Raw genomic sequence first — 144,179 nt, forward strand, 5'->3', positions numbered from 1 at the left:
AGCGGGCGGCGCATCCGATGCGGTTGTCAAAACGGGCAAGGGACATTCCAAGCCTACCGGGAAGACAGACGCGGACAGCGATGACTGCGGCGACATCAGGGTCGAGCCGACGGTCCAGTCGGGCAAGGGGCACCTCAAGCCCGTGGGGAAAACGGACGACGACGACGGGTGGCCCGAGACCTTACTTCAGCGGCAGAAGGGTGAAGATCCGGAAGAAGACCGGCGAGGAAAACGCATACGGCGATGACCGCGGCGGCCGCGAGGTGAAGTCCGTTAATAGGAGAGCTGGCGCCGACGAGGCAGATGCACCCACAGGTGATCCGGTGACGCAAGGAGGCGAGAGCGGGAGCGATGGTGACGGCGGCGACGAGGGGACGCACCTGGTTGGCGACCTCGAGCGCAATGATCCAGGTTACCCTGGTGCACCGGTCACCGCAGCACTGGGGAGGCAAGGACCGTCCCAGGCTGGAAAGAAACGGCTGCTCAAGAAGCGCATCACCAGGTCGGAGTCGGCGGTCAACAAGGACTCCGGGTCTAATCCTGAATTGGCTCCGGGCTACGACGTGGATGACCACGGCGAGAACGTAGACGACGGAGAGGGGACGGCGAAAAGAGCCTTGATTCCTCCGATCCAGGCGTCGAGACGGAAGCTCCGACTGCGGAGAGGCGCTGACTTCCGGACCGGGGCCGTGTCGTCGCCGAAGGTCAAGACGGCGGTGCATCGCAGGGCGACTCCCAGGAAAAAGGTAGAGTCGAACGACTCCAGAAGGGGGAGTCTGGACGCAAGGTGCTGCGGGAACGGCAGCACCTTGCGTCCAGCCCAGAGCTCGCACGCGTGAACAGCAGACTTCAAGTTTGAGCTCAGGATCAGCGAGTGTCGCGGAAGCGACTGACTGCGCGCCACCCCAGGCAGTCCTCAGAACGTCTTTAACGGCGACGAGATGGACGACAAAACGGTCACGATTAGGGGGGCAGCCAGCCAGGCTACTAGGTTTTTATTTCACTTTTTCAGCAGGGCAGAGATAGTGGCGGCGCTCAGAAGCTTGACGAGAAACACGGCCCCAGGACGGGACAGAGTTAACAACAAGACGATCCGTAACCTTAACGACAAAGCCACGGAGTGTCTCCTTAAGCACATCAATGAGAACTGGGAGACCGGGAAGATACCGGCATGCTGGAAACACGCGGATGTGACAATGATCCCAAAACCGGGCAAACCGATCACTGTGCAGAACCTGAGACCAATATCCCTTACATCGTGTATGGGGAAGCTATTCGAGCACATGGTACACAACAGACTATCCCCGTATGTCGAGGAGAACGAATTCCTCCCTAACACGATGTTTGGATTTAGACCTCTTCTATCGACCCAAGACATCCTTCTTCAACTCAAAGAGGATGTAATAGACAACTTCAGCACGCAGCAAAAGAGCGCAATTCTAGCACTGGACGTCAAAGGGGCGTTTGACAACCTCTCCCACAGAGCGGTGCTAGACAGCTTACAAAGAACAAACTGCGGCCAAAAGACTTATAATTTTGTCCGTGACGTTCTCACAGACCGGACAGCGTCCATAGGTCTGGGAAACCTAAGGACCGAACAGATCAAGGCACCACAAAAGGGAACCCCCCAGGGATCGATGATTTCACCGTTGCTCTTCAATACTGCAATGAGGGGTCTACCGCTCCTTCTAAAAGACATTAAAGGTCTTAGCCATGCAATCTACGCGGACGACCTTACCATATGGACGACGTCGGGATCGGCAGGAATGCAGCAAGACGCTCTGCAAGAAGCGGTGAACAGGACCGAGAGATATCTGAACGATTGTGATCTCTCGTGCGCCCCGGATAAATCACAACTTTTGATGCTAAGAAAGAGGGCGAGAGCTCGTCCTCCACCGGAAACACCAGACCCCGTACTAACTCTACATGAAGATAACATCCCACAAGTCGACGTGCTCCGTGTTTTGGGACTAGTATTTCAGAAGGATGGTGCAGGGATTGCCACAGTGCAGAAGCTCCAAGAAACAGTCACACAAGTTACGCACCTATAGTAAAACGGGTAACAAACAGAAACCATGCGGCCTCAAGGAGCAAGACACTTTGAGAATCATTCAAGCACTCGTCATCAGCAGAATAACGCACGGGACTCCGTATCTGGGGCTCAAAAACAGCGAGCGCGAGAAGATTAACACACTCATTCGCAAGACATACAAACTGGCCTTGGGGCTTTCCCCAACAACCTCCACAGAGAAACTACTCCGATTGGGTATACATAACACATGGGAAGAGCTGGCAGAAGCACACAAGGTGAGCCAGGTTGAAAGACTTAAGCTCACCAGGACGGGCAGGGACACCTTAAGAAGACTGGGCTACGCAATCGAAGACGAGTCAAGAAGTAAACAAAGGATTCCATTACAACTAAGAGACAATATCACAGTTGCATCCATTCCTCGCAACATGCATCCAGAACACAACAAAGAAAGACGATTGGCAAGAGTGAGAGCTCTGAGAAAGACCTACGAGAGAGACGATGACCGCGTGCGGTACACAGACGCAGCGAAATACAAGGGAAAGAAAGCACACGCGATTAGCGTGGTAAACAACAAGGGAGAAGAAATCGCGGCGGCCTCCGTGAGGACCCCGGACACGGACTCGGCAGAGGAGACGGCAATCGCTCTTGCGGTGACGACAGGCAAGGAACTTCTTATGGTAATAACAGACTCACAAGCCGCATGCAGAAATTACCAACTAGGCCGAATATCACGATTGGCCCTCGAAACGTAAAAAAAAAAAAAAAAATCAAAGATCCCCCCGAAATAGTCATAGTCTGGACCCCAGGACACGAAACCCCAGCGGGTAATCTAGCGGCGCATGCCGCTGCCCGAGAACACTCTCTCCGGGCTAGCTCGCTGGGCGTCCGTGCTCCAGCGGGTATACAGACGAGGGCATTCCGAAAAGATACACCGACATTCTAGCGCATTACAGACTAGGGAGGAGAACCTACCCTCCCCCACACCCCACAATATCCAGAGAGGACGCTGTGACACTTAGACAGCTACAAACTAACACTTTCCCACACGGCACATTATTTCACGCAATGTACTCAACTCAATATCACTACGACTGTAAAAGCTGTCGAGTGCCTAACACTCCCTACCATATGGTATGGGAGTGCTAGCACAACACCTCCATACCCCCATTTTCTGACCAACCGCGGAGCAGTGGGAGGACTAGCTGACCAGCTCAAAACCTGAAGACCAGTCCCAACTGATGAACAGGGCCAGACTGGCAGCGCGGGACCGTGGCATCCTGGACTGAGGCAGCCACCCACCTGGGGACGACCCACAAGCTTTCGTCTGCTCAAGTTATAATAAAGTTTATTCCTCCTCCTCCTCCTCCTTAGTCTACATTTATGTCACGGCCCCCCTGATTCATTGTTCTTTTGGCCTTCAGTTGGCCCCTCGATATATTATACTCTACTAAATATATATTTTTTTGTGTTCGGTTTTTATTCTCTGCGGGAGAAGTTTGTGTGTCCGCACGTATTTGAAACGTGTTTCGTAGCTATCGTTGGTAAGCCTGTCGAGGCTAGACAAGCATGCTTATGGCGTGATGATTATATAGTTTTGAGAGCTCCCACCACTGATTTTGCGGGACCCTGGAATGTACAGGAGTGGGTCCGACTTGTGTGTGATCGTTGGTGGCAGCGTTATTTTGAACATGACAGCTATCATGACAGTTTTTCTTTTCTGCGCCCATTCTTGTGTGTGCTCGGACGGTTTGCCTGCGGCGGCAGTGTGTTCGCCGTTGTAGTATTTTTGTTTTTAAAATTTTAATCTTTTTTTTTTTTTTATCGGTGCCGTTTGATTTTATTGACATTTACGGATGAGCAGTTGGTGAACTTTTAGAGCGTAATGTTGACGTTATTGCTTTTTGGTTAACTGTGGGCCAAGCGGTTGGTTCGAATATTTGCCAGTGCGCTATTCGGGGTAGGAATTTATGTTGCGCTTACATCAAGTGTCAACGCAACAGTCTTGGTGGGGAGGAGTTAAATATGTAGAAATCATGCTTATTTATTAAGGTGTTTTCTTTTGTTACAACTTTCCAGAGTTGCGTCGGCATTGTTTTTTTTAGCTTTCTTTGTGAGTGTCGGCGTTTTGGAGGGAGCGTTAGCGTGGGCAGAGCGGCCGAGATGCGGGAGCGGTTCCCCCGCCGGTCGTTAAGAAACGTCTCGGGTTTCGGGAGTCTGCTCGGACAGATCCCTGGGACAGCCCGTTGTTGCAGCTGCTTGCGGCTTTTAGCCGAATGTGCCTGTATATAGAGGGTTTTGCCACTTAGTGTAAAATTGTCTCTCTTTGCCCCATGCAATAATTTAGCGGTTGGCGCCAGTCAGACTGGGAAAATTGCAGAGAACAACTCTACAAGGAATTTAGGTTTGGCGGTTGGAGCGCCAGGATGACAGCTCGCCGACCATTGGAGAACAGTGTACCACGTGTGAGTGGTGGAATTTGAAGAGATTGGTCGGTTTTTGAGGGGAAAGGAGGCCCCTACGTGCCTACAAAAAGAGCGCGGAGAGGACTTTGGGGGATTCGGACTTGAGATTTGATGGAGAGAAATTGGGGACGGGGGTCGAGACTTTAGACGAGGCGGGATGGTCTCCCAAGTTGGGACTTGTAACTAGAGTGTAAATAAATGCACATAGTTCTATTCAAGCAGTGAGTCGACCCGTCACTCAGCGACGTTCGTGCCACCACGCTCCAGACCATCGAAGCGGAACCTGCCTCCACCGGGAGGAACAACACAACAACTCTTAACTGCCCCTATGGCGTTGGCGACGCGCGGGCACAGCCATTGCCATTTGGTCTTAGTTGTACAAACTAAAAAAAGCAAAAAAGCAAACTAATTAACGAACTGGACTCCTTCAGTATGTTTTACATAGAAATAAACATTTTACAGCGTTAACACGCTTGAAACCAGAAAGCACGATAAGCTGGCACGCACTCACGGATAACAGAAGAACCCGACGAGGCAGGAGTTAGGTAGGAGGACCGAGTTTTCGTGCCGCCTAGTGAGAACGCCTTTCAATAGGCGGCGTTAAAACTCGGCCCTCAGCCGGGAGCAGGCTCTTCCATAGAGAGCGCTCAGATGGAGTGGTCGTAAGTATAGAGTTGGTCGTGGATGAGACTACTTAGTCATGGATATCGCACTGGTGGTTTCAGAATCCTCCGAAGGCGTCCATGCCCTCGGTAGAGGAACCGGAACTGAAGATGGCACAGCAGGACCCATTGTTGACGAGCCAAGATTGGCTTCAACAAAATTCCAAGGTAAGTCATTCTCTCCTTGTGCTGGGGACAAGCGTCGCCCGGAGGTGCTCGTTGATGAACCGGCCTCAGTACATTTGTTGTTTAAGACATTTGCATCTTCTGTCTCAAGCAACTCAAAACGGGGATAGCTTGAAACTTGAAGTGCAGTTTAGCTGCCGTGTTCCCGGTGTGAAACTTGAGATGAAATCGACTTGCGATGTTCCTGGTGTTGAACTACTCGCCTTCGCATGTAGGGATTTCTACACGAAGGAGAACTCCGCGGACGAAGCTCGTGACGTCAACAACCCGCGAAATTCCGTCTTCGGCTCCGCCGCCCACCTGCGGAGCTTTGGTGCTAACAGTAAGAAGCCTCCGCGCCTCTGCCACGGAGGAGGACGGCGCCGCGAGGCGTCAGAAAGGGATGACGTATGTCTCACCTGATGCGCGCTCCGCAGAGGAAAGCCGCGGTTTCCTCCTTCCTGTGGATACCCCATTTTTGGCATGCATTCTCTGCATGTGATCATCTGAGGATTTTACCTCCAATGACCGTGGACCAAGCTGAGAGTACTTTGGCTTCGATCCATTTTGGTTGTCCCGTGAAGCCCTTGATGAAGACGGGTTGTGACCTTTGAAACTTTGCGTCTTTATAATCTTGGGACTCTTCGGTATCTTCTTAACCCTGCGGATGGATGCTGTCCAGTGGAGAAGACAGAATTCATTCAAAAATCAACTCTGCTGGAGCTTCCCCAGTTGAGCTTGGTATGCTGTGCTGTCTTAACAAAAATCTTGCTAAACGACACTTGAGACTTCCTTCGGAAATCTTACGCAGTGATTTGGTCTCCCAGACAATTCTTTCGGCTTGTCCGTTGGTAGCAGGATAATAAGGAGTGCTTGTTACATGTCGAATGCCAGTAGCCTTCAAGAACCGGCATGTGTCCTTCAAAACGAAAGGTGTGCCATTAACGCTGCAAACGACTTTCGGAATTCCCAAGGGGGCAAACATTGCACGTAGTGTGTCGATGACGACAGTAGCGGTTGCAGACGAGCAGACACGGTCTTCCAGCCATTTCGAGCATGCGTCGACAACGATAGGCGACATATTTCCTCAAAAGGGCCGGCGAAATTCGTGTGGAGGAGACTCCACGGCTCCCGAGGACGCTGCCAAGTTGGACTCGGTGTTGCAACAGGAGCGCGTATTTGCTGTTGACATATTGCACAGAGCTGGACACACAGTTGTCTATGCCTTTTTCAAGGTCAGGCCACGAAACGGGACTTCGTGCACAGCATTTCATGGCTGCCATGGGGGGATCGGTGGCCGAGAGAAAGAAGAAGACGCCGTTTCGAACGGACGCGTTTTCATGTTCTCCGCTGCAAATCAACAATCGGCCCCAGGCCGAGGAAACCCTTCTCCTTCTGGTTCATATGCAAACAACGACTTTCAAACGATGCAACCGGTCAACGCTGCAACCGGTCAACGCTGCAGCCGCACCCGCGGCCCCAGGAAACAGCCAAGCTCAGGCGACTAGCCCAGATGAGTATCGAATCCTACTTCCACGGTTTCCTCCCGGAAGCTTGTGCATCAATTCTGTTTTTCTTCATGCCGACATGTCGGGCAGGCCCTACCGTGCAATTGATTTTCGCGACGGACTCAAAGACGCCATCGAACTCCGGGAAGTGTTGTCCCTTGGACAGTTCCAAATGAGCCACGTTTGGATGGTTACGCTAGTGAGTTCTGAAGCCGCGGAGAAGCTCAAAGCAGCAAAAGAACTGACGGTGAAGGGCAAAAAGTGCATGGTCATCGACCCGAACTCAAAAGACGTTAAGCTCAAGCTCCTTTGGCTTCCGTCGTACTTAGAAGATAAAAGGATTGCTGAGGCATTATCGCCATTTGGAACCGTGCCTAGCGTCTCGAGAGAAAAGTGGCGCGTGCCAGGGATGGAAAACATGGAAACGCTGAACAGAGAGGTCTGTCTGACTCTTCATGACATAACGACATCGGAAGATATTCCCCATCTGCTCAGAGTTGCCGGCATACAGTCTCTTCTGGTCATGTCCGGGCGACCACCCTTGTGTCTGAGATGCAAGAAAGTTGGTCACATACGCAGGCAGTGTCGCACCCCAAAGTGCGCGTTGCAACAGATTCGGACACGAAAGTGACGAGTGCTACTCCAGCTATGCAGCCGTGCTACGGGGCTCTGGCACAGAACCAGATGCCAACCAAGAGTTCATGGATATCTCCGAGGTCGTAGACGCCACTGGTGAGGTTCTCCCAACTCAAGCCGGGTCTGCAGAGGCCGGACCTCCTATTTCCGATAAGAACGAAGATCCAGCTGTCAAGGAAGTCTCGGAAACACCACAAACCAGCTCGGAGACAGAGAATGAAGGAAAAGACTTGCAGGGAAGCAAGGACAAAAATACCCCGCTACTACAGAAGTTAACTCAGCAGCCTGCAGATCTTGCTGAAAAGCCGACGACGTCACAAGGCAATGACGACCTACCGGACTCAATGGACGTGACCAAAAACAGTTCCAAGGACACTAACGACATCAAACGAAAACAAGATGCACCACCTGACACCACCACCGCGAGTAAGCGGAAACCTACCTTGCACCCAAGCTGCTAGTGTTTAAACCCAAATTCATAGCCCCTCTCCTCTCCCTCCCCTCCTTTTCCATCCCCCTCCCCCTTTCTCTCCTCCTTCCCTTCTAGTTGATGGCCCTCGTTTGGCAACACTAAATGTTAGAGGCTTTAATTCTAGAAAAAAACAATATCAACTGAAACGTTTACTTGAAGATAAGGAGGTTGACTTTCTGGCCGTACAGGAAACAAAGCTCTCAACAGATGAACAGGTAGAGCGTGCCCTGCAGCATTTTCTGCGCGACTATGAAGTATGTGTCAGTCACGCTGTTGGTTACTCTGGGGGCTGTTTACTGTTTATTAAGAAGTCTTTCCAACTGTATGAATTGATGGTCACCACAGACCTCTGTGGCCGCTTCATTATGTGCGCCTTTCAGGTCTCTGACATAAGGTGGAGAATTATATGTATTTACGCTCCGAATGAGGTTAATAGCAGAATTGTATTTTTTAATAACCTGCGCCCATATTTAATATCAGATAGAATGTTAGTTCTTTTAGGAGATTTTAATTGTGTTTGCAACGAAGCAGATAGAACTCCATTTAAACCGCGATTTGACCAGAGCGCACGTCTACTGCTGGACATAGTTGACGAAGGAAATCTTTTTGATGTTGCCCCTTTCCAGCTGGAAGAAAACAACCTGCAATTTACACATTTTCAGAACTCCTTTTCACGCGAGGTTAGACAGAATCTACTGTTCTGTCGACCTAATTAACACCTTAAGTGGTTATGTAGTTGAACCAGTATTTTTCACAGACCACTGCATGGTGTTAGTAACTGTTGGGAAGAAACGAAGAAAAAAGAATATAAATTGGAAGTTATGGAAACTAAACGTTCAATTATTAAAAGATAAAGTCTTTGTAGCCAGTACGAAAGATCTAATCAAGCAAATAGGAGAAAGAACCGAACATATATTTGTTAAATGGGAGCTCCTTAAACAAGAACTAAAACAGCTAGCAATTGAGAGATGTACTATTATTAAATTTCAGAAGGCTGAGACAGAAAAAACATTGCTACGTAATTTGCGTGTTCTGGTACAACTAGAATGCCAAAGTCCTGGGCAAGGTTTGGAAGATATAACTCGAACGAAAGCTGAGTTGGACAAATTTCATCACGAGCGTTATCAAAGCGCGGTTGTGCGCGCCCGTGCTGAAAACTTTTGCTTAGGAGAACAGCCAACGAAAAGGGCAATGGAGGAGGAGAAACGGTATGCAATATCTAAAGAAATCGATGAAATAGAACAGAACAGCCTTATCGTTACAGATAAAAAGACTGTAGCACATGTCTTTTTTGAACACTACCAAACTATATTCGGCAATTGTCCTGTCTCGACAGATAACGAATATCTAGATAAACTAGTCTCTTTGTTGCCTCAATTAGAAAAAGAATGCAAACAAAAATTTGAGACCCCCTTCACCCTAGATGAAGTAGAAAAAACAGTGAATGCCCTTCCAAGAAGAAAAACGCCAGGGCCAGACGGCATCCTTGCAGAATTTTATCAACTACAAAAAGACACTTTATGTCCCATAATGCTTGAGATTTTCCAAGAGGACTACAAAACCAAGAGTCTTCCCCCCTCATTTTTTCGAACGCATACTATACTCATTCCCGAAACCGAGGACAAACACACACTATTACAAGTGACCGGCTATCGGCCCATAACGTTATGTAATGTGGATTATAAGATTTTTGCTAAACTCCTGACAAATAGATTACAAAGTGTCATTTGCGGTCTCGTTGGAGATCACCAGACTTGCGGGATTCGCGGACGGGCTATTCAAACAAATGTACACTTTGCGAGAAGTGTGTTAGAGTGTGTGACCAACAGTAGTGATCAGATTGCAATGGTCCAAGTTGATCTGGCGAAAGCTTTCGACCGTGTCAGTCATCATGTTCTTTTCAAAATTTTGTCTCATATTGGTGTTGGGGATATTCTACTTCAAGGTGTACAAATGTCTTACAGTAACTGTTCCACACGCTTAGTCATAAATAACGAAGTCACAGCAAGTATCCCAGTCCGTTCCTCAGTACGACAGGGCTGTCCCTTATCGCCTTTACTTTTCACTTTATATCTTGAACCCTTATGCCAAAGTATACTGAGAAGTGAGAAACTTCAAGGCTTCACCCTGTGCAACACCGAAGTCAAAGTACTGGCGTATGCAGATGATGTCGCTTACTTCTGCAAAGACAAGAACAGTGTGTCCCATGCTATGGAACTCACACACAGGTTTTGCGAGGCCGCTGGGGCCTCAGTGAGAATAGAAAAGTGCCGAGGTTTCTGGCATGGAGCTTGGGCCATGATGCCAGAACAATATGAAGGCATCCAGTGGAGTTGCACTCCGTGTGACTACCTAGGTGTGCCCTTGAGGCACTTCCGGAATAGCAGGTCCTACTGGTCCGAAATTGCGACTGGCTTGGAGAAACGAGCCAAGAACTGGTCCCACAAAAATTTGTCCATTTTTGCACGTTCGACAGTCTGCAACATTTTTTTAGCGGCGAAGTTGTGGTATGTCCTGCAAGTACTGCACTGTGCAAGGATAAATATACAGAAGTTGCACAGGGTGTGTAGTGTTCTTGTCTGGAAATCCTCCTGGGAACCCATGCGTCGTGACAACTTGTTTCGACGTGTATCAGAGGGGGGACTAGGCCTTCCTCATTTGTTTATTCGCCAATTGGTTTCGCGATTTCTTTTCTTACGAAACCAGGAACATCCTTTTCTTCGAGATGTCATTCAGAACAAGCTGGGATGCTTTCCTGCGGACTTTATTGTATCCTCCACAGGATATCAAACATGTGCTTTGGTAGGATACCTAAAGGAAGTAGTTGATGCTGATCACTTTCTGTCAGTAAGATTTTCAAGAGACTATCTGACGTCTGTAACACGTAAGAAGTTGACAAGAGATCTTGTATGTGTCCTCTTTCCAATGCCAGTTTATCGCACTATGTTCGGCGATGGTCCTGACCAAGATGTACTACGCCGGGTGAAAAAATGTGCATCCACACGGCGGCAAAAACTTTCTTTTTTAAACTGCACTGTTCGGTATTACCTACCATGGTATGGCTGCAGGAAAAGGGCCTATATGTTCCGTGGTCAGTAAACTGCACATTATGTAAAATGCCCGAAACAGTCGAACACGTATTTATTCACTGCTGGGACGCGGTTTTCTTTTGGGACGTTTTGCAGCGCACACTAAAGAAAGACATTGATATTACAACTTACACGATTCGTTTTCTTATTGTGTCATCTAAAGATACTTTTCCTTTCGATCTGGTGATGCTTGTAGCGTTATACAGCATGTGGAAATCACGCCTTGACATTAGAAATGAGAATTTGTACCCAAAGACTGTACGCTTACATTTCATTGACCTTGTAACCCGTATCAAAAGTGTGTATGACATTCAAGAAGTAGTTCCGGAATGGTTACCTTTGTTTAGTAGTCTCATAGATATCAAAGAATTTTGACTTAACAAATGACATTGAACCATGCCCGTGAACTGTGAATAAGTGGTTTATGTTTATCCTCCCATGCAATAAAGAAAAAAAAGAAGGGATCGGTGGCCGAGTGGTCCATAGTCGGATGCAACCTGAGAACAATCTTTTAGCTCCACCCACAAGCGCATTGCGCCCATCTGAAGTGCCTCCGCCGTCGAGAAAGTAGTTCGCTAGCAACGTTGCTTTTTCTTCCTCCAGGAAACGTTTCTTAAACTACTACAATATTTATTTAATTCATTCAGGACATTTAAATAAGTTAGAATACGTTTTTATCAATGAAATAGCTGTTTAGTAAAGAAAGAAAGTCATGTCAATGTACCGTCTTCCCAATTCATTTTCTGTCCAAGGTACTGTCTAACATACCGTCTTCCAGCGCCTTCGATTGAGGGAAAGCACGGCAATCTCAGCTCACCCCGCGGAAACCACAGCGAATTGAAGCAGCGGTGCCGGTACTATGTTGAGTAGCAACGTGGGGCAGAGGCGACAGAAATCCAACGAAGCAGACGACGTCCGGCGTAGCTTCTCACCTCTCAGCAGTGCTAAGCCTCGCGCCCGCTTCGAAATTTTCGTTGGCGATAGCGTCGCTGGATTCTCACGTTGTCGCGCAAAAACTGCTGCAAACGCAAGCCGATACCATTAAGATTTCGTGGCGTAACATCGGGCACGTAAAACACGGTGCAAAAAAGCAGAATATTTGTCACGAGAAACTAGCGTCGCGTTGTTAAGGCCAGCAGCCATGTAGAGCTTTTTTTTTTATTTTTTTCAAAAGGATCGCGATTGGTCTACGGAATCGTGACGTCATGAGAACGATTGGCTGGCGTTTCTTGGCGTAGGATTACATTTTCCTCTGAGAGGCATTTCCGGTTTTTTCTTAGCTTGCAACCGACTATAGCGCACACCAGCTCCGAGCACGTGGAGCGAAAGCTCGCGCTGCAGAACCCAGGGTCCTGGGTTCGAGCCCCACCCCTGCCCGTTCCGATCTGGATGAGGATCGTACCGGCGTGCGGTCGTGTATCACTACTGCGTGGTGCACGTTAAAGGGGTACGGAAACCAAATTCTGGAGCTCATTTCTTTGTTTCAACACGACGCAGGTAGCAGCACAACCACAGAAACATAAATATTGCGCTAGAAAACGCAAGAAAACATATTTTAAAGTGAATTAAACGATAATCAAAAACCACCTGGTAGTTGGTTATGAAGCTTCAATGGAATGTCGTGACGACAACATGCCTCTGAAAGCAGCGCCACAGCGGTATGTCCGCTCACTGGTATAGATTGCCTAGGCCTGAACGCAATACCGAGGCGTCTTGGTGGAAAGAGCCAAAACGAAGTGAGCCACCTTGGTTTCAGCTCTCGCGCGACGTGCAAACGCGTGCTTCGGTTGTTCTCAGGTTTGGTGCGCGTGTCTTTGTCGTGAAGTTTAACACACATCATTTTTCTGCGAGGTTTTTCGGCGACTTTACGACGGGATGCCAAAATATTGTGCGGCAGAGGGTTGTGGGAACAGTGTTGTTCGTTGTGAGACGTCGGCACACACGTTTCCGAAGGACGAGAAGCTCTGTTACCTGTGGAGTCGTCTCGCTCGCCCGTCCTTTCCAACGTGGGTTCCCTCGAAAAGTGATCGTCTATGCAGCGAGCATTTTCGGGATGAGGACTACATCAGGAGCCCCAGTGCCCTCCGGTATGTATGGGCCACTAACTGAACCTCTGCCATATTGCAATATCTGTCCTAGAACAACTGTTTGAACATGTGCCCAAATTGCGTGCCTTGATGCCACCGTGAACACCCATACAATGCTTTGATGGTATCAACGGTTCCCAGGTGATTTTATAGTTCCTTCTTTCTTTTCTCTTTAGGGAACTCCAGTGCGGCAACTAGCACAAGGCCGTCTTTGGCATCAGCAGCAGCGTGTTGCAAGACACGGTGTGCACTGACACAGACGACGGGCATCTACAAAAATAAAGGTAGGGTCATATGCTGGAACTTGTTTTGGTTGGTATGAGAATGCCTTAAAAAAGATTACTTTACATGGGAACCTTATGTTTGTGTTTATGGCATTGCATGATGTCAGAAGGCCACGTGACATCATTGTCATATGACAACATGGTGTCATGTGACGCCTCAGTGCGACGGTCACAATTTACCGAGTTTATTTTTTTCACAAACTTCAGATAGAAAGTGCTGTTTGTTAAACACTCCATCAAGTGTTGTCACACACTTACTGCTTTTGATGGAATGTCTAAGCCAGATGATTTTTAAATGCATATAAAAAATATTTACCATGAAAGTTATATAGATTGGCGGAAGCCAAGATACCTGTTGACTTATACATGAAGATATTACTTGAGCAATTCTAGAGATGTACTTCTAGAATTCATGGGATGTCATGAGAGTTTCTTTATTAGAAGCTTTGGCACAATTTCTGAAGTGTTCCAAGTAGCCGCCAATCCAATATTAAATTCAAATATGTGCATTTTATTGTGTAAAGGCATGTTTCTAGAGCTGCACACTGTTCACCAGTTACCCAGGCATGCATCAAACCGCCGTCAAGGACCCGGTTCGTGCAGACGGATGTTTCGGGGACGATGGTCTGGTGTTCTTCACCGTCTCACGGAGACGATGCGCTCGACACTGATCTGGATCTCTCAGATCTGTGTACACCAAGAGCAGAAGCGGATTCCAGCTACTGTCTGTCAGAGGACAGCTTTGCTAGGTTTGTATGCTCTTGAGCAATAACTGACCGCATCTTCATTCTTGACTGAGCCACTTGTTGAGATGATGTTTGTTTTTGCAACATAGCCCCGAGAAGGAAGCTCCGTCTTTGGTGAATGAGCGGAAGTTCATCGTCTTCGAGTCATGCCTGGACCAGCTACTGGAGACGTGTCGCTCCTGTGCTGCCCCCAACACTCACATCGACAAGACCGTCCAGGGCTCAAGCCTTCAGGTGTCTACGCTCTGTCGGAGCGGCCATACAGAGACGCGGTGCAGCCAACCTGTCATCAGGCGGAAGCCAGTTGGCAACATCCTGGTGGCTGCTGCAATCCTCTTCACGGGCTGCAGCATCAAGAAGGCCCTGCGGATGCTCAGTAGTATGGGCATCGCCTGTTTCTGCTACAAGACCTTCTTTATTATTCAGAAGGCCTTTCTGCTCCCGGTAATCGAGAAGGTATATTGTTATATGAAAACCTTTCTCATCTGGTAGTTTTACCAGTTGTGGATATTAAATATTGACTGGTGACAAAAGCATGATTTATTAGCCGTCCAATTTCACTAACACCCTCTTTAACATGCCCCCCCCCCCCTATCATTACAATGTTACATGCAACTTTCCCCCTGTTGAGAATAGTGCTGCAGGTTACCATGTGCCAACCCCTCTAGCAGAGATGTCATTTTTTCCTTTACCTTTTCTGCAGATTCTGCATTGCCATTTTTCTTATCGGTGACATGGGAGTATTCCAGTGCATAAGTTGTCCGGTATCCAGACTGTACTAGAAAATCGAGGTCTTATCACATGTGATGATTTTTTTTTTAGAAAGTTGAGTTTTGCTGTGAATCGTTTCATGAAGTTAGTACAAATGTGTTTCCAGGTGCCTTTCTGTTCCTGACTGAGCAAAACGTGAAAATTAGTAAAATTTTCTGCAACAATTGGTGATCAAGTATTTGTTGGTAACAGACATGGGAAGCGCACTTGAACCGAGTTAATGGGAGGACTTGCAGCAGAACGAGACTCAGTGAGAAAGGTCAAGACGTGTTGCAAGAAGTATATTTTTCAGTACAATACGGAAACGGACCATCTTGTATATTCGACCTACATCACCCTGTTCTGGTTTTGTGTTGTATAATAAATGTGTGTTGATTCCAGGCCGTTTTTGTCCACATCAGTTATAGCATGATGTAAAGGAGTTCTTCATATGGCAGATACCTTTTATTTCTTGAAACCGACATAACGTCCATCGGTGGATGGGAACTCTCGTCGAATTCGTTGCACGGCGCAGCTGGGCAGTGGCACCCGGTTACCGCGCCCCAGCTTATGGTGAACCCACCAAGTGAATTGCCGGTAGGCAGTGTAGCGGTGCCTCCTAATATGAGATGATTGCATGAAGTACCAGTCAGTTGCCAGTTCAAGAGAATATAATAGAACCTAACTGCAATTTACAAAAATTTTCTCAATATCTAGTTACATGGTAGCAATATTGATAATGCAGGAAGAAGCATACCTTTGTATTTTTTATTACTTGTCATCACCGAGGTCAATCAGTCATTGACATTTATAAAAATTTACTTCTCGTTACGCAATTTTGTTATTTTTTCCTTGAGATATCGCACCCAGCCATGCTGCAATGATGACCTGTATATGTACCAGTTGCTATCTGTATTATCTGAAATGCTATGAATACAGCGATGGACGAGCTTGAAAGCAAATTTTATTGAGTAGTAAACTCTTCGTAGATCGTGCATGTTTACATATGCGTTTTATTTGGTGACAACTATTTTCTGCCATGTTGCAAAAGATAGAGTAGCGGCGATAGTGCTTTAACTGTCAAAGCTAGTTGTGCGATAGCATTTGATTGAGAATAAACACAAAGCCATGTGCTTTTGCAGCAGTGTGTAGCTGAAGCACGGTGGAAGCTACATTTGCCTCGACAATGCAGCACAAAACAGGTGATGCCGAGTACAGTGCAGGCAATACAAGTTACAGAACTCTTCTATGGTGGTTTATCCTTTTATCTTACAAATCCAGAAAAAAATGGAGCATAAGAAAACTGGAATCATGGAATGTTGATTTCTGAAGGAGAGGCAGTATCAAGTGAGAAAATCATCTTGCTTACATCATGACTTCTGCTAGAATTACAATATACATACTCTTGTGGGCCCCTGTCTCCTGCATCAAGAGGGCAGAAGTACCGGAGCTTGAGGTACTCTAGGTCCAAGATGTCGGTGTTTAGGCAATACAGCTCGAACAAGGGGTGCTTTGTTACACAAGGCACCCCCTGGTCACTGCACATACGCACCACATTGTGCAACTTCCTGCAGCACTCCGACTCCTCGACTGTCTGCATTGGTCTGCAGACGCTGCCACAGGAGCACCTGTTAGTAGAAAGAGATTTGTTTTTCTATTTATTCACCCTTAATATTCTCGAGACCTACAAAGTGTGTGGTGTGTACAAATATGTTCGTGAAAAAGTACTAAATTCGCACAACCTTCACAACGTGTGTTCTTTACATCTTTGGTTTGCAAGCACTCACAGTAGATTACATTCCTTCAGGGAAGATTAGTAGCCGAGCATGTTGAACGGAACATGAAATCGCAGAACCAGCTGGGGATGCTGGGCTCTGTCCATCCCTCTCCTGTTCGATCTCGATGAGCATCGTACCGCCGTGTACCGTTACTACATGACATATTGCACTGACGCAATGCCTCGGCTACAGTGTGAAGCACTGTTGCTGCACTACGGCAGGCAGTCTTCAGCGATAAGTGTGAGCGAAGATGCTACCAGAGCGAGCGCGATGCTTTGAGCGGGACCGCTGCGCACGCGCGAAGGGGAAACGTCGTGCAAAACCACCTCGGGCTTGTAGCATGGTAGTGCTGGTTACGTACGCACTTGCGGCGGAGCACCCGGGCAGATTGTGTTGCTACATAACGAAAATAAAAAGCGCGAAAGGCGAGGACAAGTGGAAGACTACACAGGACAAGGGTTTGTCCTGTCTAGTCTTCCACTTCTCCTTGTCTTTCGCGCTTTTTTATTTTTGTGATGTTTACCCAACTAGGCCAACAAATTATTTCGCTAAAGATGTTGCCTGCACGATCCAGCCCACGCACGGGGAAAGCTCTTTCAAAGGCCACACGCGCTTTTTGGTTCGAAACTTGCGTTTTTATACATCTTTCAGTCCTTCCATAAAAGCGTTTCGCGGCACATTCATTGCCGTGTTCGTGCGTACGTACACTTTTGGATAGCCGCCGTTGCAAGCGTACTTCTGCTACTGATCTTTGTTAACGCGAGCGCTCCTTCGACAAAACCACGTTTCGCAAGCTTACCAACAGAAGTTACACGCTAATACAACGACCTGGTTTAGACAGCGTACTTTCATCATTCATGACAGCGCGGCTAGCGCGCTGTCATTAAATCGTCTCGCTGCTTTATTACACGTGCGCGCGCGAATGCATTCGCGGACTCTTCTGTGACTAGGCTCACTTAGTGTGCCTCAATGTCCTTCTGTTTAGGGTGATGCCACCCTTTGTAGTACCCGATGCCGACAGCACGCGCTCACGGGTAAAATACAAAGAAATCGACGAAAACAAAATGTCGCCGGAGCACAGTCAGCGCCACGAGCGCGTGCAGGGACACATTCTTTCACGCGCTTCTGAACAAAAAGTAAAAATAAAAGTGTGAGACAAAATGGCCAGATGTTTCCACCCTAAGCAAAGCGCACATGAAGGCACCCTAGGCTCACCAATTCGCCGTGCCGACGCGCCGGGCTGCTGGTGGATGTGGGCTGCCTGGCCAGCCTGGCGTTTCCGGAGAGTCGGACGACTCCTCGTCTGTTGCGGACGACGATGCCGAAGGATCGTACAGATATGGCTCTAAGCCGAATCGCTTTTCCCCCACCATAGCCACTAGCGATCTGTTGACGTCTTCGTCTTCGCTAATGTCATCGTACCCACTGCCGCTGCCACCACTCTCGTCATGTAGACACGCCATCGCGCACTCAAGGCAGTTGAAGCAGCTCTGACACCTCCGCCCCTCCGCGCCTCTGCTGCCTCTGCTGGCCCCGCGATATCTACAGCCCTTGGGTACTTCGACAAAGCGAGATTGTAACGCGTTGACGCCTCCAAGTGGCAAAGCTCGTCACTACGGTACGCTTGGTCGTCCGAGGCATGATGACGTCAAGACGTCTGCCGGATCTCCCGAGATGCATCGCGCTCCTCCATGGCTGATTTTGAAGCGCTCGCCAAAATCGCGGCATTTAGAGAATAAAATATAACCATCTGCTCAAAATACGACCGTGCGATTATTCATTACAGGCTTAGCTGATCATATTGAACTCATTTCTTGATGTTTTCTCTATATTTCAAGTTTCGATTCCGTATCCCTTTAAAGACCCCAGGCTAGCGGTTGTACCGCACTGGCTAAATTTCTCATCTACAGCTGAGAGACTCGTCGCCCCTGTGAGGCAGACCAAGTTCTAGGCTGTATAAACACACACAACCCAGTTATTATTCATGGCTGCTACTCCTGGGTGATTAGTGTTCAGTGAGAGATCTGACGCCATCTTTTCGGCGTCAGATCTCATTTAGTTAGCTTGATGCGTTGTCGCCGATTCCAACGCCTTAGCCAAATCAAACGTTTTATGGAATGTGATGGCTCTTTCAGACAATAATCGTTGCTGAAGTTGCGCATCCCAAAGAATGCATAAATGATATAACGTGATCCCGTAGCATGACCGTTCCAGTGTAAAAATTGTAGACACACCAAGAGCCACTCGGCGCTTGCGTGGATGTTCTGGAAGGTGCCATCGTCGTAACTCTTGGTATGCCAAAGTTGCAAACTTTTGCAAGTGCACGTAAAGCACTCACGTATTCTGCGAGGGTTTCATGATTCTGCGATGGTCTCATGAGGTTCCTGATATCGTTTGTGAGGTTCCTGATATTGTTTGTGAGATCGGGTCCCTGGGACCTTCCAAGAAGTTCCCAGGGACCCGAGTCGAAGTGGCACGATAGACGTTGCATAACATCATCGCAGGATACCTCGAATGTCGCTTGCGAGTGCAGTAAATCACGAACTTTGCCGTAGGTTTCTTCCCTGCAAAGACTGAAGAGCAGAGCTGGCTTCTTGGACGGCTCCGTCACGTCGTTGGCATCGAAGTTGAATTTGAGTTTTTCCTTCCACGAGTCTCACCCGTCCCTGGAATGTAGTCGGGAATTCGCCTTTGTGTCATAATTGATGAACCTTTCACGTTTTACCTCGTCGCCAGTGTTTGGTTGCGGAATATGTACATTATTTACATAGGTACAATGCCAAAAAGACGTACGGTACTCTGCTTAGCGTACGGCTGCGACCGGCGTAGCAAACGGTCGTGTATCAATACTGCGTGGTGCAAGTTAAAGACCCCAGGCTAGTGGTTTAACTGCACTGGCTAAATTTCTCATCTACAGCTGGGAGACAAGTCGCCCGTTGAGCCAGACTAAGTTCTAGACTGTATAAACATACACACAACTCAATTTGTTTTCGGCGTAGCAAGCATGTCATTCGCCCGAGAACGGCAGTGCGTGATGAGTGTGAGTGGAGCGCAGTCCGAGTCGGTCTTGCGCGCTCTTTTCTTTTTCTTTTTTCTTTTTTAAAGGGGCCCTGCAACAACTTTTTGCTGTTTTTTCTTTCAATTTGCACACAAACTGAGCGCACTGAACGGAGCAACTTAGTGAACTTTTTCTTTTCTCAAAATTCGCTTTATTTTAAAAGTTATAGGCATATTAAAAGTACAAAAAGAAGCAAAAAATAACCTCCTTCATGACGTCTTTGATCTTCCATTTTCCTGCGCCTGCGAACCGCGGCGACTGAGGAATGTGGGGAGGGAGGGGAAGACGGGGAGAGGAGGTGAGGCTGACGAGAGAGAGCTGTCCGGGAACAGGGCAGCTCTCTCTCCTCGGCCAACCAGGACCAAAAACGTCACTATTTCGTCACATGCTGCGCGCGTTCGACACCACGGGGCGCCCCCGTACGAGGAGGAGGTTTCCGCGTCGTCCGGTTAAAATATGACGCATCGGTATTTAGTTACTCTCTCCATGCCCGCTGGGTTGCCCGAACCACAAGAAACGTGGAAACCGCAAAAAGGTAGACGATTAAATTTTTTTTGGCTGGTTAAATTGGTCTATTCAACTTCAATTTCAACTTTATTGTTTCTCTCCAGGGGAGAGGGGGAGGAAAAAAAAAAGCAGACTGTTGTCGCTTGTCAGAGTTCCTCCTCCCCACCAGCAACGAGAGAAACTATTTTACGTACCAGTGACCCGTAGAACAAGGTTTACATAGAATCAAAACACACAGATCGGAGGTCCCATCAAGTATAGGCACAAATAACACAAGAGAAACAATGAACGAATATCCTTTCTGCTCAAACTCATCAAATCCGTGCCCAGTCTATGTGTTTTGTTTATAACATTAGGCAAGAGTACTGCAAAATCTCGAGGCCTTAACCTGTTCTCGAGCGAGGCGTTGACCATGTGTCAACACAAAGGCCTGCAACGGCCTGAAAAAAAGAAATTTTTGAATTTCAGTATGAGATTTGTTCCACCCCCCTAATTAAAACAGACCAAGTTAAATACTGAGGAGTTCAAATAACACGGGACTTAAAATGGGTCGCGCGTGTTAATTATGTGTGCAATATTGCTAGCCGAAAAATGGGCTTTCTGAGGAGACAGTTAAAAAATACAACACTAGAATGAAAATTAACCGTCTATAAGACATTAATTCGGCCTACGTTAGAATACGCAAGCATCATTTGGGAACCTCACCAACTATATCTTTCGTACGGTATAGAAAAAATTTAAAACTGGGGTTTAAGATTTATTTTTTCAAAATATAGGCGCGCGGGGAGCACGTCCGATTTGCTTGAACAATCGAAAATGCAAAGTCTTGGTGTTAGACGGATCATTGCGCGCTTAAAGTTCATACATCAACTTTATCATGGTCACCTTAAAATGAGAGCACATAATTATATGAGGAAACCGCATAGTCGCTCTAATCGAACTAACCACAGTAAAATTATCAAACCGTACATCAGCCATAATGACACGTTCAAGTATTCGTTCTTTGTTCATAGCACTGAAGATTGGAATTTGTTGACGGAGGGTTTAATCAAAATTTGCGAAACACAGTCGTTCGGTCATGGCTTGACTAAGTACTTTTAGGAAATGTTACAGCCAAAATGTCATTGATTTTAACATGTAGGATACCCTAAAAATTCCTTTTTTTTTCTGTATCAGCATTCGTTTAATGTAATCTGATGAAAGCATGTATTTCTGTACAGTAGCCTTTGTTGAATGAGATAAAAACTGTGTGTCTCATTTTTGTGTCATTGCTTGACTGAATTTTTAAAGTACTATGTTCTCCGTCGTTATGCGTTTATGTATTGTCGTTTTCTTCTTTTTTTTAGCGTTGTATATGGTACTATTGTGTATTGTTGCCTGTAACCTGCCAGGGCCTGAGAAAGGCTTGCAGTATTTTCAAATAAATAAATAAATAAATATGCAGGCACTCTCTGCTTCATATTGGCGATTGATAGAAAAACAAGTTAATTTTGCCTTACAGACGTTTGATATGTTCGAAGAAGTTTATAATTATAATGCTCTGCAATCGGAATTGTATGAAGGTTTTTGAAAAGTTGTAATGTGTGAGCGTTGCACATAATGCGAATTATTCCTTTCTGGAGAACATGCAAGTGATGCATATTTGTAACCGTTGTGCTACCCCAAACAAGGAAGCAGTAATTATTGCAGGAGTAAAAGAAGGAGTTATAAAGAAGAATTTAAACCGAAAGGGATAATATATGAAGGGATATATCAATAATGCCCACAACTTTTGAAAGTCTGCCAGCTATGCATTGTACTTCGGTGTCCCAGCTCATCTACTCATTAAATATCACACCAAGAACCTTCACATTTTGTACAAAGTCAATATTTCGTCCTTGGAGAGAGAGAGCCCTTGATTAGATGAAAACACTGTATTTTTGGATCGAAAAATTGTTGCTTTCGTCTTTTCTGTATTATTTACTAAAGAGCTCGAGATTGTCCAGTCACTTATCTTCTGCAAAACGCTATTTGCCGCACATAAAACCTGGTGGAGAACTTTCCCCGAAAAGAATAAACTGGTGTCGTTTGCGTAAATTATACAATCTGCACTGTCGTCTATATTTACTATATCTTTGATGCATAAGTTAAACATAAGGGTTCCAAAGATGCTCCCCTGCGGCTCCCCTGACGTCAGCTTCTTTAAGCTAGAGATCGTTGACTGCCGATCACGACACACTGATGCCGATATTTAAAAAAAAAAACAAAAAAACTCTCGATCATCGTTGAGGCTACTCCTTGCACCCCGTATGCATTTAATTTTTGAAGCAGAGTTTTATGATTTAGACGGTCGAAAGCCTTTGAAAACATCAGCGAAGACCCCCAAGGTAATCAATTTCCTTTCGATGTTGTTTAAAATTAGTTCCTTTTGCTTTAATAGCGCGAGTTACGTCGAATGCCCCTTCCTAAAACCAATGGCAGGATGTTAGGATAGAGTGTTTTTCGTAGAAGGTGTATAATCTGGCATGTATTATTTTCTGTAGCCCCTTTGAAAACACTGGGAGCACAGAAACAGGTCTTTAATTTCCCAGGTGGGTTTTATCCCCAGACTTGCAAATAACCGCAACCTTTGCAACTTGAACTTTTTTAGGAAAATGGCTATTTTGAAGTGCCAAATTAAACATATGCGTTAAAAGAGGAGCAATTGATTTAATTACATGTTTCAGAGGTTTGATTTGAACACCATCTATGTCAGTACTTTTGCTATTTCCAAGGTTCAGAAAAACTGATGCCACTTCCTCCGCGTCGGTGGGGGCAAGAAAAAGTGTCAGAGACACCTTTCACAAATGGAAATTCATCGGCAGCTTTACCATTCTTTACAATGTTTACGAAATTGTCATTGAATATTTCAGCCAACGCTAAACCACCTCTCGTCTCCCCCCCCCCCCCCCCCCCCCCCCTTCGATGTTAAGCTTCATGACTGTAGACTCGAAAGGGCCACGCCGCAGAAATCAGTTAAGCATCTTCCATATAATATCCATTCGTCGCTCATTTTCTAACGCAGCATAAAAATACGTACGCTAAGCCAAGGCTTCCGAGCCCTTCTGTGGGCAAGTTGTTTTTTGTACAGGAAACTCTTTTCATATATCTGTGTTAAAATCGTAATAAAGTAATCATATGCCTCGTCAGCTGAAGCACTGGACAACACCGTGCTCCAATCAGTACGGCAAATCTCAGCTTCAAATGCATCTAGATTTTCTGCAGTGATATTTCGATAATAAACTGGGCAGTCATTTCCATCTTTGTGTATCCCGACCTTCGAGTCGACAAGCACATAAATTAGTAGGTGGTCACTTATCGTGGTTGCAATGACACCTCCGGACACGTGAGATTCGTCGGCATTTGTTAGAAACAAATCAAATAACGTTTCTTTCAAAGGAGTTATTCGCGTGGGTTTAGAGATTGGGTTAAAGTATCCGTACGAGTGATATAACGAGAAAAACTCTAGCTGCCTCGGTGATGAAGAGAGCATATCAAGATTTAAGTCGGCACCCAAGAACAAAGTGAGATTATTTTCACCAATAAATACAAACAAATTGGCAATGAACTTTAGGAAACAAGAAATATCATCATTCGGAGGGCGATATATCACGCAGTACACGCACTTCGAATGTTTGAACGTTAAAATTTCATAATCGCGTTGCGCTGTCGATAGCACGCTTTAAGACGACGATGAAGTCGGGCCGGAACAGTTCTATAACCCAGGAAGTGTGACCGAAGCAACCTGTTCTTTCTACTATTCGGCAAGCTTTTCAGCATTTATACCCATTAGTGACAGTTAATCGGTACACCACTACCGGCCGCTGCGGCGATGACATCTGTCATCAGCCCCCTGGCGCTCTACCGCACGAACATGCCTCCTCAACAATTCTACACACCTCCCAACCTGTGGTAATACCAACCGCAGTATCCCATGACTCGGGTTCAAGCCTTGCCCAAACAAGTGACATACCTCCGAGAAAACGGCGCGCTGATGAATATCAAGAGCCACCTGCTCAAACTATGGAACATCAGCAGTCCATCACCGATGAGGAGGCACCTTTTACTGAGGTGATTTAAAAAGAAGACTCGCAAGGCTGGCATTCCGGTGTTGTTCAAACTCAATGATCCATCCCAGTCATTCTGGAAGGTCAACCATAATAGGTTGGCGCAAGAAATCGTCGCAGCATCCCAAGAGAAATTCCTGTCTTAACGCATTGACAAAAAAGGAGGACTAACTGTCACTGTGGCGTCCGCCGAAGCAGCGAACAATTTGCTAAAACTAAACGCCCTCGCGGGAATCAAGGTGGATGTCGCTGTACCACAGTCGTACTCGAAAAATCTGGGGAAAATCTGGGGTGTGCCACTTGACTACAGTGATGATCAACTCGGTGAAGACTACGAGACAGACGACTTCAGATGAAAACAAAACACAAGCTCGAATATTTGGGAAAACGCCAATGGAAGAGTCTTTCGGATTCAATATTACCGAGCACCCCGAAAATACAAGCATGGCGCATAGTTCGCTCATTAAAATCGCCGGTGTTACAACGCCAACCATTGCGCGCGCTAGCACTTCATCGAGGTGTTAGCGATATGAATATAGCCAAAGAATTTTGCAGAGCAGTGACGCAACACGTTTCTACAGCCATAGCAAACACGGATCTGAAAACCCCATCCCCGCGGCTATCAACATTTTACAACCATATCATGAATCTGCCATTTAACAAAAGTGAACTGAAATGGGCATTGAGAAAGCTCAGGCGAAAAAGTGCCCCAGGACCTGATGGTATCACTCCGGCTGCACTGACGAATATTGGGAAGCACGCAATGTCCTTTTTTCTGGATATGTATAACCAATGCTGGGCTAGTGGTTGTATGCCCCTTGTCTGGAAAGAAGCAATTTTAGTGCCTGTTTTAAAACCTGGAAAATCCCCTCTAAGCATCTCATCTTTTCGTCCAGTGAGCCTCACCAGCGTGCTGATGAAGACAATGGAACATATGGTCTTACAGCGACTAAATTGATGGTTAGATTCCAGTGGAATATTGCCGTTCCAAATGACCGGTTTTAGGCGGAACATTTCAGCTATGGATTCTGTACTCGATCTCGTGACCTGTGTAGAACACGAATACAGCATTCACAAAATCACAGTAGCAGTGTTTCTAGACATTCAGCGGGCATTTGACACTGTTAGCCACTGCCATGTTATCGAACAGCTTCAGCGACTAGAAGTAGGTGACCACCTAGTGAACTGGATGAGTGATTTCCTCCATGATCGATCGGTGTACGGACGGACGCCCAATGGTTTTACATCAAAGCACTATGTTTCACAAGGAGTTCCTCAAGGAAGCGTATTAAGTCCCAGATTATTTAACTTTGTATTGACAGAACTCCCAGGTCTATTACCGGATGATGTATCAATTTCCATGTATGCTGATGACATATCTATTTGGTCACCAGATGCTAATCCCAGTGCAATTCAGACTCGTCTCGAGACTTCACTTTTAATAATTGAACAATTTCTCATTGAACGAGGTCTGTCGATCTGTACTGAGAAATCTGCGGTCCTTCCATTTACACGACGAAGACTCAATAACTTTGAACTCACGCTTGGAGGGCAACCTTTGCCTTTGGTGAAGGCTCATCGTTTCCTTGGGGTGTACATTGACCGAAACCTGTCTTGGACAGCTCATGTAATATATTTAAAAAGAAAGATAGCGCCATACATCAATATCTTACGCTGCTGCTCTGGGACCAGATGGGGTGACTCTTCGAAAGCACTTTTAACTCTCCATGGAGCACTCGTTACACAGTCCCTTTCGTATTCACTTCCAGCATTATGTGGGCTCTCCCGGACTCTTGAAACGCGACTCAAACATCTAATAGCCCGCAGCCTCCGAATCTGCTTGGGAGTACCAAGAGCCACAGCAAGCTCCTTGGTGGTTGCAGAAGCTCACGCCCTCACAATACCGATTCTACGTGGACGGGAAACTCTCCGACATTTCATTCGCCTTCTTACACGACATCATGATCACACACTCATAGCAACTATCCGCCGTAGGACATTTTCGAGTGTACATAAAGTTATAATGGCTAATGCAGATGTAATTCCCGCAAACTTCGCACTCCCATATGAATCTCCAGCTGCGCTTTGGACATTTTACTCTGCAAATATTTCTACATCAGTACCTGGAGTTGTGAAAAAATGGACTTTAAACCAAACCACGTTGAAGCAAATGACACTTTCAATGCTTTCTGAAGCCCCAGATGACGTCACTGCGGTCTACACGGATGGGTCAACAAGCGATTTATTATCTACAGCAGCGTTTATAATTCCATCTTTAAATATAGAAAAAAGCTTCTTACTTTCACACAAGACAAGCTCAACTAACACATAACTATTTGCTATTTTGCAAGCGGTTCTCTACTTTACTCAGGAAACAAGTATTACCAGTTGGACTCTCTACACGGATTCAATGAGCGCACTGAACATGATAAAATACATATCACCAACAAGTTCATCTATTGCCATTAATATTTGTTTCCACCTTTCGAGAGCTTTTGAAACTGGACATAAAATTAATTTTCAATGGATCCCTGCACATTGTGGCATTCAAGGCAGCCAAAAATGCCCACAATATAAATACCAAGACTGCAATTACTTTCACGAAAGGAGACACATCAAGCCTGCTCAGAAGGACATCAAGGCAGAGCTACTTGTTATAGAGACGCTCCTCAGAACTACCATCTCGAACGGATTGACCCTAACTTAAAATTTTGGATGCCAAGACACATTTCAAGAGCTTCTGAAACATTGATACACAGACTTCGATTAGGTGTTCCTTTTGGACAACATTTCCTACATCGAATACGACAAGTTACCTCCCCTTTGTGCACCACATGTAACGAAATATACGACGCAGAACACATACTAATCAACTGCCGAAGGTACACAGATGAACGAGACCATCTTCGAGAACAAATGTCTACTATCGATAACCGCCCATTGTCCCTCACAACACTCCTTGGTCCATGGAACACACGAAGGAACCTACAAACTGTGATCGGGTATCTTGGAGATTATCTGGAGGACACAAAATTAAGTGAGAACTATCGACAAGAACAAATTTCATGTAGAGTACGCTCCTGGCATGCCGTCGCTGTGCTGCGGCCTATTTTTGGAAGGGACAGGACACCGTTCTGGAGGCTGCCGGTCCGAGGACCAGGTAGCGTGGATACTTCCTCATAGTGAGGACGGTTGCTTAGTCAAAGGACGGTGCCTCCCACCAGGAATGGTCGGACGTATTGTGACGTCGGGTTTTGGATATTGTACATATTTAAATGATCATTTTATTGTATACCTATATATGTACATATTCTTTTTCTTTTTTGTCAAATTTATATGCTGCTTATAATTTCAATCAATGGTCTGGAGTAGCCGGCGCTGGTCCTGCAGATGCTAAAATCTCCACTTTAAACGTTTTATTTTAATAAAGATTTATTCTCTCTCTCTCTATAGCCCATGAAATGCTGTATTTAAGGTTCGATTGTTTAAAATCATTTAGAAGAAATTAAGCCGTCATTTTGGGAAGTAAACAACCGTTATTTTAATAAAATTCTTCGAAACATTGAGCGGGCAAACTAATGTTATATTCGACGGGCCGCTTTCGGGCGCTCCAATCCTCTGAATCGGATCTGCGAAGTCCGAGAGCGCCTCCAACAGTGGCGTAGTCAGGGGGGAGGCTTTTGGAGTATCCAGTGACGGTAAGTTTAAGAAATTACTTTCATTGGATTCAAAAGTTATACTGAAATAATTTCCGGAAGTTTTCATTGAGAAAGTGGCGACCGGCGATGCCCGCAACTACATGGAGATGAATGCATGGTGTCTGTTACTGGGGATTCTCACCACAAAACTAAACTACGCATCAAACCATCTCCGCCCAAATGTGGCGCTAGCGGTTGGGAACCGATGCAAAAGTTTAGCAGCTTACCGTCATTGGATTCAAAAGTTATACTGGATGATTTCCGGAAATCTTCACTGAGAAAGTGGCGGCCGGCAATGCCCGCAAGTACATGGAGATGAATGCATGGTGTCAGTTACTGGGGATTCTCACCACAAATCTAAACTATATATACGCAAGTCACCGACGTATTCGTGATTCACGTGCCAGTTGCTATTGCTTGAATTGGTTGTCAGGCTTTATGCGACGCTAGGATGTCCCGACGACTCGGGGCCGTAACTCGAGTTACTCGACCTACCTACTCGCAAGGTGTGCAAAAGTTCTCAGCGGGCACTGCGTAAATTAAAGTGCGAATGGGACTTAACCGGTGTTCTACCAGAATGCATCTGTGTAAGCATTATTGAGAGAGCCCCTACTTTACCCAACAAAAAACGCCTCTAATATGAGACACGTACAGCATGGATTTGAGCCAAAATCACTTCTCGCTACGCAAGCATCCATACAACGAATTTTACTTTTAGTCGAAATAGGCGGCCTCGATTCAAGCATGATGAACAAAAAAGATGTGTGTAAACTGGCTTTATTGATAGGCTCTGCTACCGTTTTTAACAAAAGTATTCAGATATTCCAATACTTGCGCTGCACACGAACACATCACTTTTTTCTGAGGTCTTCAAGGGAGAAAAAAATCGAGTAGGTTTCGAGAAATCCCTGGCCCCTCTTTTTCCCAATCTCCCCCCCCCCCCCCCCCAAAAAAAAAAAAGAAGAAAATACAGGTGCTATTTTACTTTTTTCGCACATGACATTCATTCCAACGAATCGCAGCGGAATCAACTGTTCGCCGAGAGGGGGAAATTAATACTATTTAAAATACTTTCTACCATTTGCACGTACTCATACAGCAACTAACAGCGTTTGTTGTGGTATGGGCAGTTTATTGGAGTCCCCTTTTGACTGATACGAATATCACATTCCGTTTCACACAAAACGATGAAAATTTTTCGAAACACACCGTGCATGCGCTGGGGCTGTTATTGCACCTTCCGCGTCTCCCACTCCCACGGGAACCAAGTTGTCCACGCGTCACTAGAAAAAAAAATAATTAAAGCGAGTAACTTTTAGACATGGGTATGATCAAGCGCACAATATACTGACATGTTTGAAACAACAATGTGTGCGCGTTTTTTTTTTTTTTTTTCCGTTGTCAGCATGAGCACACTGGCATTAGTGCTGCCTTGTCGCCAGATATCGTTTCAATAGTGCATTAGAGCCGAACACAATCCAAGACTGAGACTCCGAGCTGGAGGTACAGACCTCTGTTGTTTTATTGTCTGTCCCTTGACTACGCATGCGTATGTGCTTCAACCGAAATGAACAGTGTCCATATCGCGACATTCCACTGCAACCCGTGTAAATGTCTGAACGGTGATCTACTGTGCCCTATACGTGTATAAACCGAGGAAGGGGAGGTGATGGCTCTTCTGGGGAAGGGAGCTCTAATTGGAATGATCAGAGGGCAGACGCAAAACTAGCTGCCTTTGTTTCTACTCATTGAACGCGTTCGAAGACGAACGCCAAAATGGACGCCGACGTTCGGCGTTCGAATGCGTTCCGTGTTCTGACGTCCCTGAGCACTCTTGTCTTCTCCTCTCCCTCCGTTTCTACCCGTATGACTTGCGGATAACTTTCTCTGGCTATGCAGGCAAGGCCATGGGCGTACGTGCGCTTGCACGTCTTGAGCGCCCATCAAAGCTGTGCACGCGCACTCTTCACTTCTTCCGAAATGCCTCACAGAAAGTTGACCGCGAGAATAGCACGCTGGAAAATATAAGTTACGCGAAATTGTTGACTCGAACGACTATTAGTGGAAACGTAGAGGGAAGTGGAAAAAGAAGTTATTTTTTTGTAGCGAAAAGAAACGTTCACTTTTCGTTCAAAAAGCTCCTTCGAGGTTGCGTATACGTTCTACACAGGACGCATCTTGTGTTGGGTTCTTTTGGACGCCCACAATTGATGACGATGGCACTCAGATCGTGTGGGCACCGCAGCGCTGAGCACGGAGGTCCTGGGAGGTACACCGGGCAGGACAGAAGGACTGTCTCCTTCTTGCGACGCCGTCCTGAAGTTCTGGTGGCGCGACAGTTGCTGCCTGCTCGCCGTCGCACATGCACTTCACCACATTGTCAATGGCGTCGCGGGTCTCGCACTTTTGTTTGTTTGTTTTGTGGCGAAGATTTCGAAGGCTTCGCTCAGGAATACATGGTGCGAAGAGTCGCTGTCTTGTAGTATGGCATCACTGGGGTGTACGCGTCTCTTTTTGGGGGTTCGTATTCGTACGAAGCGTGGTTCTGAAAAATAATAAGAAAATAGTGTACAGTGAAATTAATACATTGATTCCATCTTGCTATCGATCCAAATTCCAATGTGCTTTGCGTGGAAAGCTTCAATGTGTGAAACTTTTGTAAACCTCGATTAAACGACATATTCAGGCAACTGGAGACCGAAGTTGGATGACTACAAAAATACATTACCGGACACGAATGAAGACATACACCAAATTTTTTCTTTGCCAATGGGTGCTAAATTATCGCTACCTAATTCTACGGTGTTTCTTGACCTTAATTAATGAAGTGTCGAGCAACATTCCGTAACGTATATGTCCTCTGTTTTGTGGCAATAATCCTATGCTAAAAAAAAAGAAAAAAAATGCTATCTGAGGACATTATAGATGGAAATTTGTTTAAGAGACGCAAGGTCCCTTTAGCCAATTCTGGTAGCGTTGCTTCTTTCGGGTACGAACGGACTTACCGGAGGAGGGCCATACATGGCTCCTCTGGAACGGGGCCTCTGGATGTGGCTGTAGTGGCTTTCCTCTGGAGGACTCGGGCTGCGCACTCGAGGAGGAGAGGCAAACACCGGAGGCGTCTTGGGCGGGGCCGTGGCCTCTGGCTGCTGCAAGGCAGAGTTCCAACCTCCGCGTTAGCTACCCTCTTGTAGCCTCGATACCACTTATGCTAAAAACGACGTTCTCTAGACTGCAACTACTAAAGCAGAGTAATGCACAGAATCGTCATTGTTGTTTTGTTCTTAGGCCTGCCGGAGAAGGAACTCGTTCCCTTTAGGGGATGTAGGCTCCGAGACTAAATATATAGTCAATATCGCCTGACGGGGTCCACGAACCCTCTATTGGAATATAAGAAGAGAAATATAGCGCTTTTTCTATTAATTAGAATTTCGCTCAAAGGCGCACACAAAAAACCTGGTTAATAACTAACATGCAATCCAAGCACAGTGAATGAAATTCAACATGTTAGAGTGAATCCATTCGCTATTACTACGACGTTGGTGGCACGACACATGTCATAGCTGAAACGAACGGTGAGGAAAGTGCGGAATTAGCAATTTTCGACAAAAAAGGTACGTCGAAGCAGCTCTAAATGCGTCTGTAAACTAGTGAGTCCATTGTCGTGTTCGATATTTTCCTCTTTCCCTTTTACAGACCCTTCATCCTTGAAAGCAATCGTTCAGACTCTTGTCTTCGCACTTACCACGTAGATATTTCCCATAGCGTCGGCGATGTGCTGCCACCTCATTCTGTCCTCCACGCTGACCCGGTAGGCTGGTCCGAGCGTGGACACCTTGCTCAGGTAGCCCAGGCTGCCCGCTGAATGCGCCGACATCACCTCCGCCTTGTGTTGCTCGCGCTTCCAGCGGCGGCTGCGACAATGGAAAGGAAAAGATAGCGCGGAGGACAAAAGGCCCCGTTACGTTCACGGCGTAGTGGCCGCCGAGGTCCACCCGCGAGACGTCCGCTCTCGTTTACACAGTGCAACGTCGTGTGAGCTCTTGTCCGTCTCGAGAGAACGAGTACACGCCGCCGGTATTGTTGCCGACGTGTCTTGAGATGCTTATGTCCGGCGCGGCACAAAAATCCCCACCGCGCAAGACTCTTGCTTGCGTCGTCCAAGGACGGTCTTGAACGAGTGCGGAGAAACTCGGCGCGCGGCGTGTGTTCGCTTGTTAGTGCACTGCGGACAATGGGGGGTGCGAAAAGTTAACTAGATCAGCTAGTCTCAGAAACTCGCACTTGTTTCTAGAGACGTGTTAGTCGTTTTGTGGCGGGAGACTGTTCACAAGGCGTTGTTACGCTTCCCAGGAACTGCACAGACAAAAGCGAAAAAGAACCACTGCTTTTTTTCTTCTTTTTTTGTTTGTTTTACTCATGCATGCCCGCAGCCACAGATGTCAGCGTCCACCAATTAAATCGGTGCAATTAGCGCTGCGTGATGCCTACAGGGGGTCGCGTTACATGGTGTAAGCAGCCAGACTGACTGCGAAGATAAGATCTTCAATGAAAAAAAGCAATCAATCAGATGGCTAAACACCGCGTCCAACCAACAAAGAGCAACGTGCAGAAAATGGAAGTACAGACAAACCTATTCACACCCTTTAATCCGTGGTGCGGGCTTAAGCATTAATGCTTAGGCCCGCACCAGGCGGAGCAACTTTCTCAGCAATTTCGGGGTTGCTGGCCAGCTGCTCCTCTTTGTTTAAAGATCTATACACGAATTGCTGAGTCGAGACGTCTCGAGACAAGCAAGCAACTCGGAGCAATTCGAAGACGTTCGAAGCTGCAGCAGCCAATCAGGGACGCGATATTTTCACGTGATACCCTGTGTCGCTGGTGATGACAGCTAAAGACCTGGTACCGGCTTGAAATTGGTAGTTTTGGAAATAAACCGTTTCAGAAAGCAGAGTTCGTATTATATACGCCATCTAAATGTACAGAAAATTAAGATGTAATGATGATGTTGGGAATCTGTAGCAATTCGGTTGCTGCGTGTGAACGCATGCGGCCTGTGTTGCAACGTCATGTTGCTGGGAGAAATTGCCCCGTCTGAAGCGGGCCGTAGACGTCATACAAAAGACGGTCCTCGAAGCACTGTCTGAGGCGTTCCCTGGATGACGGTCCTATATCTTTGGTCATACAGACATGTTCCAAGCATACGTACGTAGGAACTTGTAACCTATCCCCAAACGAATGTCTTTCAATTGTCGAGTATGAAGGTGCTGGAGCAGTGATTCCGGACTAGATTGTGCGTGCTTCATTACATCCGCATTTGTTGTTTCTGTGCATGTGACAATAATATGTAGAGCGCGATGTTGTAAACCTTTTGTTAATAGAAACAACTATCGTTAGGATGCTGATAGGATTACAGTGTCCTATTTTTAGTCTTCACCATAAATCGTTTAACTTCGGAGCATCCATCGAACCTTTTAGCTGACGTGACACCCTTAAGGTCACACTGCTTATACATCATACAAACCACAGTCTGCATACGGATTCGAACGCGCATCACCGCAAGATGCGTGCTTCGAAAGCCGCATGTCATTGAGTTCATGGAGAAAGTTCGGCCCGTGGCATTCGAACCACGGATATTGCAGTGACTCGTGTGTGCAGACTGCGTTTTCGTATGATGTATGAACAGTGTGGCCCCGGCTTTAGATGAGGCAACCTTCCCGGCAATTTGGGTGTTACTGGCGAGTTGCTCCCTAGCTTTCCCCACAATGTGGCACTGCGACACGAATCGCTCAGATCGCGTCCGGCTCGAAACGGACGAGAAACTCGAACAACTCGGAGACGTTTGAAACGGCAGCAGCCAATGAGGTACGCGATGATGACATGATGATGACAACTAAAGACTTGAATCTTGTTTGAAATGGACCGTTTCTGGAAATAAACCGTTTCAGAAACATGAGTTGGTATTCTGAACGCCATTTAAAGATATAAAAACAGGTTTTTAGCGCGCAACTGTGTGCATAGAAAGTGCGAGAAAATTAAAATATAATGATGATGATAATGGAAATTTGTAGCGATTCGGTTGCTGCGTGTGAACGCGGGTGGCCTTTGTTGCGACGCCAAGTTGCTCGGAGGAATCGCCCCGTCTGAAGCGGTAGCCCAAGGTCAACCTGATTCACGCCCAAACGATTTCTGTGTGTATGAGTGAGAAGCAGGTAAAACATTATAACCTCTTGATTTAACTAAAATAAGGTCGTCTTGTGAAGGTCACGTGTGAAAAATTGCTTCACTTTAGCAAAATTCAATCTCGTATAAATCTGTCTATTTGAATTTTTTTTCCACGGTGGTAAACAAAATACTTTTTTTCCGTCACCACTCTTTCCTGTCCATCCATCTTTAAAAGTATTCAAGTAATTCACTAAATGATTGACATGAATTACAATTTAACAAATTTACTCGTAAGTCTTGTATAGCGACCTGGAGGTAATTCAAGGTGGAGACCGGGGCGTCACTCACTTCCAGAGGCAAAGGCAGACAAGGGTGAGAACGATGATGATGACGGCGGTGATGGAGGCTCCCAGTGCCACCGCGAGCACCTCACCGTCGATGTCGCACCGGGCACCGATGTACTTGCCCCGGCAGCTGCGCGCGTGTAAGAAATCAGGTGCGACGGCAGTGCACAAGATGTTTTTAGCACTCCTCGACACGAGAAACCATTTTCGTGGCATGATTAGCTTGAAACTCCGGTTATCGGTGTTTATTTTTTTTTTCTTCACAAAACTCCAGGGTATAAAACGCTGTGAATTTGATATAGGCCTACATCGCGGTTTGTTTTATTTATGGTCTAAGTGATCAACTGTCATAGAAAGAAAAGAGCTATTAAAATAAAATAACACTTATTTATGAGTCATTAGTTAACGCTGTACGTAAAAATGTATGCCACGAGAACAGAAGTTATTCCACATCTGTTTTGGCGCTTTAAGCGGCTTAGAACGTTTGCACCGCTAGTTCATTTTACAGCATACCTTTAGTAAAGGCTCTTCGTATACGCATGAACATATTAGATAATCCTGAATTGAAAACACCCGGGAGCTGAAATGCTTCTGGCGGAAGCTCAACTTCGATGCGGAAACTTTCGAACTCTAAAAATGCAATAAAAGAACAAAAAAAAAAAAAAACAGACAAAGAGGTAAACAAGTTAAGGCACAGTTATCTGCGTTCCGTACCTGCATTCCCGGTGCCCGTTTGAGATACGGCACTCTCCCCTGAGGTTGCAGTAGTCCGGCGCACACGCTGAACATTAGGGAGAAAGCAAATGTAATAACACTGTACGATTTCTAATTGCGCGGTGCAAAGCCCAGTTCTTACAAGTAGATTAAAACATGTCAATATGTAATAAGAATACACACACGCGGAACATGATCTGACATCGAACGTATACAAACGCAACAATGGCGGCGCTTTCGCGATGTCAATAAATAAGCATAATAAGCGGAGCGATAATATCATCTCACACTGTACTGTGAATGAATTACGTATTGGTCGACTTCATTTCAAATCGTCCAGGAAAAATAAAATCATGTTTCAAAAACCGAAACTAAAAAACATTTTTGTGTATTCTTTTTTTTTTTTTAGTTTTTGATTTTAAAAGGACCGAAGAGCGATTTTGGGATTTGGGCAATCGTCACAGGTAAATGACTTTGTAAGCTACATTATAAGGGAAAGAAAAAAAAAATACCGATAAAAGATTTTTTGTTTTTTTGTTTTTTAATATCGAGAGCCTGGAACTTTTGACGACAATTTACAAGCATTGGATTATGATAAATTTTGTAACAATCAAGTTTATGACAGATTATATACGTATTAAATGAAAACTTAAAGAAATACCTATTCAGAAAGCGCAATATCGATATAATCAAATAAAGTTATAATGACAAAAAAAAAAAAATAGGCAGGATACAGGAAGAAGCAGCAAATAAGGAACGCTCCTTATTTGCTGCTTCTTCCTGTATCTTGCCTATTTTGGGATTTGTTTTGTTATGTGTTTGCACATGTGATGTCTTCGCGAATGCAATTTTACTGTATGACCAACCCCTGACGAAGCGGGGTCCTCCCGGCGAAACGGTTGGGGAATAACGTTTTAAATTTTTAAGTTCTAAGTTCCCAAGGTGTGTTCTGTCGACATTTTCATTTATATATATATATATATAGAGAGAGAGAAGGTTTTTGAGGAATGCCCTTTTTTTCTGCAGTATTTGAAATGAAATCTTTCTATTATTACTAACATGGTAGGTGGCAGGTTAAGAAAAGGACAAACCCCTTTCAGAAAGCTCTCAGCTTGCCATGGTTGCTGGTTTCCTCTCATCCCCTCGCTTTCTTTCTAGCATTCACTCTGCCAAAGTGGAAAGAGTGTAAAGCTTTACTGGCGTTTCTTAACCTGCAACAGAGTATATTCAAAGGCCCATTAGTGCTCCTGCGCATTTTGATGCTACACTTTCGGTACACGTTCGGAACGGGCACATTTCTTTCGCATAACTTTCTTGCGAGAGGAGAGCCGCAAGGTTAATGATGTGTCTGCGCGCGAAACACGATCCTAGAATCGGAGAAAAATCGGAACAGGCGAAAATCGTTGCGCGCTTATTTCGCACAACGAGCGTATTTATTGCATGCAAGGAAAAATATATTATATGTGGTCTCATCCAAAGCACATTCGCTATTTCTTTATCGCAGGTTCCAACATGTGATAAACTTTTTTATGCGTTAGCATTCATTATTTTGACGAAACCCCGGCGGTGTCCTCCATTTTTCAGCGCCTGGGAGAGAGGGAGAAGGAGGGGGAGAGGGTGACGTGTGCCACGCTCCTATTGGTCCGAAGCGCTGACGTCGGCACGCGTCAACCTCTCCCTTTCTCGCCGGCGCTGACAAACTGACAGACACCACCGGGTTTTCGTCAAAACAAGCCCCTTCGTTTTCGTCAAAGCCACGCTCACAGCTGGCGCGGAGCCAGAGAGGAAGAGGCGCCGCGCAACACCTCCTAGATAACAAGGCCTTAGTGCTGAATGAGGTGGCTTCATCAGAGATGGCAAACGCTGAACACAAACCGGAACGAGTGCTGCGTCGGCGCTCGGCTTATTCGAGTCAAGTTTGAGTCGAACGTTGGCGCAATCGTCGTGTCCCATCGGTGCTCAGCGTTGGTCTGCTCTGATGACGCCGTCTCATTCAGAACTACGGCTTTGTTATCTAGGAAGTGTTGCGCCGCGGCGCGGTGGAATGCGGGCGCGCTCAGTTGCCGCTCTGCCGTCGCCGGTTGTTCTTCGCTCTGGGTTTTCGTAGTAGCGATCCGTGGGCTGTGATGTGTGTGTGTGTGTAGTTAAAACAATGGATGCGGTTCCCTGCACGAGTGATATGGATGGATGCGGTTTCTTCCACGAGTGGTATGAATCTGGTTCTTTCCCCGAGTTATATGGATGATCGTGGGCGTCGACGTATTCTGACAGTCAAAGTACAAAGAAAGGGTAAAAAATTATAGGAAAATACATTGGTAAATTCTTAGAGAATGCGTTAGCACGACCCTTGGAAACGCCGCACGTCCCCCTTTGGGAAACGTTAACACTGACCCCGTAACAAGGCCAAAAAGAGGCAGCAAAAGATATGGAAGCCAAAAGAGAAAAGTGAAGGCGTCAGCGTTAAGCGCGATCCAAACCAACGCTTCTTTTTGCGCCTGTAGGTCGTGCGGCTGCGGATGTGACGCATTTCGTGGCGTTTTTGCTGTTTCCGGGCGCGCTTTCTGAGTCAGACCCGTGCGCTTTGGTTTGGACGGGCAAAACTTCGGGCGAGCGCGCACGCGCGCACGCAGGCACCCGCACACAAGCAAAGTGCAACTGCGACAGACTGGCCGGCGAGACGGCGAGAGAAAGAGAGAGAGAGAGATCGCGTTGTCACGTTGGAAGAGAATAAAAGGGGGGAGGAGAGGGCAGCCAGACGGCGAGAAACGCGGAGCCGGAACTAGCTTGCCCTCCACCGATTGGCGGGACATAGGAGCGCCCTATACACGAACTCATCTCTGTTACGTCACGGCGCGGTGGTGGCGCGTCGGACGCACTTCCGGTCTGGGGCTGTGGGCGGAAGTGCCCATCTGAGACGTGTATTCCTGCGTTGTTTTGAAAGGAACCAGACAAAAACTTGCCTTCTTGTCAAAATGCTGCGACTGGGGCTGTACCAGAGGGGTCGAGAAAGGTGTGAAGGTCAGTTTTCATGCGCTCGGGTCGTCCGAGAACGTGGATATGCCGTGAAAAGGAAAAACCAGACGCCGTCGGGCCACGACTGCTTGGGCGGAAAGCATTTTGGGTTGAATTCACGGATACTTCTGGTCTGGCCATCAGATTTATTTGTTTTGTTCCAAAATGAACGCCGGAAAACCGTTAAGTTGTACGGACCACCTGCGGACTACGTTCAGTGCGTTTTCAAGTTCAAACGGTCGCCTGATCGTTCGAACTGTCGTCTGCTCTTTCAAACGTTTCTGCTTGTCGTCTGCTCTTTTAGAGGACACCGGCCCGTAGACCAAACGCGGGCCCGGTACTTGCGATAAGAAGTAAGTGCAGGCCTCAAAAGACTTAAGTTTGAAGGTTGGTAAGCAGGCTCGACGTAAACAGTAGATACAAGAAGATGCTGATCATTGTTACCAGTGACCATCACTGACTTGTTATGCCTGATTCACTTGGTTAGATTCTGCTTGCGATTTTCAGTATCGACGTCAACCATCTCAGCTACGGTTCACGCTTTTGCAGTCCGAGCGACGTCGCTACTAAATATTGCGAGCGAAATCTCAGCATGTGAATCAGGTTTTAGCGTCCATTCTGCGGCGTCCACGCGGAATGAATCGCCGCATGTCAGGTCACGCGACGTTTTGCGGTGTAACGAGCCTCGTTAATTTCACTGACGCCGCTCAAGTAGTCAGACATCGTTAGGAGGACGTAGAATCAACAATTCCAACGCGAAAAAGAGCGCGGGGACTCACACCGACGCCGACAACATCGCATTTCAATGGTTTGTTTATGGGCGACGGCGAGCTTCTTGCCCACACCCCCATCGCGCATGCGCGGCGCCGGTGGCGTCCGCTAGGGGCGCTCCGGGCGCTCCAGTTGGCACTGCGGAGTGAATATAGATTTCACATTTAAATATTCTAAGCTTAAATGGTAAAACAAAATGGCTAGGTGGCGTAAGCTACCGCCCGATCCAAAGGGCTCAGCCTTATTCATCCATCCATCCATCCATTTGTTTGTAAACATGAGTTGGTGTATACGTCACCGCGCGTTTTTGTGCGCGTTGAGAAAGAAGTTGAAATCAACCAACTTTTTTATGCGCGCCCGGAAGGAGCGAAGAAGTGGCGCGACGTCACGAAAATACGTCACATCCGCAGCCGCACGACCTACAGGCGCAAAAAGAAGCGTTGGTTTGGATCGCGCTTTACCGTTTCCCAAAAAGGGGGGGAGTCGTGTGTGGCGTTTCCAAGGGACGTGCGAACTTATTCCCTAAGAATCCACCAACGGATCTTCCTGTAATCGTTTTTTTTTAACTAGTGTGAAATGAGCAATTTCTTTATTTTCTGTTGTTTCTTTTACATTTTTCTGTTGTTTTTTGTTGTTCACATTCCATGTGACATTTTTCTGTTTTTTGCATTTTTCAAACTCTACAGACGACAAGAAAAAAAAAAGATAAAAGGCGACGCTGCACGTTACTTCTTATAGGTTATTTTACATGCGCAAAAATTCAGAGACTAAATATGTTTCAGAACGGGCGTGCTTCCTAACATAAACAGCTTTCCCGCGCTTCTTCCCACTGACCGGAGCAGGTGCGTCCGCTCTTCCACTTGGTGTCCGGGTACTTGTCCGTGTAGCCGGCCTTGCAGGCGCACCGAAACGTGCCGAACACGTTCTCGCACACTCCGTTGGCCGAGCAGTCGTTCAGGTTCATGTCGTTGCACTCGTTCACGTCTGCGGGAAGAAACGAAACCGTTGCGCGCTGCTCGCACGTGCATATTGCACGCGCGGGTCCTTGGTGCTTCGAGGCTGCACTCCGCACCCTGCAACGTTCTTGCGCTTCTTGGGGTGAACACTTCGTTCTACCATTGCACAAATGTAGAGCAAAACCTTGAAGCGGTTTCAGTTGGGGGCCTGCGCAGCTTGATTGCTGATACAATGAAAATCAAAACTGCTTTCCTCGGCTCGTGACTGAAGGTTTAGTGGCAGACTTATTTGTACGAAGATGACTTTGGTAGCCGCCATAGCTGTGTGCGCAGCTGTAACGTCAAACTATCCCCGAGATTTTTTTTAATTTTTATTTTTTCATAATAATTTTTTTTTAGATGCCAAGTTATTGTACGCACAGCTCGAACTATTGGACACGGATGAAGACCTCATACACGAAGTCATAATAGACAAGGAAAACAAAGTTACCTGTCACAGCCCAAAGCTAACAAATTTACGCAAAAATGCCACTGAGTCAGTTCATTTCGTTTGGAATACAGTGCCGCTGCGAAAAAGTGTCTTTGGGTATTTTTGGTCATTTGGCGTCTTTTGTAAATTGCACCGATCATCCAACCGCGTAAACTAAAGAAACCCCTGTGCAACTGTATAGTCGTGTACCTATAGTTTCCTTTTCTCAATGAACGGGACCACTGCAAGACATGTCTTCAGAATAAAGTCGATACTAAACACCGTAGTGCACTCACCATCGACGGCAAGTCCCGAGTTGAGCATGCCGTCGACGAAGAGTCTGCTCTCGCCCACGTTGGAGTTGCGTCGGTTGATCATGTTGACCACTTCGTGCTGCAGCACGCGCTTGACCGACGGCACCCGGGTGATGTCGTTCTCCTCCAGCTGCACGGTGGCGTTCACCATCACCTTGCTGCCGGCAGACTGGAACTTGTTCACCGTCACGTCCATAAATACTCGCGAGAAGCTCGACTTGGTGAACAGGCTGTGGAGCTGCGGGGCGAAAAAGACGTGAAATGGACTTTCTGCTCCTCTCCCTGCCAAATCTAGTGAGTCGTGTGCTGTGCTGTAAGAGGCAGCTTCCGCATGCCCCTGCACGTTTTGATCTGAATGAACACCGAACCGGTGTGTGTCCATAGAATCACTGCTGCGTGATGCGCGATAAGGACCACAGGTTAGCAACCGTACTTCACTGGCTGCATTATTCGCATAGAATGTGAACCGGTGTCGCTATACCCCAAAGTCTAACGTTTACAGGGTGTTTCTAGAAACGTGAGCAAAATCGTTTCTCCGAAGAATACGCATCGCACAGAAAAAGGTTGACGCGTAGTGGTCTCTACTGAAGGGCCCAATAAGGAGTATTGTTAGCGTTCAGTATGAGGACCTCAAGTTCGTCTGCTTCTTGCACAGGGGTTTGCGATGATGCCAGAACGCCGAGCTCTTATTTGGCTGATTGAAGGAAAACAAAAATAGTGGGTAGACCTTAAAGGGATACTACAACGAAATTTCGGCGCTCATTTTTTGGTCTATATGTGTTCAAAGAAGCAGTATCCCATCGAACATGCCAATATATTGTTAAAAAAGTCTCGAAAAGAAAAGAAACAGAGAAACGTTTGATGCCGTAGTGGTCTCTATAGAGACCACTACGGCATCAAACTTTTCTCTGTGCGATACGTATTTTTTTCACAGGAACTATTTGGCTCACGTCTCGAGAAACACCCTGCATACATAGAGCTTGCACTGACGTCACATCAGCTGTCATTACGGGGGTTGGGCCGCTGAGTGCGTGCCTTTTTCGGCATACATCTCGCTCAAGAAAATTCGTTATACTTGGCAAAACAAGTGGGAATGAGCATGGTGCGATAGGCATTCTAGTCTAAATACTGCACGCCCAAGTTTGCTCTGCACAAGGGACACAGGCGCGGGAACGCAGCTTTACAAGATGCTTAACCGGCATTAGCGCTCCCCTTTAAGGTGACATATTGATTTCATTGAATTATGCAAACAGCTTGAATGCAGTGCCATATCCTCCTCTATACTCATGACACCTGGCAGTTGGATGACGGAGCCATAAAGTGCCCGGTCGCAGATTTGGAGCGCGAAGATCTGGTAGAGCAGAGCATTTCTCGGGGAATCTGGTATTCAGCGCACAGCTTTTGCAGCGGCGAGAACCCGAAACATGACTTTCAAACCCGACGAGAAAGGAAGCGGTAGCGCAAGGAATGTGAGGAGCGCGAGCGGACATTTCATCGCTCGGGTCAAGTGTGTCTCGGCGTCCCGACGCAGCGGGGCGCCCGTTACATGACTCTTGTCTGCCGCTCTACCTTTTCACTTTTGGCGGCTGCGTCACGTGACGATCTACCAGGCTTTGTCATGATAGAGGAGGCTATGGCAGTGCCTAATCACCGCGACAAAGAACAAAGTTACATTATTTACTCTATTTACTCGATATCGAACTAGTGGGCACGTTTCCCCTCTTTCATTCATTGCCTAAACAATGATCGCGCATCTAGTTTCCTGCGGGTTATGTGGAGGGACGTTATCTGAAGAGAGCCCGCCAAAAAGCACGGTCAAGAAAAAGGCCGTCTGCGCTAGTGTATATAGCTTGCCAAGCGTAATTATCAGTGTCCAAGCCAAAATCATTCGTGTTCGCGTCTTTGGCCTATCTCTTTTTATCTTCTTAGTGATTGGTATTTCATGCGCTATGCAGAAAAGTAGACATCTCTGTCCCCCACAGTTTTTTTTTTTTCGAAGACCGTTTAGAAGGCGTTTAGCGCAAGAATTTATATTGTTTCATATAGCTATAATACAAATGGGGCTTCATACGAACTGATGATTTGGGATTATCTGAACCTGTAGCATGTTTACCTCGTTAGGCGACGTAAGAGGATTAACACACACACAGACACACACACACACACACACACACACACACACACACACACACACACACACACACACACACACACACACACACACACACATATATATATATATATATATATTCGTTTATCTTCACTCTAAAGGAGTGTGAAGAGCAGGCAAAAAGCTGCGGTTGCAGCTTGACAGGCTCCTGCCCCCCAACACTTGACATACAGTGCAGTATAAAAATCAAACCAAATAATCACTCAAAGCATAACATTTACATACAGAACATTTAAAGTCTAGCCATCCAAGAAATGGAGTAACAATAATCCAGACATAGACGCACAAAATATATACCGGGTCAAGTAATAGTAGAGTAATGATAATGCAAATATTATAACTGGTGAGACAGCATAAATAACTTGTGGTGCGTCATTTTAAAGTTGGCGCAATAAGTATAGTGTAAGTACTGAGCAACAACTGTCATTGAAATGTACGCTTACCGCTTGCTTTGCCTCATACTCGAGAAGTTGGTAGTCTTCCGATTCTGGATTTCTGTAGTTTCGGTTGAACACCAGCTTTTGTTCACCCAGGCGATCGAGCTTCAGAGTCAGTCCGACGGTCACAATTGCTGCGGGGGAAAAAAAGTATTGCTCTATGTACCATCTATTTTATTCGAAAATATAGTACTAGTAATTGACACGGCCTTCGCTAAACACAGGTAGCATTTATCTACGAACAAGAATAAGTTTAAGGACTTCAAAACTGCGCAGTGTCTTCCGAACGTTATTGCATCGCTTACCAGTCACAACTTGTAATCCCGTAACCCCTTGGGTGCTCATAACGATGGGGATAAAATGAGATTGCAAATTTGTGCGAAACTTATTCTTGGATATGATGCCACAATGATTGTATTCTTGATACTAATATAATGAAGGCTAACAAAAGTGAGGGACGAGGACGACTTGTACCGGTACATGTCCGTCCTCACCCCTCCCTTTTGTTTAGCTTTCATTTTTACTAGTATCTACGTCCACACGCTCGTCCAACCCTCTCACTTTCTGTATCTCTCTTTCTTGTACTCATGAGCCGTCATTTGCCATAGAAACGTTGCTCCAGCCTACCGAAGAACCATTACAAAAACACATTCCAATGAAGCTACTGACTCACGGTCTAAAATGTATTTTTCCCCATGGGAGCACTCTGTCACAGGGCGGTCTATATTAGCCGTGGCATACTAAAGTCTGTTGCAGGTTAAGAAGAGCAGGACAAGCCCCTCCGCAAAGCTCTCTGTACGCCACGCTTTGTGGTTTCCTCCTCTCCACTCGCCTCCCCTCCAGCGTTCGCTCTGCTGGATCGGGAAGAGAGGAAAGCTTTTTGAGAGGAGCTGATCCTGATTTTCTAACCTCCAGCAGATTATTATAACTAACATTTTTTTTTAAATATATGTCTTAAACGCGGTAACACCGAGTTAAAGGTGATTAACAAGCTGTAGACTCACGCGTGCAAGGTCCCCTAGGCACGGTCCTGGTGAATCCTGGCCTACAGTGACAAGAACTAACGCCAAGTTCGGCCTTGCACCACTCGTTCAGCTGGGAGTCGCACGTAGAGTCATCGCCCACGATGCATGTGTCGATCCTAAAATGCCAAGCATGCACAATAAAGCACGAACGACGACCGACAGCTCCTAGAAGGCTCCACGCGTCCTATCTTTTCAGGGAAACCGAAGCGGTTCTGTATTTGAGGAAAAACACTTAAGTCGTCTTCATTTGGCTTCCAGGATCAGACATATCGAAATTTTCTTTTTCTTTTTTTTTCAGTTTGATGCACGGAGGCTGCAGAAAATCATTTTCAAAGTCCCTCTGAAGCCCGTCCTTCCCGGAGCGTGACGTCACATCAGGAATTATCGGAATCTCCGCTTTCGCGCATCGTCAACACCTATCAAAGCTATGCACGCGCACTCTCGCAATTTTCAAAAAAGGATCAGGAAAAGACGTCACGACTGGTATCAGCGCGAGGAAATAAATCTGGCAATCTTGCAATTGCACGCGCTACCCACACGAGCGACGCGCGCTTGGCGGCCCAAAGATCGTAGTATAGACGCTTTGCAGCAGCTGTGCATGGACGTCGCCATAACTGACCTTCAGTTTTTGTTTCCTCTTATTTCGTTTATTTTACTTCATCATTACCATAGCAGGCCAGGTTATTGCCATATTAGATTCCATTGTGTCCTTTTCTAAAGCATCGGCCTTTGTAGAGGATCGTCAACTACCGTTTCAGTTGCTCGGCATCTCGGTAAGACAAGAGAAGGTCAGCAATGGCGGCTGTAATTTGGCGCGTGTGTAAAGCGTCTATATGTACGTAACGACTGGTCGGAGGTTTTTCGTGTTTTCTTGCATTTATTTAGATCTTCGGGGAAAACGAACGCGATATTCAGATTCACGGGATAATAACAAGATAGAATTTACCTCTGTCTCGTTTTCTGCGAGAATCTTTTCAGCTTCCCCGTTAATCTTACGCTAGCATGGTGTTCAAGTAACTCAGCGATGCCACATCGCTCGGGCGTTGAATAAAAGTAATTAAGTGGTTTTCTATAGTATGAATGCTACCCAAATAGATTAAACGATTACATTTCATTCTAGTTTTCTTTGCACTTGCCGTTTAGTATTATGCCTCACTTCTAAGATATTTAAAAGCAGTACTGTCACAACCACATTATGATTTGGTTGCTACCATGCCTTGACAAAGAATCAAACAAGTTTGAACCTCATAAAGAAGGCTGCGGTCAAATGAGCGGGAATATATTGACACATTTCAATTCAGGCTCTCTTATTGCTTACATTGGCCCCGTGTGCAATGATGCTTATTATAGAACAGAGTGTAAACATATTGGCTGCATGGTTGGTCATTCTCCCAAACGCGTTTAAATGCGGTAGCCTCATACGGCAGGTGATGCCTAGGGCAGGATGAACCTTACAATTTTAGTGCCTTGTGTGGCTGGTGGTCTTAGTTCATGCGGTGCCTAGGGCGGGGTTTTGTATAAAAACAAATTACGACACACCATTGTCTTTTTGTGACGCTGCAGCGCGCTTTCCTTCATTACCACCCGGATGCAACATTTTTTCACAGAAATTTCTGGGTCAACAAAAGAAGGGAATTGCGCTTTTCTGCTTTTTTCACTCCTCGTTTCGTGCGCTTTCTACACCACCTGTTTCTGCTCCTCTTTTTCTTTGTTTTCTACCCCTCTCCGCTCCGCGCGCTTTATGACACCACCTGCTTTTGCTCCTCCCGTTCCTAAGTGCTGGGTCCGAAGCGTCAGCAGCTGACTCGGCTTCCAGGCCGGTGACCGGAGTTCGATCCTTGGCACCGGTTGCCGTTTATCTTTAAGATCGCTTAGCGGTTAAGGACTGACTGACCTACGCATTTCCGGCATAGGCGGCTCTTGAGGTTGGTTGTGTCTATAAGGCTACCAATTTAAAAAGCTACCGCTTTAAAAAAAAAAAAAAGGGGGGGGGGGGAACAGAGGAAGACAAATACGTCAGACAGGCGCTCGTCTTTGGTCTTTTTTTTTATGCGCTCTGTTTTTATAAGGCATCATAACCAACTAGCCCAGTTTTCAACATTTGTGATGATGCTTACCTCACAAGTGTGGTGTTGTGCTTAGCTCTGTAAGGCGGCCTGCGTCGAGGAGGGCCCTTGGAGGTCTGTTTCTGACCGGACGTCGTCTGTGTCTTGGGCCTCGGAGTGCTTCCCAGGGGAGGTGAGCCCGGTGGTCGTGGGAAGCCGTGCGACAGCTCTGGCGGGAACCCAATGACGGGGCGCACATCTTCGATCTCCACCGGAATCACGATGGGTCTTCCCGTCGGTGACTGGTGCTGCTGGTGTCTGACCGGCGCTCTCGTGTGCGTCATCTCCGGAGTCAGCGTCCCCTTCCCGGAAAGCGTCATGACAGCGTCCGAGTCCTTCGTGTTTGGCTGAGTACTCGTCGGTGAAAGGCTCACCAGCGGTGTCTTGCTGGGCACGATCTTGTCGATCGTCGGAGTTCCATATATGACCTCCGGCTCTCGGTCACGTTCATCCACCCTTGACGGGTACGCCTCGGTGGGCGCGGTTTGCGTCACCGTCGTCTTCGCTTCTTCGATCTGGAAAGTGTCGATGGATTCGTCCGAGCCTCCTACCTCACTCCGGGTCGGTGGAATTGTCTCGAACGTAGGCTGCTTTGTTTTGGAAGGTGTGACATTGTGGTTGATTGTCCCGATGGAGTGAACAACGGTGATGTCGAATACGGAGGGTTCAGTTGGTTCTGTTATGATCTCGGGCTCTTCGGCTGTGTTGACAGTCACTCTGGTACTGTTGTGTCTGTTCGAAGAGTCCAAAAAGACTGGTAGCCAACCTGACACAGGACCAGACGGCACATCGCTTGGTCTATCGAAGGTATCGCTTGTATCTGTGCTGTGAGTGTCCTGGCTGGTACTTTCGCTAACATCCGGCGGCCTCTCTTCAGACGCCGTTCCCACTGACCGCGTCGGGTCTATGCTTGCGCTCGTGGATGTCACGGGGCCCTCATGAATGAGCACGATAGTTGACTTACTGGAAGGAAGCTGTTCCGTAGTGGACTCCGGGACGCTGTCAAGGACTGTCTCTCGGTGCATCGTAACGTCGTCCACGTGCCCATTGTGAAGGTCTACCTGAGACAGGGCCGGAGTCGCTGAGTGTCGGTCGTTCTCCATCGGTGGCATCTCAGGCTGCCTGTCTTGCTCATTGAGACCAAGCAGGTGACTTACTTCAGAAGGCGTTGGGTAGACAGTCGGCGGATGTGGCAGGGGAACGATGTGAATGTGCTGCTGCGGATGGTGCGGGTGGTTTGGATGATTCACTGGCGGGAAGTGCAGGTTTGGCGGCGGGGGCCGCGGGATGGTGTCAAAGTGGCCTGGTTGCGGAGGGGCTAAATGTGGCAGGTTTGGCCTTGAGTGCTGATGGTGTGGAGGGTGCGGGGGGTGTGGAAGGTGATGAGGAAACTGCGGCGGGCGTGGCGGAGGGGGCGGGAAATTGAAGTTCGGGGGACCTCGGTTATTGATGCGTGACGGCAACTTGTGTGGTTGCGGCGGTGGCAGAAGGGGAGGAGGCGGAAACCGCATGGACGGAGGTCTAGGCTGGTTCGCGTCCCCTCCTAGCAGCTGGATGATACCGCTTAAGATGTTGTCAATAGACGGCTTGCCGCCGCCCCCGCGGGTTCGTTCTGACGCTGACACGGGAGACGGCATGATGGGAGTCGCCTCTCGCCCGTGAGAATGGTGTGGAAAGTGCACCGATGCCGACGCTGTTGACGGATGAATGCTGCGCAGAACCCGGAGGCTGGGATCCAAAAGCTCTTCAGGGTCTTCGTCTGAGATCTCGGACGCCGATGATGGGGACGCAACGTCTATAGCTTCAGGCCCGGGAATAAACGACGCCTCGGTGGAGCCTGTTGGGGGTTCAATGACTGCTCCTCCAGATGCTCGCGTTCCTGTTTTTTGATGAGCAATTGCGTAGGAACTACTTGATGAACTTCCTCCTTCTAGAGCAAGCTCAACTATTCGCAATTGTGAACTGACGGTGCTATTGACCACGTCTTCGTTATTCAGGTTTTCTTGAAGAACGGGCAAGACCGAGCGTGATACCGTGGAGAAGACGAACACGGACGATGAATTTGGTCTCACAGGTGCCTTTTCTGTTCTTGTGTATTCTTCCAATAGTGAACTCGAATTAACTCGGTCTTGCTGCTTGTGTTTTTCGGTACGAATTGGCAAGGACGTTGACAATGTTTCGAATAGGGAAACCGGAGTGCTATGGCTGCTTGATAGAATCTCACCGGGGTCCTTCTCAATAACAGAAGTGTTTGTCGTTATTTGATAACTAGGGATGAACGTAGATGGTCTTGTGATGTATTCTTGTGAACTATGAATCAATGAAGCTAATGTGCCTCTAGAAACTTCCTCGGGCTGACTATGTGTGATGGTATGAGTTGCAATAATGTCACCATCTGAAAACAGAAAAGAAGACACATATAAGAAACGAGCCTAAAATAATGTACTCACATAGATTATCTTCACTTCAACAGGTGCTAGGACGCCAGTTTTATACATGCTGTTAAAACAGCGTCGGAAATCTAGGAATCAACATCGTAAAACGAATATGCGAATAAATAAATTCAGAAAGCCATCCAGACATTCGTTGAAATGTTGTTGCACAGAAAGGTTTAGTGCGGAAAATAATTATATCTTATTCTGAAATTTGGATAGAGTCTTGTTTGACGAGCTACGTCAGACGTAAGTGGTATGAGAGCTTGCCGAACCTTGGACTCGCCTGTATATTTTCTTCGCTTATGGCAACAAAAAGAGGAGGAGATTGTCTTCGTTCACAATTCCTGTCCCAGTTCCACTATGTCTCCATCGTAGCTCACACTATCACCCAGATCTCTGTGCACAGAGACGGGGTTCTTGAAGAAGAAAAAAAACTACAAAAACGATTTAGAAAAAAAAAAAGAAAAACACTGAATTACGTAGACTATCAGTGTTAGAAAGGCGAGCCGGGCGTGACGCCTTCGTTCTTTTCCAACTACGAGGCACGTCTTGACGATGCGCCATTTTTTTTTTCGATGCTGAACGTTATCAGAAGTGCCAGTGACCTCCAGGTGACTGACACGCGTGGTCCTCGCCGCGGCGTTGATTGCCGCCACCGGGTAATGCATCGTGGCGAGAAAGTGTCCTCAAAAAGGCGCACGACTAACGCTGAAGCACGCCTCCGCGGTGACGCGAACACTGGAAGCCATTGTCCTGGTTCCACGAGTGTGGGAAACGAGCAACGTCGTTCCTGTTCCTTGCTTTTTTTTCTTTTTTTCTTTTTTTTTTAATTGTTTTTTGTTGAGCATTGGAGACGAGACAATAGCTTTTGAGACGTCACCAGCAAAAATAAAGGTGCCACTGCGGGGAGTTTTCGTTCGCTGCGACGCGAAATGACGAGACAGCACACACTCCTGTTTCGACGACAGTAGACACACTCACTATCATGCGTACTTTTTCAAGTCCGCGCCTCTTGTGTTTCGTGATGACAGCACCGGGGCAAGTTTGCCCGTTACGCGTTACGTCGAGAAACGCAGCGTGTGGTGAGGGCCGGGTATCTTATCATCGCTTCACAGCCAATATGACTGTCACACACTTCCGTTTGACTGCGACAGACCACGCTACATGCGGGTTTTAAGACGCTTGTGACTGCTTAGGACCGGCAGCGCTGCTGCGCAACCATTCGTACGCAGTTACAAAACCTTGCAACCGAGTAGGACGGAGAGAGCCAGGACAGGTTTTTAAACCTCTTGCGACGGCCTAGGACCTGCTCCGCAGTAGCGCATTCGGTGGTCCGCCATCGCAAGAGGCTTAAAAACCGGTTTTGTCTCACTCGGTCCTACTCGTCTGCAAGTGTGTGAACGGCGCTTTAGAAAGCGGTAGTAGCGCAGGCAGTCGAAGTCAAACGCCAGAGTGTGAAGCCTTTCTAAGGCTGGTTCACACACTTGCGTTTGACTATATAACCGCGAGCGCCCCACGACCATTTTTTAAGGCTCTCTCTTCGTAAGGAATAGCAAGTACCAGTCTTTACACTGCACGCAAAGTTCCCCTTATCAGATGAAGGCAAAGGTCGTTTTTGGTCTTATATTGTTCAGAATATGTTAGTTCCCACAGATACCGAGTGCTACATTACAAAACCACCTATTACTCTCAGGTCAAGAAAAAAAAAAAACAAAAAAAAAACGCATTTTCACGTGGTGAATGACGTTGATTGGGGCGGAGCTCTGGTGGTGCTTGTCTGCGTAGACGCTGAGCCGCAGCATGCCGAGCCTTTCGTTCGTTTTCATCCATGTCACGCTGCGGTCAAATTATCAAATGCGTATATAACCACGTTCCAAAGCACACATTCTCTTTCTGACACGGATGAAAATGAACCAGAGGCTCGGCATGCTGCGGCTCACCGTCTACGCAGACAAGCACCACATGAGCTTCGCCCCAATCAACATCATTCACCACGTGGAGATGCGGGTTTTTATGCCCTACACGAGCACGGGAGCACGTGCTCACGTGCTCGTGAGCACGAGCACCCGACGCCGGACATCGGACGGACGTACGGACATGGCTAGCCCCTAAGGAGCTTCGCCCCTAAACCATGTGGACTCTTTTTTTTCTCGCCGTCTGCATTGTGTGGACCAATCAAAGCCCAACAATACGCGCAGATTCCGAATGATTTTATTATAACTGGTTTCGAAGAGAGTCTAATAGGTACACATTCGGATAAGAGTCCTCCTTTTCTCCGCGGGCGAAGCCATCGCTTGCAAATCGCCGATAAGCGCCCTTCGTCGACCACTTTATTGGAGGAAAATTCTTCCCAAAAAGGGCGTGTCGCCATCTTTGAACACGCTTTTAATGAGTAAATGAGCTACGCACGGTGGTGGTTTCGGGTTTGTTGGGATGCTTAGAGCGCCTAGATTGAGTTGCCACTACAAAAGGGCGGTTTCAGAATCGACTTCAGTGCCCTTTTAATAAAACGCAAATTGTGTTAAACGTTAAACAGATGCTGGTCGGCGCTTCCCCAGCATGATGTCAACCACGCACCGAAAAAGTAGCTGGAACTAAAATAGGAGGAATGTTGTCGGGTTGAAGGGCCCAAGGGGGGGGGGGGGGGGTGAGACGTTTGAAGAAGAATTTTTACGACTCCAAGCGCATCCCGAGTTGCCCTAGATTCCAGAGATGGGAGATGGAGCGTATCAAACGGTTTTCTTTCGGCTAGTTTGCGTGTTGCAGCCGCTATGTATCAAGCGTATCAGTAGCCCTCTCTACATGCAGGGCATCGGCAAGGGAGAGGAAGATGGCATCGGCATTTTTGTAAAGTGCAAATAATCGAACATATTATGACCAAAAGAGAGGAAAGCGAGCAGTTTTTTTTTTTTTTTTTTTTTTAATTTGTTTACCCGCTCGAGCAGCGTTTGTACGCTCGGTGAGTGCAGCGAACGTCGTTTCGGATGGTGTGAATTCAGTTCCCCCTGATCAGATAATTATGAAATATCAATTCGCGGGACCCAAGTAATTTTTGCAAGACCGAACGCACGTCTAGCGTGGTATGACCTGTATTGTATTATCTCTCCTCCTCCTCCTCCCAAGCATATATTATTTATTTATCCACTCTCTCTCTCTCCTTATCCCTTTGTCAGCACAAGTTTTTATTTCAGTGGTTGCCATTGAGCTTCGAAACATAACTTTCGCAAAAAGAAGAAAATCGATATCCGTCTACAATTGCTGGAAAACAAAAATTAGGCGGTATATTAATCCGTCTAGGGAGCGAAAAAAAAGAAAAGTATATACATATATATATATATATATATATATATATATATATATTCGAACTGGTGCTTTTCGAATTGTGCTCCAACGTCTTGGGGGAAAAGCTGTTCAAATTAGATTTTGTGTGCGCTTTTAATGAGAGTGTCCGTTTTGTTTCACAAGTGTAAGCGTATGTGGCAGTCCTTCACTTCAGAGGGAGAAAGAAAGTTGTACCAAAAACTTTCTTCCATAGCGAGTGTCCAGAGAAGCGTTGGAATCTTAAAGCGGCTGGAGCTAATCGGGCATTTCTTTAGAGCAGCGAGGAATACCAGTCGTGCGTGGCTGCGATTTGGAATTTCCGAATGCTGTCGTTTGTACTACGCTCCGGGGCACTCTCGATTTTAGGTAAGCTTCTTGTTTCGCTCTGGCAAGCATAACTGTGATCATCTGCGCGATCTGTAGCGGCGCTTCGCGAAATTATCAAGCTATATTTGCTAGATATTTGTTTTGCATTATTTAGTGGTATGCCGCTACGGAAGCGACTCGTTCATTGAACTCGCCTTATTTTGTTTAGCTGTATTGCGCCTTTTGCTCTGTTTTTTTTTTTTTTTTGCAAGCAATGTGCGTATATGGTGATGTGAATAAAATTTGTTGAGAACCACCAAGTTTTCAATTTATAATAATATTATACAATAAGAGGGGCATATATCTCATGCTATAAACTTTTTAGGGACATTTTCAATGCACAAAAATATGAAGAGAAAAAATTAAAACTTTGCCGTAACGCTTCATGTGGGCATTTTGAGAACTATAGGACTGTGAGATATGCCATACATGTGTCCATTTATGCTTATCACTAAAAACGACCAACCTAACTGACATCAAATGAAAACAAACAAAAAAATATAGGGACCATGTTCTAAAATTTCCATTCGCATTAACGACTTCAGGACACTCTTCTCGTACCACTTCTCAGTGCCAACATCGCATCATATTGGCAGTGCACTAAAGGGTAGAAGTGTGCTGACTCGAAAAAGGCACAATCCCACTAGGAACGTTTGCGCTGCAATGACACAACTCAATGCAAGAAGTTCGCGCCCCACACCCTGGCTGCACTTTCTGAGACAGACAACCTTTCAGTCGAACCCTCAGCGGACCACAAGGCACGTCGTTGGCAATTTTGACGTCGGGTGCATCCCCATACAGAAAAACACGGCGGATATTGTCGTCGTATACAAATGGCATAGCGGCATCCAGGTCAGCCGGTAAATCACCGTTCTTCACCACACGTAATAGTGACCTTTTGCGCAACATGTTCGCGGAGACGTCCCACTGCAGCGTCGACCCGACGAGCCTCCACGACCCTCTGAAGTTCCGATCGAGTCACGAGGACAGACAGCACAATTGGCAGCCTCCGTACCGGCGCGCCATGAGCGCGTCTGCCGCCCAGACAGGCCGTAAACAACGAAGGTCGTCGTGCCGCGTCTTTTCTCGTGCACTTCTCTCGCACGCCGCGAACTCGGTCCTTCCCAAACGGCAAACAGACCTCTTCTTGCTGGCAGTTTGGGTTGCACGTCCGTCGCTCGAATCACGTCGGCGACTGTTACCGCGGTATATCGCAACTCCAGCGCGCCGCTCGCCCTCCCGCGGACGAACGGAGAACCAGAGGAGCGGGGACGGCAGCGGCGGCGGCGTCGCGGAAACGATTGCAGGGAGTGTTGGCCTTGGTGCGTGAAGCCGTTTTAACGAAAAAAGTGAGCGCGCTAAAAAAGGAATTCTTGTGCTCCGACTTGCAACAGCCTTGCACAAAGGACCGGGATGTCTAATTTCATTAGGGACTTTTCGTGTATCGGATACGCTGCGGACTTCTGGTCGTTTGCATGGCCGCGAGCTCAATCTGTGCTCAACGTGACGGCGGCAAAAGCTCCCGCTAGTAATAAGTCTATTCTTTGGCTAAGTAGGAAAAGACTCGTCGCGCAACGGCATGTCGAGCAAAACAAATCGGGAATGTGTTCGCGTTTTAAGGCCGTTACAAGAACATGACCATTTATTCCAAGCACTTTAAAAATACAGAATACCCGTACATGCTTTCAGGTAATTACAAAGCAAATAAAGAAATGCTCGAAGCAACTTAAGCGCATCTGTGTTAGCCAGCCGTTCGTGACGAGAGCTTAAAACGCGAGTTTTGGCCAGAGGGACCGCAATGTTGCAAATAAAATGGTACAAAAAAGTACGGTATATTAAAATATTTATCCTTGATAGAGCAATAAATAAAACCCCTAAACACGCCGATTATGTTAAAAGGAAGTTTTTGCAACTTTAGTTGGACGTGCAGCGCACTGACGTTCAACCGGCGCTACCAACTTTCACGAGCGGCTTGATACCCGGTCAGGTTTCGTAATCAGGGTTTCCTTGGCTTTACTTCAAAACCTCGGTGTTTTTTTTGTTTTGTTTTTCTGTACTTTATGATGCGTACTTTAGCCGTTTTATGTCTTATATTGCGCCGTCATCAAGCCTCCCATAAAAGTTGGGGCCGTCAGTTTGACGTCAGTGGGCTGCACGGCGAACTGAAGTTTTCGAGTGTCGTATATGGGAGAAGGGGTGTAAGAACTACAACATTACTTTTATTTTTTTAGAGTGATGAGCATGGCAACGCTCCTGGCGCGCACTGAAAATTGTGCTTCCATGGCGCAGCGCAAGCTTGTGGTTGTGATGCTACACCGCCCGGTAGCCTGCAGTCACAAACTTTTTATGAATAACCATAGAGCAATTTGATCACGTGTTGCAATACATTAAAACCGAGACGGTGAGCAGCGAGTGGTGAGGCTGTGACTCGAAGACACCAATACCGTGTTTTCCGGGCCCGCGGACTATACATGTTTAAAAGTTGAAATTTATGGCTGTGCGGACTATCTACGGGTGCGGACTATACAGGAATTGTGTTTTTCAATATCGTTGATTATGACGAGACGAATTCTGTGCACGAAAGTGTATGTTAATGATGATTTATGCACATTATAGGCTTTATTGTGAGCTAAAAAGCAGACATTTGTAAACGTGTGCCGTCTATGAGAAGATTTTCGTGTCGACTAAGCAACCAGGTGCGGACTATGCACCGGGTGCGGGCTATGCACCGGGTGCGGGCTATCTAAGCAATTTTTTTTATTTTTGACCCCAAATTTCCTCCTGCGGACTATACACCGGGTGGGGACTATGGTCCGGAAAATACGGTACTGTGAACGCTGCTCTTCCGAAGCTCGACGGTCACCGTTCGCGGCTCTCTTTTTAGGGCACTAATGGCTAGGCAAAGCGCAAGCATATCTTCATCACCCTCAAAAATAATTCTGCCACAAACAGTAACATGACCGGTGCCTAAAACGCGCTCGCTCACCACAAATCGTCGCAATTTGAGGTTTCTGCAACTTCTAAATAACAGCATGCTCGTTTTCCTAACGTGCATCAGCATCTCCGTCACCTCTAATATGATCCCCCCCCCCCCCCCCCCCCTATACCGCTTCGCATTTGTAGACAAATGAATCATTTTTAGCGCGATGAACAGCGCCAGCAAGCAGGCACACGGGATATCCTGGAGAATCTATCCCCGTCCCTTCCGCCATCTTGGAACTACCGCCCCGCCACCTATAGGGCGTTGGAGTTGCGAATAGTACGTCTCGAAACCTATATATATATATATATATATATCTAGAGAGAGAGAGAGAGAAAACTACATAATTTCGTGTGGTTTGGGCGATAGATACGAGCGAAAGAGTAATCTCTGCTATCGCTGGTGTTCGTTACGACAAATAAATCAATGAATAAATAAATAAAAATAAAACTCGTACTACTGTGTAGGTCACGGTATTTTTACGCTGTAGCTTTCGTTAGGTATATTAGAGTAAGTTTTTACTGGCGAGCTCAGTGGCAGGCCCCCAGAGCGATTGCGTATAGTCACACTGCTGTTGCGGCGTTTGACGCTTGCCAGTTGAATTTCCCCGGTACTGCCCCCCCCCCCCCCCCCCCCGAAAAAAAAAAAAATAAATACGGAATCAATGGCGTTAAAAAGAAAAAAAAGGAAAGAAAGGCCCTGGAAAAAATTGGTTTCGGAAAAAGTGTCCCCAAGTGTAGAAAAAAAAAAAAAAAGATTCCAAAGGGCAAGGAAAACGATATTTCCTGACAACTCATTTGGGAATGGGAGGTATTAACCTCGCAAATTTCTCCCAACACAGTAAGCGCAACCTGGTTTCAAGTGCCCTAGTTCTTCTGCTTATTTTGTCCTGAAAAGGAACAGGGCGATGCACTTTGACACACTGTATTGAAGCGCAGAATAATAGGCTTGGAAGCACTGTATGTCACAGCCATGAGCAATTCAACAGTGTGGAATGCGATCGACATCATACGCTCAGAGAAATCGACTGCAACCATTAAGATGTGGCCCGGGACCGAGTCGGCGCTCCTCCCAAGAAGAGGAGCCACTCAGTGCTCCTCGAAATGCAACGCCATTTCAAGGACCCCTGTGAGGGGTACGCCGGGGGAGGAGAGCAAGCGAAGACCTCCTGCGTGCTGTCGGCCATACCATCCGATTCCCACATTTCTGCATGTCACCCAGAATCAGGTTTCTTGATAGAAGCTACAAAATTAAATGTTTCCGAGGATGCTCTACGACTTCGTCTTTGGAACTTTTGCTCTAAAGTGAATATTTCAAAAGTTCGTTGTTAATATTATATAATTAGTTGATTGGGAAAATACGAAAAATAGCCTAGCTGACTTGCTCTGAACAATGAATTAACTTATTCCTTTGGTTTAGTGTTCGTAAAATTCATCAAAATATTTTTAAAGCTTGGCTAAAGTTACGTGGAACACCTTGTGTGGGTGTGTATGTGCATATGTAGTACTTTATTCAATCTAAACTGCAATTACTGAGTTGGGGATATTTGCGATTTTATCATCTATTATTTCACAATGGGGTCGACGGAAATATGTTTTCCTCACCGCTTGAGACGATTCTTTCCAAAACAATTTTTGCCGGGGATTTTTTTTTTTTTTTTCGGAACCACTTTTGTTGGTGTTATCCTTTCCGGGGCCATTTTTTCCACACCTTAGTCTATTGCCACAGCATTGATGTTTCACTCAATGCGCTTAAGTTAAACCTTCCAAAGTCGAGTTTGTAATCACAACGCGATAAAGACAGTCTGCATACTAAACCAATTTCAAAACCACAGTTCTGGCTTGGATCGTCATTGCGCATATTGAGTCAACCAAATATTGCAATTTCTAAGTGCTATACTGAACGTTAACAACTGGAAGCGATTTATAGAGCCACCGAACAACGAGCCTCACGTCCTGTTAGCGCAACGAGTCAAGCGTGGAAGTGAGATATGCCATACGGCGAGCAAGTGTTCCAAAATACGTCTTCGGCGCTTAAGAACGCAAGGAGGGGCTCGTCGATCAAAAGGAAAAGACACAGAGAACACGCAGGGAACGCGCGATGATGAGGCAGGCAAACCGGTACCGTACGTCATTTGTTGAAGTCGGGGGAAAACAAACGTACGAGGACGCGTTTCGGGGGTGAACAAACGCACAAGATGCCCAAGTATAGGAAACGAACATGCACGGCGTTCAGCTTAAGAATGCAGTAGATCTTCCGTCTCGCAGGCAAAGCCCGGCGGAGTATAACGATCCCGCGTGCTGGAGGCTGCGCTATGGTACTGCGCCATTTTAACTATCAGCGTCTAGAAACGGTAACTCATATACCGCTGAGACCCGCTAAGAACGCTCTTTGAAAGTAAAACGCTCGATGTCTGAAAGGCGTAAAGAATTCAGCAAAATCAACAAAACCTCGCGATCCTGAAGCTTTCGTGGAGAAGTCGCACGCTGTCAGTGATCATCTCGGACTGTTTCCTTTCCCTCTCTCAAGGAAGAAGTTCCCTCTGGGCTTGGCGTATACGATGCCGTCGCATATCGCATGAGCATCGGCGGGCCGGGCATTGTTCCTCGAAAGCAGCCTTTGGAGGGGACGTCCGTGCCAGAAACAATGGTTTCCTCAGCGAGTCTTCCGAGGAAAACGTGGAGACACTTCCCGCTTCCGTGACGATGTTTTGTCGCCGCTGTGCCGGCGTCTCCGCCCCGGTTCCCTGCCCCCCGACCTGTTGTCCGGAGAAAGTTGATGGAATCTAGCGGACAGGACGCGCGCGCACTGGCGCCGTGGACGCATGGAGGAGGGCGTCACGTGTGCCCGGCTTACACATGGCAGCGGGCGCGGTTGTCATCGCTGAGGCACCGGGTGAACTGCGGAGTGACGTATACGATTGTTGAAAACGTTTCGTGTGTAGCGCTTTTAGTTTTAGTTTGCTCCTCGCGAATGGCCCATTGTTAGATGGCGTTTTGGAGGTACTAATGGATTCCGCTCTTTTGTTTGGAACAGAAAGGCGGGCGCTTGAGGGTATACAATTGCGTTGCGCTCGGCGTCCGGTGCGCGCTGTGGCGGTTGAAAAGCCAGGAGTAAGCCGCACGCGATTGAAGTTTATACGACGTCAATGTGAGGATAGATTTCTCCACATTGTACAAGAGGCTCTCGTCCTATTTTCACGAGAGACGTTTCACGTATCCAGGTTTTTCGGTGAAGAGGCTCTGTTAGTTGCACTAAGTGATAAGTCGTATTGCTGTATTGTATAGTACGTTTCTTGACGAGAATAAGGAACATTTTACGTCTGCAGCTTTTTCTCGGGGTCAGACATTACTATCGAGCCTCTAAGTCTGCGCCTGTCCTTTTCGGTTTCCCAGACATATCTATTTTTTCTTTGCATAATTGTTCTGCGCCAAGATGCGAAGATAAGGTCTGGAAATGTGTCTCGACTGCATTACATTTACCGGCGAAAAATGCACAGCGTGTAATTCCTCGCAGATTAAATTGAGCATGTAAGAGCGGATTGAATGCCGCGATATACATTATGTTGAAAGTCTGAGTACTAAGTAGCCTTTTGACAGTAGGGTGTCAATTTGTCGGTCCCATTGTCTCAATAGACCGATCTCACAAAGCGTTGGGCGCATGCGCGAAGCCGCCATAAATTTAGTTCACAGGAGGCAGGCGCCAGTGTTGCCAGATTGGGCTATATATGGCCAAATTGGGCAACTTTTTTTTTTAGTTGGCGTCAGAATTTTGTAGTTGGCTATCTGGTTACTTTGGGCTATTTCTAAGAATGCGGCGAACTTTTGTCGAACCTCGAGTTCGACGCCGAACTTTGTGGTTCGGCTAGTTAATTTTCGAACTTTTATTCAGTTTCGAAAAAAAAATTGTTTCTCTTTCGGCTAGTCGAGAGGAAAGAGAGGAAGGAGAAAGGCTCCAAACTTCTACAAACTTCGGGGTTTTCACAATGCGCAGTGAAGCAATGCTTGCAGAGTTCAAGCGGTCTCCCTACAGCGCAGTGGAGGGAACCAAACAGAACGCACTATTACCTCAGGCCCGGTAGCGTGCCTTCAACCCGGACGCATATGGCTCTGCCCGGACATTGACTGAACTCTGCAAATGCTGCTTTGGTGCCTATTGTGAGACTCTTTAGGCACCCAAGTTTGTAAAAATGAGAAGTCCGCAGTTTGACCGCGAAACAATTGACTACCTTCCAGTCGTTGTCCACTCCAAGAAAGGACAACACAATCAAAAATAGCGTGAACATGAATGGGTGACACTAATATTCTTCACAAAGAAAAAGAGACAAGTGGGATATCAGTAAGGACCTCAGATATTGGGGTTCTGGTTTGAAATACATAGTGCTCTGTGACTGTTCTGCGCCTTTATTTTGTTCTTTTACTGTGTGATCATAACTCTCGTGCTTCACAATAAAGCTGTCTGTGTGTTTTGTACTTCTGAAAACCTATGAAGGAAGGTCCAGTTTTGTACGGATTTTCATTCTATCGAAGCTTTTCTTGAAAACTTCATAAGTAACATAATGTACACAAAAGGAGGTGCATCTGAGGGTTGAAACAGATTGTAACGTGTATTGTATGAGTGTGAGAAATCGTCAATATAAGGCTTAAAAATCATTGTTTTTAGTACTTGGCTATTTTGGGCTACATTTTTTTTTACGGCTTTGGCTATATTTGGGCTATACCTCCCAGTCGTTTGGCGGTTTTTTGGTGGGACTATCTGGCAACACTGGCAGGCGCCAGTGCCCGAGACGGCTTGTGCCGTTTCAGGCTTTGCATGGGCAGAGCTCCAGTAAGGTTGTCGGACGTGCAAAAAGACTGAAGTTCTCTCAACCATAGCCTCGTCTTTACTGATAAAACCTGGCAGTTCGACGACGAAGCCATAGAGTGCCCGGTCGCAGATTTCGAGCGTGAAAATTTGGTGGCACAGGGCATTTCTCGGGGAACCTGGACGTCAGCGCACACCTTTTGCAGCGGCGAGGACCCGAAACATGGTTTTCAAACCCGACGAGAAAAGAAGTGGATAGCGCGAGGAATGCGAAGAGCACGAGTGGACATTCCATCACTCGAGAGAAGTGTGTCTTTCGGCGTCTCGTCGCAGCGGGGCGCCCGTCCCGTGGCTCTCCTCTCATCCGTTGTCTGCCGCTCTACCTCTTCAATTCCGGCGGCCGCTTTTCGTGGCGGTATGCCAGGCTTTGTTAGTATAGAGGAGGCTATGCCTCGAGCCCTCGACGCATTGCAGCAGCGGCGGCGTAATCAAACTGGCTGGTGAGATCGGTCTATTAAAAAGTGAGCAGTCAAGAAGACCAGTTCCGACTTGACAGCCACCTGCTCGCTCTTTGTGTCTCTGAGTATGTGTGTGTGTGTGCGTGCGCGCAGGCACAGCATGCTAAACCTGACATAGGCCAACTCAACTCTCTGACGTCATGCCACTGTGGTGGCGCTGTTGTCGGCACTGTACATACGTATGCTTCTCCTCAGTCGGATCTGGTTTCTGCGCGTGCGCAATGCTCAGACTCGGTGTGGGCAAACGTGGGCTTGTGTAAAGAGTGTGCTGGTCGATACAATATTTGACAAGTCAAATTTGGGGGGTTTTACGTGCCAAAACAACGACGGGCATCTAGCACGCCCCAGCGGAGGACTGAGGATTGATTTGGACCACCTGAGTATCTCTTTGACGTGCACCCGAAAGCTCGGTTACACGGCGCCTTCTTTGCAATAAGCCTCCGTCAGATTGCAGGCCCCTCGGCCGGGATTCGAACCCACCACCTGGGGGATCCGTAGGCCGGCGCTGTGCCTCAAAGCCACTGAGGCGGCTACTTAGCAAGTATAGAGTCCACCAGAATGGCTGAAGTTTTTAATAACGATCACTGGGCCTAGAACATTAAATAAACCAGCATGTTCTACCGAATCAATCTTGGTGTTTGTTGAGACTTTAAGCCAAATATTCTAAGTTACGACCGCAGGTGCTGTTAATGGTTTTCTCCCAGGGCCAAACGTAAGGCAAAAAGAAAAATCGAGAACTTGGCACGCTTTACAGTGATACCAAGGCACGGATGTTTTCACATAATCACAAGAGCGCGGCTAGCACTCGCAGAAAATTGTAGATGGTTCGATAGGGCCGCTTCTAGTGCCTTTGGTTAATCGCTAATAATGTTTTCCATGCAGGAAAACATTATTAGCGCTGAATGATGTGCAGCATACATCTACCTCAAGAAAACTATACAGTTACCGGTCACGTACTACCCAGCATCCCCGACGTACTATGACCTATTACATTCATATGAGTATCTTCGATTTTTTTTATTCTTTTAAACTTGATGCAATTTGTGTTCAGAGAAATGTACAAAGTTTAAAGAGCATCGCCCGAAGATCGCTCTATTCATGCCGCACCTTAGAAGCAGGTCCCATTTATCTGAAACGACATGGGCATGCACACGGACAACAGGCGACTCACGATTTCCATCAGCCGCTGAATACGCAATCATGCCACGCACCGGGAGCTCTGGTGGCCGTGGCATCTCCTCATCGGCACGCATCTACACCCCGGTACTCGCCTCTTGAAGGCACACGAAGCGCCGCAAGACTAGAAGCAGAGCACGAACAGTTACTCTTCGCGAGATGGTGTGCTGACGTTGTTGCCTGACTGACCACAGACATTCACTGGCGGTTGTGCTCTGGAAAGTCTTCCGGTTCCGCGGCGTGGTGCCCACCGGACTCGCTGCGGTTTGTGGTGGCGATCAGCCTTGGGATTCGGCGTCAAGAAAGCGTGCCAGAAGCCGAATAAAATTACGTGTCGGAACGAGTTCTGTTCTGCTGCGCCGCGCGCCTCTTCGTCCAGTAATGGTCGCTGGGCACGCTGCCGCAGTGGTGCGTAGTCAACATAAGACAGGAGATGTAGAGAACAAGACGGATGATGGGAAGCTGAATATACTAGAAGGTGGCTTCTATGAGATATAAGCCTAGCGCCACAACAGATACCATAGTTTCAGACGTGGGAAGCACAATACGTTCAGGTAGTGGTGGTGATTTCAGTAATGAGGTTGTACTGATATCAGAATGTGCTAGGTCGCATTCGGGGTTTCCTGGAAAAGATATCGCCTTTTAGGACGCTGTATATGAATGATTGGGACGAAAGAGCAATGCGGACAGTGTTCGCTTGGACCGATGGGACTTAGATATTCTGTCTTACGTTTGCAAGCCGTTCTTCAGGAGCGGGTCGCCGGTGTCACACATACATGTCCCGAGAGAACAAAATTCAGGTAGCACGAAGTCTTCAAAGTGTCATTAAACTTTTCTACACAGTGCATGATTGCATGTAGTGCTTGAAACTTGCATTCCTCACTGATCCTTACTGATGCAAAGCACAGGAGTTTCTTACTGATCGTGCGCTTCACCCTCGAGGCTATCTGTGTTGTGTCATCGGCACAAAATTCACCCATCCACCGAACCGGGCAACACGCGTTGTCCAACACAAATTACTGCTGTTTTTGTTGCCGAAAGCTGTCACACCGAGGCAACATTGTCGCTTTCGTTCATGTCGTCCCGCAATGTGACGGGTCTCTTGAGCAACAGAGCCAACGACCGACAAGTGGCCCATTGTTGATGAAAATGTTGTGATGATGACGCCGATGTGCTTCCTCAATGTGACCGGGCCTTTGGAGCAGTCAGAATCAACGTTTTCATTTGATCTGCGCGTTGTATGAGCGAAGTAGTGACAGTGGAGCCACCGATGCCGATTTTGCATTTCACCCTTTGCCTCGGCGGTAGCAGTTTTCGGCGTATGGTCAGCGTCTTCCAAAGCGTTCACGGTACTCCAATTTCCAAACAAGGAATACGTCATTATATGACAGGCATTTAGTAGTTGCTGGCTGCGGCGTCAGCGCTCGGCTGGAACTGATTGAGCATGACTCGGACGCCGACGCAACACTCCTCGCGTTTTGAACATGAGTTCCATTCGAACGCAGCACTGTTGTTCCTTTCTGCCCTGCGCTGACCTCCGGAGACCAAAATAATACTTTTGGTCTCCGGAGGCCAATGAAGGCCAATGAATACCCCCTATTTGCGACGTGCGCGATTGAAAGGACTCACGTCCGCCAAAACGCCCGTGAATACGTCGAAAAATGGCGTTCGACGAGTGCACTGGACACAAAGGCAGCCTTTAACTCCACTGCACTCGTCGAACGCATGCATATTCGAAACTGAAACGCCAGACACCGGCGTTCCGCGTTCTGACGCGCTCGACGAGTGCGGTGGAGACAAAGGCAGCTAGCGTTAGGTGTATCCCCCCGTATCATTTCAACCAGAGCTCGGCGTTCGGACGACCCCGCGGGCTCTCGTCTTCTCCTCTTTTTCTGTTTCTCGGCGCGTGGCTGTGAAAGGGGTTTATTTTAGGGACCGCAAAGTAACGCACAGCAGATTGTGTGTGCTACCACTGCCTTCGTCACGATAGTGCGGGAAAAGGGCAAATCCTTCACCGCAGAATTAGAATTCCGCGTTCAATAGTATGTGCAAGAGGAATGATACGAAAATCAGAATTTCGTCGACTCTCACCCGTGTTACTTTATTTAATTCCGAATCGTCTTCCTTGCGAGAACCTGAACCTAAAGGCAAGCGTTTTGACAAACGTGCAGGAGGACGCGGCGAGCGCTCCGATGACTCGCCATTACCGGATGCGGAAGCACGGAATTCTCACTGGAAGGCGCGGTGCAACGCTTGAGTGTGCCTGCACCGCGCTTGTTCGAAGAAACCACGAAGGCGAGCGATCAGCCTCGTTCGGGCAAGCGGGGGGTTCCTCTTGCCCCAGAGCACAAGCGGGCTCGCGAATGTCGGTTTGTGGAAGCGGTACACACGGAAAATTCGTGTTCTCCTCTGTGTGGGGGTGCATTTTCGGCTGCCGGGTCTCTTACCAGTGGGCTGCGGGAAGCAACCAGGTCAACGAGCCCGAGGAATGCTGACATGGCTTGCGGGCACGCAAAATGTCTTCTTGTTTGGAATCTGGTCGTTTAAAGCTAGGGTCATGCATGTTTGTGTTTTCCGATACCAGAGCTTTACCTTGAGGTGAGCCGAGAACTTTGGGATACTTCGGGAGCGCCTCCTCCGCCCCCTGGGGCTTTGAGAATGGAACTGCAGAGGCGCTCCCACCAAAGGGGCGTCCAGTTATTTTCAAATAGAAGAACTTTTTGTTTGTTTGTCGGTTGAGGTGTTCGCATCGGACTAGTTCCGTATCCCTGCATGCTACAAATAACCAAATTACGTTTCAGTTTCGGGAAGAAGTGCTATGATATTATACCACATTTTTGTTTAACGAAACTGAACTTCTTAATTGATATCACTGCCATGGCGAAACCAGCTGGAAGATGTGTAGTGTGTTTTTCTGCGTATCTCTATGCGCGTGTAGGTATAAGCTACCTTATACGTATCTTTCTAACCGCTCCAAATACACTGGCGGATCTGTCACGAAGTCTAACCCCGACGACATTTTGACGTTCTTGGTGACCTTTTCCATAAGGGCGCCGCCATCTTCAATTATCGTCACTTTCAGTATGGGCGAAAGCATTGTTTTGCCGTCGCCACACCAATAGAAAGCATTTAGGATATAAGCGTAAACGTCACACATTCTTGTTTTGCCTCCCCTCTATTTTTTTTTACTATTTGAAGGTTTAAACGTTTTATTATTTTTTCGTCGCCCATACCGGATACGCCTATAATGTGGCTGGGGACGAGAGTGCACGAAAATCAAGAAGGTAGGGCGAGGGTAAGACGGGCCGGGGAGGAGGAAGCAGACGGAACGCTAAAGAGAGGTGGAGGTTTCCTCCTCTCTTCTCCAGCGATCCGTCTGCTTCCTCCTCCCCGGCCCGTCTTACCCTCGCCCTACCTTCTTGAGTTATCTTTGCGTTCCGCTCGGGCAGACTATCCGGGCAGGATACAGTGACTGAAGACTTCAGCGGTGCCAATTTGCTAAAACCAAATACCGTGTTTATATATATACAGGGTGTTTTAGAAAACTCAGGCTAAATCGCTCCTGCGAAAGCTACTGATCGCAACGAAAAAAGGCTTGCGTTGTTTTGGGCCTGGGCCAGGGGCCCATTTAGGAAAATTATTAAAGTCCGAGGTAATTAAGTTGTTAATTATTTTTGCGTAATTAACTTTTTTAATATTGTGTTTAAGGGCATGGTTTCAATTAGAAAATTGCTCAGCATCATCGAAAAACACTAAATCAACAAATTGCAGAACGATAGAAGGCACACGAGGCATTTTGCGGCTTTCTGAAAAACAGCACAGATTCGACGGGTTTTTAAGTTTCGGTTTGCTATCGGAGCGCATCTGGACCCCGGCGGCACCGCGCCTGTGGAAAGATAGTAGGGAGTTTTCGTAGATCGTTTTCGCCGCCCCGCAAGGCCCTCCGCAACCCGCTACGATAGCGGGAACTCCACAGTCAAGGCTATCGGCGCGCAGGCGCAGTAGCAACTTCTTCGTTGCGGAATGCTTAGCGGAGGAGGCAGCGCGGTCTACGAAAACTCCCTAGTGCAACCAGCCTCTGCTGCGTCGCGCGATGAAAGCGCAGCAGAGGCTGGTTGCACTATTTCTCCATGGGGCGCGGTGCCGCCGGGGCCCAGATGCGCTCCGATAGCAAACCGAAACTTAAAAACCCGTCGAATCTGTGTTGTTTTTCAGAAAGCCGCAAAATGCTTCGCGTGCCTTCTATCGTTCTGCAATTTGTTGATTTAGTGTTTTTCGATGATGCTGAGCAATTTTCTAATTGAAATCATGACCTTAAACACAATATTAAAAAGTTAATTACGCAAAAATAATTAACAACTTAATTATATCGGACTTGAATAATTTTCCCAAATGGGCCCCTGGCCCAGGACCAAAACAACACATGCCTTTTTTCGTTGCGATCAGTAGCTTTCGCAAGAGCGATTTGGCCTGAGTTTCCTGAAACACCCTATATATGTATATGTATATACTAGACTCTAGTCTTGATCTTTAGACTCGGAGGTAACCCATATTCTTAAACTAGTCCTTTTTGGATTTGTTCAAAAACTTGCGATAGAGTTTGGCTTATAAAAACGATGGATACGACCGCGTCACAATAGAACTCCCAGCCACAAAGAGCCAGACCGAGCGAGAAGAAACGTCAAGTGACTGGAGTCTGGAGCGTTTGCTTGGAGAGCAGCTTCGGGAAGGAAGGAAAACGGGAAGGGGGGGGGGGGGGGGGGGGGAGGTTGTCGGGGGTCGTTAGAGGACCTAGTGAACCGCAGTGGTCTCGAATGCGCGTGCAGGAATGCGGTGTGTCTTCTTCCGCCTGCTCGGGAGAAACGCGTCCTGACCGAAATGGCGGGCGCTGAGAGCGAGTGCGCGCCCTCTCGCTTGTCCAATTAGAAGAGCATCTGCTACTTCTTGCCGTTTTTTGGCGGACCTGTCCCCTCCCCTGGAAGAGAACGGGCCTCGTCCATCACCCAACTCACGTGACTTTGGTGTGACGGAAGACACCAAGACCAGTCGTCCACTTCGGTCGGCTTGTTTTCTTTTTAGCCTGGCTCTATCAGTTTTTGGTGCGCTCGATACAGCAACCTACACAAGTTGTTTATTCATGCTCGGGAAACTTTTAGCTGTTTTCAGAGATCGGTGCATGAACAAGGTGACACGGATGAATGCTACGTCGCGTCTGTCTCTGGTCCCTTACAAGTTTCTTGAGTATCATGCACCAGTATCGCTAAACTATGTTTTTTTTTTTCTTATTTTCTTTCGTTTTCTTTGTTGAGCTCCCGCTTCATTCGGTGGTGGCGTCTCACATCGAGAAAGGGGAGAGGGGGGAGCCGATTTGGCGGTTGAGCGATAGCTCACATGTCCCAAGGGTCTTTGCGATCACGCTTAAAGATCCTGGGTTTAGCGCCACACTAGCCTGTTTCGATATGGATATAAATCGCACCTGCGTCATGTATGTGATCTTTAAAGACACCCCGAGCCGTCGCGCACTATCTAAATTATCAATCTACAGCATGTACCAATACTGCCAAGTAAAAATGCAAGATCGATGTTTTGTCGTGCAAACATTCGAAACGTTCAATTTTGTTTGCATGGGCAACGGGTTCTGTAAGCCATAGATCGCTTCACGAATCTTTCGCAGCGCAAATCATCTCAAGCTTTACTCAATACACAATTCATTACGCTACGCGAGCTTATAGCGCAAAGCCGATCGAACCAAGCTTTGTTCCAGCAGTTTGGCCTCGAACGAGGAGCGAGAGGCCATGCGTGGTTATCACCCCATTCATAATTCTTTTCAGAGAGCGTGCACAACTTCCCAGAAATTATAAACTAATGGTCCCGCTATACCTCGTTTCTGAGGGTCGTAAAAGGGTACTTGATGGTCGCACGCGAGACTAGAGCCTGGTAGATAGCAACCAAGAGACGACGCGAGCCACGGACTCCGATTCGGGCCCCGCCGGGCGGCCGAACGACCGTGATATCATGCACGTGCATGGCACGCGACCGTGCATTCCTATCGTGGCTGGCGCGTCTCTCAGGCCGCAGAAGGCGCGCTCACTGGTCGCGGACTGTACACCGCTTCAGGATCTAAAGAATCCGTTCCAGACTTCGGAGATGCACGCGTCGCTGGCGCTCAATGCTGGGCGGATCCTGCTCAAAGGCACTCGCTTCTCGGCGCTTTTGTTGGCTGTCGTACGCCGTTGCTTCTGTGGCCGACTGCTGCGTGCTGTTTTAATTTCATCGACAGCAGAAGGCTGCTCGCGTGCCCTTGTCTTGCTAGCAATGAGCGGGATGGCTGTTAAGGCTTTCTTTTAGTCCCGGTGTAAGTGAGTATTGATAGCAGTCGTGGATTTCTTATTGATTCGAGCTTTTTGTTATCTGATTTTCATCTGACGTCTGAAGGATGACAATATATCTGGCCAGAGCGTGCTCTGGCTTTGTAATAAAAGTAATTATAGAAGAATCTCTCACTATAATATAACAACCGATGGATTCTGGTATCTGTGTACTTCGCTCACTACACTTCTTGAAGCGAGCAAAGATGCTGTCCGTTGAAAGTCGGCGTGGTGCGAGAAGAATTGCCACGACGGGGGTCAGAAAGATGGCAGGTCTTTCAATCAGAACAAAACAAGAGCGTGGATGGCCCTCGGACCGTGCTATTTAGGAGCTGTACATTTTAATAAACAGAAATGTGTTTGTTGTTAAATTCATGAAGCCCGAGTCGCCCAAGGAAGCCACATGGGATATGGTTTGCGACAAATCAGATAGCGACTCAGCGTACCGCCGAGACCCGCAGTGGGTTCTCCCATAATTTTGGAGTTGCTATGTATCTGCTAAAATTAACAACAGCGTCTTTAGTTGTGTTGCGTGTGCAAGCGCCTTGATCACACACTCCGCAATACACGTCTGGAAGTTGATTGTCGTTCGATAAAACGCCAGCCCCCGCTTGCACGAAACGCGAAGTTTTATCCTTGACCCACTTCCTTGATACGCACGCAAGGTACAATTCATTAATTATGTTACTACACTCAGCGAGGTCACTTAATCAAATCAACAAAGAGAGCGATCTTATGAGGGTGCATAAAAAATGGGAAAGACGTTCATCATAGCAGAAATGAAACCAAGTAAAATCTGTCTGGCGTAGCGTGCCAGCCGTTTGAGGGCCTCATAACGACTATTAAAATAAATGTTAATGGTGGTGGTCCTTTCTTTGCTTTAATAGAGCTAGAGATAGCGGCGTCCGACGCATCGCCGCCCATGGCCAGCGCCAGCGAAGCACTTGCCTTTGCGGAAGATTGGGGGAGGTATCTAGAAAGTATTGTAGCAGCAAATATTAGGCTCGTTCGATTTACCGACATCTCCTGCACGAGTGCAGAAAAGTGTAGGGCAGTGCATTTCCGGTATGTGTATTGAGATATTACCGAAAGTACACCGCACTACACTTTTGTGTACCAGTGCAGGAAGTGCAGGTAAATCGAACGAGCCTATTGTCGGAAGGGCTATGATTCGGGGCCAGAGCTGCCGCTAGAACGAGCACGGAACCTCGCGGAAGCCAAAGCTCGGCGAGGAAGACTTTCGTTGTGTCTCTCTGGCTTAAATTTATCTGTAACGTTCTGATTGTCGTTTCGTTACTCTAAAAACAAAAATAAGTTAATTTTGTTTTGATTTAAGCGGTGATAATGAATAAAAAATGTGCATATAATTAATTTGCATCATTATTTAAAAAAAAGGCAATGTGACATCAGTTTTGGTTTCGTTTCGGTTTCAACTATGTCCTTTGACGCGCATCTCAACTGGGGTTGTTAGGCCTATATATCGTGTAACACCGGACAACTCAGTTGAGCTCAATGACAGATGGGAGATGTCAACGATCGTTGGCTTAATGACAGTTGAGAGCGGCAGCGTAACTAGGATATCGCATGGTGCGATTTTACTTGCGGTTTTGGAGTTGCGACGTCGCTCGTGCGGCAAAGAAACCGAAGTGAAACTTGCGATGCCCAAAGTCGCAGCTGCAAATTTTCACGACACTCGTGCCCTGTGGGATCAGGCTTAAAAGACCGCAATAAGTAGACATTCCCATTTAATAAAAATACGGGAATATTGCTGTAACTCCACCCACCACTCAGCTGAGAGGACGATGAAAGCTACGTGCACTTTTAGAAAAAGAGGGTATGTATATTCCTCCATGAAAGGAGGAACAATATTGTCTCCTGTGTACCTTTAGAAACGGAGCAACATTCGTCCCTGCAAATGGGGAGCAAAGTTCCTCCCCCGTCTGCGTAGCAGTATGGCGGCTCCGAATCAAGTGAGTCGAGCTCAATAAGGCTTAAAGGGCCCATGAAACGATTTTTGGGTTGGGATAAATCATTTTAGATTGGGATTTTACTAATAGAACATCGTTCAGTGGGCCAAAAGAAAAGAGGTAAAAAGTCAAAAGCCTGACATTCAGTGCGAAAATTTGAAAACACAGCGGACTATTTCGTTCCTTCTCCCCTTCGTAACCGCTCTGCCTTTTTACGGAGATACATCCGCGGTCCCAAAAGCGTGTCATCGGGTCCAAACTGACGTCACACAAAACCGGACCTCATTTAGTACCTTCACCCCTAAGCTGACATTGTGGTGGAAGCTACGCGCTTGCCGGACCAATCAGCCACCTCCGCTTCATCACCTGACTTCCTTCTCTGCAGCCACATTTGCCACGCTTACGGGGCAAAAGTGTGGTTAGCCCAAGGAGCACGTAGCTTCCACAGCACTGTCAACTTAGGGGTGAACGGGCTAGGGAAAGAAACTTTTGTCTGAGTTTTGAGCGACGGGCTAATCTTCTAGGGGGAGAATGGATGTGTCCGGGGATTACACAAACCAGGTTCCGAGCGAGAGGGGCCTCCCTTCTTTTCGTCTTCTTGAACTGTTTGGTGGAATGCGCGATTTATGAGTTGAGGAGGAAAGCGAAACAGGAAAAAGTTGGAAAAGCGTTTCATGGCCCCTTTAAAGGGGGACCCTTCATAAATCCCCACTTGCCTCAAAAATTTGCTAAACACACCAACGAACATAGCTGAAAGAGTATCCCAATTATTAGGTTAATATATGTTTTTCTTTCTTGCCAAGTTTTTTTTATTTTCAATTTTGGTTCTCACCGTGTTTTTTAAACTGAAGGGCTCTCCACTGTAAACAACGAAAAAGTGACGCTAGTGGAAGGAACGGGTTCATTCTTTGGACTGAATTTTGTTCCCAACTGCTTTACCAGCAGTTGCATGGAATCAAATGAAGGCTTTGAAAGCTTGTTCCAATACCCACGCCGCAGCAGGGAGCAAATTCTTGGCATAGCGAATTTTTTAGACTGCTTGCTCTACTGGAAAGACTGCCTTCTACTGACGTCATGGCACTGAGAAGTGCGTGTGTATTAAAATATTGGTTATCGCTACATTTTCATTTGCCAATTTCACAATAACTGTTACGAATGTTGCAAAACTAAGGAGCATACCGGAAAGGGTAGACACCAAGGATTAAGAAAATATAGTTAATTGGGGTACCTAAAAAAATCCAATGCTCTGCTGTCACTAGTTTGTGACGAGGATGCCAGGAAGCTACAGATATCGCCGGCAACGCACCGCCACATTTGTTGTTTACCTGTGCTGGAATACGCTTCCAGGAAGTGCTTCTGTCTTCGAGGGTCTGGGGATTATATATGGGACGACATTCATCAGTGTCAGTGATTGGTAAATTCAGGGTGTCGAACCGGAACCGAACCGGTATTTTTTCCGGAACTGAACCCGAACCCGAACCGTTATATTGTTATCGCGATGAACCCGAACCGGAACTGAACCGGAAAAAAAAATAACGGTTACCGGCTCATGTCAAAACGGTTCGGCCACGCGCTGTTGACAATGGCTATCAATGCCATTTGTTTTTTAAGTGCCGTCAACTGACACACACCTCGCTTACATATTTTTCTTCTCCACTCAGTCTTAGGAATATAAACGCTGCATCCATGAATCTTGACAAACGCTGCATCCATGAACCTTGACATAGGAACCAGTATTGCGCTGGTCGCGGCTTGAACGAAAACAAAAAAAGAATTAAAAGACTGCGCAAAAAAAAAAAAAAAAAAAATCGCGTCACGGGATTTTATTTTTCTACAATCTCGTAAATCCTAAATGCTGCTGTGTGCTCATTTCATAACACGTTTCTAGAACGCGCGAGTTCTTGAAGCTTGCTTCCATCGGAATGAGAAAAGAAAAGGCTGTGGAGTTTGATAATAATGCATCCGGTTTCGTATAGGCACCTAGAAGCTAACATATTTGTGAGACAGCGAACTCTTCTATTTTAATATTTATCCTATTACGTCCTTCTGGCGTTGCGTTCGGTGAAGTGTTTTTCATATTCCGTATCTTGTTTAATGAAAACTTCTTTAAGGGTCTAATTTGAGTTACCGAAGGCTAGTTCAAATAAAGAAAGCTGTATTTTCTCCCCACTGTTCCTTCAATTGCTTACACGCCGAGGTGGCGGGATAGTTAGCGAGTTCTACTTGTAAGTGGGTTTGTAAGGAGGTCGCGGATTTTACAGCTACTGCGTCGGACCCAATTGGATGAAGTCCGAACGCGTAAACGTCGGTGAGGTAACCTTTGAGCGCACATAAAAAAACCATTCCTGGTAGAAATCCCTGAGCCTTACACTACGATGTATCCCGTTTCGTATGTGCTGATTTCAGATGTTTTATTTGTAATTTATTTTGATGTTGCAATTTGTCATTTATCATTTCCGAACCGGTTCGCGAACCGGTTCAGCGCCCCGAAACGGTTCGCGAACCGGTTCGCGAACCGGTTCGCGGATCGAATTAATCGAACCGGAACTGAACCGGAACAAAATAAATTTACCTGAACCTGAACCGTAACCGAACCCGTATTTTTCTCGGTTCGACACACTGGGTAAATTATACGCGAGAAGAATTTTTCGCTCCTTATTTTATCAGACTGCTCTTCGCTCTCTAGCGCAGATCGAGTAGGCTGATACTTGGAATGAGATGGTTGCGGCTTTTCTCACCAGCGCATAAAGGGGATCTGTGTTTCCAACTTCCGCCTCCAGCATAAAAGTTAGCGCCTACCGTGACCACGAACGTTTCACTGTACTGTGATGCTCAGGCACGCTGACATGGATTAGAAAGAACTTCTTCGAAATGTATTTCAACCAGCACGTACAATCTCAGATGGTAAAGTTCGACCATGATTTAACGTATACATATGACAAAGACATTCAGTCTCTTTTCCAATCGGTCGGTTTGTTCCTCGTTTTCCGAAAAGCATACGATCTTCTTCCCCAACAAATTTATTCTTTATAAATTAAAGGTCCTAAAGGTAGATAATAACCTTCTCGGATGGCTAGCTGACAACCGAAACGGTGGGACCCAAGCACTTTTAATTAACGGCAGCGTTGACAGCGATTGCTAAGAATTTCAGGGAAGTCAAGTTCCATCCGAAGTCGCAAAAAACTCAGGCTCTTAAGATGCTAAAAGTTTTGAATTTGGAAAGTGTAAGGAAAGCAGACGAAAAAGCGGAAAGTAATTTCTTGGAAGTGTTCGTCACAGGAAAAACGCATAAGCCTGATTGTCCCTTCCGAGCCATTGTGTTTGAGAGGAACACGTGGCAGTTTATGGTTAGCCGTTATCTACAGCGCAGCCTGGCAACCTTGGCTTTGAGGGACCCATTCCTTGTACGAAACTCGGATGAAGTGATTGACGTGTTTAGAGAAGGGTGTAAAAATGCCCTCTCGGCTTTCTCTGTAGATGTTGAGGACCTCTATTATTCTGTACCTCACGACGGGTTACTCCGAGCTGTTCGGGATAAGATAGACGAGTCGGGAGAGGTAAACTTTCAAAGTGTCGCGGGCGTTAGTAGCGAACATTTTTTAGAGTTGTTGGTCTTCTACCTCCAGTCCACTGCCGTCAGTTACAATGAGCGTTTCTTTGTACAGAAATCTGGTGTTTGTATTGGCTCGTCGGTTGCCCCTGTTTTATGTAACATATTTTTAGCGTCATTGGACAGACGCATTTTGGAATGTCTACCTGAATTGCATGTAGTTAAAGTCTTTAGATATGTTGACGATTATCTTGTAATTTTAGACACAAATTTGGGTTTGGATGAGGTTGTTGCGGGGATCGTTAAAGCTTTTAAAGAAGCGTCAGGTGGACTTAAGTTTACATGGGAAATGCCCGTGCTGAACTGCATTCGGTTTTTGGACCTTATGGTCATGTTTTCCAACGACCATGTTTGTTGGAGGTATAGCCTGCGTTCTAAGAAGAGCCTTGTTTCTTACAAAAGTGCACATTCCAAACTGGTCAAGAGAGGAATCGCGTTAACATGTCTTCAGGCAGCTCTTTCAAAAAGTTGCAAACATCAGATGGACATCAGCTTTGCTCAGCAAGTAAAAAGGCTAAAAAACGTAGGGTACCCACCTAACCTAATTTCGAGCTGCTATGAGAGCCTACTTCAAAAAATAAAAAGAACTAACTTACAAGGGGGCGGCCAGACAAATAAAGTTAAAATAAGTGTACATGTGATTCCTTATTGGCATAAAGTGTCTCACAACATTAAAAAGATAGCTAGTAGATACGATGTAAATGATATTTTTTCAGCCCCTTGCAAGCTCTCGAAAATCTGTTCGATGCTTACACGGCAGAAAAAAGCACTTTGTTCAAAAAAACCATGCTGTACAGTACACTGAATGTGTGACCAATGTTGTCTATGAAATTCCATTAAGATGTGGAAAAGTTTATATTGGACAAACCGGGCGCTGTTTTAACGATAGGGCACGCGAGCATAATCTTTCTGTGCAGAACAACGCGGGGGGACACCTGGCAGACCACTGCAGGCGATGTGCTGACTGTAAGCCTCTTTTGGCTGAAACAAAGCTTTTAAAGAAATCAAAAGATAAGACTGAGAGAGAGAGAGGCGTTTTATATCAAAAAGAAAGATGACAAATGCGTTAGCACACCTTCTCTCTTTTTGCTTCAGAAAGAAGTAATGTTTCTAGATAGCTGCTTGTGAGAGTGGTGATTGGTTGCAGTGTGGGTTTGGCATACGATCTTGTGTATAAAAGTGACAGTGTTGTTTCTAATAAAATCAGTTGTGAGTTAGCGCCCGTCCTGTCGTCTTCGTGTCTTCATTGTCCTTGTTGTGTTGCGCTTTTTAACCTTTTAAATCATCCCATCTATCTCTGTCCCTTCTTGCGTGCCACAGGAACCTGTTTTGGGGGCAACTTTCATTTTAATAATTATTACGACGTGTTGCAAACATTTCTTCTTTATTACGCTCGTACGCTGCTGCTTGATGACTCCACTGTGTATCGTGCAGTAAGTGTCCACTTTGACATTGATTGCATAGCGAACTAGTGTATTACTTGGGGAATGGATCTAAATGTATCGATGTGTAGTTTTGTGCAGTTCACAAACAAACACCGTAATCAGCAGGTACAATATCAATGACGTCAATATCCGTTCCTCGTTGCACTTAAAAGATTTAGGTGTCTACTTCTCCCACAGTCTCTCCTGGAACCATCATACACGACCACTAAGAAAACTGGAATGTTAGGATTCATCAAACACAACTTAGGAGATTGTCCTCGTGAAGTTAAAATTCTCTGCGCTCTACCAATATCAAACTCATTCTTGAACTTGCCTCTGGACTCGGGAATTCTTACAAGTAGTATTTAATCAACAACGTAAAAAATTTCAAAGTAATTCCGCCAGGTTTTTTTAAAAGTTTTTATTGGTGGTGTCAATGTGTGACTGCCCTGAAATCTAAACTTCATTGGCATCTTCCGCAATTTCACCGATAATGCTTCCGTCTAAAACTTCTACACCGAGTTTTCTATAAACAATGCGGTATCTAAAAAAAAACAAAAATACTTACTTGAACTTGATTTGGTTTTTCATTAACGGGGTTACTAAAAAAAAGATCAGGGCTTTCTCACATAAAACCGACATTTTCAAAAACTCGTTTCTTCAATGCATTACCTAATTAATTAAGTTACAAGTTTTAGTCTTGCAAAAAGGGAAATAAAAACTTTTATATCACTCTATATATATTGTGGAGTGATTTCGTGCTTATGCGACTCCTGAGGTAGGTTGACCCTAGAGCCACTAAATGAGCTGTGCTTACCCAACGTTTCTCGACATTGTTGTGGGCGTCGTCATTTTGGGGCTTGTGCAGAGCAGACGCAACTGCCGATCGTCATGATTCAAAAGTGCACTTCCTCGGCATTAGATTCGGTGTTAGGAAGCTCATGTAATATTGCTTTGCTTTGCCGCGAACTGTCTAAACATTTGTGGAGGACGGAAACGTGTTTCCTGTGATTTCAGATAAAGCTTCAGACAACTGGCAACTACAATTTTAAGCCACAATATGGCCAAGTGTGGTTACTCTGAAGCGTAGCTTATTCAGTGTCAGTGGCACTAGTTGACCCTATATAAAGCAACCGCTTTGATAACACTCGATATATATTCTATTTTGTGTATATTTGACTTAGCGCATAAGCATGTGTTATTGATTTCGCTGTTTTTCGAGATCTCTGTAGGCAGAGCGTTTTTTTTGTGTGTGTTTTGTTTGTGACGTCATTTACTTGTTTGCTGTATACATAAAGTGGCTCTGCAATGAGCCACACTGCGGCGCCACTGTCTGATCGCAGGCTTCCCAGTATACATTCCGTGAATAGTTTCAGGTTGAGTGCATATCTATGCGGCTGCGTGGGGTGGCGAATTCGTGAAGCCCGATTTTTGTTACAATTCGGCTTACACAGTTTAGGCGCACAATAGCAGCAAGACTATGTAAATAACCGGCTCCTCTCTTGTGCTAACATCACGATATCTGCGAGCACTCGTGAATGGAGGGCCGTGGAATTTTTTTGCAAGGTCACCTCGTTACGAGTTTCTTTTCTACGTTTCGCGTCCGGACCGGGCAGGCAGGCAGGTCGACGGGGGCAGCTGCAGCCTCGCGATTCGTTCCACAAATTCGAGCGTCCGCCGACCGACGGGAGGACATGGCTGTGTCCGGCTTTCGCGCCGACCTTGGAAAGGCCACCGACGGACGTCTGTGCGGCGGCTTTCGGGCAGACCGGCTGAAAAACCGGTTGGATCGCACACTGCACAGGTGTACATACACGCTGCGATGCTCGGTTTTGTTTTCCTTCGCGTGTTGGCGTGTTTTGGTGTCGGCTGCCTGTCATCTCGCATCCGCTTTCGCAGCCCTCTCAGTTGGTGTAATCGACGAAGCGAACGATACAGCGCCCTCGGAGAGAAGACTGGACCTGCAGACTGGACCAGACTGTCCCATGGTGGGGTCGAACGTAACTTAGAAATGTCTCTCAGCGCAATAAAGGCGAAAGGAAAACAAGTGAGCGTATCATGTGCTTTATTTATTTAGAAATAATCATCCGCTCATCCTGCTTTGTCTGACCCGAAAAGGTTGTTTTCCCGTGTAACGAGGCAACATTGCGATATATCTGCTTCTGGCGCGAGTTAATTCATTGCTTGTTCTGATGTTATAGGATTATTGATACTTGATGTGCCGTTGTTTTCACCAGCACGGTGTTTTTGGGCTTTTGCACCTGACGTCACTTCCAGACACGAAACCAAACAGCGTGTTCGAAAACTACGATATTCAAATACAATGAACGGCTGCGCCCGATCACGCCCGCATGATCCCTTCCGCTATTTTCCCTATTCGCACTTACGTAAGCGATTCTTCATTAGCGTCGTCTTTGGTGATTGTAAAACTCTGAAGTAAGCAGATGGCTGACTTGACAACAAAACTCGAGAAGTAGGACCTGGGACCGTATTTGGGTTGCTCAAACCCACTTTACTCCGCTTTTTTTCTCTTTTCAGAGCCACCCGGCGGCGTCTGCCGGGGCCATTTCGCCTGCTGACGAGCCGACTTCTCGAGCACCGCGGCGCGTCTCAAGTCCGAATAAAAATCGGTATGTATAAAAATGGAGTACCCACCGATGCTCCTTTATGTTCCCGACCACTTTGAAAGGCGCAGTCGATTACAACGTGAAAAAGATCGAGCGACCCGGAAAACGCTGCTTCCGCGCATAAAAAGACGTAGTGGACATCATAGGCGGACTTGGGACGAAAGCAAGCGATCGCCATGAATTCCGGTGCTCATTTCGGGCCGTAAGCAGGGCTGCATACTAGTCTCGTGCGAGCGCCCTATTGAAAAATCTTACAAAACTTTCATCGCAATGTAGTGCAAGGTTCCATCACCGTGTGTATAATGCCAGAGTCTCGAAAAAAAAAAAAAACGTTTCCTAAATCCGTCGCATTCCACGCCGCGTGCAATTGATATTATATAAATATGCCGCCTTCCTCATGTTCCTACCAAAATGCATTGTTTTTGTGAAGAGACCTATAGACCTTTCCAATGTTTACAAATCCACAGCTCAGCGTGCGATCTCCACAGCTCAGCACGCGCGTGTGCGTCGCTTCGGAAAGCGAGCAAATCACGCGCGATACGCACGAACACTGAAAATGAAACCGGCCAGCAGCCCTTTTCTGGAAAGGTCTATACTCTGTTTCACCTTATGATGTGCCGCAGGAAAGGCAACAAGCGTGAGCTCCTCTCTCTAGGGCACATCTCGGCACCACAAGCTCTCGTGCGTTAAGAGTAGCTCCCAACGCTATGAGCTCGCGCTTCTAGCCTTGTGTGCGGAACAACATAAGGTGAAGCGGATTATAGAGCCCTCCGTGTGCACGTGCTTACCGAAGAAGGTAAGTGTCTCACGCACGTGCCGTTGTTGTTGTTGTTGTTTTCACAGGGCCGCGTTCCCGCCAAAGTCCAATCACCGACCATGGCGAACTTTCGGGGACATTGCGTAGAATAAAAAGTTTTTAAGGAAATGTCAAAATTATAGGTAATTTGCGTTCTGTGATACAAATGGCAATTACAGTCCTCGGCAACATTACAATCCTTGCCAAGAAAAGTAGACTTTAACAAATTTGTTAATGTCACCCATAAAATTCAATGGAAAAACATTTAGAGCCGTGGAATAAAAACTATACGCGTTAAAAAGTGTAATTACTGCTTAATGATATTTCATGACTGTTATCTAAAATATTCCCGGGGGAGCATTGCGATGTTTGTTCTTGTTCAGTTGAAATCCTCATTTTAGTGCAAGCGCTGAGGCGTTAATGTCTCAAAACGTTGGGGATGAGTTCGTTCCCACACAAGGCAACAATGATCACCTCCTTGTTATCACCATCACTAGACAGGGCCGTAGAGATGACGATAACAAGGAGCTGATCATTGTTGCGTCAATGAGAACGAACTGTTCGTGATTTGTGTTCCGCACGAACGCGACCCTGTGGCAAAAAAAGGTTACCTGTGCGGGCCACTTAGACCTGGCTTCGGTAAGCACGTCCACACGGCTTCCCTCATCAGGTCCAAGCGAGGGGCGCTATCGGGCCACACCCACGAAGCCGCCAACTGGTTTCTGTGTCCCAGTCAGCCCACCGCGCTCACTGACCACGCCGAATGGTCGTTGCGCATATATTTTTCTCAGGGGCGCAATCAACCCCCTTCTTTTTATCTCGCTATTTCTCGCTAAATTAAGTGCGCCTTTGGGGTTTGCCCTTCGACATTGCCCGCAAGTGGGTTGCGCGTTCCCAGCTTATGTCGTGCAACGCAGCACCAACACGACCCACACTGTCATGGGCAGCGGAACACGTTTTTTTTTTTTTCTTTTCTTTTCTTTTAACCGGCGATTTACGTTTGTTCTAGATAACAACCGGGGACACAATGAAGGGCCGTTTGTTTTTCCAAATCGGTTCGTCACGAACGAGGTGCGATTCGAAAATATTTGCATCTTGGTTTCAAGCTCACTGCCTCGTTCTCATTTTTCCTTGAACCGAGGGTTTGCTGGACCAGCTAACACGCTCGGGTAATTTTTTGTTTGTTCTTAGTTTGTCTTTATAATGTCGAAGGGCCGTTTTCTTTTGTCACTTGGGGTGTGTGCAAGGCTACCTCATCTTAAGAGCTCTGCGGAGCGTTTTGGGGAGAGAAGTGCGCGAGGGCGTGGCTATTTAATATTGTTTCCGTGTGCAAGAACTCGCGCAAGATATAAAACAATGCAGTGATTTATACCCCCCCCCCCCTTCCCGACACACACACACACACAATCCAACTCACCCTACCTCCTCCGCAAGTGAGAATTCTGAATAGACATCTAGGATAATGCTCTTGCAACTATGCCCTTTATAGCACTACTCGCAATTCGTAAAAAAAGCTGTTTATCCGATTTGTGTTTTTCGTTTTTTTCATCACTCGGTAAAACATTAAAGGGATACTGAACCAAGGAATTAAGTGTCCATAATAAGTGGCGCACGTTCATTACACGAGCCAGCAGCCGCCGGTGTGCGCGAGCACACACTACAAAAATGACAAGGACCTCCATTCGCGGTTAAGAGGACAGTGAAATGTATGGTCCTCGGGCCAAAGGAGAATACAGACAAGTTTTGCGTCTACACAGTGGTGTCTGGTGTAAAAGGTAAGCGATTGATTGGTCTATCAAACACGTTGCTTTCACTTGTAGAGATGAAAAGCCTCTATTTATTCTCCTTTGGCCCGAAGCCCATGCATTTCGCTGTCCTAAGCGCGAATGGAAGCCTTTGACGTCATTTTCGTTGCGTGTGCTCGCGCACACCGGCGGCTGCTGGCTCGTGGAAAGAACGTGCGGCACTTATTATGGACACTCAGTTCTTTGGTTCAGTATCCCTTTAAAGGGTATGATGTCGCAGCAGACTAAGACTTTCACACCCATTAGGGAGTTAAAAGCTACTATGTTCCGGGGCTAACATCCTATAGAGCCGCGGTCCCATTGCTAATGCAGCATACAAAAGACACCCTTTGGAGACGCTGTCTGAGGCGTGTCTTCTCCTTGTATGACAGTCACGCCTGTCGTACAAAACTGTCTGCAGACATGTTTGAAGCATGTATGAAGCCCACGTGCTTCGAACATGCTTCGGATGTGTCCGCAGGTGCCATCGTGTCCATACAGCGAACACCATGTCTTTTGTACGATATGAGCAGCGCGGTTGAGGCTTAAGGGCGTTACAGCAACACCCTCAGGATGACGGTCGGTACTATAAAAATAAACTGCCGGTTGCCTTAGCAGCCCCCAGGAACTTTTCTTGCGAGCAACAAGTTCACAAACAAAGGGCACTACGTGCGCGCAGAAAAAAAAAATAGGGATACACTGATTCACGCGCAAGACAGAATTCACGACCGTGCTGAACGCTCAGTCGCCTTACGTGCAATTCAAATACACTCATTCGCGGTTGACCGTTTCCGCAATTTGAGAAGTTACAAGCATGTTGCTCTGTTCTCGCGAATATTTCGCACGAAGGATAATATATCGAAGTACAAAGGACATATCTCTAAGTAAAACGCAGTGGCACGAAGGAATAATTCTCCGACACAATCGCTAAAACGACCTCTGTAAAGCTTATTGAAGCGGGTGTCAGTGCGGCCAAACATCCTTCAAAAAGAGTGTTCGCTTCACCTCACCGCCTTTCTTCCACACCCTTTTTACACCATTCAAAATGAACACTATTCTATGCAACAGTACTCTATTTTATGATTAAAAAAGTGTGTATTATTCGAAGTAAGGATGACTTCTGGAACACCCGCTCTACGCCCTTAAAGGCCGACGTGCACTTCAGGCTTTCCACTCTTTATCGCTTCCACTCTTTTCATACACTCTCCACCTTCGGCTCGCCTCAACACGGCTCCCCCCAGGGGTTTGGAGAGGAGGGCGCCAAAAAGATCATCTCCCCCCCCCCCCCCCCCCCCCCCCTTTCCTTACCCCCTTCGAAAACTGAGGTTGTGCACTTTCTTAGTGTGAAAGATGTTTAGCTGTTCTGCAGAAGCACAGCGTCCTGCCATTGTTCAGCCGAGCGCGATTTTTATTTTATCTAATTTCTGACGTCACTGAGGCTCGGCGCCGCGGCCACTCGGGTCGGTGGTGTGTTGACCCGAGCCGGCGTCGAGAGTCGCCCCCGACGCGTCACGTCGCATCGCAGCCGGGGCCACGGCGAAGGGTCAGCGGGGCAATTGAATGTTTGTTTTGCTTCTTTCATCGCGTCCGCGGTGGGACAAAGCTGTCTGAACGGGGCCAGCGGCGATGAATCGCTTAGGTGCGACCACTAACCTGGATGTGCCTGCATCGTGACGCGCCTCTTGATTGTACGCTCCCCCGCCGCCCCTTTCCCTCGCAGCGCGGCTCTGCGTTCGCCCACGAGAATTTCTCGTCCAGCCTCGCCCACCTGTTCTCTAGCCACCGACAGCTGAAGAAACGCCGGGCATGGTTCATTATGCTCACATTAAGTCTTGATTCGTACTGCGGCCTTCTTAAACTGCGGTCTAATACATATCATACTAAAGACAGCCTGCCAGACACTTAGTGCCGGATTAAGAGATTTCGGGGCCCTGGGCTAAGTAAGGTTGCTTCTGAGGCCCTCTTGATGATGACGATGGCGACAACGATGATGATGATATGACTTGTTAACACAATCCATTTTAGAAAGCCTAAAGCCGGGGGTCACACTGCTTATACATCATACAAGAAAGAGACTGAGTAAAAATTTGAACGCGAGTCACCGCAAAATTTGTGCTTCGAATGCCGCATGGCGATAAGTTGAAGGAGAAACTTGGCATGGGCGGCATTCGAACCACAGATATTGCGTGGTTCCGAGAAATAATTCCAAGAAACAATTTTATACGTAACTTCTTATTTTTCTATTTTCTGGAAAGCCGAGAGTGTTTCTTTTTTTTCGTTTTTTTTTGTCTTGTAATAGGTAGATAATTTTTAAACTCGCTGATATAGAGAAAACATTCTCCGAGTTTTTGCTGACGAAAATTGAGGTTGAATTTCTAAAATCCGAGATAAACCCACCGCTCTGACTTGCACCTCGCGTTTTTTACCTCCCCTTCTCTCCCCTTCTCCCCCTTTCCCTCCTGCGTATAATCGGATGCTCGCTGTTAAAAGTTTACTCGTCTGTTGCTAGTTGAAAGATGTGGTTGTGTTGTCCCTGTTTTAATTGTTTTATTCTTTCTTCATTCATGCGTTTCTCGAAGGCGGTCGATTTGTTAAAAGGTTCAATATGGAAACAGTGAACACATCGAGACGTAAAATCATGAGGGGGTTGGTGGTCGAGTGGGCTAGCGCATACTAGGGTGCCTACTGTTCTTCTGTTTAGGATGATTTGGTCCTTTGTACACTCTAAGAAATAGGGGGTGTATAGGGGTACACCCCTTGTCCCATATGCCCCAAGACTTCATTTGGACGTTCAGTCCACTGACGTCGAGCTGGCCATATCAACTTTTACGAGCGGTTTGATAGCTGTTGGATATAACGTACTAAATAGCCAATGTGCGTATCGAAGACCAGAAAAAAAAATTAGGGTTTGCAGCAGGGTCAAAAAAAACCTTCATTGTCTTACTGTAGCCTTTAATGCCTACATCAGCTATATTAATAAGTTGTATCGGTCGACTACCAAGCCGCTCTTGAAAGTTGGTATCGTCGGTTCGACGTCGGGGGACTGAACGTTAAATTGTTGTTTCTGGGTGTTACATATTGTACAAGGGGCGTACCGCTATACGCCCTCTATTTCTTAGAGTATAGTACCCGATGCCGACAACATGCGCTCACAGGAAGAAAAAAAAAAGAAATTGTCAAACAGAAAATGTCACCGCATAGCACGGTCAATGCAAGGGGCGCGTGCAGGGACAAGCTTTTACGCGCTTCAGAATATATAAAAAAAAAAATCTTTCAGCCTTTTCATTTTGGTGAAGAAGGAAGATCAGCGAAGCTGTAGTAGCTGTACTACGGTGGGAACACTGATCTATATGACAATTGCTGGATCGCGTTTGCCCGGTCCGCGATTGCGGCCACTGGAGGCCATCTTTTTGGTAGAGTTATATTACCTCTAGCCAATGTACAGCTGCTGCAGCCACTATCATCCGTCCATGGCAGACAGCGTTGTGGCATTTCTGGTTGCAGGCTGCCATCAAAATAGCGTGGGTGATATTCCGTGCTTGACAAAAATTGTTTGACGAAACATATTTTTGAAACCCGGCGTAAACGGTAGCCCGATTTTTGAGGACCCGGTGAAAGTTTCACGAAATCGCAGCACCGGAGAATAGCAGCACAGCACGCATCAAAACTCGCATCGAAAGAAGCATCGAAAGCAGACGCCGGCACGGAGTCTGCTTTCGATGCGAGCTGCGCTGCTTTCCCCCGGTGCTGCGCTTTCGTAGAACTTTCGCCGGGTCCTCAAAGATGGGACTACCGTTCACGCCGGGTTTCAAGAATCTGCTTCGTCGAACAACTTCAATCAAGCACGAAATATCACCCACGGTACAGTGTACTAGATCTACGGCTTTTTTTATGGCAGCCTGACGCCATTACGCCGTCCGCCATATTACTATGGTGGCTAGAGATAATACAACTCTACCAAAAAGATTGCCGACCGTGGCCGCATTCCCGTCCGTAGGCGGAGCTGGTCAAACGCGATCCAGCAAATAGACATAGAGATCAGTGGGTGGGAATAAAATAATGGCCGGCCGCAAGTCGGCAAGCCACAGAGGAAAGGCTCGAAAGGTTGCCGCCATCCTTCATAGATGGCGGAAGCTGTCCAGAGTTCTGCGTCATCAGGACATTTGAGGACGGACACGATCCTGGGGAAACTAGCCCTTAACAGCTCCGCTGCAAAAACCAACCATTTGGAACAAAATGGCCAGATGTCATTAAAGTGCACTTAAAGGCTCCCTAGCGCACACCAGCTCGGAGCAAGTGGAGCGAAAGCTCGCACTGCAGAACCCAGGGACATAGCCTCCTCTATACTCACAAAGCCTTGCAGTTCGGTGCCCAGGCGCAGATTTGGAGCGGGAGGATCTTGTAGCACAAAGCATTTCTCGAGGAGTTTGGTATTTAGCGCACAACTTTTGCAGCGGCGAGGACACGGAACATGGTTTTCGAACCCGACGAGAAAAGAAGCGGTAGCCGAACGCGAGAAGCACGAGCGGACATTTCGTCGCTCGGGACAAGCTTGTTTCGGCGTCTCGCCGCAGCGGGGAGCCCGTTACATGACTCTTGTCTTACGCTCTACCTTTTCACTTTCAGCGGCCGCGTCTCGTGGCGATCTGCCAGGCTCTTTCAGTATAGAGGAGGCTATGCCAGGGATCCTGGGTTCAATCCGCACCCCTTCCCCTTTCCATCTGGATGAACATCGTACCGGCGTGCGGTCGTGTATCACTACTGCGTGGTGCACGTTAAAGGCCGCCCGCTAATGGTTGAACTGCACTGGCTAAATTGCTTATCTACAGCTGAGCGACAAGTCACCCTTTGTGGCAGACAAACTTCAGGCTGTATAAACATACACACAAAGCACACAAGTAAAACCATGTGTGCAGCTTGCAGCGCAAACACATACTTGACTAAAAGCCCACTATTGTTCCTAAAACGGACTTGAAAAAAGGGCCCCATAAAAAAAAGTTTAGGTCGTCCTTCTGGCTGCAATTATAAATCATTTCACTGAGACCGCCCCTGAGGCGACAGCTCTGTCACCTTCGCCAGGGTGCATCGAAAGCCGGGATTCAAAGACATTTGCTTGCACGCACTGTAATAGTAGACCGGCTTGAGTTGGACAGAGGGAGAATGCATTCACGATATCTCCCTTTTCTTTCTCTAAAGAGGGATGAAAAACCCCAGAAGGCTGGGGGCCTCTCAGCGTCTTCTTTTGCTCAAAGCCGTTTTGAAAAGAACACGGAGCAGTAGCCTGAAAGGCCGGTCACACGTCAAATTTATCAGTCATTTGTGTACACCAACCAAAAAAGCTTGCCGCGCTGAGTGTTGTTTGGTTTCTGCTGCAGTACGATTATCTTTGTCATGACTCTCTTCTTGAATGTTGTGGATCCAAACTATTTTGTTTAGTACTAATAAAAATATGTTTTTTTTTTCTATTTCATATTTTTTATTTAAAAAATTTTGTGTTACATTTTTTTTTCTTACGACCAACTGCAAGGGACTTTTCGAAGGCCGGGGCCCCTGGGCTGCATCCCCTAAGCCCGTACCTTGATCCCGCCCTGCAGACACAGTCCGGAGCACTTGTATGACGGTCACAACGGTCATACTGCATGCACGCATGTTCGAAGCATACATATGGATGACGCAAAGCTGCTTCATTTATGATACTTTTTAGCACCATGTAAGTATTTTTTTATTGCAATTTGTGATGGCCAGACATCCGACATTCAGAAGCAGGAAAGTAAAGCTAACGCGTCACCTTGGTTAAGTCATTCTTCCCGCTAACTGAACCAGGATGAAACGTCTTCCCCATAACGCTGTCAACATTCTAGAAGCACCCAAGTTCAAAGAAGCTGTTCACAATCAACTGTTTAACAATGAACGCGTTAAAAAAAAAAAAGTAAAGAAGCCTGAAACGTGTCTGAGCTTCGTAATTCTTGTATTCCTAGTGGTAGTAAAAAGCAAACCCAGCTAGCACACCGTGTAATTGAACAGCGGAAACTAGAATAAGCTAACCCGTTGTGTTTTCTATCATTGTCGAACAGTGGGCGAGATTTTGGCGGGGATGCTGCCATACGCTATCTATCCACTCTAATCGTTTCAATCAGTTCTGTGTAAATATAGTTTAGTATACGTTATTATACCAAATAGCACAGAGAAGAATAGACGTGCGTGTTCAATCGACGCAGTAGCATTTTCTTCCTTGACAATGTCACAATTCCTTTCACATTCAAAATGCATCAATCTACGTGTTGATCGTTTGCGTTCATTGCCGACGTACTTTGAGAACACAATTGCTTGACAGATGAAATGCTACATCCGCTAAACTATCCACTATCAAAAACGAACGTATTTATATGTGCTGCAGTACACATTCAGCTTCGGTAACGATGGTTTTACACACTAAAAAAAATTACAGCCAAGCCAAGCAGATGTAATTACGACAGACGTATGCTGCGGAGAAATCTATCTCGAATAATGAGAAGCGTAACAAAAAAAAAAAAAAAAAAAGGTATATAAAAAAAGAAAAAAAAGAAAAAAAAAAACAAAACAAAAAACAGAAGGCAAATTGAAAGTTGCGAAGATGCATACAGCGAAAAGTCAATTTGCCGTTGAGACATGGCGACACTTGAGCAAAAGTGTAGGGGCGCAATAACAGTGACAACCGGAGGTTTCCCACGAGAATCGCGCGGCAGTAATTACATAACCGCATGTCGGCATACCAATGCCCGACTATGTCATAGTCAACGAAAGCGGCAGGGCACAACCATCAGCAGCAAATGTAATACCAAATACAGCAAAAAAGTAACAAAAAGAAGCAAAAGAAAAAGGACATCTACATTCCTCCCGTCAGTTGGAATGTCTCTTCCGAATCGGACGTGCCGACATCGCTCCGGGCCTCCGAAATAACACATTTCGCAAATGACGGGTCTCCCCGCGGACCAGCGGGATAGTTCGGCCAAAAGGGAACGACAGAGCAAAACAGAACCCCGAGTGTCGACTAAACGCCGGGCAGTGATGGCAGCGCGACCGGTCGCCATCTAGGGACGCACTCAAAGATCCGTTCCACCGATGGATGGACTGAACCAAAAGGCCAGATGTACGGGGAACCTCCCAAAAGCTCATTGTGTGGATTCGTTTCCGAGGCTTGAATTGGTGTATCGGGCGGAAGATTACAGATTAGCGGCGTCTGATTGGTGAATCCTGTCGAGGCGAGCAGTGGGACAGCGGATTGCAGACAGGTGATCGGTTCCTGCCGGCTCGGATGCCTCCGTCGCGGTCCAGCTTAGCGTATTCGCACGCAGCGCGGCGTCGACTCGGGGCCATTAGACCGGCAGCGGCGTCTGGAAAACAAAGGACTCTGGCGCTGCACAAAAGCCGCCGGAATGTGCGGAGATCACGCGCGCCTGGGGGCCACCCGGCTCGCGTGACCTCGCCTGGCTCGGAACCATACATTGGCTACCACCGGCTCTGAGAGGGGCTTCGCTTGGATTCACGAGTGAGTGGCGATGCGGTTGTTTAGGTTTCATCGGGGGAACCTGATTAATTCGATACGGGACCGGGTTGTGGAAACTCGCGGGTTAACACTGGGACCATACCCTTGTAGACGAAGTTTATAAACGGGCGAGCTGGTTAAGGTTACTCCCCGCTCTGCCTGCCTGCCTGCCTGCCTGCCTGGTCCGTGGTAGTTGTATCGCGGTAAATGATCGTAAGTTAAGGGACTTTGTCTTGCTTATGAACTGAACTTTCTTAGGGAGAGAAATATCGGATTTTATTTCTTGGCATAACGAAGCAAACGCGGTCGCAAGAATAAGAAATTCGATGATGTCAATTTTTGAGGGACAAATCTCTTCTCAGAGAATGCTCAAAAGTTCGTCCATGCGTGAGTTCGTTTGGTCCAGTGTAAGCAACTAAATTTTCAGAATTCTTGGGAATGATGAAGAGCCTATGGTCGATGACAGGTTAAAAGGTCAGGGGACGCTCTTCCCGCGGACTTCTCACTCTAGCAGAGCGAACGCTGGATAGGGGGCGACATCCTCCCCAGCTTTCGCTCTGCCGAAGGGGAAGGAGGATGGAAAAATACATGGTCCTGAAAAATCTATCCTTTTGTGGTTTTAACGCCCCCGCCCCCCCCCCCCCCCCCCCTCTTATCCTTCCACTTTAATGTAATATAAAACACATTCTCGGGACCAGTTCGCCTGCACACTAACTGTATTTTCATAAATAATATTTCCTATACTCGTATATTGTGAAATACCGTGTTACAGCTATTATTAAAAACTGAACACTTCAAATCAGGTGATGGACATAACGAAAAAGAAAAAAAAGCATTAAAAAAAGTTAGCTGTGACATTGTTCCCCGATACAGATACATACTATCGACAGAGCCGGCTAGGTTTGTAATGCCGCATGAATTGAACACAGAGTAAATTATACTGGGAAAAGTTGTAAAGTAAAAAAAAAAAAAAACATGTTAATCTAGAACATTCACGGACACGTGTCAAAGATTCCCAAATCAAAAATAAGAAAGTCCCAGTCTTTCTAGTTGAACACTCGTCGGATTAAACAAGCAGCTCTACAGCTTTATTGCGAGCCTACGACCGACCACGCTACGACCGCTTAGTGCTTAAAAGACGAGACAACGGGTCGCTATGGCAACCGAGGTCCGTGCAACGCTTCGTAGTGGAATGCGAGGAATCGTGGCGCGATCGGTTATGTACTTAAACGCAAATGACTGAACTAACTTTTACGCTGGCCATTAGCACATAAAAACTAAAATTTCTACTTTGAGATCCACAGTCACTTTCCTCTTTTTAACGCAGGAACCTAATTTTATAACCTTTGGGTATGCTTTCACGATTGAACGTTTCATTTCGCAAAATTAATATGAGCCTGAGCCTGCTTGGAAGAAAATGAACGCACTTTTTTAGAATAACCACCGAATTCAGAAACCTCACTCAAACAACACTCAAACTGAAGGGCCCCTCCACTTCCTCGAGGAAGGCTCAAGGGCCGGCGTTGGCCAATCGCGAGGACGGATCCGCCATCGCGAATGGCCAGCGCCGGCCCTCGCGCCTTCCTCGAGGAAGTGGAGGGGCCCTTCAGTTTGAGTGTTGTTTGAGTGAGGTTTCTGAATTCCGCGGTAAAGCTCCAGCGCTGAAGGGCCTTGGGAAAGTTTGTGTCTACCTGACGCGGTGAGTCACCGACCCTTCGGCCCATCCGCCTCTATTAATTTAGGCAGTGCTCGTGTCGTCATCTTGCATTGCGTAGGAGGGGTGTGTGCGTCTTCCGCGTCGGCACCACTAAGCTGTGACGGGGCGATGACTCGCCAGAGTTGCCTTCCCGCTTCATTGTATGCAGATGCAATCTGCAGCGCCCCGCCCATTGCGTGATCGGTGCATTGTACGTCCTTATGAAACTGGCGATTCTACGTTGACGAAATACGGAGTCGCAATTACGTAGCTCGAAAAAATTGTGGCTTTCGTAACATTGCTCCGGTGCGCGAACACTCTTAAAGACTCGTGTTTATGTTTATGTGTTCTTCGGTGAGTGATACTCGTATATATACACTCCGTGTGACGCGACTGGCGCGCCGCCGCGCGACCGGTACCGAAGGTAGGCAGTGAGAACCCCAGAGAAAACGAAACCGAAACCACGCCGCGTACGTTGGTACGCATTGAAGTCGGAGTGGTGCGGTTGCGCTGGGTTCACAGCATGAAGTGCTTGCTGCCTGTGCTGCGTCATTAGGTGCTTCAATAGTTATGCGTCGTATCTCGTGGAGACAAAGTTTCACAGTTTTTCACCTCGCCGATGTTTTGTGGAAAAGCGACAACGATGTAGCCGTGCCGTACGACGCGAGAAATTTGGTGTCCCGATCATGTCTGCCACTATGTCGGCACGGCTGACATATTCTAGCTACACTGCCGCTTTGCGCTCTGCGTTTGTTTTCGTACCAGTAACGCCTACATATGTTAGCGCCGATGGGACGAGCGGAAACGCAATCCCACATTCGCGGGTTTGCAGTGCCAATTTCGTTGGAGGAATGCCCTCCAAAGAAGTTTCGTCCCCATCGTCCGTGTCGATGATATTTCCGGACAAGTATGTCACGCAAGCTGTACTCCGTGAAGAAAGATTCGAACGGTAAAAAAAGTGACAAATGTAAATCTAAAGAAAACAACAATGAAACTCGGAATCACTGGAGAATTGACGTTTGAGTATGGAAGTTTATGTAGTGTGCTTTCTTTCTTGATCAGCCTCCTTTTGGATGTGGAAACACTGACACCCCGAGTTCTGTAGACAACAATCTTTTTCTCGGCTTTAGAGCCACCTATTGCAAAGTGGTTCGAAGTGGAATTACCGTCCACTGGTCCTTTCCTACCTGTAAAGTGTGCACCTCCCACGATGAGTGGTATTATCTGACAGCCTTTGACGGTCAAAGGCAGTTCCCATTTAGTTACGCCGCCCAAACTAAATTTCCACCTGGTTTCGCTATGCCAACTCTTTTTGTTATAATAAGTGTTGTGCCAAGTGACGGTCATGTCAAAGTACCTGTGCGCCGAAAATCAGCACCTCGCACAACAGGTTATTACACAACAGCAGACCGCAAAAGCCCTTGGCGGCCAAACCGTGTTTTGGCCGACAACTTTGTTTTCTCGGCTTTGGAATCACCTTTCGTAAAGTTGTTTCAATTGGAAGTACAGTCCACTAGTCCCTTCATACCTCTAAAGTCTCCACCTCCCCCGACCAGTGATATTCTCTTGACAGCCTTTTCATGGTCAAAACCGGTTCCCATTGAGTTACGCCGCCCAAACCAAATTTTCACCTGGTTTCCCTATGCCACCTTTTTTTGTGTGTGTAATAAGTGCTGTGTCATGTTACTGTCAAGACCAAGCACCTGTGTGCCCAAATCTGCGCTTTACACAGCCCGCTATAACACAACATTTTGGGTCGAATATTGGATATCCCGTACAGCTTTGTTTCTTTATTCATTAGAAACCTAACTTTCACACCTGCTGTCTTAAAGAAACTTGGCACTCTTCGTGCACAAACTTAGTGAACATCTCACTCGCCTCCAAATATCATCGTTCCAGCAGTTCTAGGTTTACAGCGACGAGTGAAATAAATTTCCCACCCAGAGCAATCAAGGTGGCGGCCGTCTTGTTTTTCGGAATTCGGCCGCAACTAGAGAAATTACCCCTAATAACGACTCAAACTCAATATATGAGAAGTGGAGAACAGCTAGATGCCCTTCTTAGGTCTACCCCAGTACTCATGCAACGTCACCATCAACTTATCGGCTCAAAAAGCAAAAGTTTCGTCCGTGCGCGCTTCCGCCGCCACAGCTTGGCATGCGGAAAGGCGCCGCAGGCTGCTGAACGCGCCTCACAGTCGAACGCCAGCTCCTCCGCTAGCGGCGCTGCGCGCGTTTTTCAAAGCGCCCCCTATAGTTCCCGCACGGAGTGTATACCATTCGGATAAATGACACATCACCAACTTAACTTTCCAAGGCGCCATGGTTGCTTCTTAGACAACGGCCTTTCGAATTCGAACACGTATGAACCACCTTAGTCGAAAAAAACAAAACTCCCCAAATTTAGACACAAAACAAACTTAAAACATATCAAAACAATAAAAAACGTATTATTTTATTTTAAGACAGCTGTTAGTTATCCCATTTACGCCCCTTTACCACCTACAGCCGGTCTTAAATTGTATCGCGATTAATTCGTTATATTTTTTTTTGTAACTTTTTCCTGTAACTCCATACCTTTTTTTAAGTAAATATCTGAAACGATACAACTATACTTTCCGCGAGAAAAATTGACCCTATTTTGCAAACACTACGGCGGGTTCGACCATGTGGGGAGGTTGGGCCCCACATTAGACGCGACAAAATAAAACAAGAACCCAAAACTATTTTCGTCAGGGCAAAGTGCGGGCGTAGAGGGCACTGGGCAGACGTTTTTCTCCTTCTGTTTTTCCTTTTTCATCGCTCGGAAAAGCGCATTTAGCATTTGCTTTATTTCAACCTTTTTGTGCTTGGCTCTCTGCCCTGTCTTCAACCTTTTCGGCCTCATCGAACACTACGCCTCTTCAGCCAAGCGACAGAGCCACCTCGCGGAAACACACGACGCGTAGACGCCTGACGGGCAACTGTTTAACGGCCTCTGTCGTCGGTGCCGCAGCAGTCGCGGCGACAGCTTTCTTTGCGAAAGCGAGTGCCGCCAGTAGACACTGTCTGACCGGGCTACAGACGACGTTTCTACTGGTCGACTTGAGCTTTCCCAGGGGCCGTAAGCCCGTGATCCACGGTCGAGTTTTTTGTTCTGCGTTGAATAGAAGAAATTATAGAGAAAACCAGAACGCATTCCGAGTCGGCTTTGTTTTGTTTTTGTTCACTCCTTTCTTTAATTTGTTTGATACTAACGGTCTTTTCCACTGATTCAGTTCCCAATGGCTTAGCCTTCTCCTTCCCTCCATATTATTGTCACGGGCCCGCGTGTTCATCTTCCTCTCCTGTCAGCTGAGAAAGGGGAATAAGAGAGCTATTAGGAAAATATGAAGGGACGGAGAACGTCACAATAAAGAAGAAAAATAGTTGGGTGGTAATTAGCCGTTATTGCTCAAACGAGAGGCTATCATGAGTGACGAACGGCTGGTGTTACCGTGGCCCTGCTATGAACTGCGCTTTGACCTTGTCTAAAATATTGGCGATAACTTTACTGCTCGCTGCAAACACTGCAAAAAAAGTGTACGCATCCGGGGGGTCCTCTTCCTCCAACCTTCACAAGAACCTTGGGGTGAGTTTTGACTTTAATTTCTTGGCACTACCGCTAGGCATGGAGACGGCACGATGGAAGGCTGAAACCTCGACAGCGCTCTGCAGCCTCAATGACTTTCCCACTATTAGGAAAGTGTTTTTACGCCTGAATACAGCACTGCTGTCCAGCGCACCCGTTGAGCGCCTCTTTAGCAAGGATGTGCTCAGCATCAAAAGGGGAAAGTTAAGTGATCTTGGAAAAGCAGTTGCTGCTGCGTTACATTAACTAAATTAATTATTTTTAGTCTACCTTGTATCGAGGCAGTAAACGCTTTGATTCAATAAAGTTGTGCGATGGTAATAATATAAATCTCAAAAAGTGAAATGAGAGTTTTCTGAGAATTCCAAATAAACATAAATCGTAGTAAATTTGCAGTGTTGGAACTAACGCGTCACAAGTAACGACGTTACTGGTAACGCGTTAGTTTTTTTAGTAACGTACTAACGTACTCGTTAGAATCCCAGATCAGTAACAATTAAACTAATGTCGTTATTATTTTACGGTATCTGCTATCGAATTACGTTACCCGTTAACTGGTTGTTTTTGAAAATGGCCGCATGATATATTGAAAGCAAAATAATTCTGCAAAATAATTTTTATTCTGCGCACCACAGAAAGTGGAAAAGAAACCCCAACAAAGCTATGTATAAATGGCGTCATTTCAAACTCCCTCGGAAGACACTTTCAACGTTCCCACAACCGGGCCCAAAAGGCGCGAGATTATCGCTTTGCGGTATTCCTAAGCGTCCTTGGTGCAGCCTTTGTATCGAAGCTACAAAGACTACCGTCGCAGTCCCCTGAAGAAGAAGCCGTCTCGCTGAAAAGAGACATCCGCTCAGAAGGTAACAGTCTGCCGCCGCTCGAAGGGTTCTGCCTAATCGTCCCTAGCTATTCCAGCTGGTCAAATCCTTCTCTTCAAAATAAATAAATTCTTCTGTCAACAACAGAAAGGATCAACTCTAAATTTGGAAGCGTTGACGATCCCACGCTTCGAACCAAAACAATTGGCAAGGTTATCGCAGGATTGAAAGGCGTCTGTCACCAAAAAGACGTCACCAAATTTTAGAATCCCTGCCGCCGTGGTACAAAGGTACGGTCTCTCATTGGGTAACGACTCCGGTTCAGAAGGTCACATCCCACTAAATCCTCTGGGCATCCTTTCTCCTAGGGTGCCTTCATGTGCGCTCATGAAGGCTCCCTACTTTCTCCCATAGCGCCTCAAACATTGGACGAGAGACTGCGTAACCACCACGGACGGCACCTTCTTTGTATCACAGTTATCCCCCAACTCCGCCTTATCCTTCTCGCAGTTCCTTGTTGTGTGTGAAGGCTACTGTACCATTCTTCTAGAGAGACACTATCGTAGCAGTAATAGTGATGTCATTCGTCTGCTTCACCCTTACTTTGCTGCTGACGGCGTGAAAAAAAAAGAAAAGGGTTTTTGGACGTGAAAGAGAAGCTTGGGGTAAAGAGCTTATAAACGCTCGCCACCTTTCTTAATTATATATACACCTAAAGATTCTACCAGTACGCATGTGATTATACCCAAAGTGTGGCCGGCGCTATAATTCGTTTATAATCACCAATAATCTTTTTTTGTTATAATTATTGGTTATAATTCGCGATCGGTGTCCTCTTTTTGCTGCTTGTGTAGCCTAAACTGGACTGTGACTAAAACTGGTGTGGCTATATGAGGTGTGTTGTTTGTGAGCAGTCCGTGTACTGGACAGTCGTGTCTGTCATGCAACTTCTGCCTCTAACCAACGAGGCCGTTTTGAAACGCTCGTTAAAAAGGCACCTTTACTGCTTTTGCACTCACTTATCGTGCAAGATGGCAACGACCACCAGAACTCCGTTATTATGGCCTGGGCTAAGTGCTATGTTTGAACTGAGGGAAACGAAGTCCGATAATTTGGTGTTTAAATGTCTGTTCTGTGTGCCGAAACTCAAGGTGCTGAGCCCATCCAGGACGTGGAACTCTAATTTGAAAAAGCACATCAAGGTGAGTTAGACTGCACTGTCACTTACTTTTTTTTTCCATTAAAGTGTCGTCGTAAAGCTCTTTTAGCCAAAAGAACGCACCATTCTTTCGAGATCGTTTTGTTAGTCGCAGTTTTTCAGCTACATCTCACATGCTCACTAATGTAAGCTAGCGGAAAGTCTTCGAAAACGGTTTAGTTTAGTTTACTTTTATATTTCAGACGGAGGGTAAATTAATAATGGCAGTTATATATAAACACGCCTATTTGATACTTGTTTAAGTTTGAGGTTTATTTAGAGAGACTTTTTTCTATACTAATTCGTGATGCAGTTGATTTAGTTAATATTTCGTTGTTCCACAACACTGATAACTAGAAATTAACAGCGGTGCTCCTCATCAGTCCGAATTGTCTTTCTTTTCCGCCAGTCCCTCCATTCGCAGAAGCTATCAGAGTTCGCGGTGATTTCAAAGGAACGAAAGACCGAGACTACAACCCATTTTCCCGACATGCCCTTGCTGACGCAGAGGAAGATTGACCGTATGAATCAAGTTCCCGTTTCTCAAGAAGTGTTTAACAATCTTGTGGAGACGTTTGTGGTTGAGACTCTACAGTCATATACTAACAGCTGTCATATACTAACAATGAAACACAAAATAACGACAAACTAACATAAAAGTAACGTGCTTTTGGCCATGTTAAGTAACGGCACCGGTATTTTGTTACATTTGCAAAATGGTAAGGGAGATCTGTAACGCGTTAGCTTTTTCCAAGCTAATGAGTAACGGTATATCGTTATTTATTTGCGGTAACGGGCACAGCGCTGTAAATTTTGTGTTGTCATCAATGTCTTCATAGCTAAATTTAAAAAAAAACTCAATTGTCTTGGAAGTAACAACGTTACTACGACGAAGTAATTGTGACTGTAACGCGTTACTATTATTTTTAAGGAACTGTAACTGTAACTTCAATACATTTGAACAAACTATCTGTAACTTACCCAAGCAGTAAACCGCCATTGCAAAAAAACAGAAAAAAAAAGAAAGTGCGTTTCAGCGAGCTTTTAAGTACTCTAAATATTTACACAACAAAATGTTCAACCCCCCCCCCCCCCCCCCCCCCCATCTCATGATGACCGCCTGGCCTCTGTATGTGTGTGTTCGTCGTTTGGATTTAACCGTCACCTAGGTTAGCCTAGCACGGGGTAGCCTGTTATGGGCTGGTTATGACTACCACATTATAATAGCCCCGAGAGCGAACACAAGCATCGCTGCGGTCGCCGCGCCCTGATTGAGTGAGGTGTACCGTGACGTCAGGGCGATGACTCCGCTCCGCGATCTCGCATCGACTCGCTTCCTAGCAAAGCGCACATGAAGGCTCCCTACCCAGCACCGGTTTCCTGATTTGGCGTTGTGTGCCGCAAGCTCTTCGAGGAGCTGGCCTTTGTTTACCCGGTGTACAGGACGTTGAGTTAGGCCGATATTGAAGTGCTTCCGTACATTTTATAAGCCTGCTCGTCCCTTTTACCTTTAAAATTAGGTTTCAAATCCCGAAAGCTATCGGCGGAGGCAATTCCGCCGATGAACCTCCCTGTCCGTCCACACGACACAAGGCAATTTTGCGAAGGATGAAGCCGTGGCGTAGGTGTTTCAGACGCTAAAATTCTGTTCCTTGCATGTTCATGATTTAGAACGATATTACAACCCGCTTTCAAGGCATTTGAAGTGGCATTTATATCATGGGCCTTTTGGGTGGTCGGCAAATTAGCTCGCGACCCCGACTTTGCGCTGCCATTCTGCATGCGCTGGTTCGCAGATGTTTTAAAGGCCCTGTGTCTGATTATCTTTGAAGTGCTCGTGGAACATGGTTGTTTTACATAAATGTAGCTTCTTCGTGAATTAAATATATAGTTTGTATTCATCTATGCAAAGCAAGAAGGCTTTGCATAGATGCACACGTATGCAGGCATATTTCTTAGAAGATGCACAATTACTGGAAATTAGTTTGTATGGTAGCAGCAAAGACGGCCGAATTGCCCCCAGTTGCTTGTATGATATGTACTGAACTGCCCAAAATGTGCACAGCAATAGTGCCGTAATTTGGAATGTTTATACTTTTTCCGGACATTTTTATTTCAGCCTTGGGTATTCGGAAAATACACCGTTTAGTCTGAATTGTCATTTCCAATTAAAAGAGACACTGCTGCAGGTCTCCAAAAGCTTCCTCAGCCTCCAAACTCCCTACAGCTGGACTCTCTGACAACAGAGGAAAACAGGAGTAAAAGCAAGCATTCGATTGTCTGTCCAGTGGTAGATGCAGCGCTAGTAGCAGAAAATGTGGAACCTGTGAAGGGCGACAGTCTGCGCGAGATAAGCTTCTGGTATTTTGGCTTGAGGACAATTCGATTTCAGTAAAATCTCAATTTTAGGGCTTAAGAGACTAATGACGAGCTAGACACCTTCGCTTACGTTTGTTATACATTACTTGAGGGTTGATATAAACAAGCCATACCACCCGTGTAGTCCATTGAAATGCTATCCGAATCCAGCAAAGGTCAAATGCGAGCAATATATATAATAAATGTTCCTTGTTTTTTTTTTTTTTTTTTTTTTTTTGCCCCTGCACTTGGGCTGTCTTACTTGTGATTCTCTCCCCATGGCCCAGACTGTATTTAGCATGTTGCTCGAGCAGCATGCAGCTTTTCTGCTTCGGCGATCTTGTTTAAAAATAGAGATACAAAAAAAATAGTATACATAACCTGCCAATTCATTCACACCATCAGCAGCATTTATTGTGCGAGATGTAAATCTATAGTCATGCTCCTGCAGTTGTGGCCATATTTCTTTATTTTCATATACCACTCCGATTCATGCTTTGCCTGCCCTGTCAACCATGCTTAAAATGTTGGTTGAAGTTTCGCCTGTAGCTACAGGCCATACCTCAATAAAGGCATATATAAAAATTTACACTTCCTACGAAAAACACGCCAAAAAAAATATTAAATAGAAACGAGCGCGCCGACAGCTAGCGTCGTCACAGCCTCCACAGGGCGAGCGGCGCGAGTCGGGGAAAAATTCTCTCCTCGCCGTGAAGTCACCCCGGTTTGCCGTAAGGGGGCGCCACGCGAACTTATTGGGGCTAATTTGCAACTCAAGGAGGTAGGGCGACGGAAAGGCAGGCCATGGAGGAGGAGGCAGACGGAACGCTGAAGAGAGGAGGAGGTTTACCCCTTTCGTTTCCAGCTTCCTCCTCCCCGGCCATCCTTTCCCTCGCCATACCTTCTTGAGTTGCAACGTCATCTGTCGCATGTCTTTTCTCTCTCTCTCTCTCTATCTCTTTATCTCTCTTTCGCTCTCTCTCTCTCTCTCTCTGTTCGGTTTCAACTAAACAACCTTGGTAACGCAATTAATCTCCGCTGTTGCTCAGAAACGGTGAACATTCAAATATGTTAAAAGTCTTCTTTTTTTTTTCTTTACAGTTTAAGAGCGTTTGTGACGTGTCAATCGGGCTTTTTACAGTCTGATTAGTGCATCCGTTTACTATGTGTTTCCTTTACGCGTTCCTCCTTATTTTGTACATGCCTGTCACGTACGTTGACTTGCTGTTGTTAATTTTTTCGTGATATTATTATTCAACTTTTTTTACGTGAATATGATGCAACGGTTTAACTATAATATGGCAGCGTTGTCTACAAGAATGAGACTCCAAGTAAGTCTAAGTAACTAAGTTCCTCGGTGAACGAACATACGGAACGAAATAATAATGAAATACGTCAGAACGCACCTCTATTATTATTCGTTTTGTAGAAACAATTATTATGAAAACTGTAATTATTCAATTAAAGGGTTGCTTTCTTGAACGAAGACATTCTGGAGCCAAAACTAAAAGATCTTCAAGCAGCGAAACGAATACGACAATGAATTGAGACAACAAGATGAACGTGTTATGCCAGCGTAGACGATTGGGCGAGTTGGTTCATTTTTAAAGCACAAAAAGCGCGAGGACAAGGGTAAAGTAAAAGAAGACCGGGAAGCAAAAGCGCTGAGAGCGACCTCATTGTTATGTTTAGTGCGAATAAATTAAATAAGTAAAATACAAAATATTTTTGTCTTTTTTAACGTGTCAATACAATTGTTCCCACAATTATTCCCACAATCCTGAACATAAAACAATAATAATTCACGTCAAGGCAATGCCAGCAAAATTCATTGTATATATTCAAGTGTTGCCAAATTAATTTTTCTAGAATTGTTCGTAAAGAATGCTTGAACGTTTACCATATAAAACAAACAAATTCATGGTTACCTGACCTCCAAGCGAGAAAATATTGCACCAAACATTTTGGGTGGCAGGTCATTTCGACTAATCCTCAACGTCAACACACACACACACACACAAAAAAGAATCCAGTATTGTTGAACATGGCGCACCACACAGATGTCCGAAAAGTAGATTCTCTTCAAAAAGATTTCCACCAAAATAAAAACAAAAACATGTATTGTCTTCCTCAGAGAAAGAAATATTAGTAAAGCACTCTTGAAACATGCAGCTTTGAAGCAGTAATTATACCAGGCACAAAATCCCAAGTCACGGGGTGGTGAACACCTGCTCCCCGTCTAAAATTCCGCAAGAAAGAGCTTTATTGGATGCCCAGAAAGCATGGTTGCGACAAGAAGGGAGGGGTCTCTAGACCATTCCAATACCTACCTTCGTTGCAGAGGTCTTGATATAGACTTCTGCAAAGCAAAGCATGATAAGGCATGCCCCCTGTTGCCAGACGCCCCAACAAAGCGTTTTCCACTCAAGGTGGTCAGGTATGCCTTCGAAGTGTGGCTGTGTGCAAACGTGTATACAAATCGCTCTTTAGAGGGTCTAGAACGTCAGTGCACCAACACGCCGCTTTGACGTCCCGCCACTGCGGTGTCGCCGTTGTCGCCACAGCGATTGGGCAGAATCTTCATTTCACGCGAATCTGGTTCCTTTGTACGCGCAGTGCCCCCTCCCGGTATGGGCAAACGCGCACTCGTTTATGAACAGCGTGTAAATTTGTAAATGTTTTTTCTTCTTTTTTTCTTTAGAGCTCTAGGTCCCATAGTGGTTCCCTAACCAAAAAGGGCCGAGTAGAAGAAAATAAACCCCTTTCTCCGCCGTACACAGAAACAAGATAAAAAATACTACATACATACAGGTGCTTACACTATCAGATCTATATAAGAATGTTTCAGGTCTTGGCGCCGTCAGGAGACGCGACTGATTCAATGTTAGTAGGTATATATATCGTAGGCGCGTCGGCGTTAGACGTACAGAAAGAAAAAAAGAAAGAAAAGAAAAGCGCTGACAGATATATTCACTCGCTACACTTTGCTTATCTGGAATCAGAAAACCTTCCTGCAAGCACCCAGCATTGCGACAGCCCTCCAACAGGAATCAGATGACCTATCGTAGTGACCTTTCTTGGGTTTTTCGTTTTGTTTCAGGCTTGCCTCCGCTAAGCTCCTTCCTCTGAAACCTATCTTTCTGTCAGCCATGGGAGGGACCGAGAGGTTTTTATCGCGAACCAGAATCTGTTTATCTCTTAAGTGTTCGCTGGTCGTAAATTACATTCGAACTCTTGTGTAATGTCTATTTTAAAAAAAAATCGTGTTTATATATTATGTCTTTTTTTGTTTTTGTTTGTTTAATACTATTACCTGTTGCATGTGTTTTTTTTATTTTTAAATAAATAAATATAAATTTTAAAATAGCACTAGCATGCGATTTTAGAATCTCATGTTAGTGTCATCATTTATTCAAATTGTCTTGCGACCTAATGAAAGTTACGTGGTAAATTACCTCATAACTTTGTAATAAAACACATTTATAACACTTGAAGCAGCTGGCCGTGTCGGAGTTAGGCTTATAAATGCACCAATGAAGACAACTTTTAGTTTTGTTTTACGGCCCATATCTCGCCGGAGACATATGAAATTAACACCAAAAATTTTATTAAAAAAAAAAAAAGAGGGGAGGGGGCGAAGAAAAAAAATCTGTGATGCAACACCTTATACCGCCTTCTTGTCGAGATGAGGGCAGAAGCAATAATAAAACTTATGTCGATGTACCGGCAACTTCGCTTCAGATGCCTAAATTACCTTGGTAGTTTGTATAGCCGCAAATTAACTGTTCCAACGAACAGTTCTTCGGCAAGGCTGGTTCCCTTCTTCAACCACAAAATAACACCAAGGGGAAGAAAGTGCAAACTTCGTTGGACTGCGAAAGCTGTCTTCCATATGCGTCACTCGATGACCTCAGTTAAACCCTCAGTTGAAAGGCGCCGCGTGATGTTATGACACCGCCCTTTGCGGCGCTTGCTTCCTTATCGCCTTCCGCACCCTTCAAAGGTTACCGAGGGGGAGACTAAACTTCCCTTTAAACATAAAAAAAAGGGGGGGGGGGGAGCAAGGTGAACTTAAGAACCGACGAACATCGAAGGACGACGCAGTTGACGGCGCCGCGAGGAGGGAAAACGACTTCCTCAAGGAACGACCAAAATCGATTCAGTCGCCGTATATGCCTAGCGAAACCCCAGAAAACCGGAGGTTCAACTTGTCCTCAGGTAATCGTGGCCGTCGGCTCGGTCCTTACGGAGGACCGGTCTTGAGACCAGCACGGTGCTTTTTCTCGCGCCTCTCGCCGCAGTTGTGCTCCGTTTCAACTAGATGGACTGCGGAGAATGGTAAAGCCATCAAAGCCAATACGAGACCGTGTAAGGGTCACGTGACCTCCAGGAGGGACGCAGTGAAGCTCAGCATCACGGAGTCACGTGATGCTGTCACAGCACTGGATTGGCGGGGATGGCTTGTAACATCGTCTGCGGTCCATCGTAAGCTTATACGGAGTCATTCATCGCTGCAAATGTGCGTTTTTTTTTTATTATTATTACTGTTTCCTTCAAGAGAAGTTCTTTTGAAAGCATAGTTCGCTGTTCCGTGCTCACGCGAGTTCGGTGGTCCGATGCTTCCTCCCCGTGAACGAAAAATCGGTTGTGGCTAGTGAGTACCCACGGACGTAACTTTGTTCGCGGTCACGCTTTTTTGTCAGTCAAAGGAATTTCACGTCCCTTCTTTCAGCTGTCCGGAATGAAGGACCTTTCTCTGCCGTAATGCGTAACGTTTCCTTCCGCAAAGACCGAAACGTTAATAATCGTTTCCATCTGCTCGTCTTGCTTGAAAGTGAGTGAAGACGACGATGTCGTGGATCTTTAAATGGTCTGAAACGTCAACTTCTTTGGAGATGAATCAAGTCCTCTGAAGATTTGATAGGAAACAGTCTTCTGACGTTCTGCGCTCGACAGCTGAGGTTTGTGAACTTTGGGGGCAACGTCCCCAAAGTCGTATGAGTGGCATTGAGTGCCGGCTGATGAACCCTATCCCCACTGCTCTCACTTTGTGCATGCCCTCAAGCTTTCGCTTAATAATTCAAATATTTATAAAACGAAGTTCGGTAGAAAGTTGGTTTAAAGCTCACCTACATCTTCCATTGAGACATTGATAAACTGTGGTGTATGAATGTTCTTTAAGAACAGAGAAAAATGTATGAGTGCATATCATATGTAAAACAACCTGAGATTTCCATGGGGTAAAGAAAAAAAAAGAAAGAAAGAAAAGGAGTAGTAACTTTAAAGTCAACTGGAAAAGTCAGGGAATAGGGGAATGTCTACAATTGAGCTACCTCATTTATTTTACCCAGTTGTTATGCATCCACAATGTAATTCCTAACCTCGTAAAATAAACCCAGTAGCCGAATCTGAAATGTTAATTTATGCGGTGTCTTCTCTACACGAGAACACTTTTACATTTTTCTTATTTACATTTTAGCCGTTTACATTTTCGTATTCACTTTCGTGTTCGAGTTGAGTTAATAAGCATTCACTTGAGGTTTACTCACATTTCCGCACGATATCAAAAAATCAAATAAATAGTTTTGTGTTGTTCTGCGTTTATCATTTTCAGTAATGGAATTTGTTCTTAAAGTTTATCAATGCATACAGCCCGCTTTAAGAGCATTTATGTAAAGTATAAATTTCTCGCGTGTTTATGCTAGTCGCTGTTGAGTATGTAGGGTTGTTCAAGTCACCAGGCTCGATCTAAAATGGACTGTAAAAATCGACGCCTGCACGTAGCCATCTAAACTTTTCGTCAGAGGTGTATTTCACAGGTCGGTTTTTTCTTGTAAAAGTGCAAAGCGTAGATCTCTTTTAGTAAAACAATAGGGCCAAGAAACTTGCCAGGGTATACGGCGGGCTGCGACCCAGACGACATAGTCCAGTAGCGGGCTGTGTTTGCCGTTCGTATTGATAGATGGCGTCGGGAGCAGCGTCTGAAGGTGCAGCCGACCAGCGAAAGATAGCAGACGACACGCAGACGAAATCCGTTGGCAGCAAAAGCGCCGCCGTTATGCAGACGCGTTTTTTTTTTTTTTTTACTTTATGTTTTGTTTTTATTGTTCGCATTCATTTTTTTAACCGAAGGTACATTTCAAAAAGATTATATTCATTTTAATGAACTACGGTGGTCGCGAGCCGTCGAGATTAGGAGGTAGCGCCATCTATCAATACGAACGCCAAACACACCCCGCTACTGGACCCCTGTCGTCTGCGTTACTGCCCGCCGTAGACCCTGGCAAGTTTCTTGGCCTTATTGTTTACAGAAAAAGAGCTGCGCTTTGTTATTTTACAAGAAAAACAATGAAAGCCGCTTACAACTCCCTGTAACGCCGAATTAGAGCGCAGCTCTTGAGGAGGAGGAGGGAAGGGCACTGGGGGGGGGGGGGGGTTAAACTAACCAGGGGGGGGTCACGTTACCTTGGGGGTCACGTGACCCCCAATGCCGATGATGTCATCACTGACGTCACTGATGACGTCATCAGTGACGATGACGATGCGGGTACCGATGACGTCATTAGTGACGTCACTGATGACTTCACCAGTGATGATGACGATGACGATGCGAATGTCGGTGACGTCATCAGTGACGTCGCTGATGACGTCATCAGTGATGATGACGATGACGATGCGGATGCCGGTGACGACATCAGTGACGTCACTGATGACGTCATCAGTGATGATGACGATGACAATGCGGATGTCGGTGACGTCATCAGTGATGATGACGATGACGATGTGGATGCCGGTGACGTCATCAGTGATGATGACGATGACGATGTGGATGCCGGTGACGTCATCAGTGATGATGACGATGACGATGTGGATGCCGGTGACGTCATCAGTGATGATGACGATGACGATGCGGATGCCGGTGACGTCATCAGTGATGATGACGATGACGATGTGGATGCCGGTGACGTCATCAGTGATGATGACGATGACGATGTGGATGCCGGTGACGTCATCAGTGATGATGACGATGACGATGCGGATGCCGGTGACGTCATCAGTGATGACGATGACGATGTGGATGCCGGTGACGTCATCAGTGATGATGACGATGACGATGTGGATGCCGGTGACGTCATCAGTGAGGATGACGATGACGATGTGGATGCCGGTGACGTCATCAGTGACGATGACGTCATCGAGGGGTCACGCGACATCGGCGGGGGTCACGTGACCTCGAGGAGGGGGCCACGTGACCTCAGGGGAGTCACGTGACTTCGGGGGGTCACGTGACCCCCCACGAGGTCACGTGACCTTGGTGGGGGGCTCGCGCGGTGCATTATGGGACATTTCCCATGATGCACCGCGCGGTTACGCCGACGCCGACGGCGACGGCGACGGCGACGGCGACGGCGACGGCGACGCCGACGCCGACGGCGACGCCGCTCAAGCCGGAAACGGGCCCCTAAGAGCTGCGCTCTAAAAACCGACCTGTGAAATACACCTTTGACGAAAAGTTTAGATTGCTACGCGCAGGCGTCGAGTTTTACGGTCCATTTTAGATCGAGCCTGGAGTCTTGAACCACCCTATATTTACCAGGAATAGGCACGCAATGTATTGTGGTTGTGCACTCTCTCAAGACGAATTTGTAGTATCACACGCGATGGTGTCAGATTTGCAATGCTGTCTGTGTTTGTTTCTGTTCCGTTGATTTAATAAGGCTTTTGTTGCGAGTTACGTCTTTGTGCCGCGATTGCGTGACAACGGACGCGTAGGAAGGTGATGATGATCCGTTAATTTTAACAGCTGCTGCTTTCTCGCATATATATATATTTTTAAGCATTCTTATTCTTATTAATATCGCATAGGTTTGGCATGCCCTATTCAAAGCAAAAGAAGAAATAATAATTTGTAATTCTCGCCAAATAGTATATCTTTCTTCCAGAGTCGAGAGCAGTATGAAAGAGCCATATGTTAATTAAGGAAGCAAGCTTTTCACTTTGGCACATCCTGAGAAACACTGAAACAACGATGCTTCTATGCGTTCAGCATAGACGCGTTATGTAAATATGCGACACAAAAGATGTTCACACGTGTGGTAATGAGATTGAAAAAAATGCGCGAAGGAGAAAGGAAACTAAGAAATAAGCCGAAATTCGCAGCTCCTAAATTGAGCAACTTTTGCAGGAAAGCTCTATCTGCGTAAGCGCGACAACAAACAAAAAATTCTGGGTCATCGAGACGTCAGTATTATTCGAACACGCTTGTGTTTTTGTAAGCGCAGCATTGTTTGCTTGAATGTTGAACGAGTGTTTCGAACATGAGGCTGCACTGGGCAGCGTTGTGTAGATATACGAACACATCAATACGAAAATCGAATTTCCCATATACTTTTTTTTAACTCCTCTTCCGAATGACAAAAAAAAAAAAAAATGACGAAGATCCGTCTGCTTTTGAACTTCTGATACAAGGCATTACTTTCACGCGCTCATTAGTTTAAAAAAAAAGACGAAAATAAAGGAAAAGAGATGATCAAATCTTGAGTTGTCGGTATGCTTAGAGACACCACGAAGGGCGTAACAGAATTGCAGGTTCGAGGCACGCTGACTGATAGCAGACTGGTAACGTCATTTAAAAGAAAAAGACAGGACATGCGCAGCCTGATGCGCAGCTTTTCCTTCCCGTCTGGTGTCACATAGCAGCAAGGATATGCATGCGACTTTACCGCACGCCCCTTCGATGACCGCGCGCTCCATGAAGCTCGAGACAGGGCCCTTTTCGTTGCTTTCCGGCTATTTGCATAAATCAGCCACGAGACTCTGGTTATGCGGGAACCACGATCTTATTACCATGCATCCGCCATGTCTGGCAGAGCGCGACCACGCCGGGGCGCGCTCTTCGCCATTTAAAAGAGGAAACGGGTGCTGCATTCTCTGGAGCAAAATCGACAGCCGTGCGGACGAAGAAATGTCTGAAAATGAAATTGGCAGCTGTGTTTTGAGACGGCGTTGTCTTCGTCCCCCCTCCCCCCCCCCCCCCCTTTTTTTTTTTTTCCTGGTTTTTGGCTTCGTTCAGTATGTTGTACTTGTCTTCTTTGAAATCCCAAGATATATTGGATATCGTATCCACGGATTTACCTCAAGCTTGGGTTTTGGCAGTGCAAGAAGAGTAAAACTAAAACATTAAAGGAAAATATATGGTATTTTCTTGATCTTTGCATATGTCCCCCTGACCCGGGAGCACACGCTGATATATCAATACACCTCGCATCTTCAGGAAGCCTTTGTGAGTAGGATATAAGACTGTCACGTGCAGTTCCAAGTGTTTCGAACATGTCGTCTCTCACGATGATCTGTCTAGCAGATTGCTTCCTCGGCTTCTAATTTTACAAATTTTCACATTCTTCACCTCTCGTTTTTTTTTTTTTTTTTTTTTTTGTTTCTTTAATGCTTCCATTTTTTTTTTTTTTTTTGTAAACGTGATGTTATGTTGGCGTCCATGCGAGTATTAGAGTTGCCAAAAGAATCACGCTGACCGGCTTGCTCAAAACAAGCGTGACGTCATGTAACATCACTGCATGCATAAACATTTAATTGAGCTAAAATTCCGGCTACGCTTTCAATTGGGCCAGTTTGCATAAATACAAGATCATAGATTGTGCAGCTTTTGAGCACTGAACCAAGTGGACCAAGAACTTAGAAGCATCCATCAGGCAGTGGCAACAGAAATAATGGCGCATATGTATATTGATATCAAACATCATCGATTATAAAGCACTAAACATGATGTAAATAGAGAACCCTCTCCACAAAGCTAATGGCAAGCAGCGGACTGCAAGATGCTGAGTGATGTAGGAATAATTCAACGTTGACACAAGCATTCATTTTCGCTGCATATGTGTAACGCGAACCTTAGGAACCTTAGAGGACCTTTTAATTTTCACAATGTCGAATATCTAAAGTCAACACTTTTCGGTCTTAAAGAACGGCACTGGTGTGTGCATACCGTAGTCATTCACATACGCAAGTGAAGGAGAGCAATTCAGTCATGTAGTCACTGACAGAAGCGTAGGACGTGGCCAATTATGATCTCGCTCGTCCTTTCTTCATTGGCTCTTCAGTGTTCTTATCGGCTAGTGCTACAATCTGATTGGCTGCTGAGCGATAATAATATGCCTGGGACTCACCATGCCCTGCGTTCCTTAACCTGCCAGTGACACTAATGGTGAATTGCGCTCGCAGATCTCGAGCGCTCCAAAAGTGTTCCATTTGGAGCGCGCATATTCCGTACGCAGATCTGGCTCAAGTTGGTCATCTTCCGCTCGTAGATCTCTGGCAGCGCCCGCTCCACGGAGCGCCCCAAACACCGCCGAACTTGCTCTGCGGGATTTCACGGATCTCTCCGGAAGCTGACAAAGCGGCCCACGTGATTTCCGTCTAAATCGGCGGTGCGCATACGCGGCGAGGTTGGAGAGATCGGCGGGCCGGTCGGGTCGTGGAGTTGGACTTGAATCTGTACGGGTGCGTCGGTTGTTTACTTTGGATTGTGACGGCTCGAACGCTTCTACCTCCCGTAGATCAGGGATAAAAAGCCGAGAATGTGGAGCGTGGCAAATCGTAAGCGCTGACGTCTGTGATCGCGAGAGGAAGAACGAGAAAAAGAACGACAGAAAAGCCGGAGGCAGACGCAAGGTTAGGCCTATTCATTCTGCAGCCAGTGATTGTTTACCTTTTTACACTGCATTCCGTCGGCGTTTTCCCGTGAAATAAAGCAAGTGGTTAGGCAACGACCGCGAAAGTGATGGTTTGTTACCTCTGTGTTTATTAAAGTCGTACTACAAATCTGAACTCCACCGCTGGCAATCGCTGTCCGTGCCCCGCCGCTTCGAGGCGGCCGAAAAATATGTGACGGTGCCGAACGCGGACGTCTTGATTATTTGTGACATGGGCGCCGCGGTACGTATAATTTCGCCCGGCCTGTGTCGCGTGTTACTTCTGCAGCTAAGCAGTGACGGTCGTCACTGGTCGTCGGAAAGATCAGCCGGCTGAGGCGTTGGTGGGCTGGTCAAGTTCGAGCAGCGGCCATTTTTTACGGCGGAGGGAGAAGGGATGGGGAGGGGTGTGGGGGAGGTCGCTCCAAAAATGCAAGTTTATCTTCCCCTCGTCGATTCGGAGCGGGTCCCACGAAGCGGAATTTTGCGTCCCTCGCGGATTTTGGAAAGCGCTCCAGATCTAAGAGTGGAATTCACCATAAGAGACAGAGAACGAAGGAAAATAGGCTGAAGACCCGCAGGGACGTAAGAACCTCGACTGTTTCACGCGCTGTGGAAAGGATCTGAGGTGATGGGTGTAGATTAGAAACGACGAAGGAAGCGAAGCTAGAACGTAGTTGAGATACATTGGTATGCGTACCGCGTAGCTGGGCGCTCGAGAAAAACTATACGACCTAAAATAGACCCAACTAAATAGAACGCTTTCAGAAGCCGGCGGATCGGCGGGACGAATGCTGAACCCGTTATGAGATGATCTTTCTCTCCGTCGAAATCGCGGGCGCAGGAAAAGACAATATGTTCGAAGAGGGGAGGTATCCAATTAGAGGAGTACTGGTTCCGATAAGAGGCCGACAGGGATGCGCTAACGTCAACATACACGAAAGGGTCTTCGGTCGTCGGTTATGAGTAATTGAGCGTTACATCGAAATAAGCTGAAATTGCCAACTATCTCCTTGTCTCTCTCTCTCTTTCTCTCGCTCGCTCGCTGACTTTCCCTCGAACTTTGTACTTGAGACTTTTTTCAGCAATAGGGTTAAGGAAATCGCTTTAATAGCGGTTCGTCAGCTTGTATGGAAAAGCTAAAACAGTAAGAAGGACTGGGACAGCACTCATTCCGTAGACACAAGCTGATCAGCCTAAGCTCTTTACAACGATGGGGCGACCAGTGAGACACCCTGTTAAAGATGAAAGTCAAATCGAAACACTTCGTTTTATATCGCACGTCCTGAAAAAAAAAAAAAAAAAAAAAAAGAAACGCGGTGAAAAGTACAGAAAACGGAGCACATGTGCTCTGTATCCTTCGCTCTAAAACCCGCAGGTTCAGATATTTATGTTCGAGACTGTGACCCACCGCGTGCGTTACGTTTCCTGCCAAGGCCGGTTTGCTGATCTATGCGTGTTTCTCTCCCGGTGGTTAACACACGTGCAAGAAAGATTTTGGGGTCACGTGACATGGCTCTGTGAAGACCAAGTACCTATCGTTTCAGCCGATTCCGCTTAGCAAACGTAAGCGTTGTCTGCTATTTTCTTTAATTCTTGATTAACCCGACCTTCCCCAGAAATAACTTTACATGCCGCTGCTAAAGTACACGAACGCGGTTCATTTGAGTTACCATTTCAAGCATCACCTTTTTTTCTGCGCGCAAAATCGAACTTTATTATTCGAAGCGTGGACGGACTTAACATTTGGCTGGAACGTTAGGTACCTTTAGTTTCTTTTCCCCACGGAGCCGGTCACGTGACCTCAAAAGTATTCTAGCGGAGGGGGGGGGGGGGGGGGTTAATTGTCGGGAGAAATACCCACATTGATTAGCAAACCGGCCCCCCGACATGCTAATCAATCGATATATAAAAATTTGGGTCGTCGGGAATAAGCTCTAACCGTGCCCTTTTTTTATTGCAAGTCCGGTAATAGCGTGCCGTACCTACATCTATATCGATAAAACTTAGGTCGAGGCTAGCTTGTTCATATTATTTAAAAGGTTAAAAGCGCGAACTGAAACACAGACGAAACAAGAAACGCGTATAAGGGCAGGCGCTACTTACAACTGATTTTATTGAAGCAGCATTCACTTAGACAGACTGTCGTTCACCATACCAGTAACATACCATAAACCGATAACATATCGGCAGTATATTATGAAGCTATCTAAAAAAAAAAAAGACATTTCCTTATCCGGCAGAGAAATAGACGGCATGCTCCCACACTTTCACCCGCGTTCTTGATGATGAAAGCTTAGACTATTTCTCTCTCCGTCTTTTCATTCGCTCTTTTAACAAACTTCGTCGAACCTACAAACGGTTCGCAACCAGAACGCTCAGAATTCCCCATGAGATCCCCCCCCCCCCCCCCCCCCTTTCAGCGAGCCTGTGCTCCCTCGCCCTAACACTGAAATAACGTTCCGTCTGTCCGATATAAACACGGCCAAAACTAAAGGAAATTTCGTAGATCACCTTTGTAACACACTCAGTGTACTTCGTAACATGTTTCTTGAAACACGGAGCATGGGTTCGTAGCGTGAGCTACACTGGCCGAGGTTGAGCAGTATCGCGTGGCTCCCGAAAAGCCGTGCTGCGCATGCGCGAGGAGCAGTGACGTCACACGGCGCACTTCTGGCACGCCGGAGCCGCCGCCGCCGCGCGCGCCTCGCCAGTCAGCGCATTCCAGAAGAGTGACGTCATAGCCGCTGCAGACGCACTGGCGCCGCCGCGTGCCGAGCTGTGCGCCTCTGTTGCGCAGTAGCCAAGTCTGACGCTGCACCGGAGCCGCTTGATAGCGCATCTCATTTTGTGCGCATAAGCTCACGCTACGTATATCCTGGCATAGCCCAGTTAAGCCACCACAATTTTGTTTTTCTCGACAAGGCCGGACAGATCTTGGAGAGTTTGCAAGGTGCTGAAAACACAACATTGGCTTCGTGCCTGGCAGCCGCCTTTTTCGTTAAATTGTGCGACACCTTGTGCATATAGGGCACCACCTGCAGGGGCAACTTTACCCTCTGCTCTTGAAAGTTTTCGCCGCTTGGACGTTTACTTGTTTGTATGAGCTTCTCACAAACATTAGAAACTAGGTAAGACGGGTAACCAGGTTTCTTAAGACGTTCCACCTAAAGACCAAAGCTGTCTGACAGACATGCTGGCAGCTCTTAGTGATAGCAACGCGTATGACTCTGGACGCAAACCATCGTTTGACTAATTTTGAGTGGGAACTGCTGAAAGGAAGGAGGCTTTTTTTGAACGAAGATTGTATCTCCAGCATACATTATCATTTTGAAAAAAAAAAAAAAAAAAGCTGCAGATCAAGGAACTGTATAAAACTATCCGTTGGCATTTCCTCTGTAAAGTTTAGTCCACCTGAGAGCGAATTAAACAAGTGAACTGTTTCTGTGACACAGCAATGTCAAAACTAATCTCTGTACAGTCCACCAAAATAACAAGCAGCAAGCACTGACAGCTGCGAGCATAGACTGTTAAACAACTTTTATCCTCAAATTGGGCGTCTAAGGAAAGTTGGTTACTTGTCTTACCTAGTTTTTAATGTTTGTGAAAAGTTCCTACATGTAATGAAACGTCCGAGCGGCGAAATTTTTCAAGGGCAGAGAGTAAGGATGGCAGTACTGTAAAAAAAAATCGCACAATTAAAAAAGAAAAAAAAAGCTGTCAGGCACAAAGTTAATGTTGTGTTTTCAGCATCTTGCAAACCTTCCAAGATCTGTTCGGCCTTCTCGAAAAAAAAACATGTCCCGTCTTCCAAGAAACATATTACGAAGTACACTGAATGCTTTACAAAGGTGGTCTATGAAATTCCGTTGAGTTCTGACCGTGTTTATATCGGACAGACGGGATATTGTTTTATCATGTAGAGCTATCACCGTACTGCCAGCGTTTCTATCATGAAAACCTCTTTAGGCCTGCCATCACTAACGCATCGCCGTAAAATCTCTCGTTTGTGTCTTTTCCATAAAATATTTCATCAAAATGCTTACCTTCGTCGTAAACTAATTATCCCACCATTCTACATCTCTGCTCGCATTGATCATAGTCGTAAAGTCGGTGTGCCAAATATTAAAACTTCGTTGTTTCAATCTTCTTTTATTCCCCAAACATTATTGGATTGGAACCACCTTCCCGCCTCAATAGCTAACATTACTGATATTGTTTTGTTTAAGAGAGTTCTAACTAACATGTGCACATTGTAATTATTATTTTGATGTCCACTCCCCTCTTCAATGTATTACTGCTTTGAGGGTATTTGAAATAAATAAATAAATAAATTTGAAATAAATGATAGGGCGAGGAAGCACCGGGTCGCTGTATGTAAGAATTCGGGGCGGAGGGGGGGGGGGGGGGGGGGTGCTTATCGCGGAGCTTGGTGCTTGCGAACCGCGTTTAGATTCGACGAAGTTTGTTAAAACAGCGAATGAAAAGACGGAGAGAGGAATCGTTGAAGCTTTACTTATCAAGAACGCGGGTGAAACGTGTGTCAGCATGTTTATTTTTCTGCTGTATAGGGAAATGTCTTCCTTAGAAGGCTTCATATAAGAGAAGAGCGCCGTTATGTTATCGGTATGGTGAACGACAGTCTGGCTGAGTAAATGTTTCTTTAATAAAGCAATATCCGTGCCACACGGGCAACTCGAATGCCATTTACAACGAATGACATTCCCCCAAATGTCATTCGGCTGGTGCTACCTGCACGGTCATTCGTTGTAAATGTCATTCGAGTTGCCCGAGTGGCACGGGTATCAGTTGTAAGTAGCGCCTTTACATGGTCGTACGTGTTTCTTGTTTCGTTCGTGTTTCAGGTCGCGCTTTATGTCGTGTCGCTCATATGGCAACCTACAAAGGGCTGGAACCGCCTCCCTACCTCCATCACTGCCATCCCTGAAACCAGAACTATGCAGCCAATGACTGCATCTGCGTATTTGTACTACAGTATTGCTCTCTGTAACGTCCCCAAGCCCGAGGGAAATAAAAATAAATGAAAAATAAAAAAAACTGCTTCTGCCTCGTTAAAAATACACCACATCTAGGGCAACACAACCACAATTAACATTCCGGTAATACACGCTTAAAACCACCCAAGATGACCGCTTTTTTTTCTTTATTTTAACGTTGGCACTTGCCGGTCGTGATGAACCACTTGTAAGGACGTGAGCGCCTTTCCTGCACGGATGGTGTTACGTCCGCTCTTTGAAAAGCTGCCTTCGTTTCCTCATCCGCCGCGACGCTATCTTAATTCGAACGCCGCGTGAGCGCACGTTGCAATGGCGACCTGCCGCGAAAAAAACAAACAGAAAAAGGACCACGAATGCATTTTCTAGCTCTTTTCTTTTATTGTTGTTTTGTCCGTCGATTCCCGTCACGATATGAAAATAAAACGCAGCATGAAATTTAGATCGCGCGTAGGCGTGACGGGTCATAACATGGACATTGCCGAAGGCGTTCCGTGGAAGCGCATCCAGTTTGCGATTCGTTTCGACGCTGCGCCCTGTTTCGCGCTTGGCCTCGCTTTTAAATTGACTCATTGTTTCGTCTTCGGCATGTCTGCTGCCGACTGGCCTTGTTGGCGGAAAGCGTATCTGTGTCGGCGTGTGTATACGTACGCGCAAATAGTGATCGCATCAATATAGAACCCCACAAATTAAGATGTCTAACGCATGCACTAAAAGTAAGGGTGTGCGAATATTGCTTCGTATCCAATAGCGAACTGTCATCCTTTACTTAACCACTGTATACAGAGCCGGTTTCTCGTGGCTCTTCCTTGCACGAGGAAAGCTGTCAGCGACGCAGTCCTATTCGATTCAAACCACTATTTGCACACACGCCTAACTAAAACTAAACGTAACAGAATCTAATCGCCATTATCTCCAACTTTGCAAAGATACTGAAGATTTGTAGCTTTCTTGTTCTCAGTAATACAAATATAGCTTGTAAAGAACACTGTACAGATATGCGTAAATAATAATAATAATAAGACTCGTAAGGGGAGTTTACTGAACTGTAAGGTTGTGTCAAGAATGCCGTATTTCAAACGATGTAAACTCTTTGGCGGAGTAGCAAATCCCGGCTCCGCCAAAAATTTTGTTTTTTCGGCGGCTTCGTAGAGTTGGATTAATTTCATCAAGTACGGTTCATTCATTGGCTTATTTTCGATTATCTCCTCTTTAGAGACCACGTACGATTGGTTCACAAGATCTAAGGCGATTTAAGATCCTGAATAATAATAATAAAAAAAAAAAACTTCAGAATAGCGGCTGGTATATGTCGGATGCACGAAAACTGCGAAAAGAATATCTTTCGCTTTATCGTTCTCAGGTCAAAGTTGTTAATTTTGTTCTGTGAATTCAGCTACTGAATTATGTTCACTATTTGAATTAAATGTGTATTTTGAGCTTTATGTTTATACATTACCTAAGCTAGCAAATAACGACTCCTAATATTATGCAATCCGACTCTGCTTACGGGAGAACTTCGACTCAAACAAAAAACTGGGTCAATTAAAAAAAAAAAAAGAAAAAAAACAACTTAGCGAATATTTTCATGCATCTAGGAAATAAATTTTTAGATACGTTGGATTGTCTACTTTTACGTGAAGCAAGCCCGTGCCATGATCGACGTTCTATGGAATATTTCATTTATTTCATTTATTTACCTCGAGGACCCGTTTCAGGGTATTACAGAAGGCACTGTTGAAACACACAAAGGAAGAAAAACTTGGTATGTTTGATTAAAAAATACAATCTAGAGCGTCTAGAGTCATGAACATTAGAACCTTTGTAGGAGCTAATGTTTATTGTAACTCTGGGTTTCAATGATACAAGCTCCACAACTCCGCGTGCTATTACCTATTACAGTATACGCAAGCGCGGCACTGGATCAAGTCCTATATCCCCGATGGAGCTCGAATCGGGCAAGCGGTGTAAGATTTGGTTACAGCGTAATACATCATACATAGAGCAACCTGCAGAGACTGCCCGAGGTGTGTTCTTTTCCTCGTATGACGGTTACATTGGTCATGTAAAAACTGCCTGCAGACATGATCGAAGCGCATGTATGAAGCAAACACTCTTCGAACATGATTGAGGCTTCTCCGCCCATAGTTCTCTCCTCATGTCTTCAGCGAACGGCGTGTATTTTGCATGAAGTATATGAGCGGTACGTGTAACTGCGGCCTAAAAGGGCAGAGCGCGACGCAATGTGCGCGAACACACATTTCACCGCCTTTCGCTGCAGAAACACTGCCATAACTGCTAACTAGTAAAATGAGTGCTTGTAAAGCCTTATAGTTTGTATGATACGATAATTGATAACAAACTAGTATTAGACAAACGTGAAATATGGTACCTTTTCGGGTTTTGGAAGATATACAACACGACTTCTGTGAGTTTGGTGAAAGAGTATTCTGCCTTGAAAACTACGAGGTTTTCAATGTAGAAGCCTCGTGGATCGTCAATTTCTAAGCCTTAAATTTGTTGATCAATATACATTTGAGAGTAACTCAGCCCCGATACTGCATTGTGCAGGTAAGCAGAAGACGACATGTACGGGAAAAATCTCAAGTTGAGACTTCTCTCGTCTCCAACGGTCTCAAAAAGTCTCAAATGAAAACTCAGATTGAGACTCCTAGTGTATGCGTTGCCCTTTGCTTACCTGCCGCCTCGGGGTTGTGTTATGTGTCTAATCTACACCAGCTCGTTCGCGCCCCGACTTTCTGTTCATAAATGATCGGGTAGTTGCGTGCTGATCCGTATACAAGAGCTCGGCACGCATCTCAGAGCGTGTGCGGGCGTCCTGCTCAGGTGTGCTGCGATGGTGTGTTTGTGAAAGGAAGGACAGGAGAACAATGAAGCGAGAGTCCATCGGAACGACCGACGCGACATCCGGCGGAGGTCCTGGCGAACCGTGAACGGTCGGCGTTTCTCCCCGGGCAACCCCTCATCAGTGACGGTCCCGGGTCATTGCCCACTTGCCATACGAAACAAGCAAAAGACACCGCGTGCAAGAAGAGGTACTCGGAAGCCGGTCTACAATTTCACTAATGCAGTCCACACGCGGAAAAAGGAAATAAAAAAGAAATCTGAATAAACGCTACGTGTTGCGTCTTTTTTCCAGTGCGATGAACCCCCGAGAGAGTTTGAATGAATTTTACGACGCTGATGGATTGCTTTTGAATTTGATGAGGCGCGACTGATCGGCATATATATGTACATACTCATGTGTTTGTTTGTTTGTTTGTTTGTTCGGATCACACTGCAGGCACCGCGGTCTACACTAGGAGGGTAAAGATAGAACGCATCGATGCAGTACCTTACACGGGAATGGCTCAAACACACGCATGAAAAACAAACAATTCCAACACGAAAATGGAAACACTCACACAAAAAAATCATTTCTTGGCGGTTTTGAAAGAAAAGAAAATGAAGGTAAATACTGCCCGTAAATTGAAAATAAAGTTTAGTTAAAAGCATCGTAAGGATTCGTGTACAATAAAAATCTGCTAAGCGCGGTCTGTTTTAAAACGAATAATGTGGAAGTATTTTCCCAAGTATCAAATTTTCGTGCCATTTTCGATTCGCTTTTTGCACGTGTGTTCCAGCGTTAAGAAACTTAAATCTTAACATAAGCTTAGCGTAGAGAACCTTAACATAAAAATGTTTCGACAACATAAACCTACAAAATACTTGATTGCTAAAAAAATATATATGTAATTTTAGAAATTATGTTAAACGTCCCATGATATAGAAGGAAAAATGTTGACTGGAAAATTACATTTAAACAAAAGGGTTCGTCCATTCATTTTTTCTAATCTGATATGATTCGTACATGAACGAATATTCAAAACCGCCCACCATGTAAATTCAGGTGGCTAAAAATATCCATGACGGTGCCGCGAATAGAGAGTTTTAGGAAACCGTTTTTGCACATGCGATACAGTACGATCGGCTCTCCAGTACGCACTACGCTTGCGCGAGCCTTTTGCGGTAGCATACGCGCAGTGCGTACCAGAGGGCCCATCGCATGTGCAAAAACGGTTTTCTTGAACTCTCTAATACCTTGCGTCTGACCATTCTAAAGCGAGTGGAGCAACATTTTCAAGAAAGGTATAGAAAATCAGTTTCCCTATTGCTGCCCTCCTGTGGCTGCAGGCGGATATAAAGTTGTTTCATAAGTAAGGTAAGGAAGTCGGAGTTGTCAGGTAGAGTTAGTGTCTATGTTATTTAGGAATAAAGCCCATAAACGCCGTGCGGGACCTGATGGTCGTGTGTGTCAGCCGAATAAGTGTCATGTTTAGATGCCACTTAAGAAATCAGGGCTCTAATTAATTAGTGCCGGCTTATGGGAAGCGCCGAAATTATTTTCAGCGATTTGCCAATAGATCCATGCAAGATTTTTTTTTTAGTACTCTATTTACAGATTGGCAGAGTTTACGTGCATTTGCAAAGAGAGTGACTTGATTGGCTTCCGGATAAAATTCCTGGCTGAGCATAAATATGTTAAGGCCTAAGCGTCAGGTGTACTTTACGCCTAATCATATGCTTTTTTCTATGGCGCTTTTTGTTTATATTTTCATTGTTCGCTTATTGTGTTTTTCAGATAGCGCAAGAAATAGCGCAAGAAATAAAAGACATTCTTGAAAGTAATTAGGAAGACACGTCTGCCATGTACAATGAACCACCTGAAGCTGATATCTACCTGTATGCATACTGGACGGATGAATATTCTGGCTCATTGATCGACAACAGGAGCGGAGGGCATCTGAGAGCCGGCACTGAAACCCTGCTGGCAGATGGACGTAGAATTGGTGTGAATAAGGCCGATGACGCAAAAAAGGACGAAATAAACTAGGTTGTTCAACATGTTGTTCTGAGATTCAGGAACAGGAGACCCGCCTGAAGACGCCACGCACTCGTCGAGGGACGGCTGGCGATGTGTTCTTTCCTAGCACGCACAAGTCTCCTTTTTTTTTTTTTAACGATGCTGTTGTAGCGTTGTAGGCAGAGGAAACGATGATACATGAATTGCCTTTGAATTTTCCAGATCGTGACGTAACTGCTCATAAAATGAAGTGACTTTTAGGGGTATGGATGCTGAAGGTATACAACAAACCTTCCGGGAAATAATGTAACTGGACAGTGGTGATGACATTCGCAATGCGATGATGGCCAACGCTATACGTAGCGACAAGTTCGTTGACATGGTGACATTTTTGCATTATGCTAATAATGCAAACTTGAAAAAAAGTTGACTAGCTGGGAAAGCTACCTTAGATGGATTTTCTGAAGGCTAGATTTGCTCAACACTTCAAAGCCGTGCGCCAGCTCAACTACGACGACAATTGAATGCTTCGCTCGCCACGGCTGCAAGCAGTTCGGAAATTCGCAGAAAATATAATGATGGCCAATAACTCCTTGGCTTACAAATGGGCTATGATTATGAGTATTGGATCCACCACCTATCAATTGAATGTTTGGAGGGAGGTGGCACAAAACTACCTTATGCAGTCTCACAACAACCCTAAAGGGGCAGGCAGACCATGCACCTCATTAGCAGACGGCCGTGTCCTCGCTGGCTTACGCTTTGGTTAACTCGCGCTCTTAGTAGCTGTTTCTGTTCCTGGGAATAAGAGGCGGCGGTATGCAGCAGACAACAGCAGCAGTGTCGTGCGCATGCAGGGAACAAAGTACACTGTCGCTTTCTGTGTTTATGTTTCAACACTATCATGCGTATTAACTAACCCTTTGTCTCTTTAAAAAAATATTTTAATTGTAACGTGTAAAATAGAAGTTTTATCAAATTTCTCAATTTTGCTGTAGACCAAAAGCCTAGCGTGACAATATGGTCACGCTAGGCTATCTCTGTCACAGATCAAATTAATCTCCATCATATTGTTATTAAATACCAATTCTCCCAGATTTAATACAAAAATACTTAATGTTGCTTGGGAAATAAAAAAAAAGATCAGTCGTTAATGGGCCATTTTATTTTCAACGAAATAAAGATACCAAATGCAAAGTCTGCGACCACATTCAACATATTTGCTATCACCGCGCGGCGTTCCCTGGGTACAGTGAACCGTTTTTAACCAATTATTGGTACTAACTTTATTCAAGAAGTTGGCCGCCTTTCGGAGTAGTACCTTTGTTTCTTGAACATGTTCATATTTCGGTTCAGTTAATATTGCGCTAAATGAAACTGTATATACGTCAATTATTTCGGTAATTTTTTTTTTATCAGTGTTATGTAGCCCCACGCTGATTGATGACTGATTTTCCACCGTCACTTCTTTTTATGCCTAAAAATCTATTTTTTTAAACCTTTTTTCAACTTTTATTATATAGTTGGTGTGCTACAGTTCTTGCTCATTGTTCCACCCAGCTTGCCGACGCGTAATATTGTCTAGAAAAAAAAACAAATACACGAGATGCGTTTTACTCTTGAACCTCGAAAATTCGGCAGGTAGGTATGTAATCCCAAAACAAAAATAAGCAACATAATTACGGATGAAACGTATGACTCTGATACCGCATATGCACAACATGTATGTCTGCTTTTCTATAGATTCGATTTGTTATAGTGCACAATCGTCAGCTGTCTTACTATAAATAAAATATCTACATTTCGCTTTAGTCTTGGGTAGACATATCTTTGCATCAACAAGGAGTGCTTACACTGCGAGACACCGACACAGGCACGTATGAACAACTCTGATTCGATCCAACATGTTGTACTCCTGAAGACAGAGTTACCGCACCCGCCCATTTTGTCCAGGGTTCATACAATTTCCATCCTCCAAATAAAGAACTCAAAGCTTACGAATATATACCTGTGAGTATGAATGCCTTTCTTTTTGTTTAGCAAAGCCAACACTATCAAAGCAGTGGCTTCCGTGTGTAATCTTTCTTGTGTCCCTCGTCTATTCTAGCGCTGTTTTGCACTTTTTTTTAACATGCACCTACTGGTTAATTTTAATGCCTTGCTTCAACACCATGCCGCGGGCACTCCGCACGCTGCACCGTCAGACCCCGGAATCACAGTGCTCTCCTCGTGGCGGAAGCACACGCAAGCCGACCTCAAGCACAACAGCGACGACACTTCTCCGTGACCGTGTCTCCGATCCAATCGCATCTGCAATCGGACACTGCCCCAGAAGCCGAGACCCGCAAGAGACGGCATCCCCGTTCTTGTCACCCTGGCCTTGGCTCGCCGAAGAGCGACCGCGACCTCCGCTATCTCCCGGCTCCCCGAAGGCGGACCCGAGAAGAGGAAACCTGCTCACCGGAGGAGCTTCTGCCGCTGCTGCCTCCGTCGCTGGCACTGGCCCGCTGCCACAGGAAGACCGCGGCCAGCGCCGGAACGACGACCACTCCTATAATCCTCATGGTCGGCGGGGACGGCAGCCCTCGAGGCTCGACGACGAAGGCTTGCGGCGCGACGTGGGCCCCGACGTCGTCAACCAGGACGCTGGTGGAGGAGACGGCGCCATGGGACGGGGACCCGTCCGCTCTTGCGTTACGGCGACGGGATGAGGTCCTCCCGGCGCAGCAAGACGGAAGGAGGGACTTGACCGCACTGCCTGCCGCGGCGGCCTCTGACGCTTCGGCATTCCAAACAGGTTTTCCTGCTGCCGAAAGAAGGCGAGGGATGTGGCGGCTTCTCTGGAGCGAGTTGGGGGTCTCTCTCGTCTCTCCCCCTCCCCTGGGCTGCTCCTGGGCAGGGCAGGTCTGGTGTGCGGTTCCTCTTGCCCCGGCGGCGGCGGCAGTACGTACTCAGTTCGCGGCGAAGAGACGAGCTCCCGGCGGTCGTTGCGGTGGCCCTGCTGGGCTGGGGTGAGGGACCAGGCGAGCCGCCTCCCTTCTGGAGCATTCCGGGACTCGCCACGAAGACGTGCTTTAGGGGAAACGTTCCAACTGGTTCCACCTCGTGTGCGGGGCGGTAACTGAAGCCAGGGAGAGAGTACGAGCGGAAGTCTGAATGAGTCATCTCTGGAGAAGTCGGGGATTCGGCTGCTCTGTCTTGTCTTATCCACCCTCCTCAACTTCTCCCAGGGCGGCAGGTATTCAAAAACCTCCCCCCCCCCCCCCCCACACACACACACCTCGCAGAAATTCGTTGCAACCCCCAGATTGACCATCCTTGATAAACCCCTGGAGCGGTGCCTTTTGGCGAGTTGATATTTCGACACCATCCCTCAATCCCTCCATTGTTGCCTACCAATGAATAACAAGGAACAACGACACCAGTGGTGAAATGCACTTATTTGTCAGTTTGTTCCTGTCGGTTTATATATATATATATATGTATTCCATTGCGTAGAAAGCGATCTTATATATCCGCCTTGTGTAATCAAACAACGCTATTGAATGCCGAGATAATTATATCCACCGCACATGCTAACTAGAATACATATTTTCAGTGTAAAATTATTTCAATAATTATCATAGCATGCATCCCATGCTCCGCAAAATGAGTGTACACATTTTTTTTTAACTTTGCACTTGGCAAAATTTTTATGAAAGGACCAAAATGCGCATTGTGCATCCACTCCCATATATATTTTTTTTTTTATCAAGGCGTGTGAACATTCAATATAAGCGCACAATGAATCTGAACATTTTTGGCAATATTGGAGTTTGACGCTAGCCGGAAACTCTAATCTGGATAATTGGCTAAAAAGTGAGCGAGGAATTCGGTAGCCGTGATTGGCCGGCACCGCGCATGACTTCGGCGCCGTTTAATCACGACGGTCGAATTCCTGGCCGACGTTTTGGCCAAGTGTCCAAATTAGAGCCCCCGGCTAGCCTCAAGCTAGAGTTTTGGAAGCCCAACTCTATCACGTCATCACATTTTCCTTAAAATCCCAAACGAGGCAGACACATGCACGACAAAAGGGCCGGCCCGTCATATAAATCTGATCACATTGAAATACATGTCATTGGCTCCCGAAACACCCGGTGTGCTACCGGCGCACAGGCAGTGTTATATTTTTTAACGCGCCGGTTTTGTTATACATGTGCCTCGCCATTAGCTCAGGATGATTTGCGCGTTTTGTTCGGACCACATTTGCTGGAGACGTGAGCTCGGAGCGTAGCCAAGTGGCCCCCTTGCACGAGAACGGCCGCAGCCGTGCGCGTTCCAAAAGAAAGCTCGCACAGAGAAAAACCGTAGAGTTATTGCAATAAACGCTAGAGGCTCAGCTGGCGCTAGTGTGCTGCATTTTGAAGCAGACGGCAAGCAGTCTAAATCCGATTTCCGGGAATGTATTCCTACGGAAAAACGCAAATGCGTTTTCTCTTCTCCGTCGATTATGAGAGCAAATATTGCTTAGTGTTATGAGAGAATAAAAAAGTTTAAGACGTTTTACAATCAGATGTACGAAAATATGTGTCGGAATGAGCGTTTTTCCTTGGTATTCATGGCGTCGAACACTGCGCTAAAATAGCTCAATACACATGTATAATACGTGTTGACGTCAGACTGCTATTATAGGGCACACATTTACGCATATAGTCAATGCTATGAAGCACACCGAGTGAATCAGCTTGAAAAAACACTAATATTATGCTAATAGATGCCAAATCAAACAATCAAAACAGACGACAAGCACGAAGCGTGGAGTTATGGAACGAAGAACACGTCCCTCACAGAAGAAAAGGTGTATTATTACACCCTTTGTGTCCCACATTATACATCCCAAAATTTCAGTTCGACGTACAGCGCACTGACGTCGGTCTGACGGTACTAAATTTTACGAGAGGCTTGATAGCCGTGTGGTATAACTTATTAAAATTGCCGATGCAAATGTTACAGACTAAAAAAAAACAAAAAAAAAAATCGTTTTTTTTTTGTTTTATTGCAAAACCTCGGTGTTTTCTTTTCGCGGTTTTTGATGCGTATATTCGCAATTTAATAAGTTCTATTACACCGTTACCAGGCCCCTTGTAAGATTTGGGGCCGTCTGTTCGATTATAGTGCACTGTACGCCGATTTTAACTTTTGGGGTGCATTTTACGAAACACAAAATTGTAAGGTGATACCTTTTTTTTCTTTTCAGTGTGAATTAGTAACAAATTGGGCATGAATAATCATTGATGGTTTGTTTTGATAGTTTTGATAGCTTGTATTCAATGATTGATAGCTTGTATTGACATTTAATAGTATCTATTGACATATCATGTTGTACAACATGGACCCGGGACTCAATTCTTGCTAAGTTAAACATCGCTCAGTAACCAAAAACAATCATTAACTAAATAAATTACACTTTTATAATGTGAATAAAGCTACATATAGTACCCGTTACGAGTAAAGAAATTACGCTGATTTTTATTATTCCCTTGCGAAGAGAAAAATATCACGAGTGTACGTTTTCCCTTAGGAATACGCGGGAAGGCTGGAAAAGTATAACTGTTTGCTGTCTGCTTCAATTTGCAACCGGAAGTCCCGTAGACACTAGCGCCAGCTGAGCCTCTAGCGTTTATTGTAATGACTCTATGAGAAAAACAAGCGAAGGGCCATGGATGTCAATTTCACGATATTGAAAAACGCCTCGGTGTATCGAAGCGCCATCGCACACGATTTCATGCACTGATGTACAGGTCTGGAAGGCTATCCCACCGCCATATGTTGGTTCAGAATCTTACTAACCAGGAGTGGGGTTGTACCTTAACATAGGTCCTTTTGTAATCGGCGAATCAACCAGCGCTTGTGAATCGCGAGCACATGCCACGCACGGAGAATAGCAAACTTCTTCGCCACTGGCCATAAAGGTCCCCTGACTAAAGGTACCTCTATGATCGTGTGAATGTGGTGTAAGACTACAGGAATCTGCATACACCAGCTCTTCGTTGTTTGATGTAGCAGAATGCTTGACCACTCAAAATAGAATAATAAAATCAAGTCGTGATAGGAGGTGCCGGCCAGCATAGGCGTGCGCACAGGGGGGGCAGGGGGGGGGGGGGGGGGGCGGCCGCCCCCTCTAATCATCTAGGGGGGGGGGGGGGGGGGCGCAAAGTTGGCCCGACTCGAGGCGCGACGGCGCCGGCGGTATAGGCCTCCTGCGCTGAAGCTTTGAACAGACTGTAGCGCCCTCATTTTGGGTAGTACAAGCTCACCTGATTGAGCATAGCCCTACTTATGGCACGTTGGTCGAGCTTTTTTAATTCTATGTGGTGCTAAAGAGCGAAAAAAACAACTTCGAACGCCAGAAATCGGCCAAACTCAACGTTGCAAGAGAATCGAAAGTGCTGAATTCATGACACCACCGCTAGGGCACGCGTCTCTTACCTCTGGGTGGTGACGTCAGAACACCTGTGTCGCGACGCTTTAATTTTTTTTTTTTTTCGTTTTGATGTCTACTTTGGAACGCGTGAAACGGCATCTCTTGGCTCACGCTCTCAGCATCTAAGCTTTGACGGCGTTCGAATTTTTGTTCTGTCTTTGCATTTTCATCGTGATCTCGCGCTCCGCACCAGAGCCGCTTCTGCATGCTTGACAGTTTGAGAGGCTAAAATTTGTACTACCCAAAACAAGTACTAACAAGTCTTATTCGCAGCACCCTCTGGGCAGCGCAGGAAGCCCATGGTTTCTTTTTCGACGGCATAAAACACCGACGCTAAAATTCCCTCCCTCTAGTGCGCGCAACGAAAAAAACAACCATAAAAACACGCCGCGACGCAGTCAGTCATCAAACAGTTCGCGACAAAATCGCGTAGAATTTTGCTTTAGACTATTCACGATTGGTGAAAAGTGCTATACCTCCCACGTGCTACAGATTTTCAGTAATCTAGTCATAAAATATTTTTACCACCACATAACATATCCATTAGTTTGTATGATGTTTGTTGAGCATGACATAATGCGCGCGTGTTATCTTGTTGTTTCTATTACATGTTTCTATCAAGCGCCAGAAAGTATAAGATTATCAACTGTACATTTGGATGCTCAGAAGAAAACAAAATGCAATGTCATAGCGTTTATCTTCAATAATTAGTAAATATTGTAACTTGCTGTTTCGCGTATTTTTATTCTGCGGTATATTCTCGTGCTTTTAAGCGTTGCTATTACGTTGTGTATTGGGTGGCGTTTTTCGTCCTCTGCATGAACGTTGCAGACGCCATATGACAGCTTTCGCCATGTGTAGGTGCACCCATGCGTTTGCCCTGTATGTATACTATATTTTCCATACAAGCAGAGTCACGTTGAGGCAGTATTTTTAAACAGTGTGCTGTTATAGATGGCATATGTGTCGTCTCTTTCTCTGGTTTAGAAAGAATAAAAAAAAATTTTGTATGCGCGTTGTGTCACTGACGCCTCAGCTGCGCAGGGACTGCCTTTCTTTGCGGACGTTTCACAAGAAAGTGAAACCTACTGCTTAATAATATTTTGCATATGTTACAATTCAATATTGTTGAAATAAACGTTTTATAACTATATCTCGCCTCAGCACTACCATATGAGCGTAAGGACATCAGTGGGAGTGCGTTGATAGAAATCGGGGGGAAGGGGGGGGGGGGGGGGGGGCGGCCGGCGGGGGCGTTCTGGGGAAACCTCGCCCCCCCCCCCCCCCCCCCCCCCCATGAAAAATTCTGCGCACGCCTATGCCGGCCAGCAGTGACATCCCACCACAAAGTTCTCCACAACTTAATGTGGCTACAGCTTCGCAATATGACATTTAGGTAGCACTATCAGCGCCGACGAAATTCGAGAAACTGTGTCCTAAATTCAACTCACTAAATGAACCTCATGACCGATGAACAGTCTATCATCCACATAAATACGGCAGTATCAGCGTCAGTATCGAATATGATATCCCGTGCTCTTGTGCGAGGGTGTACGTCGGCCAGCCTGGCCGCTGTATTAGTGTATGGCTACGAGAATACAACCTTTCTCTGCAATCGTCCCCATCAGGACACTTAGGCATACACGCCAGAGACTGCAACTGTACCCCTATGTTTGACCAAACTGAAGTCCTCAATCGCTTTCAAAGCAAAAGAGCCAGAGAGCTCTATGAGGCAAAAACCATCATAGATCAAGGAGACGCGTGCATTAGCACACTCTAAACGCTCATTCACACTGCCCGATTTTCTTACGCTAAGTTACGTTACGAAATATTACGTTGAAGTCATCGGAACATCTGTGCTCCATATTAGGCGAGGCTACCAGTTCAAGGAGAAGGCATGACACGCGACATTCGCGACACGAATGTTTCGGTGACTTATACGTAACGCAACTTAACGTAAAAAAATGGGGCAGTGTGAATGAGCCTTAACACTATCCGAGAAAGAGATGCGGTACCTCAACTTTTTTTTCTTAATCTGGCCTCTTTTATTTATCTCTTCTTTTTCCTTCTTTTTTAAGTCAATTAAAGTCCTCTCCATTCTTTTTTTTTTTTTTTACGCAAGCGTATTATTTAGTTTAGCAATGCCTTTTCAACCTAACATTCTTTATCTTGAACGTAGTTACAGTTGCGCACAAAAGGACAGGAACAGAGAAGAGGAAACGTAGACGACAGACAAGCGCACACTCACAGCTTATGTATTGACGAAAGAGGAAAAGATAGAGGTACAGAACGCGGAATCAGCTCGAGCGTTGGCCACACAGGCACGAGAGACCACAGGTTCGAGAGCCCGCAAGCTTGAGGGGGACACCTAAAGTTGCCCACACGAAAAAGACTTTACGTGTCTTTACATGTAACTTTACGTGTTCCCCTCAAGCTTGCGGGCTCTCGAACCCCACTGGAGCAAGCTCCCTTTCACAGCTCCGCCTGCGACGTGGGCTCAGTGGCGGTCACGAGAACTAGCAGCGCTGCAGTCGAGTCTTGCTTCCGGATTGTCTAGCCCGCCAAGTTCGAATAGCAACACTTGAGCTTGGGCGAGTTGTTGATTCATACTAACACTTCACAGGGGGGATCGGTGGCCGAGTGGTCTAGCGCACACCAGCTCGGAGCACGTGGAGCGAAAGCTCGCGCTGCAGAACCCACCCCTGCCCGTTTCGATCTGGATGAGCATCGTACCGGCTAGTGCCTAGTACCGGCGTGTGGTCGTATATCACTACTGCGTGGTACACGTTAAAGACCCCAGGCTAGCGGTTGTACTGCACTGGCTAAATTGCTCATCTACAGCTGGGACACTCGTCGACCGTTGAGGCAGACCAAGTTCTAGGCTGTATAAACATACACATAAATCAATTTTTTTAACACTTCACAGCGCAAGAAAACAAACGCACAGAATAATAAGTTTCAAACACTCAACGAAAGAACACTCACAATGCGCTGACTCTGATCTCTGTGGTGTATTACACTTATTCATCATCTTTTTTTTTTTTTTTTTTTGCTTTTATACACATGGAAGTAAAAAAAAAAAAAAAAAAGAAAGAAAAGAAAAGAAAAGGAAGCTCTCAACGCAGTGGTAGCAGACAACGCGCGAGACAGGGAAGCAAGATCCGACTGCAGCGCCGCTAGTTCTCGTGACCACCACCTGGGCCACTCGCCTCTGCAGGCGAGAATGCTCGAACTTGTGGTCTCTCGTGCCTGTGTGACCAACGCTCGAGCTGATTCTGCGTTCTGTACCTCTATCTTTTCTTCTTTCGTCAATGCATAAGTTGTGAGTGTACGCTTGTCTGTCGTCTACGTGTTCCTCTTTCTGTCCCTGCCCGTTGTGCGTAACTGTAACTATGTTCAAGGGGGGATCGGTGGCCGAGTGGGCTACCTCAGAGCCCTATGTGTAGAGAGCTTGGCCATTCGTTGGAAGTATAGAAGACAAATGAGGAGGTTCCATTGGCCGAAAGCGGGCTGGGCGTGTTCCAGTCTTCAGAAATTCGAATGTGGCCAACCAAAAGCCGGAAATAATACCCTGGCAGTGGTTGCGAGAAATAAACTTGATAAGTGCGTCGGGAGTAACTTTCGGTGACTGAAAATATGGTGCACGTGATGTTTCCATCACGGTCATCCAAAATCATAGTGGAAGAGTGCGACTAGCGAAACGATCGACATAATTCGTACGCCAAGCACCGAGGCGGCCTGGAATCTGCTGTACGAGCGGTCACACTCTGTTCGAGCAAAACAGAGTTGAGCGGCGCATTCTCTTCTTACGTCTTTCTGTGTGATCATGATCGAAACATTAAGTGCACCCTATTTTCAGCCACAAAGGGTTACTACACTCTTACGCGCTTATCAAAACTACATACGAACATATACGTTTGATTAACCCATCTTTCTCGCTCCCATAGATAGGGGATTTTTTTAGGCTTCTGGTTGACCCAAAAGAGCATGCCGAGCCCACTTTCTGCGTCTGGTGCACGCCCTGGCTCTGCCCGCGCCTCCATCGACCAAACTCTCTTTATACAAGGCTCTGGGATAGCGCACACCAGCTCGGGAGCACGTGGAGCGAAAGCTCGCGCTGCAGGACCCAAAGCTCCTGCCCGTTTCGATCTGGATGAGCATCGTACCGGCGTGCGATCGTGTATCACTACCGCATGATGCGCCTTAAGTCAAAGACCCATAGGTCCTACTGCACTGGCTAAACTTTTCATCCACAGTGGGGGTAACAATGTCGCCATGTCCTAGCAGACTCCTGCTTCATAAACAAGTAACAACAAATTTTTTGTCCTGATCTTACGTTCGGCTTGCCCTTGTCCGTTTCGCTAATGATTTTCGCAATGTCTATTCGATTAGCCCAACAGTTAAGTTTGATCTAGTTTACGCTAGGCAGCGACAACCTTGTCTTCGGCCCTGGATACATCGCTAGACGTCCGTGTCTATACTTCATTTCAGCTTAAGTCCAGACCACCGTGGTCAAGACGCAGCCAACGCTATGAGCGAAACGGGCCACTCAAGCAGCGTTAAAAGCGCAAGCCACTGGGCTGTTTTATTTGTGATTGGTTCAGCGATAATAGAACACGTACAGAAACATGACAAACGCCATGATGGTACGTTTTGCAGCTGTCTGATTGGTTCCATCAGCACGTAGCGTGGGCTGCGTGGACTTAAGGTGAAACGAACTATAGACCCCTGCCTTCGGGTCAGGAGCAAACCCGTCAACCTTTAGGGCAATGATGAATCCCTTCCTCTGGTTGTTTGAAGTAGGTAAATTCTCCCCAATTCCTCAAGTTTCCACATGGAGATAACGGACCTTGCTCGTGAAATACGCTCAGTGTCAGAAAGATGCAAGTCTCCACTCTTTGGTTATCTTGAACATACGAAAATCAATATCAGGGGATGTATAGGCACTCAGACATTTTTTTTCGTAGCTGTTTTTCGCCAATTTGTTCAAGAGATAAAAAAAGCCTTCGTGCTGAACTAGTCACTTGGTGTTTAATGTTCGACTAATTCTGTTCATACGAAGGCGATGGACGATTTTGAATAGTCTTGCGGCTCCGGAACAATATAAGCGATATAGCTGCAAAATTCGTCATGACGGCTGTGTATAAACATTTTTGCAAAAAAGTGTAGTCAGCGAAAGATTTGCGAAATTGGAAACCTTATATAATTCCAAAGGTTAAGGAACAACGTTCTGAAATCCATGAGAACAAGATATCTAAGACGTTGTTATTTGACAGCTCGCCGAAAAGTTGATTTATCTCAGTTATTTTGGAGACCTACGAATGTGTGTATTGTCTCCGTTGAAAGGAAGCAGCATAACCACAGCTTTTATAACCCCGAGAGAACGAAACATGATATGAAGTGGTCGTCTGAAAAGATCAAGGACTTAAACAATGGCTGAACTAATCTCCATTCCAACAACGCTCTTCCTTACCGTTTTTTTTTTTTTTTGCTTCGAAACAAATTGCTCGTTTTAGTATATTCCGAACAGAGCTGTGTCTACTCGTCATGGCAGAGTAGCACACTAAATAGGAGAAAAACAATTAAGACATCTAAAATAAACGATCAAATCAAGGTTTTTTGATAATATTGAAATGCGTTCTTTTCTTGTGGTTGAGGCACCGTTCGAAAATTAGCCCCGACCTCAGATCACGCTACCCCAAATGCTTCTATTGTCGAATTCAGAAATGCCTTTTTATGTCGTATCTCATGCCACTTTAATTACCTGACCTCGGCAATTAAGCACGACCACGTACTGTGTGCTCTGTGGCGTTTACGCACAAGCCTGATCCAGTTCTTTTAGACAATGGCAAGCCTGGGACCTGCTCCATTTACAAACTGATATTATTCAAGCTGCAAGATACAAACAGGTTCTCTGAATGAGACAGATTTCTCGGTCTGCCAACGCCATCCTCCTTCTCCATCTTCATTGACTGATAAATCGTTGCTCCAAAAGCAAGTTGCTGAAGGGATGAAAGTATTCAAACATTTCGGTGGACGCAATGCGCAAGGCTTTAATTATCGGTTCACCGTTCGGTTTGCGCCAGTTTCAGGACTGCACACGAAGGTATCGGAACCCCAGTATAGTTGGCTGTATTGTCCTTAAACAGTTGTGTTGGAAAGTCGTACCTTCCCAACCTCGGTGAGCTCTTTCAGTATTTGTAAAATACAGTTACTAAATAACTAAATTGTGGTTCGCATATTTTGAGAAATAGTTTTGCACTGTTATCGTACTTGTTACGCTAGCACCCGTGCCGTTAATCCCTTCCAATGTAATTGTTTTTAATTGAAACTGTATAAGTATTGACAGTTTCGTCGCGTCCTTTGATTATATCTTTCCGTCCTTCAATGAAATTGCGAGTGCACTTCATCTTATCAAATTTCATGGGACCGAAGCACCACATAGCAAAGGTTTTCCTTTATAAATTTTTGCCGTGCTGCAATTTGTGAGAGTGCCCATGGAGGTGTCAAAGATAAAATCCGGCGTGGATATTGTGTCAGTGCAAGATCTACTTCTCTCCTCCTCTGCCTGTGAATGCATCGGAGAAACACATCATCATAAGGCTCTATGTAAAAGCGCGACAAATTATCTTTCAGTGCTTATATCTTAAGGCCCGTTCACACTCTTGCGACCGAGTACGACTGAGAGAGACGAGATCTCTTAAAACTTCTTAAATGTTTTCAGAATGACGGAACACACTGGCATTGTGGCGCCATCTATGCGGTGACCCTGGAACTGCATTTCACAAGAGCGAAGGTTTTGCGGGATTTCCGAGGTCAAATGTGCGAAATACCCATAGAAAGGCTCGTTTATAACACTGACAAAAGTTTTTCGAGCAAAGAAAGAAAGGATGATGCGCGAGAAATAAAAAAATATGCCGGACCGCCGAGTTTACACTGCTTCCCAATAGATGGCGCCAGTGTGTTCTCCGGTTTAAAGGGGCCCTGCAATCATATTTAAGCGTCTACCTTTTTGCGGTTTCCACGTCTCTTGGCGTTCGGGCAAGCCAGCGGGCACGGAGAGAGTAACTAAATATCACTGCGTCATATTTTAACGGGACGACGCGGAAACCTCCTCCACCGACAGGGGCGACCCGCGTTGCCGAAAGCGCGCAAAATGTGACGTCTTTGGTCCTGGGCTTACTACTGGTCAGAGCCGCTAAAAGCTTCTTTTTAGTCGAAATACAAAATATAAGTGGCGCGAACCGTCTCAGTTATTTACAAAAGTAGTTTTTGTTCAGTATTTTAGATCAGAAAAGAAACAAATGCAGTTTATAAAGTACGGCAACAAGAAATGACCCGTCGACATAACCGCCACCAAGCGGCGGAAAAGGCGGCGCATACTAGAAAGGAGTAGTGGGATTTGGCGCCGACACGGAAAGGTCCCAGATGTACGCGGCGGCGCTGCGGTCGTATGAGAAGTAGGATCCGACCGGCTACGAGCGTTCCGAAGGCCTTCGGCGAGAAGCTTTGTCTTTCGGTTTGGCCGTTTCGCGGTATGGCAGCGCAAAGTAGCTCCCATTTTGAACTGATCTTTACCCCATGTTTGCTGTCGTTTGTGGCCAATGAAGTGTCATGCCGAATTAGTATTTAATCGCGCAGCAAATGCAATGAGAGCCGCTCTGGCTGCCCGCTGCATACAGCATATCCAGGACACGCTTTGATGGCGCCCTCTCGCGCCGTCGACACGGAGCGCGGCAGCCGTGAGGCCGTGAGCGCTTGACGAGCTCACTACTTCTCCTCTCGTTCACGGCCACTCTAAAGCAACCAAGGACGTCATGAGGGAGGTTATTTTTTGCTTGTTTTTTGTAACTTTAATTTGCCTATAACTTTTAAAATAAAGGGAATTTCGAGAAAAGAAAAGCTTCACTAAGCTACTACGGTCAGTGCGCTCAGGTTCGGTGTAAATTAAAAATTAGTAAAAAAGTCATTGCAGGGCCCCTTTAAGAAGTTTTAAGGAACCCAGGTTTAAGAGGTCGCGAGAGTGTGAACGGGCCTTTAACCTAATCCAGCTTTTTTTTTTTTTTTTTTTTTTTTCTAGGCACTTGGAAGCTTGTTTTTTGGGACTTCCTGAAATTTCGAGGGGCTAATCATAGTTACCTTACGTAGGGTTACAGTTTTCTACTGCCACCAAATAAAATAAATTAGTAAACACTAATCTACCAGTCCCTCCCCCAGTTGGGAATGGTCCCGTGGCACCAACGGCGGTCTTTCCGAAGAAGAGATTTAAGCATGACATAGGCGGAATGTTTTACATTTCTCGTGGAGGGGTTCGAGTTCCCAATCTTCTATGTAACCAATGCCTATGGTTGTACCGCTGTCGTAATTAGCCCATGTGTTAGGTACGGATACTTGGTCCAGGATCACGTAGGAGCCGGCTTACCACCAGCCGTAGACCGTAGAACCAATGTAGTAGCTGCTGTGCCAATTATCTGAATCCGCCATTGTTTGGGCCCGCACTCAATAGCAATGTATACAAGGGTTGCGTCATTATTGGGCGTGAACTCGCCTCAGCTGTCGTATCGAGAAGGAGTGCGCTCAGCTAGGACTCGGATCCAATCAAGCGCTTCGTGAAAATGCCAACCGCCAATGTTGCTTGATGGGGTTTTGAAAAGTGTTTGTTGGCTGCCCAGCGTGTAATTAGTTCACGCTGCTTGTCCGTTTTGTTTTTACCGAGAGAACAGCTCTAACGGTAAGTCTTTGCATCATTGATCTCGTATGAGACTTGTGGGAACCCATCGTGTTCCTTCCCCCCGCATCGTGCGCTGCTGACGCCATATGGCGATAACATCGAAGGGGCGTCGCCGAAGTGGACAATCTCGTGCCCACAGTGGCGCTGCCTGAGGATGACGAGGCTACAAAAGGGACGAAGAGACGACGGTTAGGGCTCTCGTCTGCTAGGGACGAATGAAAACGGCTGCCTGGCTTCTGGACCGCGCGGGGCTTGGATTGCCGCCGCTATCCGGCGACTTGCCGGAGCTGCGGCCCCCCATGGAAGACGACTGCCTGGCTTCTGGACCAAGGGCCTTTGATTGCCGCCGCAAGCCGGTGACCTTCCCGCCACTTCCCGCAGCCCCTGGATGACGGTGCCCGTCGAAACCAATGCGGCCACTTGCCTGGAACCACCGCTTCTCATGGACGGCGTTTGCGCGCCTCCAGACCATCGGGAAGCCGACCCATGACGACGTTGGCGCGCTGCCCGCCGGACACTGACGTGAGGCTTGCCTCGTAACCATTATGTTGGGTTAATAATCCGTTAACCTAGAGCGTGTGTCGTGTCCACCGTTTCCACGTCTCGGGAGGATTTTTCTCTTACTGGTCCTTAGGAGGTAAATTTTAAATCTTTCGCGGGGGGGGGGGGGGGGGGGGGGGAGGAGACTTTTTCTCCGTAGTCGCTGCGTATGAACCACGAGGCAATGAGAGAAAGCAATGTTAAATGCGGTGGAGCCCTCAGAACTCTTATAAACATGGGTATTTGCTGCTAAAAGAAGTGGGTTCCGGCTTCATTAGAAACTGACAAATATGCCAATGCTGCTTCAATATCCCACTCACAGTTTCGAGAAATAATATTAATAATAACCTTCTACAGCTGTTCACAGACCGAACTAAGGGTTTTGCAAAGAGTCGCCACGGAGTTGTCTGTCCATCTGTTCGAAGTCGGCTGCTTTTACTGTACAAGTAAAGTTGGAATTTTCTAATTGCCGCTTATTGTTCCATTGTCTTCGTACACACTACGTGGTGACATTTTCTGAATATGAAGGGGTCGATGCCACCTCCTCCGGCTGTTGTACCGGCCGTCGGGCGAGGCGGCCGAAAGAATGAGAATTCTTTGCTTATTTCCACATTTTTGTCACCACAAATTGTAATTTTGTGTCTCAGCACGAGAAGCTCCCATCTTGCACTCGCGCACCAGAAGCGCCAGAAGCTCTCCCAGCGCACTCACGCGAGCGTGGCGCTTCCTCGTGACCATCGCACCGACTGCCGATAATCCAGCAGTTGTTCGCGCGCACAATAGATGGCGGCACTGCCGGCTGCATTGCCGGCGGGCCATTCATTATGTTTTCTTATTCACTTATTTCCTTCAAGAAGCGGGCATCTTGATCTGCCTGATACACAGCGGGCAGAATTGAGACCATCTTATACTCTCTGATTCCAACAGCATTGCGTGAGTTTATTATTTTTTTATTTTTTAGCCAAAGCGAGAGCACAGGTGGGCTGTAACCCAGGAGCGAGGGGAAGAAAGATACTAAGGACACAAAGCTCCAAAGTCTGGCTGTGGTTGTGGTGATGGTGACAATAGGCTGTGGTGACAATTATTATTTTTTCTTTAGTTTCATTTTGATTTCACGTAGTCGGTTATAAGGATTTGGTGAATTTGATTGAAGTGCCAGCACATTAACTGCACAAATTGTCTCACTAAAATCATTCGATTTCCTCTAGGTGAGCCAAATCATATGCCGTACCTTCCGGGCTATAGTCTTCGGACTATACATGATCAAAAGTTAAAATTTCTAGCTGTGTAAACTATCTCCGCGTGCGGACTATATAAGAATTTTGTTTTTCAAGATTGTTGATTGTGACGAGACGTGACAAATTTGTGAATGAAAGAGTATGTTATTGATGATTTATGTATATTACAAGTCTCTTTGTGAGCTAAGGAAGCAGACATCTGCCAAGGTGTGCCGTCCATGAAAACATTTTCGTCTCGACTAAGCACTAGGTGTAAACTATGCACCGGTTGCGGACTATGCACCGGGTGCTGGCTATCTAAGAAAAAACGTTTGTTTTCGGCTTAAATTAGCTTTTGCGGACAATACACCGGGTGCGGACTATAACCCGGAAAATACGGTATATCGCACATTTTGAAATTATCCCGCTTATTCTATTTTACGGACTACAGCCCGCAGTCTATGCACGTTTAAAAGTTTTACGCTGTGCAGACCATTCTAAAGGTTCCTCAAATACTAAATATACTAGATTTTTTTTTTTTAATATGGTTTGTTATTAGTGCGGTTTGTCGTCCAGTGAGGTTGGGTAAAAAATCCCGCTGTTTCAGACTGCATATATTATCAAGCTAAAACTGTCAGTGGGTTGCTTTCACCCTCGATGCACCGGCGGGTGACGGGCAAAGCGAAAAGTGTGAATCAAGCCCGATATTGATGGCACGAAAAAATACCCACCCCTTAAATATGTGACCGTGTTTTTTTCTTCTGAGCAGTTTTTGTTTTTCGTATTTTAACCACTGTCGCGATGTTTTCGATATAAAGTGTTTCCACTAATTTTTGCTTCCGTTAAAACGATACAAATCGCAAGAAAGAATAAGAACTCCGGCGATACATATTTACATTTGTATTGGGCTTGAGTTGAGCCAGTTGGTGCACGATGATGAGGATAGCTTGAACTTAAGAAAGAAAAAAAAATCCAGTGACACATTTGTATTGTCTGATTAGTCCCAAGGCAGTGATAGATTTGTCGGGGAACTAACGGCTTCTAATTTTACCGGACACGGACAAACGAAGCGCCTTTGCTCAGTTTGGGACAAAGTCCGACCGCAGCACGACGCTACCGGCGTTACAATCTGACGGAGGCAATCAAGTTGCGCCAAAAGTGGAGCGTCGCGGTGCTCGTCGTCTTTGTGCGTATCCACAGATAAAAATAAATCGCCAACTGAATACCCTGTGATCCTGCGCTTCTATTTTTTCTTTTCTTTTTAAGGCGAAAGCCCTATATGTGTCATTACGCGAAAAGGCGGCGTCGGCGTTGTGCTCGAAAGATGGTCATAAACATACGCCATCAAGCACGCGCCACTCAAGGTCAAAGCGGACGCGCCTCAGAAATACAACAGAAAGAAAAGCGCAGCAACGCAGATGCCTCGTCACGAACGCCGTGATGCCGGTGGGGAGCCGCCGAGCATGCGCATTGGGGGAGCGTGATGTCACTGCCGTAGCGCCGTGTGCAAAAGGAAGACGGTGTGCGCCGCTTGTAGGAACGCGCTGCGTGTTTTAAATGTCTTCGGCATTTCTGTGTGTGTGTGTGCGTGCGTGCGTGCGTGCGTGTGTGTGTGCGTGCGTGCGTGTGTGTGTGTGTGTGCGCGTGTGTGCGTGCGTGCGCGTGCGCGCGCGCGCGCGTGTGTGTGTGTGCGCGTGTGTGCGTGTGTGTGTGTGTGTGTGTGTGTGTGTGTGTGTGTGTGTGTGTGTGTGTGTGTGTGTGTGTGTGTGTGTGTGTGTGTGTGTGTGTGTGTGTGTGTGATTGGTTTCGCGAGTAAGAAGCAAGCGGGCAAAAGACGACGGGTGGCGATGTACTTTTGGCGCTTCTTGCGGATGGTAGCGTTGAGCTGCGGGTGGACTTAATGTGAAACGGAGTAAGGAGCAACTTGAATTTCTGACGTCACGCCCCTGCGGTGGTGCTGCTGTCGTTACTGCGCATGCGCAGACACCTCGCGTCGGGTGAATCTGGTTTCTGCGCCCACACAGTGCCCACACCCGGTGTGGGCAAACGCGCCTTGTTTGTAAACAGTGTGTTCGTCGATTGTGCGGATTTTTTGAAGAATTATTACTGCTAATTTTCATTTCTGGATTTTCGTACGGTGCTTACAAGCGCAAAGGCACGCGTGCAACAAGTAACAAAAAAAAATAAAGCAATGGTGTTGTTGCATTAAAAGAATTACAACATTGCTGATACAAATGGGAGAGCGAGCTATAGCGTGGACCACGTGTTCGGGCAAACTGTTCCATTCCTTGACAAATTGCTTCAAATTCTGACATTTGAAGCAATTCTGGAATTTTCAGAATAATTTTCTACGGGTTAAACGGGTTCACCTGGTGTTTTGGGAGGAGGTATATATACGTCAGCTGCGGACTATACTTCGGAAAGTACAATAATTAATGTCCCCTTCTAATGAAAAAAAAACAAAAAAAAACAAGCATCCAGGACAGCACTTTAAGACAAAGTTATATTACGCGCGAAGATATGGAATCTCAGGGCGCAATATGAACGTCCCTCAGAAAAGTCGGGCACTACCATTATTCCTCGTTTCATCCAGCCTCCAGGACTAAACACGTTGTTCCTCAACAAACCACAAGACGCTCATGGGTAACACGCTAAGTTGCTGCAAAAATCGTCCGTTACTTCATAAACTACAATAGCGTCCGTGTAAAAGGTACTCCGTGCGGATCTCGACTGTTACAAACACTACACATAGCCAAGGAAGTAACGGCACCCTCACCCCCCACCCACTCTACACACACATACACATATACATACACACACACACATACGCACGCACGCGAACACACACACACACACACACACACACACACACACACACACACGCACGCACGCACACTCGTTTAGCGACCGTCCATAGCTTTGTACTTTTTAGTGCTACGCATCACGAATTGACAGTTTTAGAATAGCGTTGCTGGCTCTTGTGTACGCAGTACTCAATAGTATAGCGTACAACAAAAACGACATGCTCGGACCGATTTAGGCGTGCTTTCCGTTGCCGAGTGACCATCTCGCATGATCTTTTTGACTCAATTTGCCAGATCCGTAGAATTGCGCGTGCTCATAGCACCACCATGCTGCTCAAAAACAAATATTGGAAATAAAAACGTTTCTAATAATTTTATTTCAAATTAAGGCAAGCCGCAGCTGCCTGGCCAAGCCGGCCAAGCGCGCTTTTCCGCGGGGTACGAAGGCCGAGTACGAGTATACTAGCCGAACCCGATCACGGAGCCTCCGCCGATCGTCCCATGCAGAACGGCACCTTCTATCAATCCTATCACGGAACGAAATCTATGACCTACTAATGTCCAGTGCATAGCGACAACTTCGACGATTTCTCGAAGAGTCTTTCGTCCGTCGGCGATGGACTGCGCCAAAAAACTTAGCGTTGAGCAGATCGCAGCGTTCACGCACATTGCATGCGATCGGTGAATATATTCAGTGTGCACTCCTTGAGCTGCACGGCGATCTGATTCGACCCCGGTAGGTCCTGGAAAGAAATGCCGAGCTGAACACCACGCAATTTCACGTAACACTGAACTTCGCGAACACCACGTCGCCCACACAGCTGCGCCAGTCGAGGTAACCGCCATCTTGAAAGTGGTGCTCTCGCTATGACCGAGATCACTCGAGAGCTTCTCGCAAAGCCCGCTAGCCCGTAGCGCAAAATCCCCAGCGTTGCGTGCGCACAGAATACGATAGCCCTTTTATTGCGTTCTGCGGATGCGCGCTCCCGACCCGTCATTTCTTTGCGTACGCGAAGCTTTAGCGTACGACCCTCTAAAGCTGTCTAATGACGGCGTCTTCTCGCCTGTCAGGGTCCAGGCTTACCAAAATGAAAAAAGAAACGCAACGCTTCAAAGTAACAGGTCACCAACTAGAAAGATGATACTACCGCATGGCAGCAGATATTTATTCTATCGCAGATTACGCCGCTGCTGACCTAATGGAACTGGGGCCTTTACCAATTTTGATTCGCGGATTGCATCCACGGGAGCACTATAGTTTTATAGTTCGTATGACATAGTTGATGTCCTTGTGCTCAACCACATGTTGTCGTTGTTTGTGTACGTTCATGTACTCAATAAAAAAAAAAAGCAAACTTAGAAAAAAAAAAAAAGGAAATTATATATACAGTATTCGCCGCAGTGAAGTCTGCAAATGTGGCACTAAGTATGAAGGTCCACATGGCCCCCGCCATGCTTCGTGTCTCATTTCACAGACTACATTCTCAAGTCTAAACAAAACATTTTTTTTTATTTTTTTTTTTTTAACAGGCTTGGTTTCGCGCTTGGTTCCTTCCGGGCTATAGTGCATCGTGCAAAAGACAGTATTCAGACAGAGCTTGAGGCGTGTTTGTTCCTTGTTTGATGTTCACACTGGTCATACAAACACCGTCTGCAGACATGAGACTAACATGCTTCTAAGATGTCTGAGGTGTGTCCGCAGAGAATCCTGCCACTGTGTGTGAAATGAACACCGTGTTTTTTTGTACGATGTTAAATCAGCGTGATCACGATGGTCCTTTGAGTGATGCTTGATCAGTGACTGACTGGGGCGAGCCACAGGCTCCGCTCATGCTTTCAGTTGCAGCTCAAAATGTGGAAAGTGAACAGGCGGAACAAAGCCACTTCGATCGCAGCGCCACCTTCGCTGTGATCGAAGCGTGCGACGACACATGTCACGGCCGGACTGGAAGCGCGCGCTCTCTTTCTCTTCTTACGGCCTTTGCAATCACCCGGGAGTCAATGGCATTTTTTCTCCGTATGTAGTTCACTTGCTTGCAACCGGGGGCGCAACCACCTCACCCCACTTAGAGTGCCTTCATACACACGCGCGCCTTTGCTTGAGTGGTGACATCTCAGCCATTTTTCCGCTCAATTGTTCTTCATGCCTTTTGAAGTGCGCGCAATCCGGTGTCACTCAGCTCGAGCGCGTAGCTTTGGCTAATGCATAGACGCCATTTTACCGCCCAAGTCATGCACCGAGTGCGCGAGAGCGTCACGCGCTGGCACATTCAGTGCAACAATGGATGTCTTCACTCTGAGACAGACAGACATGCAGGCACCCTAACCCCACTTAACCCCACTCGGAGAGTCCCTTCGAGCTGCTTTCCGCTGGTGTTCAAGCTTCGTAGGTTGTTGTTTTGGCAACGGTTTATTGAACTTTGCTCCGATTTAAGTCACTCTACCGACAGTCAGTGTCGTCAGCAAACAGCGTTCCCCTGTGACATGGACGGGACCTCTGTACTTGTCTGTACAGTCACTCAAAGCGCTTGGCTGGTTCAATTTGCAACAAGTTCCTCAGAATACTTCTGATTAACCGTGCAAAGAGGGTCACGGACAGAAACGAAAAATCAGCAGGATATGTGCACAAGCCCTCAAGGAAGCACTTTAGGCTGTAATATGCCCTGTGCGAAAATTGTACAGACTACTACACCCTCGTCTAGAGAAGCTGACCGGCTTCATGTACGGCCTATAAAATGATGATGCAGACCACGGCAATAGGTAGATTGGGCCTGCTTACATTTCACGAGAGTGTACGAATTATTTATCGTTTAAAGTTCCTCCACGTGGAAGGAGTCCGTCTCCTCCTGTTCTTGAGTTGCAACAGAAGTCCTGGAGCTAAAGACGAGTATGTTTTTTCCGCAATCACATTTGGTGTCTCTACTTACTACTTTTTACTCCCGAATCCCTCGGAGGTGTGCGTCAAATATTCACCGTTTTGGGCTCATCAGAAGCGCATTAGATAGTGGCTGAGGGTCTAAACGTAAGGATCAGATGTCAAAGGCTATAAAAATCTCGGTCGCAAGTTGCGAGAGCGCTGAGAGAAGCGCTGTGCAAACGGCAAAGGGTAGTCCAGGGCTGAGGTGACAGCGCCCCCCGCGAACTGCGGCGGGAGGTGGCGATTGCTCCAATTGCAAAGGCCGTAAGAAGAGAAAGAGGGCGCGCGCTTCCAGTTCGGCCGTGCACATATCAAGGTCATATGGGCAATATAGCCCCATAGGGGCTATACTGTATTTTTTATGATTTTGACGTAGGAGGTCACATGAAAACACCACGTCACGACTACGTGACGTTACGACGACGACACGACGTCGTCGTCGACTCCGACGTTAGCGACGCCAAGATGCTGTCGTAAGGTCATCGCGACATCCCATCGCGTCGAGGACAACACCGTTTCGCGTCACCAAGTCGCCATTGTCACGCGGTCATGACGTCGCGTTGAGGATGACGCCGTTACGCGACATCAAGTCGCCGATCTAACGCGGTCATGACGCCGCGCCTCGTCGTAGACGACGTGGGCGTGGTCATCGGTGCCGACGTTGACGTCGACGCCCCACGCAACGTCAAACGTCGCTATGACGTCTCGTTAATGTCGTTCTAACGGTGTCGTTAACGTCACAACGACGTTACAACGAAGTCTTGACGTCGTGTAAGGTCGTCGTCGTCGACGATGACGTCGACATCAACACCGTGAAGTTGTCGGGACGTCCTCGTGACGTCGAGTTGCGTCATGTTGACAACGACGTCGACGACCTGACATCAAGCGTCTTTATGACGTCGCACTGACAAGGACGCCGTGCGTCGCGTAACGTCGTCGTCGTCAGCGTCACCGTTGACATCGACGTCGTTGTCAACGCAATATGACGTCAGAACGCAGTCTTGATGTCGTGCAACACGCGTTGTCAACGTCGATGACGACGTTGACGTCAAGGCGTCGTCATGATGCCGCAGGACTTTGTGACGACAAGTCATGCCGCGGTGACGCTATGTCTTGACGTGACGCCTGACGTCTATAGGTTGTGTAAACATATAGCACGGCGTTCTATTGTTATACTACCTTGACCAGTGTGCCGGTCGAGCATTGGCGTCGGAACGCAACGCGCTTTTTCATAAAAAGCTTGAGGTACACCCAAACACTTCTTATGAGTTTTGAATGCGAAAGCATGCAAGCCGCTGTCCGCTCTCTTTTTCGTCTGCTGCGTACTTTTCGTCGCTGGTCAGCGCGCGTGCTCCCCTGGGCACGCTGACCTTGAACGCTCCGTGTTAACGGCGCGCTTATAGACACGCAGCGCCATGGGGTGAGCGGTTGTGGAAATTGACGGGCGCAGCGGCCAATAGGAGCCCCATCGACGCGTTCCAGCCACTGGAGCTGAAGGCGAAATCCATCAGCTTTACTTTGCTCCTCTAGGGTCGGGAAACTAGGTGCCGTTTTCGCGCGTCATACTGATGACGTCAGCTCGCTCCATAGGACAGTCAATGCTTTCGCATTAAAAACGGATAATCCAAGCCACTTCGCTCGTAGCGCCCGAAATGGCACTACGAGCGAAGTGGCTTAGATTAACCGTTTCTTTTTCCACGTGCGGAGGTGCAGAAATAGCCTTCCGGTGACCCCACTCGTCCTTTCTAGTACACTCTATCAGTGTGACTGCGGCTTTAGGTTCAATGTTGTAGAGGCAGCATGGCCAATCCATCGCTTTTCAGATTGATTTGACTCGTAATGAAGGAAGTCCGGTACCTAGCAACCGCTAAAAAATGAGCGCCTAAAATATATGTGTTCTAGTTTACGCGTTTCGGTTTAATTTACGCTTATTAACGAACAAATATAACATAAAATAACTGTCTAAAATAACATCACATGCAAGGGGCTAGAAGATGATGGACGGGGAGATTAGAGCAAAGAAGTAAACGCTTATTGTCGGCTTTCGTGAATTTAGGCGGCAGTTTGGATAAGATGCTCGGAATTCGAGGTTCTTGGCTCTCGGAGGCGCCGGGAGATTCCGGAGAGCTTATCTCAATAGCGTGCTCGTATTACTGCTTCTGATTTATCGTGGCCCTTTCACACACTCGGGGTAAAAACGGACAGCGGGAAGACAGTTCCTAGGCAGGTTCCCCCAACAAGCTCTGACGCAGTGGGCTCAAATCTGGGTCAACGCGCCTTTTGTGCTGTCTTTGCTCGCCGGAGCGGTTGCGGTTTTCTAAGCGTTGCAGGTGGATTTACTTGACAGATCCATTTATCTTTGTCGCGGCTCACAAACAACGTTTAGGAAAGTTACTCCCAAAAGGTCGGAGTTAAATTTCATGCGCAGATGTTGGAGGTCACTGGTCAGTCTGCTTCGAAATGTCGTCCGGTATGTCTCTACTTTAGAGGAGCAAGTCAGTCGGACCCGCCCGACTCCTAACGTGGGAAAACAGAGACCACACAATCTGAGGCGCCATATAAACGCTCGGTCAACAATCATATCTACTCCCGCCGTCTTTACAAATTTAAAAACAATACTGCTGCATTTTGCGCCTGCACGTCAAAGACAACTTTGTTCCGTCAAATTTTATTTTACACTTATTGACACCTCCGAGTTGTCTTCATTGCAAACCTCATTCTCTTTTTCTTTTTTTAACGTTAATTTTATTATTACATGTACCGCCTAAATAGGCGGCATGTTATTCGTGAGTTTGATTCTACTTAAAATAAAAAAGGGCAACTAGCAGATGTGTCGGCCCCCGCTACGGGCAAGTCACCACCCGTGTGGGGATGGGGAGATAAAATACATGGCGATTTCTTCGCTTCTATTCCTCGCATTAAATAAAGTATATCAAAGATTGGATCGCTCTCTGAACGTATCAACAAGCTCGACATCCACCCCAGTCCAACGTAAAGACTGCCATTCCCGACATAAAAACGGGTCAAGCGATCTGC

General features: G+C 46.5%; 2 protein-coding genes and 3 pseudogenes across 2 annotated transcripts; 2 read left to right on the plus strand and 3 right to left on the minus strand.

Moving 5' to 3' along the window:
- Window positions 1-2,457: 2,457 nt before the first annotated feature.
- LOC120846279 lies at window positions 2,458-7,947 on the plus strand (annotated as a pseudogene).
- A 7,411-nt stretch (window positions 7,948-15,358) lies between these two features.
- Window positions 15,359-17,598, minus strand: LOC115331690 (P2X purinoceptor 7-like). The gene is made up of 3 exons (XM_042292498.1): window positions 17,471-17,598; window positions 16,297-16,521; window positions 15,359-15,512 (listed from the first exon to the last, which is right to left on the minus strand). The coding sequence occupies exons 1-3, from the start codon at window positions 17,524-17,526 to the stop codon at window positions 15,359-15,361; spliced, it is 435 nt and encodes a 144-aa protein (XP_042148432.1). The 5' UTR covers window positions 17,527-17,598.
- Window positions 17,599-20,683: 3,085 nt separating this feature from the next.
- LOC120846280 lies at window positions 20,684-21,337 on the plus strand (annotated as a pseudogene).
- A 3,614-nt stretch (window positions 21,338-24,951) lies between these two features.
- On the minus strand, window positions 24,952-25,425 carry LOC115313185 (annotated as a pseudogene).
- A 3,576-nt stretch (window positions 25,426-29,001) lies between these two features.
- Window positions 29,002-121,243, minus strand: LOC8031232. Its single transcript, XM_002404738.5, has 11 exons — window positions 120,933-121,243; window positions 46,514-48,896; window positions 44,376-44,512; window positions 43,378-43,505; window positions 40,747-41,002; window positions 39,860-40,009; window positions 35,243-35,309; window positions 34,533-34,658; window positions 31,765-31,933; window positions 31,025-31,168; window positions 29,002-30,564 (listed from the first exon to the last, which is right to left on the minus strand). Exons 1-11 carry the CDS (start codon window positions 121,033-121,035, stop codon window positions 30,466-30,468), a joined length of 3,762 nt encoding a protein of 1,253 aa, XP_002404782.4. The 5' UTR covers window positions 121,036-121,243; the 3' UTR covers window positions 29,002-30,465.
- Between the last annotated feature and the right edge of the window lie 22,936 nt (window positions 121,244-144,179).

Source organism: Ixodes scapularis, unplaced genomic scaffold (genome assembly GCF_016920785.2).
Source record: "Ixodes scapularis isolate PalLabHiFi unplaced genomic scaffold, ASM1692078v2 PGA_scaffold0__279_contigs__length_252992795, whole genome shotgun sequence".
In the NCBI taxonomy this organism is placed as follows: Eukaryota; Metazoa; Arthropoda; class Arachnida; order Ixodida; family Ixodidae; genus Ixodes; species Ixodes scapularis.

Coding starts and splice junctions, on each gene's coding strand:
- LOC115331690 (XM_042292498.1), bottom strand. CDS start 17,526: ATGATGAAAGTACGCTGTCTAAACCAGGTCGTTGTATTAGCGTGTAAC. Junction 16,522..17,470: donor TTAGCGTGTAACTTCTGTTG/GTAAGCTTGCGA, acceptor TTCTACTAACAG/GTGCTCCTGTGGCAGCGTCT. Junction 15,513..16,296: donor GGAGACAGGGGCCCACAAGA/GTATGTATATTG, acceptor ATCTCATATTAG/GAGGCACCGCTACACTGCCT.
- LOC8031232 (XM_002404738.5), bottom strand. CDS start 121,035: ATGAGGATTATAGGAGTGGTCGTCGTTCCGGCGCTGGCCGCGGTCTTC. Junction 48,897..120,932: donor CAGCGGCAGAAGCTCCTCCG/GTGAGCAGGTTT, acceptor TTCTGTTTTCAG/ATGGTGACATTATTGCAACT. Junction 35,310..39,859: donor GAGCGGACGCACCTGCTCCG/GTCAGTGGGAAG, acceptor CCTAATGTTCAG/CGTGTGCGCCGGACTACTGC.